This window comes from Caretta caretta, chromosome 8, assembly GCF_965140235.1.
Source record: "Caretta caretta isolate rCarCar2 chromosome 8, rCarCar1.hap1, whole genome shotgun sequence".
Taxonomy (NCBI): domain Eukaryota; kingdom Metazoa; phylum Chordata; order Testudines; family Cheloniidae; genus Caretta; species Caretta caretta.
In genome coordinates, this window is record NC_134213.1 from 95,653,750 (window position 1) to 95,797,928 (window position 144,179).

Below are 144,179 nucleotides of genomic sequence, written 5' to 3' on the forward strand. Positions count from 1 at the left end.
AGAGTCCACCCACAGAGAGCCATATGAATTCTGAGTTCACTTCCCAGCTCTGCTACAGACTTTGTGTGTGACCTTAGGTACGTAACTTTATCTCTCTGCATCTCAGATCATTACACTTCCTTTCTCCCATCTACTGTCCATTTAAAATGTACACTGTTCAGAGTATGGAATGTCTTTCCTATGCGTATGTACAGTACAACAGGGCCCAGATCTTGGTTGGGGCCTCTAGGTGCAAGAGTAATATTAATCATTATAATAGTCACAAATCTGGGACCCATCTCCTGAAAATACCAGACATTGGCACTGTTCATGTGTTTGTTCTTGCACAGACCTAATCACTTTCACATCACAAACAAATACTATTTTTAATAGATTCCATGTTTATGGAGACATTTACAGCTAAAAAGTAGGAAAGTTCTTGTCCTTCACAGTCTTCACTATTTTTTTAACTGAAAAAGCAAAACATATTCTGTTGTAAATTAAGTGTGATTCAGAGGGCATTTTGCATGAACATACTGTAGATCATAACACAAGCTATGAAACAGGCTTTGTTCCAATTCTGTAGCCCTTATGTTCAATTTTTGTACTTGTAATGCTCAATATGTTTTCATTGCAATTTCATTTAGGGGACAACAGGGGAGCCTTTCTCAGTCTAATTTAACACCTATGAATTCCCATCGATTCTAACAAAGATAGTGGGGTCAGATTCTATCCTTACTTACACTGACTGGACAGCTTCTATTTTACCAGAGTAAATAGGAACAGAATCAGGCCTAGCGTATCCTACCACAGAAAGTGGGCGTGCGGGGCGGGGGAGAGGTATATTTCATAGATGAGTTTAAGTTCTGATAAAATTTTACTTTTAATAAAATTAATATCAGCTTCCCATGTTCTTTGCCTGTTCTTTGCCTGACTGTTTTCACACCCATACTGCTTACTAGATCACATGGAATTCAGAGGAGATAAGAGGTGGGTCTATAGGAGAGTGACAATCTTACTCATAATGGGATGAAACAAAATCCCATACATGAACTTTGTAGCTCAACCTCATTTCAACTTTCTCTCCCCGCCCCCATTATTTTTCATTTTTGCTCCCGCTCAGCATTCCTGGATTCTCCTGAAAACGGAAGTGCCAAATTGTCATGAGAGGGTTTGTCGTGTGTAGCTGACGCAAGCCAAAGAAACTCATAGTTGATAGACTTACATATAAGCCCTGCTAGGAATCAGGGCTTCAGAACCTATTGCAGCTGTGGAAAAGAATTGTAACTTGAGTTGTATGTACTTAACATAAAACATCCTGAAGTGAGAGGCCCCAGCACAGGCTGGTGGAGACAAGATTAATGGTTTTAACTGGGAGTGAAATCCAGTAATTAAGTAGTGACCCAAGACACGTGAGAAGCAGTAACAGTTTGTTGACCACAAGAATGATTGCTCAGGGTGCCTTCTTAATGTTGTAAATGTGAAAATGATTTAAAGCACAACCAATGGGGGGGGGGAGTTAGCAAGCAAATTCGATTGACATTAGTAATTGTTTCTGAGCACATACATATGTGGAGGTAAGAATGCAGGGATACTGTTTGGTGCATAGCCTGGTAGCAATACATCAAAATTACTAACAACAAAGGGATACAGCAACATGAGCCATGATGATTAAAAAGCATGAAGGCTCCGTTAATACCACTGAAACAAACAAAAGCCTGGAAGGGAGAACAATAGTTTTATTATTATTTGGGTAGAACTGGTTTGCCTTTCACCAGAATGTTTGAGGACATCGGAGATTTGTGGAGAAAGTTCAAAGCAAATGATGAACATCTATTACAGCTCAGTGCTCAAGACACTCAGCTTTTTAAGGAGGAACATAGTGGTGACTTCTGGGTGTCTTTGTGGTGTTTGAAAAATATTGCTGTCTGATTGGGTCCAGCTTTATTAATAATTAGTGATTCCCAGCTGTAACTCAAGTGTAACCAGAAAAGTGTGTTCAGTGCCTACGGTCAGACAGCACAATTATGGTCCCGGGGGTTAATGAGGCTGGAATGGGACTCTGACCATCGGAGTTCAGTTCCTGGTACTTCTGCCACAGACTTCTTGTGTCACCTTGGCTAAATCACTGGATCTCTCTGTGCCTCAGGTCCCCCATTTGTTTGTAAAATGCAAATAATAATAGTACTTTTGTTCTCCTTCTCTTTTTCTGTCTTGTCGGATCTATTTACACTGTACATTGTTTAGAGCAGAGAGTGTCTCCTGCTATGTTTTTGTTCAGTGCCTGGAACAATGGAGTCCCAGGCTCAGCGGGGTCTGGCACTATGGTAATTCTACTGGGCAGCGCAGTGTGGGGAGCAGCCCTCAGTGGTGAAAGAACAGGTTAAGGACTATTTAGAAAAGCTGGACATGAACAAGTCCATGGGGCCGGATCTAATGCATCCAAGGGTGCTGAGGGAGTTGGCTGATGTGATTGCAGAGCCATGGGGCCATTATCTTTGAAAACTCGTGGTGATCAGGGGAGGTCCCGGACGACTGGAAAAAGGCAAATATAGTGCCCATCTTTAAAAAAGGGAAGGAGGAGAATCTGGAGAACTACAGACCTGTCAGCCTCACCTCTGTCCCTAGAGAAATCATGTATCAGGTCCTCAAGGAATCCATTTTGAAGCACTTGGAGGAGAGGAAGGTGATCAGGAACAGTCAACATGGATTCACTAAGGGCAAGTCATGCCTGACCAACTTGATTGCCTTCTATGATGAGATAACTGGGTCTGTGGATCTATGGGGAAAACAGTGGACATGATATATCTTCACTTTAGCAAAGCTTTTGATACGGACTCCCACAGTATTCTTGCCAGCAAGTTAAAAAAGTATGGATTGGATGAATGGACTATAAGGTGGATAGAAAGCTGGCTAGATCGTCAGGCTCAATGGGTTGTGATCAACGGCTCAATGTCTAGTTGACAGCCAGTATCAAGCGGGGTGCTTCAGGGGTCTGTCCTGGGGCTGGTTTTGTTCAATATCTTCATTAATGATCTGGATGATGGGATGAATTGCACCCTCAGAAAGTTTGTGGATGACGCTAAACTGTGGGGAGAGGTAGATAAGCTGGAGGGTAGGGATAGGATCCAGAGTGACCTCGACAAATTGGAGGATTGGGCTAAATGAAATCTGATGAGATTCAACAGGGACAAGTTCAGAGTCCTGCACTTAGGACGGAAGAATCCCATGCACTGCTACAGGTTGGAGACCAACTGGCTAAGCGGCAGTTCTGCAGAAAAGAACCTAGGGATTACAGTGGACGAGAAACTGGATATGAGTCAACAGTGTGCCCTTGCTGCCAAGAAGGCTAACAGCATATTGGGCTTCATTAGTAGGAGCATTGTCAGCAGATCGGGGGAAGTGATTATTCCCCTCTATTCGGCACTGGTGAGGCCACATCTGCAGTACTGCGTCCAGTTTTGGGCCCCCCACTACAGAAAGGATGTGGACAAATTGGAGAGAGTCCAGCAGAGGGCAACGAAAATTATTAGGGGGTGCGGCACATGACTTATGAAGAGAAGCTGAGGGAACTGTTTATTTAGTCTGCAGATGAGAAGAGTGAGGGAGGATTTGACAGTAGCCTTCATCTACCTGAAGGGGGGTTCCAAAGAGGATGGAGCTAAGCTGTTCTCAGTGGTGGCAGATGACAGAAGAAGCAGCAATGGTCTCATGTTGCAGTGGGGGAGGTCTAGGTTGGATATTAGGAAAAACTATTTCACTAGGAGGGTGATGAAGCACTGGAATGGGTTCCCTAAGGAGGTGGTGGAATCTCCTTCCTTAGAGGTTTTTAAGGCCCGGCTTGAAAAAGCCCTGGCTGGGATGATTTGGTTGGTGTTGGTCCTGCTTTGAGCAGGGGGTTGGACTAGGTGACCTCCTGAGGTCTCTTCCAACCCTAATCTTCTATGATTCTACTACTACTAATAGTATGTAACAGGTTGTATAATTCTGTTAATCACTGCTGGGTTTTTTTATAGTCACACACTAATCTCTCTCAATCCTCAAGGCATTGTAGTGGTCAATCTTGGCATTGCTTTTAATAGTTCCCAGGCTTTGCTGTTCAAGACCACACATTATTAACACCAAGGAAAGGAAACTTATGCCACCTTTCCTTCCTTGTGGGGCCCAATCTTGCATTTGTGGAAGGCAATGGTAGTTTTGCCTGGGTAAGCAATGTAGGTTTAAGTTTTGTGCAGGTTTGGCATAAATACTGCATGGACTGTGTGTGGTAAGCCTTGCAGAAACATAATAAAGCACTCTCACAAGATCCTGAACCACTGTTGTGGGTGCTTTATCTGGACTCCTCCAGTTCATTCTCATTTGATTGCTAAGGTAAACTGAATGGAGTTGTCTCCCATGACTTTAGAGTATGCCAGCTTTGTTCTGCTCTGTTGGTCGGTCTCTCAGCAGCGTTACACTGACATCAAAGCCAGGCTTGGTATTTGGTTTTTTTAGCATGTCTCTCTGGCTCCAGCTGAGCTTTGGGCTTTGTTACAAGTTCACTCACATCACATTGCCATCATTGTATTCCAGTTATTGCCATCCCACTAAGGTTATAAGGTCCTAGGGATCTGGAATGGATTTTTCTGAGCACACTCGCAGTTTTGTCAGAGAAATAGCTATGTGTCAAGCAAGAGATTTTGGAAGCATAGTGAATTTTGCTCACATTATCATTTGCAATCTCCAATCATTTATAATTCCCTTTCTGGACACATTTCTGCAATGCGAGTCCTCGTTTAGTTTCCCTTTGATGAAGACAGTATGCTGCTTAGACATAAGGACATGCCAAAGACACGGCAGCCTTAAGTGATTTGTACATGGCAATGATGTGCCCAATCCTGCCCTCCCAAAGTCAGTGGGAGTTTTGCCTTTGGCTTCAATGGGAATGAGGATCAGCCCCTTTGGCCTATCCATAATTTGTACACATGGGATATAGAGCAACAGTAGACACAGCAAGCCTCCATGTTGCCAAATTCTCCAAAGCAGGGGGCTGAACTGAGGACCCAGCTGGCACAATGCAGTAAGTCAGGGTTTGAGTTCAGTACATTAGTTGTGGGATTTGCACCAAACCAGCATCAAGGGTTCTGTGGGGCTGTCCTGCCCTGTCCCAAGGGAGTAGGCATCCTTTCTCCCACACTGGGGATGTCCAGGCTGCATAGTCCGCTCACCTCCGTAGCCCTTTCTGAACCGAGCAGTCCATGCCCACCGGAGTCGCAGATCAGTCGAATCCCACAGAAAGCGAGACCACACAAACTTTGCATCCAAATCCCAATTCAAACACCCCTAAAGTCTGGGGCTCTTCAGATCTGGATTTTATTTTGGGCCTGCCTCTCAAATTAAAATAATTCATTTACATTTTCATTTAAAATAACTCCTTTACAATCATTCATTTTTTCTCGGCTTCCCCGCCTGTTCCAAAACATAATGACAAATAGCAGCAGAGGGAGAAATGAAAACTGAGGAGCAGAATGAGTGGAGACCTAATTTTAAATGTAATTATTTTCATGGTCTTTTCTTTTAGTATTGTTTAAGCTCTAAGTTCCACTGTATACTATTCAAGTTTTTTTTTTTAAATATGGCCAAAACCCTGCTTTATATATAAGGGAAAATGCTGGCTCCCTGTGGCTTTCAAGTATTTTCATATTGGTGTAATTCAAACAATATGATGACTCAACTTCATGTAGTTTCCTGGCTACAGTGGGGGTTGTGGTAATCGAGGGTTTAAACTTTATTGAGATTCTTGACGGAGCAGCACCACAGGACTATGTAGGAGCCCTAATAAAGGCCACCAGCCCTGCAAGAAAATGGATGAGACTGGCAAGCTGAGCCCCAGCCAGGGCTAATATGTTCCATGCCCACATGTGGGTGGCAGGGTTGCCCAACCCGTCTGAGCATGCCACCAAGTGAGACGCTGCCTGCTATGCCAGCAGTGCCTCCGTATGGGTGCTCAGATGCAATGATGCTGAGGGCGATATAAATACATACCTAGGTGCATGGGCGGTGGGTATAGTAGGCCAGGGGAGGCTAAGACTCCACAAACAGGATGCGGAGCATCTCCCTTTGCAGGCCCGCTGCCCTGCCACCTTTAGAGTGATGTCACCCAAAGGGTGCCTGCACTCCGCCCTCGGGGCCCCACTTGCGCTGCTCCTTTTCCCTCCCCTGCTCCGCCTCTTCCCCCAAGGCCCTGCTCTCGCTCCCCCTCTTACCATCCCTGCTTCTCCCCTTCCCCCAAGACCCCCCCCCCACCTGCTGCTCACGCCTTTCTGTCCCTGGCAGGTGGGGAGTCTTGGGGGAGGGGCAAAGAGGAGGGAGCAGCGGGCAGGGGAGGGAGACCTTTGGGGGTGGGGGCGAAGAACAGAGCCCTGCGTGGATATAAATCGGTATGCACAGAGCTGCAGGGCTCTACCAGGAACCACAGCGGCAAAGCAGCAGCCTGGTGGGCCGCCACTCCCAGGAGCCAGTGCCCCACACCAGCAGCTCTTCCAGAATGTCTGTACTGCCTCCAGGCCCATCCACTAGGGCGGGCACCAGGCTCACCGACAGCTGGCCCTGGTTGTGCTAGTGTGGATAAGGGGCTCGCACGCTCCGGGTCAGGAGACACAGACCACTGAAAGTTTGTGCATTCCCATTCCAAAGTATTATAGTGGCATGGGAGCACCACTCTAATTAAGGTTGTATCGTGATATCTATTTCAAGGTGGACCTCTCTAAGTCTTCTAAAATCAACATGCTTCATTGGATTTCTTTGCGATTTGGTTTTGCCGCAGGAGGATTCAGTGTGGGGTGAGTGACCTAAATTTGGAGTTACTTGAGCATGGGGTCCCAGAGATGTAAACCCTGAAAAAAATAGCCATTTAAAAAAAAAGTTTCTTGGTGGGTTTTTTATCCCCAGGGTAGAGATCAAACTATTGATGAACTGCTGGTCTAAATGGTCTCAATCTGTTGAGTTTCACCGAGGTAGCACTAAATCTTTGGGGGACCCAAACTGAGCACAATATTTAAGAAAATGTACATTTCTTACATGGTGGTGTGGGCAACCTTTTCTTTTCTTTTGGTCCTTTAGATGGAATCCTGTGGGCGAGAGTGAACAGGTTGCAAAAGAAGGCGAAGGGCTTGTACATTTCAACAACTGTGGGGGAGACAGAGTTAAGATCTGTGTGTTAGTGGGGCTGCATGGGCAAAAGTAACTCTGCATTTCAGAGGGGACAAGAGCCAAAGCAGGGGGGGAGTGAAAGGCATAGATTGAGAGTGGAGTAGGAGAGAGGAAGAAAGAGAAAGAAACAGTGATGGGGAGTTGGGATGGAGCCTGGGACTTGGACGAACAGACTGGGACTCGGACAAACAGATTGGGACTCAGGGAAGGGGAGACTTAGTTTTAATGTAATGCACACTATACACTCCCACAATGTCGTACTAACCCAAACGTTATGTTGGTATATTTCATTTTGTGAAAACCTCCCGTATTTTGACTGTTCATCCTAAACTGGGCCAAAACAACATTGTGAAATCTCAGAATTTCCCCTGGGATGGAATATCATTTTCCAACCAGCTCTATTTCCAAAGTCAGATCTGTCCCCCTCCAATTTGCCACTGCTAATTCCATATCTGCATGCTGCACTCTTCAACACCAACAAGGAATGCAAAGCAAGGAAAAATGTAAAAACTTGATCTCTGAACATTAAATCCATGTGATAGGGCCATAGCAAAGATGTGCCCTCTCCCCCCTGGAAGCAGTACCTTCAGGAACCTTGTGGTTTGCCCACTTTATTAATACCACTAACAGACACATCTGTTTAAAATTGGTTTATGTGGATCAGATTTGATAATAAATATGTTCTCCATTAAATGTTAGCTCTACCATTGCCGACAGTTACTCACAGACTTACATATTTTCCAGTCCGATCAGATACTCGCTGGCTTTTGTTTGTCACTTTCCTGCTAAGAATGTTTTGGTGATTTTTTATAGCAGGTCAGGTATGAAACTTGAAACAACAGAGTAATAGACTCAGGAGCAGCATTGGGGGCACAGGAAGAACAGATCATGGCAGAGACACTGGGACATAATTTCTGATTGATTTACAAATTTGCAGCCTGATACTAAAATTTGTGCACCCCTCAGCACCTCCATAGAGGCATTCAGGAAGCATAGAATCATGTTCTTAGAGGAGATGAAGCAAATTACAGTAGCAGGTCTGTGCATTTTATACAATGACTTGTGAACACTTACTTGAAAAATTAAGTCAGACTGACTTGCATAAGATGAGCATTAGTACAAGGATTTAAAACTGGTTGATGGACTACAAACAAAGGATAGTAAGTATGTAGCAGCTTCCAAAATGGGCAGGGTATCACTAGGGTCCCCCAGCAATCGCTGCTAGATCTGCTCATATTCAGCATCTCCATTAATGATGTGGAAGAGGTGATGCAGAGCATGCTGCTGAAATTCCTAGATACTAAACTGGGAGGAGTTGCAATCACCAGGGAGGGCAGGGAAATAGTATGTTTCTTTATTGTTTATACGCTTCCTCTACACAATGCTGTGCACTGGATGGACTGAAATAAAACAAAGGGATAGTTAGTGGGGCTGGGAATAAGGAACTGAGATTTAACCTTCGATTAATATAACTAGAGGAAAAATAAAAGTAACAACAAATATTCAATGGGAGGGAGAAACAGAGAATGCAGAGGCCAAGCACTGAGAGCAAGCAGCCAAGTAGATATATGGTTGTACAAATACAATCTGGTTTCCATTGAGATCAGTGGAACTATTACCATTCATTTAAATGACAGCTGCTGGTACTCAGTGCTTCTTGACATCAAGCCACTTATATAGATGCTTAAATATGGAATTTGGTGCCTAGCTTTGGCCACATAAATGTGAAAATCTTGGCCTAAGGCCTAACTAGAACTCTCAGATACCACTGTGATAAGCATAGTCTGAGGGCCTGATAGAAAGCCAATGGGAATCTTTCCATAGACTTCAATGAGTTTGGATCAGGCCAGTAATACCTAGAGACAGACAGATGGTGGATATTAGGTGCCCTCAGGATTCAGCACCTCAAGGGTGTGGTTCTGAATACATTGCTGGAGGAAAGATAAGGTGCCAAATGGACCAACTTTCAAATTCACTCTGGTAACTCCTGTGTTCCTGTGAGGAATACAAGTGTTGAAGATTTTTCCTGTATGCTGAGGAAAGCTGAGGCTAACCTGTCATCCTGTTGTGTTTCGGTACAATGCTTCTGCATGGAAAATCTGTTGCAGCTCAGCTCCACACATTAAAATAATCAAAGACATTTGCTTCGGGCTACAAACGAAAAATAAATCGCCATCATCCTCCAGGGACCTTCTCTGAATTTTAAAATTTGAGCAAAGATGCTTATGCTGCAGATTCAAAGACAAGGCAGCCACAAGGCCTCTTTAGTACCTGCTAAACGCTGAAAGGATAGAAAAAAATCACTGCCCTGGAGGAGGACGAAGAAAATGTCTCCAGCATGAAGATTCTTGTTAAAGAGCTATGGGAAGGACAGAAATAGACAGCATCTTAAAATGGAGATGAGGACAACAAGTCTGTAAATGGAGTGGATTTTCCAGCTGGAAACCATCCACCTTCTTTTTACAAATCACCTCATACACAATATAATATAGCAGTAGCTGAAATAGTGTCTTGCATGTATACAGTGCTGTTCTTCCCAAGGGACACTGAAGCCCTTAAAAAACCTTTGGATTGAATTCTCCCCCCTAACTGACACCTGCTCATCCAAGAGTAGAATTTAGCATTAAATATACACATACGTGGGGGAAATTGACACACTGCAATCTCTTCACTCACCACTAACATTCAGCCACCTGAAGATGGAAACTGTTTGACAGCATGCAGCAAGAGTAAATACCAACTTGAGACAGGAAATTAAGACTAGTGTATTCCGTTGAAACAGCAGGGGAAGTTTAGATGAGACTAATTTGACTACTTATACATAAGGCTCTGAGTCTGTCATGGAGGCCATGGAAGTCATGGATTCCGTGACTTTCCAGGACCTCTGTGACTTCTGCAGCGTCATAGAATCATAGAATATCAGGGTTGGAAGGGACCTCAGGAGGTCATCTAGTCCAACCGCCTGCTCAAAGCAGGACCAATCCCCAACTAAATCATCCCAACTAGGGCTTTGTCAAGCCTGACCTTAAAAACCTCTAAGGAAGGAGATTCCACCACCTCCCTATGTAACCCATTCCAGCGCTTCATCACCCTCCCAGTGAAAAAGTTTTTCCGAATATCCAACCTAGACCTCCCCCACTGCAACTTGAGACCATTACTCCTTGTTCTGTCATCTGGTACCACTGAGAACAGTCTAGATCCATCCTCTTTGGAACCTCCTTTCAGGTAGTTGAAAGAAGCTATCAAATCCCCTCTCATTCTTCTCTTCTGCAGACTAAATAAACACAGTTCCCTCAGCCTCTTCTCATAAATCATGTGCCCCAGCCTCCTAATCATTTTTGTTGCCCTCCGCTGGACTCTTTCCAATTTGTCCACATCCTTCTTGTAGGGTGGGGACCAAAACTGGGCACAGTACTCCAGATGAGGCCTCACCAATGCCAAATAGAGGGGAATGATCACGTCCCTTGATCTGCTGGCAATGCTCCTACTTATACAGCCCAAAATGCTGTTTGCCTTCTTAGCAACAAGGGCACACTGTTGACTCATATCCAGCTTCTCGTCCACGGTAACCCCTAGGTCCTTTTCTGCAGAACTGTTGCCTACCTGCTCGGTCCCTAGTCTGTAGCAGTGCATGGGATTCTTCCGTCCTAAGTGCAGGACTCTGCACTTGTCCTTGTTGAACCTCATCAGATTTCTTTTGGCCCAATCCTCTAATTTGTCTAGGTCACTCTGTATCCTATCCCTACCCTCCAGCGTATCTACCTCTCCTCCCAGTTTAGTGTCATCTGCAAACTTGCTGAGGGTGCAATCCACGCCATCTTCCAGATCATTAATGAAGTTATTGAACAAAACCAGCCCCAGGACCGACCCTTGGGGCACTCCGCTTGATACTGGCTGACAACTAGATATGAAGCCATTGATCACTACCCATTGAGCCCGATGATCTAGTCAGCTTTCTATCCACCTTATAGTCCATTCATCCATCTCATACTTCTTTAACTTGATGGCAAGTATACTGTGGGAGATGGTATCAAAAGCTTTGCTAAAGTCAAGAAATAACATTGCTTTCCCCTCATCCACAGAGCCAGTTATCCCGTCATAAAAGGCAATTAGGTTAATCAGGCATGACTTGCCCTTCGTGAATCCATGCTGACTGTTTGTGATCACTTTCCTCTCCTCTAAGTGCTTCAAAATTGATTCCTTGAGGACCTGCTCCATGATTTTTCCAGGCACTGAGGTGAGGCTGACTGGCCTGTAGTTCCCCGGATCTTCTTTCTTCCCTTTTTTAAAGATGGGCACTACACTAGCCTTTTTCCAGTCATAGATTCATAGATATTAAGGTCAGAAGGGACCATTATGATCATCCAGTCTGACCTCCTGCACAAGGCAGGCCACAGAATCTCACCCACCCACTCCTGCAAAAAACCTCTCACCTATGTCTGAACTATTGAAGTCCTCAAATCATTTTAAAGACTTCAAGGAGCAGAGAATCCTCCAGCAAGTGACCCGTGCCCCATGCTACAGAAGAAGGCAAAAAACCTCCAGGGCCTCTTCCAGTCTGCCCTGGAGGAAAATTCCTTCCCAACCCCAAATATGGCGATCAACTAAACCCTGATAATATGGGCAAGATTCACCAGCCAGATACCCAGGAAAGAATTCTCTGTAGTAACTCAGATCCCACCCCATCTAGCATCCCATCACAGGCCATTGGGCCTATTTATCATGAATAGTTAAAGATCAAAAAAGATCAGTCATCCGGGACCTCCGCGGATCACCATGAGTTTTCAAAGATAATGGCCAATGGCTTTGCAATCACATCCGCCAAATCCTTTAGCACTCTCAAATGCAACGCATCCGGCCCCATGGACTTGTGCTCGTCCAGCTTTTCTAAATAGTCCTGAACCACTTCTTTCTCCACAGAGGGCTGGTCACCTCCTCTCCATACTGTGCTGCCCAGTGCAGTAGTCTGGGAGCTGACCTTGTTTGTGAAGACAGAGGCAAAAAAAGCATTGAGTACATTAGCTTTTTCCAGCTTTTTCCCTAGCCCGGGGTCACTTGAGCAGCTCGGACAGCCCCTGGGCCAGCCACACTGGCCGCTGCTGGGGCAGTCTCGGGCCACTGCCTCTCGCTTCCCTCTCCCCTCCCCCAAGCAACAGCAGGGTCCCAGGGCATGCACAGCCATCTGCCCCAAAGCACCCATAGTGCCCCCTATCCTGCCCTACCCACAGTGCCCCCTACCCTAGGACAGCCCAGATTTAGTCTGAGGTATATAGTAGAAGTTACAGACAGGTCATGGGCCGTGAATTTTTGTTTACTGCCTGTGACCTGTCCATGACTTTACTAAAAATATTGGTGACTAAAATGTTGCCTTACTTATACAGTAATTTTGCCAAGAAAATAAGGCTAACACCCCCTTACTGAAAGGCGAAAAGTAACATGGGGGAGTAGGTTGAAGTGCCAGCCAAGTTCACATGGATCATTAGAGCTCTGCATGATTACTAATATAATTAATAGTAATAGTAATTTTTCTTTAACTTTTTTGTGTTTTCATCAAAAACCCAAAATCTGTAATTGGAGAGGGGAGCCAGATTCAGTGTTTTGACAAAAACCTGAAGAATTTCAGTGATAGACAAATTTCCATTTTGTTATTAAAAACCAAAATTTTCTATTAAAAACACATATCTACATAAACATTTCAACCAGCTCTAATCTCTCTTTAGGGAAAATATCTGTTATTACTAGAGCCAGGTGAATAATGGAGTTTTCCATCTGCTGGCAATTTCGAAGAGTCTGAAAATATCGTTGTGGGTAAGACAAAAATGTTTTGTTTTGACAAAACCGAAATGTTCCATTTCAATTTTGACCATATTAAATCTTTTTCATTGTTTTTAAATGAAATTAAAGGGGATGTTGAAAGAAAAAAGTCATTTCAAACCAAAAAATTAAGACATTTTGTTTTGAAAATATCAAAATGAAACATTGGTTATTTATTTATTCAATTTTAATGTTCTAAAATGCACAATTCATTGATATCCACCCAAATTCACTAAAAGTTTCGGTGTTGACAAATTATGCACTTTCTAAACTACTACATGCTACAAGGGGCCACAGCAATGGTTCCCTCACCCCACCTAGCAATATTGTTAACCTATCCAACTATACTCTCAGCCCAGCAGAAGCAGCTGTTCTATCTCGGGGCCTCTCCTTCTGCCCCTCCACCCCCACGAACATGATACAGTTCTGTGGTGACCTAGAATCCTATTTTCGACGTCTCCGTCTCAAGGAATATTTCCAAAATACCTCTGAACAACATACTAATCCACAGAGGTCTCCCTGCCAACACTACAGAAAGAGGGATTCTAGATGGACTCCTCCTGAAGGTCGAAACAGCAGACTGGACTTCTACATAGAGTGCTTCCGCCGACGTGCACGGGCTGAAATTGTGGAAAAGCAGCATCACTTGCCCCATAACCTCAGCCATGCGGAACGCAATGCCATCCACAGCCTCAGAAACAACTCTGACATCATAATCAAAAAGGCTGACAAAGGAGGTGCTGTTGTCATCATGAATAGGTCGGAATATGAACAAGAGGCTGCTCGGCAGCTCTCCAACACGAGTTTCTACAAGCCATTACCCTATGATCCCACTGAGAGTTACCAAAAGCAACTACAGCATTTGCTCAAGAAACTTCCTGAAAAAGCACAAGATCAAATCCGCACAGACACACCCCTGGAACCCTGACCTGGGATATTCTATCTACTACCCAAGATCCATAAACCTGGAAATCCTGGGCGCCCCATCATCTCAGGCATTGGCACCCTGACAGCAGGATTGTCTGGCTATGTAGACTCCCTCCTCAGGCCCTACGCTACCAGCACTCCCAGCTACCTTCGAGACACCACTGACTTCCTGAGGAAACTTCAATCCATCGGTGATCTTCCTGATAACACCATCCTGGCCACTATGGATGTAGAAGCCCTCTACACCAACATTCCACACAAAGATGGACTACAGGCCGTCAGGAACACTATCCCCGATAATGTCACGGCTAACCTGGTGGCTGAACTTTGTGACTTTGTCCTTACCCATAACTATTTCACATTTGGGGACAATGTATACCTTCAGATCAGTGGCACTGCTATGGGTACCCGCATGGCCCCACAGTATGCCAACATTTTTATGGCTGATTTAGAACAACGCTTCCTCAGCTCTCGTCCCCTAAAGCCCCTACTCTACTTGTGCTATATTGATGACATCTTCATCATCTGGACCCATGGAAAAGAAGCCCTTGAGGAATTCCACCGTGATTTCAACAATTTCCATCCCACCACCAACCTCAGCCTGGTCCAGTCCACACAAGAGATCCACTTCCTGGACACTACAGTGCTAATAAACAATGGCCACATAAACACCACCCTATACCGGAAACCTACTGACCGCTATTCCTACCTGCATGCCTCCAGCTTTCACCCTGACCACACCACACGATCCATCGTCTACAGCCAAGCTCTGCGATACAACCGCATTTGCTCCAACCCCTCAGACAGAGACAAACACCTACAAGATCTCTGTCAAGCTTTCTTACAACTACAATACCCACCTGCAGAAGTAAAGAAACAGATTGATAGAGCCAGAAGAGTTCCCAGAAGTTACCTACTACAGGACAGGCCTAACAAAGAAAATAACAGAACGCCACTAGCGGTCACCTTCAGCCCCCAACTAAAACCCCTCCAACGCATTATTAAGGATCTACAACCTATCCTAAAGGATGACCCAACACTCTCACAAGTCTTGGGAGACAGGCCAGTCCTTGCCTACAGACAGCCCCGCAACCTGAAGCAAATACTCACCAACAACCACATACCACACAACAGAACCACTAACCCAGGAACTTATCCTTGCAACAAAGCCCGTTGCCAATTGTGCCCACATATCTATTCAGGGGACACCATCACAGGGCCTAATAACATCAGCCACACTATCAGAGGCTCGTTCACCTGCACATCCACCAATGTGATATATGCCATCATGTGCCAGCAATGCCCCTCTGCCATGTACATTGGTCAAACTGGACAGTCTCTACGTAAAAGAATAAATGGACACAAATCAGATGTCAAGAATTCTAACATTCATAAACCAGTCGGAGAACACTTCAATCTCTCTGGTCACGCAATCACAGACATGAAGGTCGCTATCTTAAAACAAAAAAACTTCAAATCCAGACTCCAGCGAGAAACTGCTGAATTGGAATTCATTTGCAAATTGGATACTATTAATTTAGGCTTAAATAGAGACTGGGAGTGGCTAAGTCATTATGCAAGGTAGCCTGTTTCCTCTTGTTTTTTCCTACCCCCCCCCCCAGATATTCTGGTTTAACTTGGATTTAAACTTGGAGAGTGGTCAGTTTAGATGAGCTATTACCAGCAGGAGAGTGAGTTTGTGTGTGTATGGGGGTGGGGGGGAAGTGAGAAAACCTGGATCTATGCAGGAAATAGCCCGACTTGATTATGTAAAGAGTTGTCACTTTGGATGGGCTAGCACCAGCAGGAGAGTGAATTTGTGTGGGGGGGTGGAGGGTGAGAAAACCTGGATTTGTGCTGGAAATGGCCCACCTGTTGATCACTTTAGATAAGCTATTACCAGCAGGACAGTGGGGTGGGAGGAGGTATTGTTTCATATTCTCTGTGTGTATATAAAGTCTGCTGCAGTTTCCACGGTACACATCTGATGAAGTGAGCTGTGGCTCACGAAAGCTCATGCTCAAATAAATTGGTTAGTCTCTAAGGTGCCACAAGTACTCCTTTTCTTTTTGCGAATACAGACTAACACGGCTGTTCCTCTGAAACCAGACAAAAAAATGTCATCCAACCTCTAGTCTTTACCCTTCTAATCCTGGAGAGACTTTACATGCTAATCCCAAGAAAGCAGTGACAGAATCCAGACCCAAGCAGAGCCATCATCCTCCACCTAATAGATCTAAAAGGCCAAGAGGGAATCTTGCTCCAGGTTAAGATGCTGGAATATTATCTAAAGAAAAATGGGTCCTTTTCTTCCGGGATCAAAGCCCTACTGCCTTAAAGACAGTGTGATCCCTGTACCCATCAGCAGGAATTGACGAAAGACAATGGGGAGTCAGCAGAAAGTTTAACATGTATGTCTATTTAATTCTAAATTAGCTGGCATGAAACTGGGCAAACTGAAGAACTGAATTTAAAGGCTAGTTAAAGCCTTAGATGAGGATTCTATTGGGAAATTCACAAAAGGGTTTTTAGGTTATTGGAGTTTGTTTCATTTTCCTAAAATCTGCCAGTGAGTTAGTTTCTGGTAATGACTGAATGGGACATTGCTCTTTTAGCTCCAGAGGTTTTGTTTTTCTGTTCTGCTCACCTCCCATCATCAGGGTGCAATGATGGCGCCCAAGGTGCACTTGGAAATCCACAATAGAAAGTTTGCTTTAGGGATATTTCAGCAGAGGACCATCAGCTATGCAGCTAGGAGACCATGGAGGCAGTTTGCAGAGATGGAAATCCGTGATCAGAGCCAGATGAACCACCAGGGACAATAGGCCTGTACCTAGGGCTTCCAGTGCAGGGTTCATGTGGCACGTGTCACCTAGACAGGCTCCTACTGAAGTCAATGGGAACTGTGTTTGCTTGTTCCAGGGATAAATTTGGTCTAGAGAGATAGCAAGATGGAGAGGTGCAGGAAGGCTGTTTCACATGGAAGAAGAATGAGTCTTTCCAAGAGTGGGAGGAGTCCTTCTTAGGAGATCATCAAACCTCATTCAGTCTTTTTTCTCCTTCAGGTTCTAAACGGGAGGTTTTACTGAGGCCATTAGACTCAGGTACCCAATCAAACAACCTCCACAGCACATGTACACACATGGTTAAGAAGTACTTTAGACCATAACCATGGGCAGTTTGGCAATCCCTGATTGGATGGGTATTTCAATACCCACTTGGCTTTTATTAACTGTCCTCTGGGCAGGATTTTCAGGCACACAGTACCATGTCTTTCACACTTACCAAGCAAGGCTATAAATTATGGCTGGAGTCCCTGTAACTTCAGCCCTGTGACTCCATACTGCTGGCGCCTGCTGGGTTGTTGTTGTTGTTAAACCTGCCTCTCTAAGTGGGGAATGTGTGATGTATGGTAGGGTAGGGACCCTCTTAACTCCTCAGTGAAAAGGTCACACATAGGAAGAAACTGCCATTTCCTATAATATTTAGCATTATATAGGCCCTCCAGTAGTGCCTCACTTTCCTTCTTCATGTCTAGCATCCCCTTTGAGAGCTCTGCCCCCACTTCATCATCATAAACATGTCAACAATCAGCCCCAGCGGAGGGCTCTGCTGTTTGTTCTGCTGGCTCACATAGAGAAAGTGTGTCCCTGCTGCAGCCCTCAGCGCACATTTCTCTATGCTCAAAGGGGCCTGAGCTGGAACACGTCCATCGTATGGCTCCCAGGCCTTGATTTTTTTTTTAAAAAATGAGAAATATGAATTTGATAAATGCAATCAGCTGCCTGGAACGTGCCTCCCGCTGCTGCTGCTGCTATTGGAAGCCTATGAAGCCTGGAAGAAGTTTTCCTGTTACACTCCTAACAAGCATACACAAGTGCCGTTGCAGCTGCCTGACATTACCCAGCATTTCTTGCGAGCATCACCTCTGTCATTCAGAGAGCAGGCAGGACATCAGTTCTCACATAGCAGATCCCAAGGAGGCAGTAGGCGAGGTAGGCTCTCCGTTGCCTCTGACTGTCTCCATAGAACTTTGCACTTAAGACTGATTTCCCATTGTCTTAATTTTTGACACACTCTTCCCCATGCAACACACAGCAGCTCCAAAATTCAGCTCCCCCCTGCCGCTGTGTTTATTTTTTCATTTCTAAGTGAATTTACTGCTTTGAAAATGCACTTAGAGGGAAATTTTCCCACACTGCCCTTCCAATATACCTTAGTTTTTCCCTTTAACTCCCTGGATGTTACATTCCTTGCTCGCCATTTGGAAGGGATCTGCTGATCATGCCTAATTGTTTGGCAGTCTGGTGATGCACCCAGGTAAAGAGAGAGGTGCGGGCCATGCAAGCATTTAAATATGCACTTAGTTTTTTACACGGAGTAATTCCATTAACTTCAGTAGGGAAACTGGCATGCTGAAAGCTAAGCACATGCATGTTTGAAGAATTGGGATCTAGGGCATGACCAGACAACCTCTTTGAACTTGTGTTCTGTGGTAGGATTTTAACTCGTTCTTTAAAGTGTAAGTCAGCGCATTAAACGACGGTGTCTCTGAACTTAATAAAAACTATGGAGAGAAAAGAAAATTGGTGTTGATTGATATAACTTAATAACAATTTACAACAGATTAATATAATTTAATTGAGAGGATATTAAAGCAATTTCATGGGGAAAGGGGAATCTTAAAGGAAGCAATTGCCATCAAGGCTATTGTCAAAATAAATGATAATAATAACAAGGATTTTAATGCATATGATACTTAAACCAAGAAATATGAGATATGATCATGCTCTTAATTTCTTTCAAGCTTTTTTCCTTCATTCACAATCTACACATACTCTTTGCACTACAGACTTTGATCTTTGAGATCACCAGACTTATATACAATGCAAAGGAGAATTTTTTCTCTGACATAGTGAATATAGCACGGATGGAAAGATGGTTCTGGAGACTGAAGTCCCCGGTTTATCCCCAGAATGAGCTTCCCTGACAAAATACCAAAAAAGGACGTGCAGTGCTGGGCTGGAAGGACGACCACTCTGGTGAGAGTAGAGTGCAATCTGCACGGCTCCTTTAATCCTTGACCTTTGCAGAGATTGCCAGCAAAAGTGCTTTTGATGCTTCTGTTGTAACATGGGCACCTGTCTACTGGGAACTGCTTTAGATCGTCTTACTTTACAAGTCATTGAATAACTTTCAATCTCTACCAATTTGGGCTAGATTCAAACTGGTGACCTGGAGATCACTAAATGTAGGACTGTAAGGGACCTCAATAGTGCTTCTAATCCAGTCCCCCACACTGGGGCAGGACTAAATATTTGTCAAGTGTTTGTCTAACCAGTTCTTAAAAGTGTTTGTCTAACCAGTTCTTAAAAGCCTCCAGTGATGGAGATTCCACAACTTCCCTAGGTAATTTGTGCCAGGGTTTAAGCACCCTGACGGTTAGGAAGTTTTTCCTAATGTCTAACAACCTGAATCTCCCTTGCTGCAATTTAAGCCCATTGCCTCTTGTCCTGTCCTCAGTGGTTAAGGAGAACAATTTATCACCCTGCTCTTTATAACAATCTTTTATGTACTTGAAGACTGTTATGGATCCCCCCCCTCCCGGCTTCACTTCTCCAGACCAAACACATTTTTTCAATCTTTCATCATAGGCCATGTCTTCTAGACCTTCAGTCATTTTTGTTGCTTTCCTCTGGACTTTCTCCAATTTGTCCACATCTTTCCTGAAAAGTGGTGCCCAGAAATGGACATAGTACTCCAGCTGAGGCCTTATCAGTGCTGAGTAAAGTGGAAGTATGTCTTCTTGTGTCTTGCTTACAACACTGCTGCTAATATATCTCAGAACGATGTTCGCTTTTTTTGCAGCAGTGTTACATGGTTGGCTCATATTTGGTTTGTGATCCACTATAACCCACAGATCCTTTTCTGCAATACTCCTTCCTCGGCAGTCATTTCTGGTTTTGTATTTGTGCAGTGGATTACTCCTTCCTGAGTGCAGTACTGAGCGTAGAACTTTGCATTTGTCCTTATTGAATTTCATCCTATTTATTTCAGACCATTTCTTAAATTTGTCAAGATCATTTTGAATTCTAATGCTGTACTCCAAAGCACTTGCAATCCCTCCCAGCTTAGTATCATCTGCAAACTTTATAAGTGTACTTTCTATGCCATTATCAAAATCATTTATTAAGATATTGAATAAAACCAGACCCAGGACAAATCCCTCAATATGTAAGCCCTTCCAGCTTGACTGTGAACCACTTCTAACTACACTTTGAGTATGGTGCTCCAGCCAGTTGTGTACCCACCTTACAGTACATTTGTCTAGGCTATATTTCCCTTGTTTGCTTCTGAGACGTTCATGTGAGATCATTTTAAAAGCCTTAAGAAAGTCGAGATGTATCTCATTTCTTGCTTCCCCCCTATCCCCAAGGCTTGTTACCCTGTCTAAGAAAGACATTAGGCTGGTTTGACAAGATTTCTTCTTGAGAAATCCATGTTGAGGAAAGGCTTCATATCTCATCTCCATACCTCTGAGGCATGCAAATCCCTTCTCATGTATTCTTCCATTAACAATGTATTTCAGGAGGTTGGGGCAGGTGCAAAGTCACTCTTCAGCGAGGCTGCTTGGGAAATCATTTATTTTCCTGTGAATTGTTTCTAAATATTTTTTTTCTTTTTCCATCAAAATTTTTTGTGTCAAAGTTTTTCAGGTTTTCATCAAAAATAATTGTTGGTTTTCAGTTATCACACTATACCCTCCAGTTTTGTTTTTCCAGCAAAATCTCAAAAGTTTTGACAAAACCAGAAACTTGTTCTTGAAAATTTTTGTTTAATCAAAAATCCAGTTTCCACCATCTTAACCTGCAAGCTTTCAGTGAGTAATCCTCAATCACACAAATATACTTATTGCAACGACATAAGGTAGATCAGATACTACAGTGATCAGGGCCATACAAATACCTGGATAGCCAGAAGGAACATGTATGATCTTTGAAGTGCTATTTTACTAAAGAAACTCAAGGTTTTATTATCCTTTAAACTAGACCAGAAAACATTTAGAAAAACTGACCAACATGTTGTATATCACCCTTCTCCCAGAAAGAGCAATCTACTTTGCAAAACAACTTTAAAAGAGTGATAGAACAAGCCAAGATAGATAAAGGACCAAGACTGAGTGTTGTGTTAAAGAAGGCAGTTATAACTTGAGTGACAGAGATATTTAGCTAATATCTTTCAACCAGGCCTTAATATTCTTCTGCAAATGGAAAGAAAAGATGTCTTTGTATATGCTATCATAATTCTTCCCCCACACCAACTGCATGCTGGGGCTTTTCTACAGGGTACATCACTATCTTCACTGGATATGCAAACAGTAAGCACTAATATTCTGTCTTTGGCCATAGACAGATGGCTCCTGTCATTATCACGGGGGAACTGTGAGTAAATAACCAAGAGCACAGTTTGGCCCCAGATTTGTTAATAAACCTGTAATCTGAAAACTTAGCCCCGAACTTCTTCCCCATTTGTGCCCTTACTTGCACTTACTTACAAGCAGCCACATATTACAGCTGTAACTAACTGTGGGTGTACTTTAAAAACTCAAACCCTTGCTCACACACTGTCAGTGGTCTAACAGCTGGGTGTGCAACTGACTTTCAGGGTGCAAAGTCTAACACTTGTGTGCATGCAGGTGTGAGACCCTTAGAAGAGCACGCAAACTGTTTGCACCTCTAATGAGCAGGGGCATAATTTGCACACACATATAAAGAAGCTGAGGCCTGAAAAACCAATTTTGAATATATATATATTTCTGCAAATTTTCTCCTATTGTTCTTGAAAAAATCCATTTGTATCAATACAGGATTGAGGAAAATTAAATTTCATGGAAAATTTTGTTATACTGAATATAAAATTGTTTACCACTTGTTTTGTTTCCATATTACGATAGTACATCAATGTAGATCCAGGCATTATTCTTCTAGACCATCCGGTTATGTTCAAATTGCTGGACATAGCTCAACTAAGACAGGGATAATTATTTTTCCCAGTAAATTTCTTTCTTTGCCCTGTGGTCTAGATGGCTGGGAGATGGCTCTTTGGCAGAGATGTTTACTAGAGGGGTTTGGAGGAAGTTAAGAATATTTTTTAATTCTAAAGGCACCAGATGCCAAAGGACCAGTATAACACAGACAATACAGCATTCATTGTATTTTATTTCACTCAAGAAGCTGTGGATTTTATAGGGCTTGGATGAAAGGAAGGTGCTGTGAATTTGAAGTAAATGCATTACTAATTTTGACTGTGGTAAGACATTTGTAATCAGACGCATATTTTAGCCTAAGAACAGTTAAGGCAATTTATTCAACAAAGTGGTAAATGCTCCTTTTTACACACTGTGCAAAAGTAGGACATTTTTCATAGAATCCCGTCAAGTACCTCTTAGTTAAGCTTAGTTAAATGTAATCACATGCATTCCATCTCCTTCCGCTGACAAGGGAGAATTCCTGGAAAAATGGTTCTCACTCACTAATCCCTCCACTAAACCTGCAAAACGGAGGCTATTATTTTTATTCAGCTGGCTGTAGCCCACCCCTATTCATTCATACACACGCAAGTTGACGTGTCACTTCAGCCTACCCTGAAAGAACCTAAACTCCACATTTTAGATGCCTGTGACCATTGAGAGATGGAAATGCCAGAGCATGAAGAAGGAAGAAACTTAACAGGGACATATATCAGAGGAGCAGCTGTGTTAGTCTCTATCCACAAAAACAATTAGGAGTCCGCTGGCACCTTAAGGACTAACCAAAGATTTATTTGGGCATAAGCTTTTGTGGGTAAAAAAAAAAACCCTTCTTCAGATGCATCTGAATGATGCACCTGAATGAATAGGTGCATCTGAAGAGATGGGTTTTTTAACCCATGAAATCTTATGCCCAAATAAATCTGCTAGTCTTTAAGGTGCCACTGGACTCCTCGTTGTTTTTAGGGACATTTATAACCATCTGTAACCCTCTGACCACTATATACCAGGCTAAATATAGAAGTTGGTCCTTTAAAAGATATTACCTCACCCACCTAGTCTCTACCACTGAGAGAGACAGATTTAGCAGTCTGGTTTAGTGTTAGCACTAAAACACATGTAACTCTTTAATAAAGCCACCCGTTTGAAAAAAATCAATCAGTATTAAAGTTCGACTGCAAAGCTACTATGTTAAGCTACTGTCGGGAGGGTTTGATTAAAACCTCAGAAATGGAATGGTTAGGTTGGTGATCATTGAAACATGCAACAAAATCATCAGAAGAAAATAAAACGAGGGGCAGATTTTGTAATCCTTCCGTTGGGTAAACGAGTTATTTGTACAAGTTTTATTTTGTGTGGGGAAGGGATGCAGAATGTGTCCTTACAGCCACAGAAACAAGACTTAACTTAGGAACAAGCATTCTCTTACTGGCTAATACTGCACCACCGAAGTCAACGGGACTTTTGCTGTTTACTCCAACATGAGCAGAATCAACCCCTTTGTGCTGCCATGGGCTTGGATGTTATCCAAGGGGGAAGGTTCCTTGTCAGCTGTCCCTCACCTTTCACATTGGTGTAGGTGCCACAAGCAATCCTTCTCATTTTGTGGGAACTGCCTCTAGACACATGCGCTTCCTGGAACATTATTTGGACTTTGTTCCACATCTGGGATGACATCCACCCCTGCATGGAGGGCCAGTGCAACACCTCCTGCACCATGAAAGCGCTGCATAGAAGCAGAAAAGTCACACAGGGCCATCTGCATACCCTGTCTGCTGCAAAAAGAGCCTTTGCACTAGCCAAACTGGTTTCCAGCTATGCATTTGTCAGTGTACAGCAAGGCCCAGGGACCTTGGCATGGGTTGGCACATGGGCTGCCAGTATCACAACACCCCACCTGCTAGAAGCCTGAATCAGTTGTCTGCATCTGTGTAACATTACTGTCTTCTGAAGTGGCTCATCAGGATACAGCCAAGCGAGTTTGGGCCCGATTGTGCCATTACAGCACAGCCCCGGGCAGGGGGCAGGGTGGAGCCTGTACTCCCAGAGAGCGCAGCTGATGCATTGTCCCAGAGGATGCAACGTGCACTGAAACTGGTGGAAGGGAGGGAAGGCCTTGCATCCTCCTCTCCGTATCTGGAGAAGCTAGTGCTGGCTGGTGCCCCAGCGGAGAGCAGTCTTTGGCTTGGGGGACTGTATGGACATCTGAGTTGCACCATCCCCCATCTTACTCACTTTTGTTGTCCCTCTCAACATTGGCAGCTGAAGAGCCCCTCATGCTGTGCATGCTGGATGCTCCCCGTTGTTGTTCCTAAGACTATGAGAAAGCTGCTGGCTTCATTCACATATTTTTGGGACCACTGTGTTTTGGATTGACATAAACCCAGAAACTCCACACGAAATAGAGATAAGACCCAGTTTCAACAAAATCCAAGCAACTCAACTGGATACCCCTGCTCTCAGCCCTCTAACTCCCGGTGGCAGGACGCACTGGCTCCTACCTACTTTCTAGACCACAAACAGCTTGGAGGCCTTCTTCTAGTAAAACTCCTGGTGCGCTTTATTGACTGTGTTCGTTTCCACTGCCTTTACAGACTGTGCAGCTCCATCCCAAGAGTAACATGGAGCGCTGAGCTCCTGAGGCAAGGAGTGGAGAGATCTCTTATGGCTCAGACTCTACAAGCCAGCCAGTCCCTCTCCCACTCATTCTCTTCTTTGCCCTTCACACCTCTTTCCTGTGCCTTTTGTACCCACTGGGCTAAGAGTTAATTAGCCTGTTAACTCTCCCCAGCCCAACCCAATCTATTGACTGGGAGCCATTCTCAGAATCAGGTGTGCTCTAGGGCAACTAACTGGAGTTGCCCAGCACCTCCCCACCTTACCTGACAGTCCAGTTTTTCTTTCCCCATACTCTCCTGGCGTACTGGAGGTGCCACCCTGCAGGGGTGTCCCAGTCATTCCTGGGGTTCCCACTCATATTCCACTCACAGAAATTGCACTTGGTGGGGAGAGGACAGCTCCCACTGTGCTGTTTCGGCCCACAAGTTGTTGCATCTTGGGCACGCTGTGGGATTCCTCTCCCCATTCTCCCCCTTTGCAACTGCTGGTGGATCCAGGACATGCCCCTCCTCCCCGTGATTATTGCAGGCCGCAGGCTCTCCAAACCCTCCAAATCTTGTCTGGTCTTCTTCTCCTTGGTCCTGGGGTGGGTGGGTGGGGAGGAGAGTGGGCTCTATGGAATGGAGCCTTCCACCTCCACTAAGGAGCTCAGGTTGTCTTTCTTCACTGTTCCTATCCCACGCTGCTCCGTTTTTTGGGGGACTCTTTTTTTCCTCCTCTTTCGCCTGACAAAGGCTCTGTTGTCTAGGAGGTTCTAGATCTGTCCACTTTGGTTTAGTTTTTTTTCTTCCTTTCAGGCTCCATTTCCTCCCTCTGGGGTTTTATGTTTCCCTGTCTGAGCCCCAGACCCCACGTTGTTTTTGTAATGGGAAGAGGCTCTGGTAGCTACTCAACAACACAACAGGTTGGGGCAATCTGCCCGCTCCCCTAACTCTCTTCCAGTTGAACCTCCCACAAACCTTCAGGGTTACCTCTGCCACAAGGCAGCACTTTTTATCCCCAGGGACATACTCTGTTCCCACACTTGCCCCTGGAACCAGCCAGTGAGGTTTCACCAACCATCTCCAGATCAGGGAGCAAGCAGAGGCCATGTCTACCAAGCCCCTTTGGCATTTCCTGCTCACCACCAGTGGAATGGTGGACAATTTCTTTCCTTTGTCCTCCCCTGCAGTCCCAACCCAGCCTCAAAATTCAGCAACACCACATTCCACATATGGGCAGTCTTTTTTCATGTGTCCCTGATGCCTGCACTAGAAATGTATCCTGGGTCAAGCCCCAGCAGGAGCTCTTCTAGGCTCTTCCTTCTTCAGCTCCATGGCCTTGACAGCTGTGGGTTCCCAAAACTTCCTCCCCAATTCTGGTCCTCTATAGTGTCAGCCCTCTTGCCTGGGGAGGGCCGCCTCCACCAGGGCTGGATTAATATGGGGGCTTTAGGGGCTGCAGCCCATGGCCCCAGGCTAAGGGGGGTCCCGGCTCAGCGGGCCTCAGGCAGGCTGCCTGCATGCTGTGGCCCCACATCGCTCCTGGAAGCGGCCAGCTGCTAGCACATCTCTGTGGCCCCTGGTGGGGGGCAGCTCTGGGCACTGCCCCCTCCCCCTGCACCATCCCCACAGCTCCCATTGGCTGGTTCCCGGCCAATGGGAGCTGCGGGGGCGGCACTTGGGGGTGTGGGCAGGGCATGGAGACGTGCTATTCCCCCTCCCCCCAGGGGCACGCAGAGATGTGCCAGCAGCCGTCTGCTTCCAGGAGCAGCATGGGGCCACAGCATACAGGCAGCCTGCCTGAGCCCTGCTGCACTGCCGGCCGAGAGCTGCCTATGGTAAGCGCCTCCCAGCTGGAGCCTGCACCTCAACCCCATGCCCCAGGTCAGAATCCCCTCCTGCATGCAAACTCCCTCCCAGAGCCCACACCCCTCACCCTCTCCTGCACCCCAACACTCTGCCCCAGCCTGGAGCCCCCTCCTGCACCTAAACTCCCTCCCAGAAAAAAACTAATGTAACAGCTGTTCTAAGGCTATTTTGAATTAACTTAACTATATTCTACATGTTTTAAGACTGAAATGTAACCACAGAATGGCTTTATGTTAATTAAAATACAAGTTTAGTATAGCATTAATAACCTCGATGCCATGTGTGTGATCATTTTGTTTAAAATTAGGAAAAAGACTTGTATACAGGGGCCCCACAAAAATCTAATAGCCCTGGGTCCACAAAAAAGTTAATCCGGCCCTGGCCTTCACAAACTCCTCCATCAGTTTTACTGCTGCATCCAAAGTGATGGGTTGATGCTGTCTAATCCACACCTGTATATTCTCAGGGAGTCCCTCAAGGAATTGTTCCAACACATGAGCACCCCACCATTTGGAGGTCTGGCCTCACTTTCCTCTCCTACTGACTACAAGAGTGGCTTTCTCAACATTTCACCCCTTTTGGAGCTTCATGGGGAGCTGGCTGGTCCTCCAGGGAAACAATAGACAGGAGAGGAACAGCAAGGCTGCCTTATGAATATCCAGTAAAAACTGCTATCTGGTCTCCCTGAATATGTTACAAAAGGAGATATGGTGGAAGGTGACAGCCTTCCCCAGGCAGAAGTTGGCAAAAGCAACAGTGTGGGGAGATCTCAAGAAATTTGAGGAAAGGAGAATTCCAGTGAGAGTTGCTTTCATAATGAAAAACGTAATCAAGTGGGCTTTCTTATGGAGATTTTACTATCTCCCCTGACCTCTTAAACTAAGTGCATCATCTTTACTCCATATTCAGACTCCCACGACCTGTGACCGCAAGGCCACAGTCGAGTTCAGGTTCCTGCCTGTTGTAACTATCGTATTAGCTGAAATCTTACCCTTAAGGTCAGTCCGGTCTGACCCGATGAAAGAACCAACAGTTGCATATATTAGGAAACCTATGTGACGCACTCTATATGATTTTATGAAAGTATGCTGATGAGTGTGAATATAATGTAACTAAAATATGCTTCATGCAAAAGGTCTCTTGTAAGGTATCATTACAAAGCTTATAATCTACTGAGTGTGGTCATCCTATTTGTATAAATGCATCACTCTTGTATCTGAAACTAGAAATATGAAATATAACTCCAAGGGCCTATTGTAATTATGCAAAGTGTGGGCCATTAATGGTGGTTTGGAATCTTGGTGGCTCCCATCAACCAGGACAATTGACTGCGAGTGGCTCTGTTTGCAGGCAGGCCTTCCTGTGAGTCAGGCTGGGAGGAATGAAGGCTTGGGGCCTCAAAGGACATGTGACCATGTCACCTGAACTGGAATCCATCTTTAACCTGGTGTTTTTCCATTGAGAAGAAGGGGTGGGAATCCAGAGGGACAAAGGATTCCCGCCTTATGCAAAAGATATATAAGTGGGTGGAACAGACCAAAGGGGGGCCATCATGAGAAATCCCCTAGCTACCACCTGAGCTGGAACCAGGGCTGTACCAGGGGAAAGGATTGTTCCCAGACTAGGAAGGCGTCCCATCTGTGAAAGAAACTTATTGAAACATCTCTAAGGGTGAGATTTTATCTGTATTCCGTTTTTATTACTGTACTAGACTTAGAACAAAGTGAATTACCAAGCAAAATAAATAAAACATGCAAGTCTGTCTATTACTACTTGGAACCACTTAAATCCTACTTTCTGTATTTAATAAAATCACTTTTTACTTATTAATTAACCCAGAGTATGTATTAATACTTGGGTGGGGGGCAAACAGCTGTGCATATCTCTCTATCGGTGTTATAGAGGGCGAACAATTTATGAGTTTACCCTGTATAAGCTTTATACAGGGTAAAACGGATTTATTTGGGGTTTGGACCCCATTGGGAACTGGGCATCTGAGTGTTAAAGACAGGCACACTTCTGTAAGCTGCTTTCAGTTAAGCCTACAGCTGTTAGGGGACGTGGTTCAGACCTGGGTCTGGGTTTGCAGCAGGCTATCGGGTCTGGCTCAAACCAGGCAGGGCACTGAAGTCCTAAGCTGACTGGGCAGGAAATCAGGGGCAGAAGTAGTCTTGGCACATCAGATGGCAGCTCCCAAGGGGGTTTCTGTGATCCAACCCGTCACAACCTAAGTACAGTGGGTGTATTTTGCAAGGGCCTGGGGAATTGTTCTTATACTGGAGGGGCCTGTAATTAAAATAAAGGTCTTAGCAACAACAGTGGGACAGCCCATTGCCACAGACACACTTAAGGGATAAAGATGGAGGGGAGGATTATACAAAGCAGCCTCTCATTGTCCTTTCCTTGATAGTGGCTGGTACCTTTGCTTTTTAAAGAATCCCTTAATTAGGCATAGGTTAGGCAGTTTCCAGCAAAAGGTTTATCATAATGGGTTACATATGTTCCAATACCGTTTGCTGAAATGAAGCTTAGCTACAGGGAATTTCCTTCCACTATGCACTGTCGGTACATTTTGTTGCCATCACTGGGCAGCAGCTTTCAACTCTTCAGAGATGTAAAGCTATTTTTCACTCATAGGAAGCTGTGGAAGTCCCTGGCCCCCCAATTGCTCGGGTCATTTCAAGCTAGTCTGGACAGGAATGTATTGTAAGGAGCAATCCTGCAGCAGCTGGGGGTAGACTAGATAAGCTCATGGGTCTTTTCCATCTGTAATAGCTATGATTCTATCGTTTCCACAAAACAACCAAAATATTAGAAGAAAGTACCAGGGCTTCAGTCATAGCAGCCAGCTGGGTATGTCAGTGAAGTTTGCTCTTGAGAGTCGTTTTCTTTGGAATATCTTCAGAAACCAGCCGAGATGTACCCTTTATGTTGAAATTCCACATGCCAAAATAGGGGGCAAATAAGTAGGTTTCAAAGAGGAAAATTCAGTGACGTGGCAGGGAAGGCACAGGACTGTCTCAAAACAGGAAATAAATGGTATTTTAAAAGCTACAGCGACTAACATGTGCAATGGCTAGTTGCATTGATCTCTTTCGTTCTGTAACTACTGGTCATTTAATCAACTCCTTGAAATTGCAGGAGCCTTGGGTATTGGTACACCTTAGTCCCCCCTGTTCTCTGACTTTGGCACAAAATAGTTTAGCCCCCTGAGGGCTGTAATACATTGGTCTATTCCGATTGCTGGGTTTAGTGTGTGGGTGGCATTGGTGCCTGGTGAAATACAGGAAGTCAAGACTAGATAATCTGGTGGTTCTATTTGCGCTTCTAGCTCCTGGAGCACAGAGGAGATAAGTGGCTGGCCCTTCCTTACAGCCCGCAGAGTTATTTGTTGGACTGTAGCTTGTTCAATAGCAGGTCACATGGAGTATTCAAGAAATTCAAGCTGCACTGGCTACTTTTGATTGGATAGACAAATCACACATTATTGGTTCTGCTCCCTGATTGGATGAATGGAATTCTTAGAATCAAGTTTTTCATCAATTTTAAGGCCCGAAAGGACCATAATGATCATCAAAGTCTGACCTCCTGCACAACCCAGGCCAAAGATTTCTCTCAATGAGTCATAAATTGAGCCCAACAACGTGTGGTTGAGCTAGAGCACGACTTTTAGAAAGGCTTCCATCCAGTTGCGATTTAAAGACTCCAAATGCAAAGAATTTACAAATCTAACTGCAAGTATTCTCCAATATTCATTTAAAATTCAGGAAGCGTGGCAGCAGATTGGAAACTGACCACAATGAATTTGGTTTTCCCACAAACTCAGAGAGATGCTGGTCTTCTGTAGCCAGAGCCATAGAGACACATTGTGGTGGGACTCATGAACTGGGGGTTACAGCCTGCATGTGTTAGCACATCCATATCTGTCCTCGATGCAGCACCGATATATTAATGCGCACATTCTCCTAACACATTAACATCCCCACCCCAGGAAGAATTACTTCAGCCAGTAGCAGGAAATCTGCACAATGTGTGGAGTTGGCTGTGCATTGAACTGAGAGCAGCCAGAATATGGGCTCCCACTGGACCAAGTCAGGAACTGTTCGTTGAACTGTTTTTTCCCCCCCACGAAAATGCCATTCTTGTCAAAATCAAAATGTTTTGAAAAACACATCCCTTTTGCAGAAATATTGATTCAAGAACAAAGCACTTCGGTAATGTCAAAATGTCCTCTTTTTGCATTCTTTGAATGGAACATATTGATTTTTTCTTTCGAAACAACTTTTCAAAACAAAATGTGTTGGTTTTTATACAATATTTTTTAAAGTTTAAAAAGGTCAAAATTGGAATGAAATGTTTCAATTTTATCAAAACTAAATTTTTTGATCCACCCAAAATGATTTTTTTCCCAGAATTTCATTTTTGGGAGGACATACTGAATTTTTTTCATTTCAGAACAGAAGTTTTTTCCAAATTGCAGAATTTGGCTCAGCTCACATTAATGCTGCTGTTGAAACATTAGCCCTCAATCCTGTTTACAGCTATGTAGGTGAATAGATTTACATTTATGAGTAACCCAATTGAAATGTTATAAGTATTTGTAGGATTAGGAATTTATAGCTTGATTTTCATAGGTGCTGAGCGCTCATACCCACTATTGACTTAATGGAAGCTATGAGTGATCAGTCCCAGGCCATTAGTGTGCTTCTATTTAGGGAGTGCAATTATGCCCTTGTCATGCCCTGAGGTGGAATATGACTGAGGAAGTAGCACAATATCCTGCCATTTATTTTTATGGAAATGAGTGTCATCGTTCAGGTCGGGGAGTTTAAAAGGATTAAAGGAAATGATAGTGTTGACGGCGTAACTTCATTTTTTATTCATTAAGAAACCCCAAGAGGACCTACAATGCAACAACCTCTCCCTTTCCCATGCACCTATAAATGCTTCACTTCATTCTTAATATTCCTGTTTGATCTGTCCCTGATGCCTTCACCAAAGTACAGAGATCCCCTGGCATGGTATTCAGAGACCAAGTTAGGACTGGGAGAGACATGAGGGAACTGGAACCCTTTGTTCATCAGCTTGGTTTCAGGGAGCTCATTAAGAAACAAACCAGGTGGTGGCAAGGAAGCCCGCAAAATAAAAAGAAAAGTGAGAGACTTTCAGCAGAAGTAGAAGTTAGAATTTATCTGTAATGACAGCTCCAGGGAATGGGGCCTCCTCCCCTATAGGACACCTTGGGGTCACCAGGGGTCAGCCAGAGCACCTCAACTTGGCTATGACCTTGCGGGAGCTCTTGCAAATCACATCTGGAATGTATTTCAGCTTCAAGAGCGATAAATGAAAACACTGAACACAACAGGGTCGAGGCAACGTTGTTTGAAAGAAAAGGTAATGTTTTGACCCTTCCTTGGCCCATGACATGTCTGGTTATTTCGCCAAGTACTAAGGAAGTGCTGCTTGTTTTGGTTAAAGGACAATAAGCTATTTAGCTGTAAAAGAATAATACAACAACTCATTTCAAGTTTCCAGAAGTATCTCAGTGTCACACGAGCAAGAATGGAAAACTTCTCTGGTACTCCAAATAACTTCTTTTCTTTTGTAACATCCAACCACCAAACAAATGGGAAATGAATAAAACGGGAATAATGGGGGAAAAATACATAATAAAAAGTGACAAAAAGCAAAATCATAAACAGTCTACTAGAAAAAGACCCTTCATTTTTACCTTGATGCTATCCTTTTATTTTGGTTTTTTGATGTACCATTTCCCAGCTCTGTTCATTTATTTTTTACTACATAAATCAGAGGTTCTCCAACTTAACTGCAGCTTGACCCCCTTCTGACAACAAAAATGATTACAGGACCCCAGGAAGGGGGACTGAAGCCTGAGCCCACCCAAACCCCGCTACCCCGCAGGGGGATGGGGTGGGTAAAGCCCCACTGTCCCAGGGCAAGGGGCCAAAGCCCCAGGGCTTCAACCCCAGGCAGGGGGCCTGTAACCGTAGCCTCACCAACCAGGGCTGAAGCCCTCAGGCTTGGGCTTTGGCTTTGGCTTTGGCCCTGGGCCCCAGCAAGTCTAAGCCAGCTGTGGCAACCCCATTATAATGGGATCATGACCCACTTTGGCGTCCCAACCCACAGTCTAAGAACCGCTGATATAAACTAGTGCTTTAAATTTTGCTCTTCACTCAGTAAGATGGGAGGCAATTTTTTGATCCCGAGCTCTCCAGTCTAGCAGACAAATATATCACAAGATCTAATGGTTGGAAGTTGAAGATATACATTTTTAACAGTGAGGGTAATTAACCATTGGATCAATTTAACAAGGACTGTGGTGGATTCTCCATCTGGGCACCAGAACAGGGGGGATCAGGGGCCCATGGTCCCATCACTTTTTACTGGATGTAAGGGCAAGCGACGGTGGGGTGGTGGTGGAGAAGAGCAAGCATGAGGCGGGGTCTTGGGGGGAAAAGGTGGTGCAGAGGTGGGTCCTCAGGGAAAGGGACAGCGCAGGGGTGGGGTCTTGGGGAAAGGGGTGGTACAGGGGGTGGGGCCACGGTTCTGAAGCCGGTGGGCCCCCACTTTTAGGGAGGTTCCACTGCTCCTGTTTTCCATCCCTGACAGTTTTAAAATAAAGATTGGAAGTTTTTCTAAAACAAATGCTCTAGTTCAACCTGTAATTATTTTAGCAAGGCTCAATGGCTGTGTTATACAGGCAATCAGACTAGGTAGTCACAGAGGTCCCTTCTGATCTTGGGATTTATGAATCTATGAAAATGAAATGGTTAGTTTCACTTTATACATGAAGATGGCTTCACTTTCAGGACTGGATCCACTAGCACAATGGAGTCATGTTGGAGTTTTCAAAACTGAAGGAGAATACTGAACAAACATTAGGAATATTCACTGAAGAACATTCATAATCCAAAGCTGTTTTCCTTTCTGTTCCTACTTGATTTTACAAAACCTGTTTTTCCTTTAAAAAAAAATCTACATTTTCAGATTAACAGCTTCCCTTTAAAGTGATAAAGGATTTTTTAAAACATTGCAGGAGTGAAACGGTTTTTTTAAGTCCAAATGTTCTGAGATTGTTTCAAAAAATATGTCACCTCCTAAATAGTACCACTTACAGCACTCAGCAATTGCAGACAATCTTTCTATCATCTCCATTAATTTATTAGCTGAACTAATTGTGCTCCATAAATGCACAAGTTAAGATGCAGGCTTGTGCTGAGTTCCTGCACTGAGAATTACATGGGTGCAGGAGATGTACCTGTACAAAGCCCCATTGACTTCAATTTTGCTGTAACATTGCAATGAGCTCTTCATAGGTTACCTCTGTAGTATTTCACATGCATGGGGATGTTCATGGGATAGAAGCCTTAGTGCCAAGCCAACCCTACTACCTTTGCTCCCATGAGTCATCCCACTGACTTCAGCAGGACTACCTCCCATGACCTTCCTCACTTGCCTTTGTAAGCTTGGTCCTTCAGTTGTAATTTTATATTATTCAGACAGCACTTTTCACTGAAGGTCTGTTTGGAATCTCACTGTAACTACGTCACTGCAGCTTTATATCAATTTTTTAAACAGTCGGATCCCATACGGCCAATGAATTAAGCCCACCACTTTCACATTCTAGTTGTTGCAGTTCCATTTTGTTGCTTGATGTTAGGGGAGAAGAAGAAAAATTACTTGGCAAAGGCTCTATTTCTGTACTCTTTTTGGTACACAACTATGCCATCCCACATACAATATATCAACACCACAGTCTCCCTTTTTACATTGCATTAGCTTGATTTTTGAGCTTAATGTATCTTTCTAGTCACTTCTGGAATCTTACTGGCCTGCATTGTCCATCTGTAAAATAAGAAAAATCCAGGCTGTAAATCAGGTGTTCCTCTTTCATAATAACTGGGTTAGATAATGTTTTTACTTCTCTTCCGGGAAGACTGGGGAATTGTTGCTTGTAATAACTTTTCTTTAAGGTTCCATTTTGCAATCTCCGAAGCATGGGCTGTTGAGGACAATTCCATGACAATGCAATGACATGAAGAGATGCTACTCATGTGATTTGAGATCTGTCCAGGCTCAATGATACCCTGGAGGCATATCCAGGGGTGCTTAAGTTAGGCAGAAAGAGCAAGAAATCCTTTCTTCCTTGTGCCCATTGGTTCATGAGCAATAACTAATGTGGCAGGCAGGACTGTAGGAAAGAATGTTAGTAAAAATGCAAGAGTCCAGTGTTGCTTGCTCAGGTTTGCAGCCCCAGTTTGCATTCCTGAGCTTCAGTTGTCATATCCAATGAGGTCTTCCTGAAACATGCCCCCACTTTCTCCACTTCCATGCATCATACTAGACCTATGTGCAAAGGCAGGGGCCAATGGCAGACCTTGCATGACCCAGAGCAGAAAATTGCAAAGCTAACTGTGCCACCCATGCCCCCTCAACACACACACACACCTTGACAAAGGATGGCTCAGCACCCGTGCTCTTTCCCTGCACTTTGGGAAGCACTGCACTTCTCCAGGACCTCCAGGAGCTCCCCTGAAGATGGGCACTTCTGCATTACCCCCTATTCAGGCACAACTGAGCCCTAATGCTCTGAAAAGGAGGTTTGCTGACACAAATTCCAAACCCTACACTCAGTGGCCCCAGGGTTAATCCAGAATCAGTCCATTGACAACGACGGAGCCAGGCGGGCACCGATGGTTTACATTAGTGTAAACTGGAGCAGTATTGGGAGGTCAGAGTTTTTCTGCAATAATTTGGAAATAAAATTTCAATTCTTCTCAGCCAGCTCATACCCAGAGAAGCAGGTAATTGGATAGTCGTAGGACGCAGAGTGTGGCTGGCCCAATGAAGCTGTGCAGGAAAGTAAATTGGAGTAATGCTCACCCCTCCACATTCCCCTGTATAGCTACATTAAAGTTCCCCAAACATTGGGCCTGTATACCGGGAATGTGGGTCGGAGGGTGAAGAGAGCAGGAGCTGTGCACCTGGTACTCCCCACCATTGAGCATGTGGGTGGAGCCTTAGTTCTTCCTCTAACACCCCAGACGGTGTTTCCAACTCTCACGAATATAGCCTGGGTCTCACATTCTGGGTGATTTTGTTAAAGCTCCAGCTCTTAGAGTCATGTGATTAAGTGAAACCTCAGCTTTCATCAAAAAAAAAAAAAAAAAAACCACTGCAAGTTCCTAGCCCTTACTGTTGGGGAGGAAAGCTTCAAAATATTATCTCTAAAAATTCAGAAACCAAAGGGAAACAAAGAGAACACCCCCGTCCTTAATGTATTTTATTGAAATCTCATGATTTTGGGGGCCTGACTGATGAATATTTAGTGTTGGTAGACAGCAGAGATGGGGGCAGGATTGAGAGGGGAGTATGTCACATCCAATAAAGGGCTCTATTAGATTTCTCCCCTGTTGCAAGGCGGGAGCAGAGGATGAATTATGCCTCTCTGCCTCTGCCACTCACTTCCAGCCTCCTCCACAACTGCTGACATGGGGGTGAGCTAATCCCAGCTGGCATAACTGCCAGGTAGAGGCTCTAACCATCTGGGGTAGATTAGAGAAGCCCTGGGTAGAAATCTCAAGGAAAAGATTTTTAAGAAGAAAGGGAGAACTGCATATCAAATAAATTGATTAAACATATATTTTGAAGTGTCCTATCCAGCCCATAATTCAGGAGCAAAATTTGGAAGGTCAAGACACCCATGTAGGCTGAGTCCAAACTTTCCCAAAATCTGGGGTGTTCAGATACAGAGTTTTGGATACAGCCCCATTTCTAAACAAAAAATCTCTGTCTTTTATTTTTTCCATTCATAACGATGCCAACAAACCAGCTTCTTCAAGAGCATGACATGGAAAATGAAATCTACTTAATAATGTCTTATCTTTAGACAGCACTTTCATCCTACAGGATCCCAAAGAAGTTTATAAATATTGGACCTGATATGCTGACAGGATAATTTTACTCATGTAAGAGGTGAACACGTGCCTAAATGTTTGCAGGGTCAGGCCCAGTATCTGATATCCTGGTACAAATCCATAGATAACATTTGCTTCACCTGTTGCTGAAATGTAAAGCATGGTAGTAAAGCATGGTAAGTTGTTTAATAAGATGATGTTAAAATAAAAAGAAAACGGTACTGAGTTTAAGAGTAGAAGTTTCTGGTTATCAGGGAATAACGTACAGATTATCAAGGGGTGCAAAATTCGGTTTAGGATCGGATGGCATAAGGAATACATAATCTGCAATATCCCCAACTGGGGGTAAAAGGTTAACAGGTCAAAGTACAGACACTGAGAGATGAGGGTATGTTGTCCATATAATTGCTATGTTCAGGTGTGGAGTGTAATGAGTGGATATGATGAGGAGGATGGATTTACCCTCATTTGGTGGGATTTAATGTTCAGTGAGTTTATGGTTCCAGTTCATATGGTCCAATGGAGAAAGTCTCTCGGTCCCTTTCTCATAGTCGATGCACGATGTCATTCCAGCTCACACCTCCTGGTACTGCCGGTGGCTAGTGGCAGTAAACCACAGCACAGTAACCAAATGAACTCGAATATCCTGAACATAGCAGGAAAACTTCAGTGCAAACTTAATCTCTTCTCAGTTCTCTTCTCTTCTCTGACAGTTCGCAGTACTTACCACTTATCCCAGGTATGCAGCTTTCACTGATGATACATTATTATGCTGAGGAGCTAGAGCACATGGCCTGATAGTACCCTGATGCGTTTGTGCTGTAAATCGCTTTTTCACCCTGTTAATGTCAAGCTGGCTTATACACAGAAACATCTACTGTATGTCAATTTTCAATCAGATTTTTTTACCTGACCGTATTCACTGTGTGTCCCAAATGAAGAAAGGGTCTCCGTATCTCTGTGCGTTGACATATACCATACATTTTGCCATCTCATGGCTCCTATAAAAAGCATATTTCATTGCTGTGGGTTAATTATCAGTACTGGCTGGGAGCTACCTATGGTCTTAGGCATAGCAAACCAATTGCAATTATCGAGTATGTTTATAACAGGATGAAATCTGTATTTTTGGAGTGACATACAGATGATCTCTTACATTTTGAGTCTTTGCTCTGTTCACTTAAACTACTGCTTTTGTTTATAAATTGCTTTTATTAAAATGTGACCTGCAAAGGGAAAAATGGGTTTGTGCCCATGTTTGATCCTGTATCTTGTATAAAAGAGGTCTGGCTGTTTTAGCTACATAAGAAATTCAGGATTTGCCTGCCCTGTTTTTCTTGGAAGATTCTATGGATAACTAGGGAACTGCTGATATTTATCTATTCATTCATTTATATTTAAAAATAAAACCTCTAAAATGATTCAGAAACATCAAGGCTGGGCAAATAAGCCCTGATTCAGCCAAGCACTTAAGCACCTGTTTAACTTAAAGCACATGCTTAATCGCTTTGCTGAATCAGGGCCATAGTTTGCTTATGGAACCACTGTTGCCCTCTGCATCTCTCCCCTCATTCTTCTTAATGTGCGTTACATTTATTTGTGGCATCTTGACTTAGATTCAGCCACTATCCTGTAATCGGATCTGCATGAGCAGCCCCTTGTGTCTGAGCAGAGACACTTAGATTGTAAGTTCTTTAGGGCAGAGACCATGTCCTCCTAGGTGTTTGGCTCTCACCCCCCACAATGGTGCCCCGCTCCTGGCTGAGACCTTTCAGTGCTGCTGTAATACCCAGAAATACCCAGACTGATGATGACGCCCCAAGCACACAGGAAGTGAAACTTGAGCCATTGGCATGGCGAGGTGTGATGGGGTGTTCACCGCATACCAGCACTGAAGGGGTTACAGTGGCAAGAGAGGCCAGTTAGCCTTAGGCTGCACCTGCTGGGGAGCTAAGGGGCAATATTAGTGAGAATGAAGCTCACCTGGGCAGGAACAAGTAGAGGGGAGGTCTGGGTTCCCCAACCAGTCACTGCGGGAGCAGACCAGTCAGCCCAGTGGATATGGACACTGCCTGGGACTCTGTGGAAAGAGACTCTGATGAAACCCCAGAAGGGGCGCACGATGGCGATGTGGCTTGAGGGCTAAGCCATGAAGGAGAGGAGCTGCAGCTCCTGACCAGCAAGACAAGGGCTACAGAGCAAGCAAGGGGGGCACCGGGCTTAGCAGCCACAGGATGGGGCATGGAGAGTGGTGAGCTAATTCCCCAGATACGCCAAAAGGAGGTGCCACTGAGCAGTGAGTAGTCAACCCCATTACAGATGGGATTTAGGGTTTTAAAGTATGTGAGCTGGATTTTGGCTCAGATGTCTATGCCTATGCATGGGAGTTCATGGGGGGTAAGAACCCCCTTTTCCTCCCCTATAAAAGTTAGCTTAGGTCCTGGAGCATAGGAGTAAGTGGGACTATTTACCTGCTTACTCCCTTCCTGGATCAGACAGGGAGTAATAATCAGACTGGATGTATACTCACTGGCCGGAGTAGCTGAAGCAGTGTGATGTGAGGAGAGTGCTGGTGTGGGGCTGCAGTAAATTACTGCCCCTAGGAGCCTGGGGGAAGCAGAGGAAGAGGTGTGTGTAAGCCTCAATGCCTCTTGGGCTGGGGCAGCTTACACAGCGTGCGCAGGGCTGTGCCCAAAGGCACAATCCAGCCCTCGGTTGTGAAAGTTGTGTAATGCAAAGGCAAGTGGTGCTTGGAGGAGGCTCAGCAGTTCTGTATGTGAAAATTCAGAGTGGCATTCAGAGAGAGAGCATCATCTAGGGCCCACAGTGCAGGATGCTGAGGGGGCCTTAATGAGTGGTTGAGCTCCCTCAATTACCTCGTACTTAAACGGGAGCATTTAGCACACACAAGAGGCTATTCAGGATCGGGCCCCTCATGAACTGAGCTCGGGACAGGGAGTCAGGAGATCCTGAGTTATAATCTTGACTCTGTCATTGATTTGCTGTGTTGCCCTGGGCAAATTAACCCAGTTTTATCTAAGGAGAAACAGAGGCAGAGAAGTTAATGTTTACTTCGGAGAGTTTAAGGCCAGAAAAGACCATCTAGCCTGCTCTAGGCTTCAGCTTCCAGCCACTGGTGTTTGTTAAGCCATTCTCTACTAAATTAAAGAGCCCTTTAAAACCTAGTTTTTTCTCCCCATGACTTGCCCACACTATCTCGCAGGGGGGTACTAAGTAATGTTTGCATAGCACTTTGAAAATATAAATGCCATAAAAGTGCTGAGCGTCATTGTTTTGTAGTGTGTCAGAGGTATTCCTGACAAATACTTCATAGGCTGTGTACAGCTGCCAGAGAAAACCGATCGTGGAAAAGTACTATCCTGTCAAAAACCCAACCAAACAAAAAAACAGATGTTGCCATTCCAAGCTGTCTTCCTCCAAGGCAAAGGAGATGCACTAAATTGATCTTTGGTGAAAGATTTTGTTTGGCTTCCACGACTGATATCACAACTAACTGGGAGGCACTTGACCCCAAGGCTCAATGTAGTATTGCAGAATGAGGCAGTGTTTAATATAAATACCCAAGTCAACTATAATTTAGTTAGACAAACTATGCCTGAAGGAAAAAAAAAACAAACTTTTTACTTACAGTAGCATGCTATCAAAATAATCTCTTTCTAACAGCCCCAGTATACAAGAGTTCACCATTCGGTTTCAAAGTTGGTTAACACCGGGCAATAGTTCTGAGGCGAGAAGTTCTGAAATTGTGGTCTGCAGATGACTGATGGCGCATGGCACACTTGTTGGTGGTTTTTGTAGAGCGGCCTGATCATATAGGGCTGGCTCTTCTCCTCGATTCCAGCTGCTGAGTTGCATTAAGAGACATTGAAAAATAGGGTAGATGCTACTTTCTTCCATGTGTGCAATTGCTGTGGGCGTCCCAGGTATGCTATGAACTGACAGATGGGGGAAAAGAAGCACTCTGCACAGTGAGAGGGGAGGCATTCATAAGACAACTGTTCTGTTAAGATGGGAGCCACACTGTGAAATGGTTGAGAGCCTTTGTTTTAGGCCAACAATTTTATTTGTACTGTTAAACTGGCTCTGGTCCCTGCGGCAGCTGCAAATCATGCAAATGACCAATGATTTTCTAACAAAGTAGGTTTCAGAGGAACAGCCGTGTTAGTCTGTATTCGCAAAAAGAAAAGGAGTACTTGTGGCACCTTAGAGACTAACCAATTTATTTGAGCATGAGCTTTCGTGAGCTACAGCTGATGAAGTGAGCTGTAGCTCACGAAAGCTCATGCTCAAATAAATTGGTTAGTCTCTAAGGTGCCACAAGTACTCCTTTTCTTTTTTCTAACAAAGTAGTTTCCAGAGATCTACAATGGAAGTGAACCCTGACATCTCCCAGTAAAAAGGACTCTGTTTCCCACAGACTCTAAATACTGCAGTTTATATGCCATCTTTCAGATGCAACTGAAAACTGAGGTCGTGACCACTTATAATCATTAACGATCCCATGCCACTTTCTGCAACAGAAGTAGAAACCCTCCTGTCCTGGACAAATTATAGCCTGGGTAATTATATGCTAAATATTGCATTTTCAACTGGGGTATGGTATTCTTCATATCCCGTCTTGAACTGTTGTGAACTCTTACCATCCGCTACTGTGTTTCACCCCAGATGTGTCTCCCCTTCAGCACTTATACAATTATCTTAGCTCTTCCAGAATGAAAGATGATGTAGAAGTGAAATAAATAATTTGTACCCTCAAGGGCTGTTGATTAATTGCAGTTAACTCACACAATTAACTCAAAAAAAAATTAATCGCGATTAATTGCAGTTTTAATTGCACTGTTAAACAATAGAATACCAATTGAAATTTATTCAATACCTTTTGATGTTTTTCTACATTTTAAAACATATTTATTTCAATTACAACACAGTATACAAAGTTGACAGTGCTCACTTTATATTATTATTTTTATTACTAATTTTTGCACTGTAAAAATGGCAAACAAAAGAAATAGTATTTTTCAATTCACCTCATACAAGTACTATAGTGCAATCTCTTTATCGTGTAAGCACAATTTACAAATGTAGATTTTTTTTGTTGCATAACTGCACTCAAAAACAAAACAATGTAAAACTTCAGAGCCTCTAAGTCCATTCAGTCCTATTCTTGTTCAGCCAATTGCTAAGACAAACAAGTTTGTTTACATTTACCAGAGATATTGCTGGCAGCTTCTTATTTACAATGTCACCTGAAAGTGAGAACAGATATTAGAATGGCACTTTTGTAGCCGGCATTGCAATGTATTTACATGCCATATACGCTAAACATTCATATGCCCCTTCGTGCTTCAGCCACCATTACAGAGGACATGCTTCCAGGCTGATGATGCTCATTAAAAATATAATGCATTAATTAAATTTGTGACTGAACTCCTTGGGGGAGAATTGTATGTCCCCTGCTCTGTTTTACCAGCATTCTGCCATATATTTCATGTTATAGCAGTCTCGGATGATGACCCAGCACATGTTGTTCATTTTAAGAAGACTTTCACTACAGATTTGACAAATGAGAAGGTACCAATGTGAGATTTCTAAAGATAACTACATCACTCAACCCAAGGTTTAAGAATCTGAAGTGCATTCCAAAATCTGAGCGGGATGAGGTGTGAAGCATGCTTTCAGAAGTCTTAAAAGAGCAACACTCCAAAGTGGAAACTGCAGAACCTGAACCACCAAAAAAGAAAATGAACCTTTCTGCTGACGGCATCTGACTCCGATGATGAAAATGAACATGTGTCAGTCCATACTGCTTTGGATGGTTATCAAACAGAACCCGTTATCAGCATGGACCCATGTCTGCCAGAACGGTGGTTAAAGCATGAAGGGACATATGAATCTTTAGTGCATCTGGCATCTAAATATCTTGCAACGCCAGCTATAACCATGCCATGTGAATGCCTGTTCTCACTTTCAAGATAAACAAAAAGCGGGCAGCATTATCTCCTGCAAATTGTAACCAAACTTGTTTGTCTGAGTGATTGGCTGAACAAGAAGCAGGATCGAGTGGACTTGTAGGCTTTAAAGTTTCCCACTGTTTTATTTTTGAATGCAGTTATTTTTTGTACATAATTCTACATTTGTAAGTTCAACTTTCATGATAAAGAGATTGCACTACAGTACTTGTAGTAGGTGAATTGAAATATACTTTTTTTTTTACAGTGCAAATACTGGTAATCAGAAATAAATATAAAGTGAGCAGTGTGCACTTTGTATTCAGGGTTGTAACTGAGATCAATATATTTGAAAATGTAGAAAATATCCAAAACTATTTAAATAAAAGGCATTCTATTGCAGTTTAACAACGCGATTAATTTTTTTTAATCACGATTAATTTTTCCCTGGTATCTTCTCATCATATTAACCATTTCATAGGTCCTGATTTATGTATTCCCCTTTATCTTCAAATGTTGCATTAATTAGCAAATTGTAACAAAACTCCTGAAGCCAAGTTTTGACGAACAGTAAATATGGTATATTCTATTTCCATCATTTCCTTTATTTGCCTGTGTAAACTCAGGTGTATTCTGTTAACCTATTTCCATCATTCTCCTGGGAAATCTCAAGTATATTCTGTGTGCACAACTGCCCTATCTTCCCGTAACTACTCCCTGAAACACATAAATGTCTTTCTTTAAAATCAGGCCCAAACATTTTATTTGCCATCACCCTGCACCATTTACACCCGTGCAAAGTGGATGTAAAATGTTAATAAACCAGAAGAGTTGCATTTTGCCCCCATTTTGTACTGGCATAGACAACTACATGCAGTGCAAGGGAAAGAGAATCAGACCTCTTGCCTCCTGTGCCTGGTCTAAACCAACATAGTAGTGCAAGCAAAAGCCTCTGTGTTGGCACAATTATACCACCATAAAAGCTTTTTGGCAACCTAGCTTACACTATTATAGTTTATAGCTATGCTGGCAAAGCCTTTCTAGTGGAGACAATGCCCCATGGGTTGAACTTTTGCCCCACAGCTGTTCTTCACCTAAGGAATACAACCTGCTCTCAGAATACACTCACTAGGGACTCAGTGCAGGATCTAGGATGCTCCTGAGCCTGACTGCCAGCTGAATAGAAAAAGTGATCAGCGAGGACAGCTGAAGTGACCGAGTAAAAGAAAATCAAACTGCTTCCATCACTCCGTTCCTCTCAGTTCCGAAGGTGACATGCAGACGCAGTCGAGGCTGGTGGTGGAAGAGAAGCATTGGGTTGTTTAGCTCTGGATGTTGACACACCAAGTAGCGCATGTCTGTTGGACGTCCATCTTTTGGGTTTCCTCGGTGAGTAAAACAATGTGTCAGAGAAAAGTCACACCCACAGGGCTGTTCCTATGATAAAGTACAGAAATTTCTCTGGGCCTGACCCAAAGCACACTGAAGTCAGTGGAAATTCTCACATGGATTTTGAAGGGCTTTGGATAAGACCCCACATTCTTCTCTTGCCTACTGCAGCAGCTGGTTATCAGACCCACCTTGCCAGCTCAGCTCAGGATGGGAGAGCATGTAGTGGGTACATGCTACTGCTCCTTTGGAACAAAGCAGGATACCTCCACACTGTAGCACAGACAGTGGCCAAGGAGAGACCTGATCATTCTCAAGGATGGAGAGTGGTAGTGAGGTCTCTGTCCCACACTGCTTTCTTCAGTCTGAGGCAACTGGTCTGCCCATGCTCCTGCACAGGTTGGAGGTTCTCTACGAGTGTGCGCATACAACACAGGGTAGGATGTAGCCAGCCCTCTCTATAACAGGGTGGAATTCAGACATGCAGCAAGTGACAGCTGCTTCTCCCATCTGCTTTTTGCAGCTGCATCGTGGGAAAATGCTCCCGTGAGCCCTGCCTTTTCTTTCTTGCAAAGGAAAGTTGGCCCATTCTCAATGCACGTCTTACAGCATTAGCCATTTGGACAAAGGAATCGGAGGGTGTTTTAAATGCCCAGAGCTAGCCCACATGATGCTGTGAGTTTCTGCACAGTAAATTCCATGAGCATGCTATAAAAGTAATTAAGGAGCTAGGCTTTAGATCTCTGACACTGTAATCAATGAGCCATCTCAAGTCAGCCCTCTTAACAATGAAAACACATTTAGCAGTGGGTGGAGGGGGGATCATAGCTCTCTGAAAGTCACAGTGCTTTTACGCTTAGCTCTCTTGAGGCCAACTGATAAACAACACTGACATAGTGGATTTCCTTCCTCCTGAGGTGGGAACTAGTCAAGCAGCAGCCACTGCCACCCATCCTCATGTGACATCAGTTTCCTTGGGTGTAGTGGGAGAGGATTTCAAATAAGGGGAATAAAAACACATGGAAATCAAGAAATTCTAACTTGGGCCTGAGGCCAGTTTTGCTCAGAGTTCCATTGTCTAAGGGTGGTACCCTCCCCCACCACATACAGACACCCCACAAAAAGTGTTAATATAAAGGAAGAAGCAGTGCAAAGCTTGCAATGAGCAAACAGCTGTGTTTCAAAGGGCACCATGAGTAAATATTGAATATATCTCTGTTTCTCCCGGCCAGGAGTTGGTAGCCCCAACAGAAAAGGAGAGCCAGGAGGTAGAGATATTGGAAAGACTTGTTAAAGAACAGGTAAGAGCCATGCACCCAGACTATTTAAAATGCATTGCTTCTCTCCTGTCATGGAGCTACTATCCCTACCATCCACATCAGCATGGTTACAACAGGAAAAAAAATTCTGAAACATTAGGCAATAAACCGTCAGCTCAACCTCTCTCCTGGGACAGAAAGAAAGGAAGAAACAGACAAGCCATAGGTTATTTCAAAGTTTGCCTAAATTGATTGAAGCATAGAAATTAGAGATGGAAAAGATACATTAGATCATCTTGTCCCTCCCATAGGGGAACCAAACTACAAAAGTTCCCTTCAATATATTTTCTACCTGTTTATGTAGCCTGGTTTTCAATGACTGAGGTGATGGAGCTTCCATCACATCCCATGAGGGACCATTTCACATTCTAGAAGATTTCAGCATTGGGATCTTTTTTACAGATTTCCTCCTCTTCCCCACATTTACTACGTTTCATCCCATTACATCTAGTAATACCCCCTAATTGTTTCATAAATCCTACAACGGAAGGGAAAATATGAGGCCTCTACTCACTTCAAAGAGCAACATTTTGAAGATTCCCTCCCCCCCTCCTTTTTCTCCCCCCCTCCTTTTCATTTGTGGCTAGGAGATTATTATTAGAGCTGATTGAACATGTCGTCAATGTTTTTCCCCAGCAAAGAAGGCCTTTGTAAACAATAGCCAAATTTTCAAGAACATTTTTCCTATTGTTAAAATTTTTGATTTTTTTAAATTTGATGATCAAACAATTCAAAATTTGAAAATGTTCATCTGAGTTATAATCTAAAAGAATCAAATGGAAAACATTCCATTTTCTGGAGGCTTTTCTCTTCCCCAAACCCCCTGGTTTCTTTTTAACCATTATGTCAAAAAGTTGTGAAAAAATTGGATTAAACGAAACACAAATGAATTTGACCCATTAATGATGTTGACCAAAATCTGCCTAGCTCCAAAGCTCTCCTGAGCCCTTTCATACACATGCCTAGATGTTGCACAAATGTCTCAAAAATGGAAAGTGAAATAAAGCCGTATTTGGAAGAGGCTAAAGTTAGGTTCCAAGAAGTTGGAGCCCTTTCCGGAGCACTGACTGCTATTTCTGAGTCAGTCTCTGTCTCTCTGTGCTGACTCACTTTATCCCAAGCATATTCTACAAACACTGAGTGAGGGAATGGGAAAACAAGTGGACTGCCCTGAGTGGGGGGAACCTATTATCACATCTCACCCCTGCTGCTCTGACATTTATGTCACTGCCTGAAGGAGGGACCAGCCCTCTCAGTAGGAGCCTTTGGCCAGGCTCACATCGTGATGGTGCCTTGGTCCCAAAAACATTCAGAAAAAAATTATACAGACTAAAGAAGAAGAATTTTGTTCCGAGATGGGTCAAGCCACAACTTTTAGATCCACATTTCAAACGCCCCAACGTTTCTGCATGTTCAGACCAGCCATTTTGATTCAGACAATTTTACCTCTGATTTCCAAATTAAAAAAATAAACTACATTTGTATCCAGCCCGCAATGCATCTGCTTTCCAAGGCTGCTACAATGAGACCCGAAAGCTTCACGGCTACCAGTAGCTGATTAATTAGGGTACCATCTATTCAGCATATCTCTTTGTTAGGACTGGTCAAAAGGAATAGCAAGGGTGCCTTGAGTCTATTTTTTGCCTCTGTATGTCATCAGTCAAAAATGAATCGTACGAAAACAAAGCCATATAGCATTTGGATAAGTATTTACTCCTGTTTGATACTCCAGAGAGGATTTTTCTCCCTGGTGTACACAAGAGAGAGCATTCAGCATGTAAGGAATTCTCAGCTGCTTGCCAAAAAAAGTCCGCTTTCTGGCAAAAATGACCAAACAGGCATCTGGAAGAGAATGAAGGAAAGATGAAATACTTTGTTTACCAGATCATTATATCACCATCATCACTGGGGAAAAATGTGAGTTCATCTCACTTTCCTGGGATGGTCTCTGTGACCTAAACATTATCGCTGCTGCAGCAAACAGCAGTGTTCTTTTTTCCCGGAAGGTTTTGGACCTGTGACACATGTATTAATACACACAAGGGTCTGATCCAATAGCCATAGACTTCAGTGGGTGTTGGATGAAGTCCATACAGCTCCAAACACCAAGATCTCTATCATTCCAATGGAGATTCCCCACCCCCAGGCAAACACATACTGCCATCGAATGTTTTACGATACGTTATAGAATCACAAGGAATAGTCAGTGGATTCCACAGGAATAAGAAAGGTTTTCTGCATAGAAAGGCTTCACATCTATCCCTTTATTTAATTGTTAGCATGTGCCAGCATATGGAGTGGGGAAGAAAATAATATACATGGGACTTTTAAAGAAAGTAAGTGAATTCCTCCAGAGGAAATAATCACTTCAATTGGCAAATGTCACTCAGGTTACACAGTGAGGAGTTGTGGCTCTCTGGAAAAAATATACCACAAGGAAATGTCTGGCCTAATTCAAGCATGTCTAAGTTATCAAGGTTCCCTTCATGGGTGGTTTCGTTTTCCACACAAAGGCTCAGCTTCTGTTAGTAAATGTTCTATTATTTTTATGCATTTATTTATCCTCTGGTAATTAGAGGGTTGCTGGAGATTTCATGAGACAGCTGGGTACATGAGGGCTCTGTCTGCATACATCTGAGACTTTTCTGTGTTTGCTGCAGCAACCTCAAACCAGAAAGTTTGATCAAAACCAGGTGCTGCTTCCCAAGGAAGGGGCCTGATAAGAAGAGGTGAGGGCTGTGTGCTGGGGAGAGGTCACAAAGAGCTGAAACAATGCTCTGAGCTGTGCACTCTCTCTCCTACAACCAGAAATACAGGCAGCTAGGTAGTGGGCAGGGGAAAATGAGTGGCACAGGGGGAATGAGACTGCTGATTAATCTCTGTAAGGTGGGACACCAAGGGCCAAATTGGAAAACTTTTTTAAAAATAACAAACTTTACACTTTGCTATGTGCCTCTCGAGCATGGCTCTCAAAATCAGAGCTAGATGGGAAACAATGTTCCCGTCCCAGGAGAATTTGAGATTTAGAAAATTTTCCCCATCCCAAATCCATATTAAAGACTGAAATCTCGAAAATGTTCGCGAATCAATAATCCCTTTTTTTTTTTTTGATCAGGTCAATTGAAACCTTTTAATTTAAGAACGTTTCTCTTTGGTTTTCATCTTTTACCACTTTTAATGAAAGTGAACCCAAATTTCAAAACAAAAAAGAGTTTCCAATCAAAACTGAACCTTTGTTTTGAAAATGTCAGAAGGGACACTTCTGCCCACTATGAAACTTGTCTTTTCAAAAAAAATTTCAAATCAGGAGATTTGTCGAAACTGGCCCTTTCTTCTCAGAAATAGTTTTGGTTTCATCATTTTGCAGCGAGACTTCCCAAACAGCTCTGCTCAAGACACTTCACTAAAGTCCTGCTCCCATTGACAGCAGTGGGAAAACTCTCAACCAGGGTTTGAGCACTTTGGGGGGGTCACCTGTTGTGCTGGATGCCATTAAGTCAGCCTAGTCTGCCAGCTTGGGTCCCCTTTACCTGGTCTTGCTGGGTTAGGCTCACAAGCCTCTTCCAATCAAGCACACAGGCAGGGCCATGCCCAGCTGCACAGAGAGACAGAGATCCACTCTGGAAAGATTCAGCCTTAGGGGCTGGCCCCAACACTCTGGCGCCCACTCCTTTTAAGGGGTACAAATCCAATGGTTTTATGAAATTCATCCGCTCCCTCAATGTGGAGGGAGATATGCACAACTTCTCCCCCGCAAGTTAGAAATTACATAAACTGGCTTATATTATAAACATGAAATAAGTTATTAACTACAAGAGGTGAATTTTAAGTGAATAGAAGAGATAACAGACAGAAGAAACCAGATTACTGACCAAATAAAACAAAATACGCAAGCTAAGCTCAATATACTTAAGAAACAGATTACAAAATATAAATTCTCACCCTAGATGTTATTTTAGGCAGGTTGCAAAGTTTCTGTGGTTCAGAGTTCCAGTTATATTCCTTTTCAGACTGGACTCCTGTCTCAGTCTGGACTCCCCCCTTGCCTTCCCTCCAGGTGGCTTTAGCTGTCTTTCTTCTTGGGCAGACAGGCCATGGAGAGGAGGAGTCCCGTTTGCCTTCCTCCCCACCCTTAAATAGGATTTACATAAAGTGGGAATCCTTTGTTTCCAAAACTTGCCCTCCCTTCCCTTCCAGTGGAAAGTTACAAGAAGTCCCAGGTAATGTTTAGTGTCAGGTGACAAGACCACCTGACTCTGTAGTATCACAGTGTCTGCAGGAAGGCCAAGCCTTTTCATGGTCCATTGTCCTCGCTGATGGGCCATCCACCCTGTCTGGCTTTTCCATTGTTGTACCTGATGTGTTAGCAGTGGGCGTTACCCAAAGTACCATAGTTGAAATATAGATACATAGTCAATATTCCTAAGTTCAGATATAGAAATGATACAGGCATACACATTGGATAATCACATTCAGTAAATTATAACTTTCCAATGATATCTTACAAGATCCATCTTGCATAAGGTACATTTCAGTTATGTCATTTTCATATCATAAGCATATTTTAATAAAGAATATGGAATGAAAGGCCACAAAGGTCCTAAGCCTCTAAGCACCATCTGTAAGGCACAGTAGGCAAATATTGTATCCATTTTACAAACGGGCAGCTGAGGCCTGGGGAGATTAAATGACATGCTCAAGGTCACAGAGAAGGGTCAGTGTTCTAACCTCTAACCTTTAGCTCATGCAAATTGCAGTCCTAATTCAGCAAAGCACCTAAGTACGTGCCGAAGTCTATCCGTATTCAGCAAAGAACTTAAATATGTGCTTGATTGATATCAACTTTGTACTGACCAGGAGCCTGATTATCTTAACCAAGGGTGAAATGGGATTTGGTTACTATGCCTATGGCAAAGGGCACATGATCAAAGGCAACAGATACCTGCTGGAATAGAAATCCACTCACAAAGGCATTTATAAAGAGCAGTAGATTTGATATCCTTTCTTCTGTGGTTAATTGGTGTAAAACACCTCAATTTGGCCTCAAAACTTTGGGATCTGTCCTGCAAGCACTCCAGGGCACTCAATTCAATGCCACTGGGAAGGACTCCTGTTGACTTCAATGGGCATTGGACCACTCCATTTCTGTATACAGACTAGACCTAACAGCACTGGGCTCTTTGCATTTCCAAATACCCCCCAATGACTGCTAAAAAAAATGAGGTTGTACCTGGATAATGGGAAGAATGAATAATTAAGAGAAGGAAAATAGAAAAGCAGTTGCTTTGTGTGAATTCAAGGGGCATTCATTCCCTCTGAGGCTAGTAATTTGTTTGGTTGGTGACTCAGGGATGACATTATGGAGCTGTCTTTTACTACTGCCTCCAGCATAATTTTGGCATCAAGCATTTCTTTAAATGAATCTAGTTTAGGTGGGCAGTCCACCACTACCTCATTTTTATTTATTTACTATGGTTTAATTTAGCATTTTGTTTCAGTTGTAATCTGATTTTATTACAGTGGTTGCTAGTGGAAAATCTATCTGCCCATTACTAACACCACATAAATTCCGTTGCAGGCTTCAGAAATATTCTCACATATAGGGGCTTTAATATTTCATAAGTAATATGCCTACTTGTTACTTATGCTTGCTGCGTGACTCAGTGCCCCTGACCTTTCCAGAGGAAGTCTTGTTTCAATGTATAGCATATACTGCTAAGGCAACCAAATGCAATCCTTCCTACAGCTATGAGCCATGGCAAAGCAATAACAACTTTAGGACATATTCTCAAATGGTGAGAAAGATTTAGTCATGCAACTTGCATTCACATTACTAGAGTCACATGGCTAAAGTATTGATTTGAAAATATGTACTTTTAATAATCACATATAAACATCGTTAAAGCATCCCATGGCATTTTTGCAATAATAATGGATCAATCTCATTGCTCTTGCTAATTGCCTTTCTGGCTAATTAATTTCTCCCTACCTAGAATATGTCCCTTGGTGTTTAATTTGGATAAAATATTCTTTACTTCCTGTCTTAAACAGCTGTTATGTAGTGTTCTATGCACTACAAAGGATGCCATGTTACACTCTCAAAATGGCTGCATTTCAGTGTAAGGCCACTAGTAACAGTGAGAAAAGGAGGGTTCAGCTCCTTGCTGTGAGATGCAGGATTAGACCGTTATTTGTAAAGTGCTTTGGGATCCTGCTGGATAAGGTCATCAGTATTATGGATCGGTTCAGCATTGTAAACCTGCTGATGAGACTGCATTTGACCATGATGAAACAAATTCTCAGAGAAAAGTATTTTAAAAGAATCTAAGATCAAAGGGTTGGTAACATTTTTAATGTTGTCTTAACTGATAATGGTATAAATACTGTACTGTATGCCTGCTACTCCAGCCTCAGAATGCCAGCATTTAACAATCAGCCCATGAAACGAATTCTAACAAACAGACATAGATAAACACACATTCACTGGGATAGATCCTCAACTAGTGCAAATCAGCAGAGCTTCATTGACTCCACTTAAATCAATGAAGCTATGCCACTTACAGCAGCTGAGAGTTGGTCCCTCTAAGTCTGCAGGGTCCATTGTACAAACAGTATCACATTCATAGCTTTATCAAAATAACCAGATATTTATCAGGGTTCTACGTGGCAAGATTTAAAATGTTGATAAAGGAGATCAGAAAAAATATCCTTCTAATTCTGAATACTTCCCTCCTCTCAAGACCACATCTGGTACAGATAATACCTGCCAAGGGGAGGAGCCAAGCTGCACGATCATTGTTGTTCTTAAAAATAATCTAACAAAGTATTTTTGTTGCCCAGTGCCCTGATAACAGCTCTCTGAGATCCAAGGAAGACGATGCATTCCCTGGTTGTTATTGTTGCGTAAATGAGTCAAAGGTTGAGTGAGTTGTTTACTCTCATTAATTAAGCAGATTTTTTTAAAAACCTCTTTAAGGGAAAATATCTCCATCTCTATGCAGCAAGAATTCTGTAGCCTTTTGTTCCTGTGGACAAACTAAATTTAAAGACATCAAGGAACCTCTTGAGAAAACCTGCAGAGGAAGCTTGAATGCAAAGTGAACTTACAAACAAAAAGCTATTTTTAGTGGGGGGAGGCGGGGGGACTCCTAATATTGGACAAACAATACAAGGAAGTTACGGACACTGAGTGCAAGGGAGAACTAATATCCCTTTGTCGCTGACACACCTAGTCTGGATACAAGAACATTGTCGTATTCTCAGGCTTCTCACAATCCCCACGTCTTTTATCTTTCTTTTGTCTGGTGGAAAAGTTCAATGGCTGAGTGTAGGGCCATCTGGTGACCTCAATCCACATGCATAATTCCCACTAGTTGCATGGGTGATCCAAGGGCACAATGTGGTCCTTCATTGGCAGTAGTATCTGAGAGATTAAAACAAATGGAAGGTGAGTCAAAACATGTGATACAAAGCAGTTGGTCTCACAGAGCGGGACTGGGGCCAAAGAGCTCAGCGCAATTTGTTCTCCTATACACTGCATACATAACTGGAGTAGACTGGATAGGAGAAAAGCAAGGAGGTGGAAGATCTCTATTAATGTCTTCGGCTAATTCAGAGATGACACTCCTGAGTGCAGGTCAAAGGAAAAGTCTGTGTGCTTCTACCCACAGGAGTGCTCTGTGACCCTAATGGCTCAGTCACCTCTAGTATCTTTACTCACTTCCGCTACTCTTGGCCTTTCTGCTATCATCATGGTTCTGGTTCACCTAGATTGCTCATCTCTTATAATGGGGTATTATGTTACCTGCTATATGGGACATTGGCAGATGAGGTAAATTATCCATCTGGCAAACAGGACAGGGAGTTGTATCACAGTGTGCGCTGTTGGATCAAAATTGGAACTTTTCAATGTGAGAAGGTAGGGGTGGGTGTCTGGGTGTCCTGCGGATTAGGGCCGTGGCCTGGGAGATACAGTACAGCAGCATTGTTCATCCCAGATTGCTCTCCATCAGGCACAGCTGGGTCTTAAAATTGTCTCTTTCATCTCCCTGGCCAGTGCTTTAATCACCAGGCTCTAGAGAAAGAGTGAGCATCTCTCGCTTACATCTCGGTGAAACATTTTGGCTTCTACTCAATGAATTTTCATTCAAAACGTTCTGACCAGCTCAACTGTGAGCCACAGGGGAGTCCCATGGTAGGGTTAAGCCATGCACAGACATTGCACTCAGCCTCTGCAAAGAGGTGCAATTCCACCCCAGAAGCAGAAGACAACCTACTTTTCCATCAGCTGCTCTTTAACTGCCCACTACAATGTGTTAATTCACTAACTTATTGCCCCCGTTCTCTTCCCACTGTTGCTGAATTGTGCCTCATCGGGAGGCATAGTTCTATATTTATGGCAGGATATCCAGCCTAGATTTACAGTCACCTTGTTTGAGCTAGATACTTTTACCTTCCCCGCAGGCAGCAGTGTAAATCAACAAAAAGATATAAAAATAAACAGGTGTTTGTTTAGAGACATGTGTTTGTTATCAAAACGCGCGCGAGGAACCTCGTCCTACTGCTTTAGCCAGAGGAGAACGGAGTTCTTTTCTTAACAACACAAACACAAATTATTTCCTCGGAAGGTTGAGAGTTTCCTTTTGAAAAAAAAAAACCTACAGAATAATCCTTCGGAAGTTACAGCTCAACTTGCTTTACTCCCTCAGAAGTGAAATGCTGATTAACTAAATATAGCAGGGCCTAACCAGAACCTGGCCTTAGAAACATCATATGACACAAAAACAAGCAGAGAAACCAATCAGCTACCAAACCCACAAGTTGATCCAAGGCTAAGAGGCATGCCATTTAGAGGAATGAAAACTCAGATTGAGGCCAGGGCTGGTGTAAGAGATTTGTGCTTGGTTTGAGTTGGCTGCTTTACAAATTTCAACTCTAGCTTATTACATTTAAATCTCTGCAAATCATGAAGAAGTTTTATGTGCAGCAAACCAACCTGTGACCGGTAACCTTTTGTGCAATGAGTGTGCGCCTGTGAATGCATGCTGTAGGACTCAACTGGCCACATTCAAATGGGATTTAAACGGCAGGGTAAGCCTTCATTCTGCCAATGACCTAAGTCCCTCTCACCCACCAGTCTGCTTCTCACACAAGCATCTCCATGCTCCCCATGCATGGGAAAACGCCCCACCAAAATTCAGAAACCCAGCACCTTCTTCTCCTTTAAATCCCTCCTCAAAGCCCTCCTCTGCCATGATGCCTAGAAATCATGCTTGCCTGGCATCGGTTGGGTAACTGGTGAGTTGAGACAACTATTCTTCTGCTAAACTCTGTTAATTTTCTTAGCTCCTCCTCCCATGCTCCCTCCTGCACATTACAGTTTTATCTTCTTCTTACGTCCTGTCTGACACAGACTTTGAATGCTAGACTTTAGAGCTGGTTAGAAGATGTTTATTTCACACACATAAACACACACACAGAAAATGTCAAGTTTCGGCAGAAAAAATTGAGAGAAATATTTCAGTTCTGAAATATCACTATGATACCTCCTGGGAGTTGTAATTCAGGTGATTCTTGCTCCCAGTCTCCTTTGTGGAATAGGCCTTCCTGGTTGGATGACAACTCCCACGATGCTCCAAGGTCTCCCCCTTTTGGTGAGGGGAGGTGGTCAGTGGCATGGCTGCAGTACGTCGTGCGAAATGAAGTCCTGCTGTGTAGCCTGCCCATAGAGGAGAATAAGAGCATAATTCCTGTGAGACGATTCAGTGGAATTTCAAAATCAAAGTATTATAGGTTTTGGCCAAAATATTTCCATGTTGGCTGAAAACTGAAATCTTCTCAGGTTTTGGGCATTCAGTCTTTCAAAGAAAAATTAAAATTTTCCATGGAAATCAGACACTTTTTGTGAAAAATGTAATTGTCAAAAACATAATTTTCCATCAAAAAATAGTATTGACAGAAAATTTTTGACCAGTCCCAATTCCAAACCCACTGGGGCAGGAATTACCTTCTGCTATCACGTCACTGCCCAGGTGTTTCCTGTGCTACAGATAGAGGATTTTAGTCTCCAGGTTGCTCTGGCCCCTTTCACGGCCACATTATCCAGGTCTCTCTCACGCATTTTTTAAAGCATAACTCATGAACGAATAGTTCTGTGAAACTCTAATCAGGGGTATGTAATGGATCAGCTTCTCAGACTAACGATTAGTCAGTAATATGAAGTTAATTACACTTTGGCCCATGGGGCTCTCAGTCAAATTGTTAAGAGCTCTCCCAGCATGGGTAGTCAACATCACTGAGCTTCTCCTCCGCTGCTGACATTCCTGAATGTCCATGGGAGACAGAGCGAGAGCAAGACAAACCAACTGTCCGCCCCAAGGCTCCATGCTGGCACTGATGCTTTTCATCCTGTACACAAATGACTGTCTGCTGGCCCAGTCCCACAAGTTCATGTATGCAGATGACATTTGCTTAGGCGTCCAAGCAGGGTCATTCCCAGAACTTGAAGACACCCTAAATGCTGACTTGCTTAAGAGGGCCATATCCTGTGGTTGGTATTTACAGCCAAGTGTGACCCAGACAGTTTCGAATGCGTTCCATCTTTACAACACCAGAGCAGCCCAAGAACCGAATATCTTTCTTAATAGACGTTGCTTTAAACACAAATCTCACCCAGTCTGTCTCAGAGTAACCCTAGGTAGATCTCTCACATATCTTAAGCACATGAGGGAAACTGTGGCTAAGGTGAGATTGCGTAACAACCTTCTATGCAAATTGGCCCACACTTCATGGGGAGCAAATGCTCAAACTCTCCAATTACCCGGGTTAGCCCTCTGTTAACTCTGCAACAGAACACTCTGCTCCTGTCTGGCTCCATTTGCCTTGCATCAAGCTGGCTGACACACAGCTACACTCAACCATGTCCATTGTAACTGGGATGATTCAACCCACACCAGTACTATGGCTTCCTGTGTTAAGCAACATGACTTCTCCACACATCCATTGTGAGGATGCTACAGCCAGAATGGTTGAGAAGATCAGGGCAAACCCAAGCCTACCACTATACACAGACCTCTCCAAGCACCCAAGAGTGTGCTTGTCAACAAGGAAACCATGGTGGGCCCACTTGCCCTGCCAGATTTCTCTCCAATGTCAAGGGGCCGTGAAGAATGGGCTGCAGCAGATGTCAGAAACCAGTCTCTTATAACTGACCCAACCATGTGGGTACCCAGCTTTGATTTACTGCACTGCTCATGGGCCCTTCGGAACCGATTTTCAACAGGTCAGGGTCAATGTGCCATCAGCCTTCACACCCGGGGCCAGCGAGAGGATCTGGCATTCAGCTGTGGCCAAAGACAGACAATGTCACACATCACTGACCAATGCCCTCTGCCCAGATTTGACAGTGCTCTGAGGCCTCTGCACTTTGCTGATAAGGCTCAGATAAGAAGACCCCTCTGTTTGCCAGCTATGGATCATCCTTTCCATGAAGGATAACACCAGTCGGACGAGCCCTGGAATATAATAATCTAAACAGAAAAAACTATAATTTGGGGATCTTCTTGCATCCATTAAGCAAAACTATCCCCTATTCATAATGAAACATTGTTCTTGTAAGGTCTATTAAAACAATATTCAACTCAACTAACAGGCCCAGGGTGTGATTATCAATGATTCTGGATTGATTCTCAGGATTAGCCAGTAATTCCTGTTTTGAGTCAAACCCCGAATCTGTGACTTTCCCTTTTTATTTTTCTAATTTAGTGTTTGTAAAGGATTGTGTGAGCTGTCAACCACATCCCTATTTTTCTCCAGAAATCAAAGCATTGTGGTAAATAACATGTAGGTTTCCCCACATTGCTTCTATAAAGATCCATGATGTCCAAAAACTCAACTCCCTTTTGAGAGCATAACAGATTGCATTTACACTACATTTTTCCACCCGAAGGACTGCCCCCCTTTAGTACAAAGAGAGCGAACGCAGTCAGGTTCCCTTTTGTTTTCTGAGGAGGACCACAAGGACCACAAGCAGAGGCTAAAATTGGAACAAGCTGACTCCTGTTATATGAGGCACACATCATCTGTAACAAAAACATGTGGCTTAGAAAGTGATGTTTCACATTCAGAAGCAAGGTCTGCTTCTTCTCTGGACTATGCATGGACTGTATTCAAAAATTTTAAAGGAACTCTGGGAAAACAAAGATCAGGCTATATTATTTTCATGTCAGACTAGGTTACATTACTCAGAAGCTTTCCCCCTAATTCAGGTAATTATAAATACTTTATGGAGAGCAACTGTACACTGTCTCATCACAGCTGTTTGATTCTCATTTCCTGCTGCTATAGAGGCCTGGCCATTTATATCCAACCCATGACCTAGAAATGTAATATTTGGGAGATAATGAGGGTATAAAACACCTGAGAATCATGAGGAGAATATAAATCACATGGAAACATAATGAGATTTAACCTTAACGGCATGCCCTATATTGCAGTCCTCAGAAATGTATAAATATTTGGCACTGGCCCTTTAAACTGATACCATTGTGCACACAGACTCCAGAGTGCCAAAGGGAGGCCCATGGCTCAAACACAGTGAAATGTGACTCTACAGTTGAATACAGAGGTGGGACTTTGTGGTGTTTCTCACTGACAAAAGTCAGAGGAAAGGGCAACCTGCTACCACTCTACAGGCCCAGGTAAGTGCATCAATATTGTCTGGCCAAGTTTCTGGCCAAGCTAGCAACACTTTCTGTAGCATTTGTCTAGACAAGCTGGGCTTTATAGTTCTTGATTTTTCTCACTGTTTCAGTAAAATTGCAATAATGTGTATTTACTTGGGCAAATGGAATTGAGTCTTGAAGGAGTCACCTGGAGCAGTCTGTGGCAGGCACCTTACAGGGAGGATCCGAACTCAAGGGGGGCATTGCAAGAAGCAGGCAACAGCTAGTGAACAAGGTCACATGGAGAGAAAGTCCTTCTGGCCCCTGCACAGCAAATGCCACAGAAGGGCTGATGAGGGTCACTGTGAGGACAGGGAGAGCCCAGCGTTCTGCAGGACAGGAAGCTCCGTCACAAGCCCATGGATGCTTCTGGTCCTTCCATAAAATGGTCCATCTTGAAACCAAGTGACCTGGCTGCTTGAGCCAAGATGGTGCATTTAATACTGGCTAACTAATAGGCCTCAAAATGTAATTGTAAACAGGGAATCATCACTGAACAGGTGTGTTTCCAGTGCGGACCAGTTCTTCACCCTACACTATTTAACACTTTTCTCAATGACCTGGAAGAAGACATAAAATCATTGCTGACAAAGTTTGCGGATAACACAAACATTGGGGGAGTGGTAAAAAATGAAGAGGACAGGTAACTGGCTCAGAGTGATTTGGATCACTTGGTAAACTGGGCACAAGCAAACAATATTCATTTTAATACAGCTAAATGTAAATGTATATAACAGGAAACAAAGAATGCAGGCCACACTTACAGGGTGGGGGACTTGATCCTGGGAAGCAGTGACTCTGAAAAAAGTTTTGGGGGTCATGGTGGATAATCAGCTGAATATGCACTCCCAGTGCAATGCTGTGACCAAAAAAGCTACTGCAATCCTGGAATGCATCAATAAGGGAATCTCAAGTAGGAGTAGAGAGGTTATTTTACCTCTGTATTTGGCACTAGTGCAACTACTGCTGGAATAGTGTGTCCAGTTCTCATGCCCACAGTTCAAGAAGTATATTGATAAATTGGAGAGGGTTCAAAGAAGAGCCACAAGAATAATCAAAGGATTGGAAAACATGCCTTAGAGTGATCAACTTGAGGAGCTCAATCTATTTTGCTTAACAAAGAGAAGGTTAAGGGGTGACTTGATTACAGTCTGAGTAGACATATGGGAAACAAATATTTAATAATGATCTCTTCAGTCAAGCAGGGACAGGTATAATATCATCCAATGGTTGGAAATTGAAGTTAGACATATTCAGACTGGAAATAGAGCATACCTTTTTGATGGTGAGAGTAATTAACCATTGGAACAATTTACCAAAAGTCATGGAGGATTCTCCATCACTGACAATTTTTAAATCACAATTGGATGTTTTTTCCAAAAGATCTGCTCTAGAACTTATTTTGGGGAAGTTCTATGGCCTGTTATACAGGAGGTCAGACTAGATGGTCACAATGGTCCCTTCTGGCATTGGAATCTGTGAATCTGAGACTTGACCAGACAGCCAGATCTCCAATTTCAAGATGAGGAAGACTGCATTCTGCTCATTTTTATTCTACTTGGGTGTGGCCCACGGTCCCTTTGCCAATTGTGTAGGCAAAGTTTGAGCACACCCAAATGAGCTGCCTGTTTGAGAAGAAGTAAGTGTTGCCTACATTAGTCAGTTTATTGGCAAACACGTAGAAAGAGTCTACATATAAAGATGTATCAGGGGTTTTTTGTTTTAGTTTTGGGGGTTGTTTTGCAACTGCAAGAGCAAGAGCAAGATTTAACACAAATGTCCAGCTTCGCTTTTCGAAGGCTCATACAGCACAAGAATGTTTTTGTTGCATTTTGCCCTAAGCAAGTCATTTCGACCATTTACAGAGATCTATATTACAAGGATGACCTTCTCTGAATAATGCCATAGTGAGAGCTATTGAAATCTGGTCCATTGAGAGGGCGAACACTGTAACAAAAACAATGATGCTGGAAATTCTGCGCTAAATATTGTGTGATCCTGCTTAAAAAGCAATATCCCTGCAGCTGTGTTCTGACACAGTAGAGAAGAACAATACTGTACTACTCCAGGGGTTACTGGGTAGAATTCTGTGCCCTTCGTTATGCAGGAGGTCAGACTAGATAATCATAGTGGCCCCTTTTGGCCTTAAATTCTATGAAATCTATAAGTCACTTTTCCATCCATAACAGGTAGCAGCAAATAATAATTTCTTGCAGACTCTGAGTAGCATAAACATACTGTGTCCGTGTAACAGAGGAGTCAGGGAAGAGAAAGAAGCTACAGATCTGTAGTGTTACATTTCACTGCTGTGTGCAAAGTTGATATGCAGTGAAACAGTACAAACAGTCCAGGGGAATCAGTCACTATAGAAGCTCCTATTTCAGCAAGTGACTCAGAAATCTTTATGGCTAATCAGGAACATCATGTATTAACCCACTTAATACCCAGCCAAGTGCAGATGTTAGCATGGATAAGATCTTCCTTATCATCAATAAAAGTGATGTGCAAAATTCTGTGACATGATTCAATAAACAATTTTTAGTCCAAGATTTCCTGTGTTACTGTGTGTGCTGAGAAGATCTATCTAGGGAGATGTGATGGAGCATACCAGACATTTGTGGCCTCCTGCCAGAGACCCTCCTGTCTTGATGCACCCCATCCTGGGAAGTGGCCCTTTAAGTGAAGATGGGCAGAGAGTTTGGACCTCCAGGAGTTGCCTAGAAAGGCCTTCCAGGGTCAGCTGCTGGTGGAGTTAGCAAGACTTAGTCCTCCAACGGCTGGAAGAAGGTTGCAGCCAATCGAGGCTCAGCAGGTCAGATGAAAAGGGCTGACTGCTGCTATCAGAGGGCAGTTCTGGGTAAACCTAGGAAAGAGAGAGGAGGAAGTACCCTTTCTCTGTCTTAGACAAAGAAGCCAGACTTGGTCAGAGCACAGACTTTTGACTTATTTTGTGGAGTATAAGGCCCAGGTGGGCCATACTGAGTTTAGGGTTGCCAGGTGTCTGGTTTTTGACCGGAACTCCCTGTCGAAAAGGGACCCTTGCAGCTCCGGTCAGCACTGCTGACCAGGCCATTAGAAGTCTGGTCGACGGTGCTGCGGGACTAAGGCAGGCGAGTCCCTACCTCTCCTGTCTCTGCGCTGCACCCTGGAAGCAGCCAGTAGGTTCAGCTCCTAGGCAGGGGAACCAGGAGGCAAAGGGAGAGCGAGCCACCGAGGAAGGGGGAATGTACTGAGTGGGGAGGCGGGGCCTCGGGAAGGGGTGAGGCAGAGCAGGGGCCTCAGAGAAGGGGTGGGGCTAGGGTATTCGGTTTTGTGCAATTAGAAAGTTGGCAACCCTAACTGAGTTAGATGTTAATTGAACTACTAAAAATTAGGTGCACTCACCTCACCAGAAACCCCACAGGGCAGGTGTCTCTAGGAGGCAATAGTAAGACTGTGATCACATCCCTTTTGGGATTATATTGAAAAGGGTGTGTTCCACGTAGGGGCGTATACTGGTTAACTTTGCCTATTCTATGCGTATACAATTGGGACCTGATCCAAAGTCTACTGAAGTCATTGGAAAGGCTCCCACTGAATTCAGTGGTCTTTGGATTAGGCCCTTAGTTACTGGATTATCTTAGCCAAGTTTGTATTTTTTAGCAGTGCATCCTTCAGAAGAGAAACCCTTAATCAGATAAAATCAGCTCTTTCCCTTCTTTATGGGAAATAAAAACAGACTGTTGGAAAAGTCTCAAATGTTCGCTAAGTTTTATGGCTTTTAAAAAAAATCTCTTTTGCTGATTTAAAATACTTTAACAACCAATATAACTGAATATTTTTAGATCTGAGTTTCATCTTATAGCAAGTTTTTATAGGTATTCTAACATAAGTTTTATAGTTCAAATAACAAGAATATCCATGATAAAGAAGCACCTTCAAGGTAAGATTTCAGTTCACACAGAATATATATCATAAAGATGGGGAAAGGGAGAAATTCACAATCTGCCCACAGGCAATTCATTCTAATGCAGATGGCTGGTGTAAAACCCACCAATTATTTATTTGTATTGTATTGTGCTATTGTCATAGTGCCTAGAGTGGGTCACAGCGGAGAATGCCCAAACTCAGGACAGACTGCCAGAAAATAGGGCAGACATGGTGGTATATTCTCTCGTTAGATTTCAGCCAGGAATAAAAGGGTACTCTTGGATCACTGCACTAGTTTACCACAGAGTACAGACAGTTCCCTTGGCATTCCAGCCCCTACTTACCACCCAGGAAAAGTGGACTTATGGTGTAAGGATTGGCTAACCGTATTGTTTTTTAGTGAAATCAAAGTATCCATTGACTCGGGGTGAGTGACTGGCCCTTTGGGACTGGAAGAACTTAATGTGTGGTGTTTTGGGTTTGTTTATCCTTAACCCTTACACGGAGGGCTGCAGAGATGGGGAACAACTGGCTGCCTGGGTGCTCAGAGGGTGCCAGTGGACCTTGTGTGTGGAGCGGATCTAGATTCCCCGCCAGCCTGTGTGATGCCAGGACAGGAGGTCAGTTTGGGGGCAGGGTCACAGATCTCCTCTCATGTCAGTCTTGTTGTCCCACTATCCTGCACGACTAGTATAGAGAAGACACGGCTGCTGCTCCTGCCTTAAGGCAGAGCGTCTGAGAATGCTTCACCCCATGAGCCGTTCCAGGCAGTATGGAACAGCGGGGACAACAGCTGCATGCGTACTAGCCCTTTACCCTTTCCCTGACTAGTGGCGGGAGTGTTTGAATTTAAAGTCCAGCATCCCTCCAGTATAGTGCCTGAATACTCAGGCATTGTGCGGGTGGATTGATTTTTTACCCAACTGAAAAAGAGGCAGAATTTGTTGAATAAATATTTTTTAAAATAAATTGCTTTATTGCTAAGTTACAGCTTTCACTCTTTTTTTGCCCTGTAAAAGGAGCAGTGTGTTTGTGATCCCCAGGGGTAGAGATGTTCGGCCTTTCCAACCATTTTCTCTTATTTAAATATTACATTTATTTTTCTTCTCCTGGAGCTTCTTCAAACCTCCGTTTTATCCCTCTCTAATATCTGGCTAGTGAGATTATCAGCCTTTCCCAGAATGCTGTCAGACATGTTTCCCATTTAGAAGGATGGACATAATAGGCAAGACACCATTCACAGTTATTCTGTCCTTGCAATTGGGGAAGAAACATTGACAGAGGCAGGAGGTAATGGGAAAAACAAAGGTGGCCTTAAGCCACCTTGCTCTACCCATATTCAGAAGCTTCCAGCAATCCATCAGGTCCCCAGTGTAAGTTAGACCATGAAGTCCATCCACAATAGCCCTTGCCTCCCATGATCACCTGGTCTGGTCCTTCAGTCCCATTCTTCAGTTTCTGGTCTGGTGTTTCTCTACTTTTGGGCCCACATTCCCTTGGATTCTTATACATATTCACATTCCCCATTACTCAACTTTCCTCCAGTCATTGCTCATTGATTTTTACATATCACATACATTTATGCATGCACAACCTCCACCTACCTAACATCTCCACTTTTCCTGCTGGGTTTGCAGTTTCTGTTTCTGAGCTTTCCAGAAAAAAAGGGGGGAGGGGCCGGTATTTATTCTTACATGTTTGTTCCTCTTATTTACATTTTCCAGCAGGACACATTACTTACCTTGCCAGCAATAACATCATTTTAAACAAATCAGCAATTTATTTCAAAGGACAATGGGCATAAATGCACTCATGTCATGCCTGCATGTTAGTTTACCTATACTTATTCATTATCCATAATTACAACTTATGAAAAATATAGTTATCTTATCGTTAGCAATCCTTCAATTTTATATTTCAGTGTTACAGGTCAGTATATGTGTAATATCTTTCCCCACTAATGGAAGGGGATTTTGGAGAGAACGCTATGACTCTTTTATGTCAATATTTCTTATCTTCTGCAAACACAAATTTGTCAGGGGCTTTTTACATGACTCAAAGTCGAAACACCTTGTACTTTTATATTGCCAAATCTGGCCAGGGTTTTCCTCCTTACAAATTTTGTGGTGGTCAAGTTTCGGGGCCTTGGTATTTAGTTGTTTTTAATGGTACCCCAACACTTCCCCTGGGAAAAGAACAGTGTGCTCTAGACACCCTCCCTCCACCCTGGGATCTGGAAGTAAGGCTGCTGTAAAGATCTGTGCTTGCTGGGGAGGGCTCCTGCACAGGGTAAATTCTTTGAGGGATGTTTCTGCTCTTTAAGGCCTCTTTACTCTACCAGAAAGGCACAAAGGGGCGTTAACAGAGGCAACAAGGCGGGGGGGGGGCATGAGGCATCATGTGCCCCCCAGTTTGGTGCTTGGCTTGTAGTGAGCATGCTTACACAGACTGAGCATGCTCAGTAATGAAGATAGCTGCCCTCACTCTGCCCCCACACCCCCACGATTGGCAGGAATCAGTCATCTCTGGGCCTTAGTGTAACCTGAGAAACAGGTCCCTGACCTAGAGGGAAAAATCAACTGCCCTTGGCCTGGAAGAATGTCCAGCAGTAACCCTGAAAGTAACATAAAAGACCAGATAAAATTAAAATGTAGGATGAAAATAACATTTGAAAATTCTTGTCCTATTCGGACATTCTGCAGACATCACAGGGTGTTCCCTTCTTTCCTGATCATCTGTCACCCGACTCCTGACCCCTGATGTCTGCAGCCTTCATGCAACTCCAAATAGACCGGCTGCCTGCCCAAATTTCATGACACTTTCACTGCCATGGGAAAGTCATACAGGAGAGTCATGTTTCGTTTGACACCCATTTTTAATGAAGTGGTTGCAGTTGGATGCATTTTAAGTCTGGGACACTTTGTACCATTTTTAAGTCTGGGACACTGTAGAGTGTGTGTAAAGAAATATACCATGGCCTAATGATGAGTCATAGCTGAACTGTCATACAATGTGGAAATCTCCAGGAAGCAAATGTTTTTAATGAATTTTTTAACCATTCAGTTTGTTACATAAACTCCCAACGTGTATAACCACAGCAAGGGTTTTGAAAAGATATATTTATTACCAGAGTAATACTGGCATTTAAACCTCCAGATGGCTGTTGTGGACAAAAATGCAACCAAAATTAAAACCAATTCAAAGCTGATAGACAGGAATAGTTAATAGTGTGGCCATTTGGATTGTGGACTGTATTATGCTTTGTTTAATATGTATACAAATCATTTATACAGCACCTCTTATCCACAGACTTCAGATCATTTGACTACAATTTCCAAACTTGGGTGCATAACATTTAGGTGCCTAACTGTGGATGTAGGTACCTAATCAGTGGCCTAAATAAATAACACCTGCCTCTTCCATTCATCTTCAAACTAATTTTAGGTACCCAAGTACAACATTTGGCCTTTATAAACAAACATTAATTCAATCTTATGTATTATTGTGCCCAATTTAGTGAGGGAACCAGAATCTATTCACATTTAATTGGGGAGTGGCCCTGCTTTGAGCAGGGGGTTGGACTAGATGACCTCCTGAGGTCCCTTCCAACCCTGATATTCTATGATTCTATGATTTTTATCAATGACCTGGAAGAAAACAAAATCATCGCTGATAAAGTTTGTAGATGACACAAAACCTGAGGGAGTGGTAACTAACGAAGAGCACAGGTCATTCAGAGCGAACTGGACACTTGGTAAACAGGACACACACAAACGATACGCTTCTTAATATGGCTAAATGTAATGCATACATCTGGAAACAAAGAATGTAGGGCACATTTACAGGATGGGGGCCTATATACTGGGACGCGGTGACTCTAAAAAAGATTTGGGGGTCATGGTGGATAATTAGCTGAACTTAAGCTCCCCATGTGATGTTGTGGCCAATAGAACTAATGAAATTCTGGGGTGCATAAACAGGAGAATCTCGAGTAGGGGTACAGAAGTTATCTTACCTTTATGTTTGGCACTGGTGCAACCTGTGTCCAGTTCTGGTGCCCACAATTCAAGAAGAATGCTGATAAATTGGAGAAGGGTCAGAGAAGAGTCACAGGAATAATTGAAATATTAGACAACACGCCTTGCAGTGATAGACTGCAAGAGCACAATCTGTTTAGTTTAACAAGGAGAAGGCTAGGGGTGACTTGATTACAGTCTGTAAATAGCTACATGGGGAACAAATATTCAACAGTCTGGCAGAGAAAGATATAATATGATCCAATGGCTGGAAGTAGAAGCTAGACAAATTCAGACTGGAAAAACAGTGTATATTTTTAGTGATGACAATAATTAACCATTGGAACAATTTACCAAGGGTTGTGGTGGATTCTCCCTCCTTGACAATTTTTAAATCAAGATTGGATAGTTTTTTTGAAAAAATACGCTCTTGGAATTATTTTGGGGAAGATCTATGGCCTGTGTTACACAGGTGGTCAAAGTACATGATCACAATGGTCCCCTTTGGCCTTGGAATCTGTGAATCTACTAATCTGACTCTGCAAATAGCACCATTGATTTCAACATGAGTAACTATGTCAGAATCAGGTGCTTTAAAACTTATTAGAGTCAATGGGGTTCTTTCTATTGACTTCAGTGGGCTTTGCATCAGCCACTATGCAATTTGCCCAAAATCCCAGTGAATGAGCAGCAAAACCAGAAACCAGAAGTGAAATGCTGGCCCTGTTGAAATTAATGGGAGTTTTGTCATACAGGATTTCACCCCAGGAGAACTGAATCCCAGCCCTTTGGTCTCATTCACTCACTGATGTCTGAAAAATTTTCCATTTGGAATGAAATTTCCCATGGCTGATTTTCATCCCTAGATGACCTTTTTCTAAAGGTTGGGGCATATCCCATCAACAATGCTGATTTGTGTATTCCACTCTTTCTGCTTTAAACTTTTACCCTTGTTCCCCACCCCGCACGGAAGGGAGGAAACTCAGTAATGGATGGACTTTGAGGGTTCAAACTTTGTACTGGATTAGTCCTTACTATGGAGTAGGTACTAATTACTGGTTGGGAAATAACAAAAGGCCAGTCCATGAATTCTAGATCCGTACACACAGAGTCACTGTGGAGTGGGAGCACAGGAACCAGATGAGGTCTACAGAGATGGTTGCTCCATTACCCATGCCCCAGAAGCCCCCTGGAATAATTATGACTAATAAAGCTAAAGTTCCTGCTGGGGATTCCCGCCAAAATGGGGATCCTTCTCATCCCCCCTCTGGAGTGCAGGGACAAAACTTGCTCTAATTGAAAATCATGGGGTTTTGTTGTTGAGCCAGATCCCAGCTAATGTAAATCAGTGTAGAATTGCTCCACTGATGCCAATGGGACTGTATACCAGTTCTCACCTGCTGTGGAGCTGGTTCTTCAGTGATTGGGCCCTGCATCTATTAAGAGGAATTATCCAACCAATTGTTTTTTGTGAAAGCTTTATCTTATAAATGGTGAATAGAGCAGAGTCCTTGTGTTAGCTGTTCCAAAATTCAAAATAATAGTCTCTCTGGAGAAAAGCATCGAAGTGCTGGCTCCCGGGACTTTGCCAGGACATCTGTACTGTTTTGGAGCAGTCATCAAAATGTTTTGGTCGCCTGAGGAGTAAGGAAAAAGGCAGATTTATCTGTAATGCTCTGTAACAGTACGTCCTAGCAACCTGTGGAGGATAAAATATCTTGCACAAGATCTCTTACTGTTCTGAGCTAGCACTGCCAACTGTCAAGTACTTTTGCTGACTCAGTTAAAAGAAACACGCAGCTGAAAGTGATTCTTCCGTGAAGTCTGAAACAAAAAATGCCCATTGGGACACGGGAGGGTTCAACGTGTACTGCTTATAACTTGCATGCTGCCAAGCAAGATTTGTGGCATCACATGTATGCACACATACACCCGGCGTGCCACATCCCTCTTAACCCACTTTCAAAGCCATGAGCTTGTGGGGTTTAGATGCTGCTAGTGATTATAAGAACTGGGAACACTGGCTGTTGGGAGTCTGGACAGGAAACAGGAAGGAGGGGAGGGAAGTTGAGGAGGCTGAGTGAGAGCTACCGAGGGTGCAGCAGCAGCTTGGTAAAGAGGTTTCCGCTTTAAAAATAAAGTCCTGTTGAAGCTTGTTAGTACCTTGCCTGGTTACTACAACATTTTGGCAACAAGGATGGATCTTCTGCTTCTGAACCCACCTGCACCCTTTCTGCAAAGCCCAGGTGAGCCTCCAATTGCTTTTACTGCCTGGATCCATATGTCTGAGACTTATCTGCTTGCAATCACTGCTAAAGAGATTTCTGAAGTAAGAAAGCATGCTCTGCTAATCCACTGCCTTGGAGCAGAAGGTCAGCGTATATTTTACACTTTTCCCCTTGCAGATGATAAATATGAGACTGCACTCACTGCATTAAAGAACTTTTTTATGCCAAAAGTGAATGTAGTAGCTAATTGCTACAGATTTTGCCAGCGTGAGCTGAAAACAGGGGAGACTGTAATGCAGTATATTGCTTCCCTGAGGAGTCTGATCGTAACTTGTGACTTTGGGAATATGGCAGATGAGATGATTAGAGACCAGCTCACTGAGAAAACAACCTTCATGTAAGAGAAAGCTTATTTCTAGAACCACAACTTACACTAGAAAAAGCAATAACCATTGCTACTCAAATTGAGTCAGATACAGCTGAAGCCAAAATAATGAGCATGGATACAGGAGGCACCGTCCAGGCTGTGACTCCTTTGCAGAAAAGTTCACTATCGCTGCAGACAAACAATTACAAGAGGAAAACTAATGAAAAACCACCAAATCAGCAAATTCAAAATACAGTAAAAGCATGTTTTCGCTGTGGATCCCCACAAGACCTTGCAAGCTACACAGGATGTCTGGCAAAAGTAGCTCAGTGCAATCATTGCAAAAAGATTGGGCATTTTGCTAAAGTATTTCACAGCTGCCAGTTCAATCAACAGGTGCATGCAGGTACAATACCAGATGTGCTGAGCGTGGACAAAATCACTACTGAACATATTCCAGAACAAAAAAGTGCACTGTAAACATTTCTGCCATACCCTCAGGCAAATCACACTCTATTCAGCTAATGTTGGACACTAGCTCAGCAGTATCTATACTACCTGATTCCATCTATTTGCATTACTTTAAAGATGTGCCTCTTACTGAACCCAGACTTCACTTGGTGTGCTATTTGAAAAAACGTATTCCAGTACATGACTGCCTGCCAGCAATAGTTACTTTTGGTGATTGCTGTGTAACTGCAGAGTTCTACATTGTCCACAAAGGCACTCCTATCCTTGGCAGAGATTTATTGGCTGCTTTAAATCTCAGGGTAGTTAATGGATGAACTGATCTTCTTCAGCAAAGCACTCTTGTGGTACACACACCAGTTTCAGCTGGGACCCAGCACCAGGTTGAGGAGAAACTCAGCTGTGCTTATGGGTTTCTGCTTAAAGTTAAAATGTGGAATAATGTGATGCCTTTATGACAGAAGTTACGGCGCTTACCATTTTCAGTCAGGGAAGCTGTTTCAGAGGAACTTAGAAAACTTGTTCAAAAGGACATTATTGAAGAGATTGACTCCTCGGAATGGATTTCACCTATAGTAGTGACGCAGAAGAAGGGTGGAGGCATTCACCTTTGTGTGAACTTAAGGGAGCCAAATAAAGCTATTGTGATTGACAGCCATCCTCTTCCCCATATAGAAGAAGTATTTGCAGAACTCCATGGAGCAAAGATGTTTTCTACTCTTGATTTGCAGAGCGCATACTACCAGGTTATGTTGCATGAAGATAGCAGAGACCTCACAGCATTTATTACACATGAGAGACTATTTCGATTTAAACGTGTTCCATATGGTCTCGCATCTGCCCCAAGTGCCTTCCAAAAAATGATGTCATTGATTCTGAAGAATCAACATGGAGTTCAGTGCTATCTGAATGATATTATCGTGTTTGGAAACACTTCTGAGGAGCGTGACAATAACCTGCAGTCTGTACTAAACTGCATAAGCAAAACAGGCCTCAAGCTCAATAGGTCCAAATGCAAATTTAGACAAACTGAACTCTCCTTTCTGGGGCATACAATTTCACAGGCTGGACTAAAACCTGATCTAGATCATATCCTGGCAATTTTAAATGCTCCTCCTCCAACAGATTTGCAAGCCTTACGTTCCTTCTTAGGTCTTACCTCCCGGTATGCAAAATTCATTCCCAGTTATGCTTCTGTCATTGAACCGGTATGAGAATTACTACAGAGAAGTTCAAACTTAGTGTGGACAACAGATGCACAAGCTAGTTTCGAAATGGTGAAAGACTTGATTGTACATAGTCCAGTACTTGTACTATTCAGTCCTGCATTGCCCACAATTGTAACTACTGAGGCTTCGAATTATGGACTTGGGGCTGTCCTCACACAACTTCATGAGGACAACATAGAGAGGACTGTTGCATTTGCTTCAAGGACACTAAGTAATGCTGAGAGGAAATATTCTACAGTCAAAAAAGAAACGCTTGTGTCTGGGCTACTGAAAAATGGAGATATTACCTGTGGGGTCGCACGTTCAAGTTGCGCACAGACCACAGCCCTTTGACGACGTTGCTCACCACGAAAGGACTGGGAAGAGCAGAATATCATATTGCTAGATGGTCTGCAAGACTACTCTCTTTCAATGATGAACTGGAATATAAGCCTGGAAACCAAAATGTGGTCGCTGATTTCCTTTCCCGCCTGCCTTTGCCTTCACCAGATGGTCCACCGGAGGATGAGGATGTAGTAGTTGCACTTACTACCAGCACTCTCACTGCAGTTACAAGAGAACAATTTCAAGCTGGTTGCTCAGCGTGTCCAATTCAACAAAAACTACGGGAATTTCTGACAAAGAGATGGCCCAGTCACCCTAAAAACCTTGACCCAGTTTTGCTGCCTTATTTTAGAGTTCGGGATGAACTTTCTTTGCTTGATGGCTGTGTGCTACGAGGTACACGCTGGCTACTTGTGCCAGAAGAATTACAGTCAAAACTCATACATCTGGCACACGATACTCATCAAGGAATTGTCAGAACCAAACAACGACCATGGGATCTGTATTTGTGGCCAGGGATGGACTCTCAAACTGAAGCACTCATAAAATCCTGTGTCACTTGCCAAATGCACGATAAGACAGCAGTGACATGTACCCCTCCATTACAGCCTGTTCCTCTTCCTGAATCTGCATGGGAAAAAGTAGCGATTGACATTGTAGGACCCTTTGATACTGCTCCAAGTGACTGCCGTTATGCCATCACTTTAATAGACAATTTCAGTAAATGGTCTGAGGTAGTGTTTACATCGCAAATCTCTTCTGCTACAGTAATTAAGTTCCTTTCTTCAGTTTTTAGCAGGGAAGGTAACCCCAAAGAACTGGTTTCAGATAATGATAGTCAATTTACTTCCCTGGAGTTTGAAACTTTTCTAGCACGGAGGAACATTTTACGCAGAAGGTCATCCCTATATTACCCTCAAGCCAATGGGGAAATTGAACCATTTAATAGAAGTTTGAAAGAGAGTTTGCAAATGGCGAAACTGGAAGGGTGATTGTGGATAAACTTCACCACTGATTTCTTGCAAGCATACCGGGCTACACGATATGCCACAACACAAAGATCTTCCACAGAGTTACTGCATGGGAAACAGATGAATACTAAACTGAACTAAACAGATGAATACTAAACAGATGAATACTAAACTTGCTGGATTGTTAAAGGAACGACCTGATGCCCCAACCGAGGATGATGTGAGACAAACAGTTGAACAGAACCAAGCAATATCTAAGGCTTCCACAGACAAGCGGCGGGGTGCTAAGGAACCAAAGTTTGAGTGTGGTTCCTTCATTAGAATATGAAAACCTGGAATTTTACGCAAAGGGGACCATACATTCACAGCTCCTCTTAAAATCATAGAGAAGAAGGGACCTTACACCTATCGACTTTCTGATGGGTGGGTATGGAATGCTTACCATGCACCAAGAGGAGATTATGCCAACACCCAGTCTGCATTGGATGACTTCACCGTAGTGTCAACACAACAAGACACTGCACTGGAACCGGGGCTTGAAAGACTGCCTGTCAGACCCAGACGATCACCTGTCTGGACTAGAGACTATGTTATGTAGTATCTACAGTGTTTTCAGTGTAATATTTCTGCCAACAGTATAATGTCTTGTTTCATATTTGTTCCTGTGGTTAGAACAACAATGTTTATTTTAACTGGGAGAGTTTTTTAAGAGAGGAAGAAATGTGGTGTTTAGATGCTGCTTGTAATTATTAGAACTGGAAGCACTGGCTGTTGGGAGTCGGAAAGGACAGGAAACAGGAAGGAGGGGAGGGAAGTTGAGGAGGCTGAGTGAGAGCTACTGAGGGTGCAGCAGCAGCTTGGTAAAGAGGTTTCCACTTTAAAAATAAAGTCCTGTTGAAATTTGTTAGTACCTTGCCTGCTTGCTACAACAGAGCTTTTATAGCAATTCACAGAGTAGGGTTGCCCCTCATGTCACTGCCAGGCCCCAGACTTGCATGTGGAGTGACCACCGCCTCCCTGAGTCTCAAAGCACAAGTGTGGAGCAACAGCTCTCCCAGATGAGCCGTAGAGCTAGTGTACGGGATAATGCTGCCCATGCAATCCAGACGCTAAACCTCAGTGGCTTTGAAAAACCCTTCTATGTGACAGCCATACTGCACCCCCTCACTGGCCCATATTCCATTCCTCTTGCCTCCAAGCACCTGTTTAAAACACTCCTCAGTGTAGCCTCCAAACCTTAATCTTCCTTTTCCAAAAACCAGGAAAATCACAGACCCCTGAAGACACACACACAACACACTTAAGTTACTGTGTGATCTTAAGGTGTTCATCATCTCTGGCCACCTTTACTTTCTCACTTACGCCCCACACGGTAATTGTACAGCCATGGGTCATTTTTGTCACAACGGTCTTTGACGGCTGGCTGGGTTTTTTTCGGGGTGGTGGGGGGAGGTATCTTTATTTGTTTGTAAAATGCCATGTGTATTTATGGAATCACATTATGTTGGCATATAAATAGTACTGAAAAAATCAGACACCTGGAATCTTTCCTGTGACTAGTTTACCATTTTTCTGCCCTGTATGGAATGGTGAAAACGATCTGCTGACACGCTCGCAGCAGTAGGTCTAAAACTTACAGGAACTCGATGACCTACGATACGTGCTGGAGAGGCTGTGGAGGAACTAAACACCATCAATTTGTATATGGATACGCATGAGATAAGCAAGGTGGGCAACCTCCCCTCTCTCCAATGGATCCTTATTTCTAGCTCAGTCTACTGGCTTTCATCTCCCCCCCCCCCCCCCCCCCCCCGTGTAAAACAGTTTTCATTAGGGTCTCCAGTGACTCCTTGGGTAACTCTCTACCCTCATCCACTTTGGCCTCTTTGCTCATTTTGACACTGTTCATCAGTCTCTCTCCTTCACATCTTTTCTTCAGTTTTCACGATCCTGCTGCCACACTGACCCTCCCTTCAGCATCTCCCCCTCTCTCCCCCACCATCTGTAGTCATATTTTGTGAACAAGCAGAGTTGCCCACACCTGGGGCAAAATCTGAAACTGAGCCTCCCCCGCTTCCAAAAAGAGGGTGGGGAGTCAAAGAGTGAGCCCACAGCACATCACCCTGCAGTAGCAGCTCAGTTCCCGCACTGGGGGGCTGGGCCTGGCTCCCCGCTCTGGGCCTCATGACCCAGGGTCACAGCATCGCTCAGGTTTGGCCCAGCAGTCCTTTAGTCATGACAAAGGGACCACCAGGCCAAATTTCAGTGAGTAGCATTGCGGCCTGGCTGGGCCAAACCTGAACGGTGCAATCCAGTTCACAACGCCACTCAAATGGGGGGCCTGGGGCAAACTGACCCCCTCCTCTGGAGGCCCCAGTGAACAAGGACCCCTTGCTGCTAACCTGATTCATTATTTTACTTTGTTAGTTTTATTCCAAGCCATTTGGGATGATTGGATCAAGGGAGACCGAACAATCCATGTTTCACAGACAGGGGAAATGAGGCAGGGAGGAATTAAAGCTCAGGCAGCAAGTCTGAGGCAGAACCATGGACATAGGCCTCGGTCAGCTTATTCACTGTCCTTTGTCCTGTCCAATGGACCAACAGAAAGGAACCACACTGTTATCAAAAGGAAGTGAAGACACAAACACACCCCAGACAGTGAACCAACTCAATGAGTTTTTAAATTTGTGGATGATACTAAACTGGGAGGAGTGGTAGATACGCTGGAGGGCAGGGATAGGATACAGAGGGACCTAGACAAATTGGAGGATTGGGCCAAAAGAAATCTGAAGAGGTTCAATAAGGATAAGTGCAGGGTCCTGCACTTAGGACGGAAGAACCCAATGCACAGCTACAGACTAGGGACCGAATGGCTAGGCAGCAGTTCTGCGGAAAAGGACCTATGGGTGACAGTGGATGAGAAGCTGGATATGAGTCAGCAGTGTGCCCTTGTTGCCAAGAAGGCCAATGGCATTTTGGGATGTATAAGTAGGGGCATAGCCAGCAGATCGAGGGACGTGATCGTCCCCCTCTATTCGACATTGGTGAGGCCTCATCTAGAGTACTGTGTCCAGTTTTGGGCCCCACACTACAAGAAGGATGTGGATAAATTGGAAAGAGTCCAGCGAAGGGCAACAAAAATGATTAGGGGTCTGGAACACATGACTTATGAGGAGAGGCTGAGGGAACTGGGATTGTTTAGTCTGCAGAAGAGAAGAATGAGGGGGGATTTGATAGCTGCTTTCAACTACCTGAGAGGTGGTTCCAGAGAGGATGGTTCTAGACTATTCTCAGTGGTGGAAGAGGACAGGACAAGGAGTAATGGTCTCAAGTTGCAGTGGGGGAGGTTTAGGTTGGATATTAGGAAAAACTTTTTCACTAGAAGGGTGGTGAAACACTGGAATGCGTTGCCTAGGGAGGTGGTGGAATCTCCTTCCTTAGAAGTTTTTAAGGTCAGGCTTGACAAAGCCCTGGCTGGGATGATTTAACTGGGGATGGGTCCTGCTTTTGAGCAGGGGGTTGGACTAGATGACCTCCTGAGGTCCCTTCCAACCCTGATATTCTATGATTCTATGATTCTATAAACCTTCACACAACACAGGAATGTAGAAGTGGCCAGATTGGATCAGAGCAGTGCGTCCTTCTAGTCCAGTATCCTGGCTCCAACATTGGCCAGGAACAGATGCATCAGAGGAAAAGGTGCAAGAAAACCCACAGTAGGCAGTGGTGTGATAACCAGCTCATAAGGGAAGTTTCTTCCACTCCTATGAGTTAGGTATTTTCTTTTCCCCTGAAGTCTTTTTTTAATCCTCTTTCTATCAGCTCTGTATGTTCTTGTTCAGATATATGTTCAGTCCTGCTAATCTTTTGATGTCAGTGCTAACTTATGGCAATGAGTTCCATAGGGTAACTGTGCATTGGAGGCAGTGTTTCCTAGTGAATAGAGCACTGAATGGGGACTCAGAAGACCTGGGTTCTATTCTGGGTGATCTTGGGCAAGTCACTTCACCTTTCTGTGCCTCAGTTTCTCCATCTGTAAAATGGGGGTATTAACCTGCTTTGTAAAGTGCTTCGAGACCTCCTGATGAAAAGTGCTAGGTGAGAGCTAGGTATTATGACTGGGTGAAAAGTATTTCCTTTTATCTGCTTTAAATCTGCCATCTTTTAGTTTCATTCAATGTCCCTTTGTTTCTGCAATATGAGCAGGGATCTTAAGAAATCTGTTTGCCATAGAATTTGCATTTTTACAGAGAATCTTGAGTTTTTTACATTTTGTGAAAAAATAAAATCATATACAGGGGGACCCCCTTTAGATGAGTCTCCATTGCCCAGCTCTCCCTATTAACCAAACCAGTGCTGTCAGCCCCGGGTGGCAGAGCTCGTGCTTTCAGCTGGAGACAGCTGGGACTGTCAGCCGGAGCTGCCTGGAGCTGTCAGCCACAGCCCTGCCAGAGAGGGCTAACAGAAATAGAAGTATTTGTTACATGAAGGAAATACAAATTGTCATTCTATTAATTTTATTTTATTATAATGATTGATGGCACTGGTAGGCTTTGAGCTTGCTTACAAATTGTAAATATGTCATTAAACATGGTGTCCAACTGATACCCGTATATATTGTGGCTAGGGAAACCAAAGTTCAGCGCTTCATTTTAATCGTGGAAAAACGCAGATGTTTATGGTTTTTGATCAGAGAATTTTGGGTTTTTATCATGGAAAACTAGGATCCCTGATTATGAGACATGGTGAGTAGACTCTCACGGCCATTTCAATTAGAACATAAAATTTATTAACACTTGTTTACAAAAAAGTTTTTCATGACACTGTGGCTTGTATTGCAGGGGTTAACTCTTGGCTCCGCTGAACTCAGTGGGAGCTTTGCCATTGACTTCCATGAGGCCAGGATTTCACCTCGGATGTATGTTAAAATGCTGTTTACTAGGAAAAGTATTTTGTAATCTATTATTTCTAATCTCCCGTTTCCTATCTGGTAATTTGGTAATCCCAAAAGAGAATATGAATAAGGATTACTATCCTGTCTTCTGACTGGCTGGTGCCAGATGATTCAGAGGGAATGAACAGAACAGGGCAATTTATTGAGTGATCCATCCTCTGTCATCCAGTCCTAGCGTCTGAGATTTAGGGAGACCCAGAGCATGGGGTTGCATCCCTAATAACCATTGATGGACTTCTCCTCTATGAACTTAATTCTTTTTTGACCCCAGTTATACTTTTGGCCTTCACAACATTTCCTGGCAGCAAGTTCCACAGGTTGACCATGCGCTGTGTGAAGAAATACTTCCTTACGTTTGTTTGTTGCCTATTAATTTTTTGGGTGACCCCTGTGAACACATTGTGTTATATGAAGAGGTAAATAACACTTCCTTATTCACTTTCTCCAAACCATTCATGATTTTATTGACCTCTATCATATCCCCCCTGAGCCATCTCTTTTCTAAGATGAACAGTCCCAGTCTTCTTCACATCTTCTCATATGGAAGCTCTTCCATACCCCTCATCACTTTGTTGCCCTTCTCTGTACTTTTTCCAATTCTAACATATCTTTTTTGAGATGGGGCAACCCGAACTGCACGCTGTATTCAAGGTGTGGGTGTACCATGGATTTACATGGAGACTTTCATCCTTCTCAACAGGACAGAAACTGTTCGACTGGGGGTGGGGCCGCTCTATTGTGTCCTGGAAAGTCTTATCTATGTACCTCTCTGTCTCCCTTAGCTCCTCCAATTCAGCCACTCTGGTCTCAAGAGCCCATACGCAGTCTCTGAGGGCCATGAGCTCCTTGCACCTAATGCACACATACACCACTTACTCACAAGGCAGGTAATCGTACATGCTTCATTCAGTGCAATAAACTGGATAGCCCCCACTCTGTTGCTGGCTTTCTGCCTGCCTTATTTTTACTCTTGCAGGGGTTTTTCTGTGGGTGTTTGTTCTGTGTCTGTCGTTTGTCTGTTTTTAATTTGCAGGGGGGGGGGATTATTAGGCCTAAATTGATAGCATGTTTATTAGGTGTATCTGGCTCTCCTGCTCCCATTCTAAACTCCCCTGTTAGCTGCTCCTGTTCACTAGCTCTTCTGATCACTTAGGAGCTGGATTTTAAAAACCCTGTTCTCCCTGAATTAGCTCCACCCCCTTGTCAAGGGATCCTAAAGGGATTAGCAATCAAAGGTAAGTAAAAATTATGTTAATAATCTAACAGTTCCTTGGCTTTTGGGGGAGGAGGGTGGGGGGCGTGTTGAGGCTAGAAGCAATAGATCTGGCCAAATATCACACTCATGCCTTGTAACCTTTTAAGGGAAATTATCAATGATGTCTGCCGCTAATTTCGTGTGCTCTTGCCCAGTGCAATCTAACATGTCTCAGGGGGAAAAGAGGAGGTGCCAAGTCTCACATAAGAAAGATAACACTGGTAAATGTCAGAGCTCCCTGGTGAAGCTAGATGTTTGAAACATTCTAAACAGATGATTCACTGGGAGGCTCGCAGACTGTCCTTTCTGGACAGCTTGGACATTTACAAGAGCTATTTTATCTAAGATCCTGTATTATTATTGGTATTGCAGTAGCATTTAGAGGCCTCAACCAAGACTGAAGGAGGACAATGAGGTGGCTTTGAGGGCTACATGAGGGATAAAGAACTTCTCCACCAGAGTCAGGGTGGGGAATCTGGCCCTAAAATTTCATGCTATATTAAACTAGGTTTTTTTGCATAGAATATAACTATTTCTATCCATGGGCTTGATTTTTCAGAGCACTGTCTTCAGCTGGAGGGGAATCTGGCTCCATAGGCATATCTACATATCCACCCACTCTACGCAGAAATACTATGCAGAGACATGCATCACATTAGGTATAATACAATACTACACATATTGCATCATCCAGACTCCACATCTGCTTTCACTGAAGGTAGCTAGGGATAACCTTTTCCATGTCCGACCTCAGTTCTCTATTTGACCTGTGGCACTGTCATTTCTCCTGCTTTTTGTTCCCCTCTGGTGGCTAGACCATGCACAGAGGTTTATGAGTTTGCTACCATCTCTGAATTAACGGTCCTGGCACCGCTGAAGTCAAAGAGAGTTTTGCCACTAACTTCAATGGGGCCAAAATATCAGGCATGACCATTTAGGTCAAGTAGAAGAAGCTCGTGTTCTCAAATGCAGTGGTTGTGAGGTCATTCCCTGCAGAAAGACCTGTCCCTGGCTACGACTGCGCTGATAGCAAGAAAGAGAATCAGTAAGGGTTACCTGAGCGCCACCGTTTTTTTCTCCTGAACATGACTGAACAATCCAGTCAGTTCCCTCTGTTAGTGTTGCAGGTTGTTGCTGGATTGGGCCTGCGAGGTCATGGCTGGATGTTTTGGGGACAAAGTCCTGTGGTTAGATGCAGCCCCGTTGTTTCATGTGCTGTTGAAGGAATACTGGTCTATCCACTTCTCTGCCCCCTCTACTTATCTGGTTGAAACAATAAATATTTTACTCATGATTTATTGGTTTTCAGTCTGCTGAAACGATCATCCAAACAAATGAAGTTTTAATGGCAACAAACACCAGCCGCAGCACATTAGAAAATATAAACAGCAGTGGGGACAGTTAAACAAAAATCACTTAGGACATGGCTGACATGTCGCTTAGCAGCAGCCTTCATCTCACAAAGCCATGGCTTTTTCGATGGTCAGCATTTAGCAAGGCCTTCCTTGGAGAGGCTCTGCCATGATTTTGATCTAATGGCGTCAGTAAGACAATTAGGGCTGAAGCAGCACCTCGGAGCGCCTAGTCATGGACCAGGACCCCACTGTGCTAGGCGTTGTATAATGCAGGACAAAAAAAAAATTGCCTGGTAGAGAAGCAGGTACTAAAAGGCTCCTACATGAAAATACATTCATGGGCCTGCTCCGCAAGTGGTATCTAAGCTGCTGGATACTAGCGAGGGGTCTGACCCAGGGTATTTGAAGCAGCACCACATACACAGTATGCAAGACCATTTTAAGGTGTTTTATGGGTGTTTAGCTTCTTCTCTTGAGCCCCTGTGTTCCCATCGTGCTTTAGCCATGATGGAATGTTGTTTATCAGAATCCACATGACCTCACAATGGCCTTCTTGATCCCAAGGAGCAGGTCATAGTCCAGAGGAAAGAATGTAAGTGCCTCTCTTTCACACAACGTTTTTGTGGCGATTCAAATAAATTAGCGTATTTGTGCACCTTCCACGTTACTATAGGACAGGTACCTTTTTGAACAGGCCCAGCTGATGCAGGTAGATGTAACACCCAGCTTACCCAAACGCCTGGTGATTTTTTCAGTGAGCTTCTCATTAAACAATGGGGACTAGCGTCTGATCTCCATTGCACCGGTGTTATGTAATGGAAGAGTTCACTGTAGTTCCTCCAGACTGACAGTGGTGTAACAGAGATTTGAAACTGGCCCTGAAAGAGGCTAATTCCCCAGTTTGAGAGATGTGGCGAGTTCTTTTCTATAACATTGATTGTGTAAAATTCAAAACAAAGGAAACTGGAGATCTATTCCAGCAGGAAAATCCCTTTTTATCACCCTCAGTCCAGATACTTTTTCTGCTGTACAGAGTTCTGTGGGTTCATTCCTCTTAATCCCCTGAATGCTACCTATTGACAGCCCGGATGACTGTAAGTGTTATTTTTTAGAGTAACAGCCGTGTTAGTCTGTATTCGCAAAAAGAAAAGGAGTACTTGTGGCACCTTAGAGACTAACCAATTTATTTGAGCATGAGCTTTCGTGAGCTACAGCTCACTTCATCGGATGCATACCGTGGAAACTGCAGCAGACTTTATATACACACAGAGAATATGAAACAATACCTCCTCCCACCCCACTGTCCTGCTGGTAATAGCTTATCTAAAGTGATCATCAAGTTGGGCCATTTCCAGCACAAATCCAGGTTTTCTCACCCTCCACCCCCCCACACAAATTCACTCTTAGGCATTTAGGCATTTTGCACATTTAGGCATTTTCTTAGGAGAGTGAATTTGTGTGGGGGGGTGGAGGGTGAGAAAACCTGGATTTGTGCTGGAAATGGCCCAACTTGATGATCACTTTAGATAAGCTATTACCAGCAGGACAGTGGGGTGGGAGGAGGTATTGTTTCATATTCTCTGTGTGTTTATATAAAGTCTGCTGCAGTTTCCACGGTATGCATCCGATGAAGTGAGCTGTAGCTCACGAAAGCTCATGCTCAAATAAATTGGTTAGTCTCTAAGGTGCCACAAGTACTCCTTTTCTTTTTGTAAGTGTTATTGCCACCTTTCTTTTGTTCAAATAGAAGAAAAGGCAAATACTCTGATCCAGGGCCTGGGATCAGGATGTTTTGATTTGTGATAAAGTAAGGCACATGTTGAGTGACCAAAGAAATTCTCAGGAAGTGATTCAAAACATTTTACCATAAATTAAAAGCAAGAGATTACTGTAAATAAACCATTGTTTACTGTATATAGAAGAGCTAGGGCCAGCCACTATTTTATCCAAACATTCAGATCTCAACTGCTTAAGCCATTCACACAGACAGCAAATTCACCCTTTCAGCAGCTGAAGACTTCGCTCATATACCCTGAGCTGGATGAAATGCAACTAGTTTGGAGTTAATTTATTATTTGTAAGAGTTAGAGAATTTTATCCATGCCAAGCGGCAAGCAGCATTCAGCATTTCATGGGAGTAAGGCATTTTTTTACCAATGGATGCACCAGCAACAGCACTAATTTGCGCAGAGAGGCTTGGTACGGTTTGTAACAGAATAGGGTATTGATAGCCAAACTGCAGTGTACAGCCCTCTCTATGGAAAACGGATGTTTTCCTTGTTTCGCTAGAGGTTTACTGTCCCCTGGATTCAAAATAAGAAAAGGAGTATTTGTGGCACCTTAGAGACTAACCAATTTATTTGAGCATAAGCTTTCGTAAGCATCCGATGAAGTGAGCTGTAGCTCACGAAAGCTTATGCTCAAATAAATTGGTTAGTCTCTAAGGTGCCACAAGTCCTCCTTTTCTTTTTGCGAATACAGACTAACACGGCTGTTACTCTGAAACCTGGATTCAAAATGTTTACATTGGGTGAATGGCAAATTACCGACCTCCCATGTGCTGTTCTTCACACCTTTAGTATATTAAGGTAGTAAATATTACACAAGTTAGTACTAATGTGCTGGTAGAGAGCATGTTTCTACTGCCCCCTAGTGGTTGGTATGCAGATAAAAGTCCTATTACTGCTGACAATGAAATTAGCTTCTTTAAACTCAAGTATTAGTTGCCTGTATTTTTGATGTTGGATGCCCTGAGTTTTATAACCCTGTGATGCATGTGTGCAGTACAGCAGTTAGTGATATCTGCATGTACAGCCACAAATTTCCTTGCAACCAGAGTCATGGGCCAATCAATGGTCATCAATAGAAATTCCAATGTAAAACCAATTTAGAAGTTCTCTCTGCTCATATGTTAAACGGGCCAAATTATATACATGCATATTGACATAAAAGTATATGGTTGAGATTGTCAGTCTATAACTATAGATTATATGAGACTATATAATTTTCAGGTACCTGGCAACAATTTTAATTTCATTGGTATTTTAGTGTCCCAAGAAAAGAAAGCCCATAAAATGGAACGATCTGTAGCAAAAATGTTCTGGTTTATTGTTACCTGCAAGTTCATCATCAAGAGGTTCACTTTGCACCGGAAAGAATTATAATCCAGGTGACTATAGACCACCTGCTGTATACTCACTATCAAACATATGTAATGACTTTAAACAATGTAGTCACTGAGTCATCACTACCTACCATGCTGGGTTGGGTAGCCTAATCTGTAATTCTGGGATAAATTATAAGGTAGTAATGTGCAGGGGTTTAGCCCCACGTCAGCTACAATAGAGACTTTGCCATTAGATTAAGGACCCCGAAATACGCAGGGACAGTACACTGCTCTTTCTGTGATTAATACTTGTATTAGAAACCAAACAAGAATACACACTCTGGAATCCAGCAAAGAAGAGAAAGATAACACCAAATGACCAGAGCTTGTATTACTCACACCATCCTTTATAAGGTATCGGTAGGTGGTTGTCTTCCTGGAGTTTCCCACGGTACCTAGGCTGGGAATTATCTTTTATAATGTGTTATGCTAAACCCCACTTTATTTTACGCACATTCATGATGGGTTCAATCCCTTTTCCTATCTGAACTTCTGTACCCCAGTTCTTCTAGGATCCCCCATTTCTAATAGGTTAATTGTCCATTTACTTCATAATCATTAGCAGATACATCAGTTAGTTGCTATAGCATTATTGTGATCAACACTTGTGAGGTTCAGTTATACACATGCCTTAAAAATACCTTAAAATATCAATAAACTGTGTTTTTGATTTTTTTTTTTTTTTTGTTGCTTCACACCAGTCTACTGACTTATTATACTTATTGACCATTACACTTCAATTTGTGACTTAAGGTCACTTGCCTGCTAGTTACTTGTGTCAAACTTCAATTTAGGGCTTAATTATTTATGTTAAGCAAACTATCTTTCAGGCCCTGGGCCTGTTGGTCTTCTACTTGTGTTACTGCAGCAATCAATACTTATATCTTATCTATATATGGATATGGCTGGCTACAGCTGTTTACTAAAATGCACCATAATTAAAGTGCAGCAGACCACAATTGCTCTGAAAAAGAACAAAGTGGCCAATGTGGATTTGTAAGGGATTGTGCTAAGATCAGAAGAGGATTAAAAAAATCTTCTCCTTGTAAACTCAAAATTAGGGATGAATTCAGGTAAAGGATAAGACAGTGAACAAGCAGAATGAGTTAGAACCAAACCAAATCAATCAGGAGGAAAAGAAGTGCTGGAGAGAATGTAAATCCATTCATAAAGGAGAAGGGGTTTGTATTTATCAATGACCCACAGGACTATAGTGAACATTCCTGCATTGGCACAGAAATCGACCAGCTAAACTAATCGGACCTTCCCAACTCTTACATCTATGGGACTGATCCAAAGCCTATTGAAGTCAATAGAAGTCAGATCAGTGATTTCAGCTCCTATGAGTCTATGACAAGCAAGATTTTTCCCACTGCAGATTCAGTCTGCCACAAAATCCTTTCTGTTTCTTTACACATTTTTCTACCGTTCTTAATAAATCTGTTTTCTTATGCTATATTAATACTTTTTAAAAAAAAACCCTTCATAAATACACAGTGAACCCTGAGGTAATTTTCTTAAAACATTTTTAAAATAAACAGCTCTATACGAACTTCAGTCATTTCAAAATGTGCTTTGAAACTGAAGACTGTGGAAAAGTTAAAGAAGTGATTGCTGATAAATAGTTCCATATGATTTATTGACTATAATATCCTTCCCTCTAAAACAGAACGGTGCTTCAGATCGCAGATTGCATGTTAAGAGAAGTGCGCTGAGGTTTAACGGGATTTTTATGTGCTAGAGAACACACCTCACGCCTATTCAGAGATGAGGACAATCCCCTAAAACATATACACAACATTCTGATGCACATGTGGTACAGTAAATATCATGGTCTTATCAGTATCAAACCTATTCATTGTTAATAAACTATGGCAAAGTCCTATAGAATTAAATCAGAATGAAATCAATGGGGTTCTATTGAAATGACTCTAAAAACCTATATACCTTAACAGAAAACTCTCTCATTCCTACAGAATGTTCAGAATCTTCCCATAGAAATTCTAGAGTGGGGATGATATGAATTCTTAAATCAGTTCTATCGGGTAGTTCCAAAGTTCTCTAAATTCTCCATTAAATTCCATAAGACTTTTCCAGAAGGGTTTGAAGGAGAACAAGAGTTGAGGCTAATAAATATGCTGTTAAGATAGTAGATGATGCAGAGTGAGTGTAATGAAAACTGTCTTAAAATTACAAGCTATCACTTTAAATTGTAAGCGGTTTCCTGGTCCTGCTTGCCAGCTGGAGGCTCTGAGGGAGGTAGATCTGAGTCTTCAGCATCTATAAGTCTGCAAAAGAGCCACTCTGACGTAGGGAGTAGTCTATCTCTCATTCTGTAATTGGTTGTTGTGCATTAGATTTCTCAATTCTAAGAAATAAAGCAGTGTTAAGTTTCAACCTTTCAGCAAGAGTATAAACATTCATTTTCTGTTTGTGCATGCTATGAACATAACAGATAGGTTTCCGTTATATGACGGTGAAGTGTTACTCATGGTTTGTGGCTATGAGAAACCAAATGGCCTCTCTCTCTTACAGTAAGTGGGTATATCTCAGATTTGAAGCATGACAACAGGGTCTTATAGTTTATAAGCATATTACCTGGAAAGATTCAACCTGGAACTGAATACATTTGCGACTTCTCTACATGCAGAAGTTGCACCAGTTTAACTTAAATCATTTTAAAAACGGCTTCCGTTAAACTAGTGCAAACTCCTGTTTGGAGTCACACATCGATTTCGAACTCGTTACCTTGTGCCTGTAAATGTATCATCTCAAGCTAAAGTGACATGAACGAAGTTTAAGCTGATAGAAGAGTGTCCACACACGAAATTGCTCCAGTTTAATTCCATCATACTTTTAGTGAAACCTGTGCAAATTTTATGTAGACAAAGGTCTTAGACTTTGGAGAAGTTCAGATCTGGATCCCAAAATTTGAAGTTTGGCCTGTTGCTAGTCACCTGGCTGAGAGACTGAATCGCTGCAAAACATAAAAGGTGTGGACTCCAAATGGGGTTTTTTAGGGCCTCAAAGATCATTTTAGAAGGCCTCAGAGCATCTGGAGGTGCATACGCATTCTGCTTTCTAGAACCCACGCAGTCTTCTTACTTGAAATGTCAACAAATCTGAGCCTACGAAGTCTCCAAAGTTCTAAACAGGAAACAAATTCCTCACACTTGAAGGGAAATATCATCCAGCGGAAACAGCAAACCCTCTTCGCACGTATTTAGAGAGGGCGCCAGACCAGAGCAGCAGCTGCTTACAGGTGAAAACACATCAGCCACAAATCCAAACTTTCAATACACAGCAGAACAAGGCAATTGGGCCACAAATGCCTTCCTGTTAGAGTCTGAACCCACTACCGTGCAGTCAGTCTCAATTGGGCAGACACTCAATTGGGCAGACACTGTGTGACGTAGTAGGACAACTGCCACCACATGCTGCTGGCCTAGAACAGGTCTGAGCTCTGACACCCCTTTCCTGAGGCACAAGTGTGTGTGTGTGTGGGGGGGGGGGGGGAGGGTGTTAAAAGCTGAATTGCCCCATGTGGTTGCTTCTCCAAACTTGAGCTCCCTCTGCTGCCCTGCACTTCCAATGTGCAGCTAGTGACAATTGTTCAAATTCTGCACTCAGTCCCACCTGTGCATCCAGACTGACATCAATGGACCTGCACGGATGTGAGCAGAAGCCGCATTTACCCCCCTGGCCTCTTTAAGAACTAAACTAGATAAAAGAAATTGCTAATCCATGTGATGGGAGACTTGCAAAGGTACTGGATGGTTTGATGGCCTGAGGATCAGGTTTTTTAATACTTAGGTTCCGGGCAGTCTGTCTTGGTCACCTTCTGAGCTTGATCTATTCAGTACCATGCAATACCATGTGTGAGATCCTTAAAGGAAGGTACCATCTGAACACTAAATGGCACATTTTGTTAGCGTATAGGTTTGCCCTGGAGTACTTGGGCAAAATGTCCTCTTACCCAAGAGATGACTGCGTTTCAGTGATATGGCATATAAAAGGCTTTGAAGATGAATGGTAACATCTAAATAAATACTAGACTTTGGATTTATACCATGCTACACTCCTCTCCGCGGGACTAGATCCAGTGCCTCTTAGAATCAAAGGGAGTCTTTCCACTGACTTTACGCTTCTGCGAGAACTGTGTCACAATGAGTCAGTTGCACTTTTGTAACATCCGAGGCAGCTTTAAAAACCACTGCGGTCCTGCGATCCACATGACCCCCAGGCAGAGAACCAATTCTTCAGTGGAGCTGCGCTGGGAACTCCCTTCTTTGCTAGGGTGTTCCAGACTCCAACATGGAGAGTTAACCAAACGTCTTTATCAGCACAGACAGAACTGCGCTGTCACTGAAAAAAATGATTACTGGGAGGAGGGTACGCAGCCACGAGGCTTGAAATGAACTCTAACTCCACCAGTAACAGTCTGGACACCCCTCAGTCCCAAATTAAGGCCCCTCCCCTTCCCTTCAGACAGTGGCCAGCTTTATGTGCAGAACAGGCTCACAGGGACCACAGGCTCCCACTGCTCCCTCAGCCTCTTCCCCACCCTAAGCTCAGACACTGTTTGAACTGCTGAGTCCCTGGAGCAGCACAATATGCTCCAGCCATGCACTTGCTCCCCTCGCATCACCCAGTTCCGCCAATGGGAGGAGAGCTGGCAGTAGGACTTAGAGGTGGGATTTCTCACTGGTTCTCTAGCCAACCACAGGTCTGTGGGGAGGACAGAAGCTCGCTCCTCCTTTTTGACCCATTCCCTAACCAGTGGGGGATCTTTGGACAGGACAGATCTCCACAGCACCACTGTTGATATGAAGGGTGGTGTGCTCCCCGGAAGTCCACTTTCACAGACCAGCTGGCAGGGAGGGGCGGGGCCTGTCTCCATGTCAGGGACTTGCTAAGTTATTAGATCCTGAGAGGTGGGGGTTATGCAAAGCCAATGGGGGAAAGCACTGGCCAATGTACAGATTTATTTATTTGCTTTTAAGGTTTCCTTTGTTCTCCAGAACCCAGTCTTGCCACAAAAGTCCCTTCTAGAGGAGAGAATAAAAGATTGCGAAGAGACATCTTGATGTGAGACAAACCCGCCCTGCTGTTGCACCCCGCCCCCACCCTCAACCAGTTTCTTGAAACCATCAAACCACAGAAACGCCTGTTACATCACAGGAGCATCTGACTTCTTTCCACATGCCATACATCAGGCGGCAAACGGAGTGGAGTGGGCATAGAGAGGTGAGGAAGACCACTGAGCACTAAAGTTTGGGACTTACTCACCATATGCTTTGTGTTGATCTGTTTGTTCCTGAAGCTTTTATAGGCAAGAAAAGTTGTGGGTGGGTGGGCTGCGGGCTCCCCCACCATCCCAGAGAGGAAACAATAACTCACAGCCTTTCTGGGCCACCTTTTAGTTATGAGCATGAACCAATCCGTGCCCTGTATTTCCAGCTGAAAGTTCCCCACGCTTCTCTCGTGTTAGCTCCTGTCTATAGCTAGAATGTATAGGTTTCTTGGAAGGAGTCTCACAGAGTCATTCAGTTCCAGCTGAATAATAGTGTCCAACAGCTCTGTAGGGCAGTTTGCTAAACAGAGTGGTGCTTGAATGTGCTCCAATGAGTGGGCCTTAGCCACAGTGCCCGTTACACTTGGCTCTCTGGCTGTTGTACCATCAGCACTTGCCTTAATAGCACCCACTCAGCGAGCAACACAGACATCTCAATCCATACAAGAAACTCCTTTCCTGGTGCATGCCCTTTGGCTCCCCAGCTAGCACACAGTATGCACTGTACGGGGCAGCCCTTACATGCTGTATGGCTCAGGCATTTCCCTCTGAGTCACAGGGTCTTTAACTACCTTCACTCCTCATGTTTCTCTCTCCCGCAAGACTTCAGCCAGTGCTTCTGGGACCACCAGGGGGGTGAAGTTAATTGTGCTCATCAGCCACCCAAGTCTGGAGGACAAACTTTAGACACTGATGCCTTTTATTCCTAAACCCTCAGGGTAGGTCTCACCAATTTTATTTATAAACTGCCCTGTCGGAAGGAGCCAAACCCCTCTTGTAATCTTGGTAGCTCCACGGTCCAGCCTCCGTAGCAGCCCTGTGACATGTGGCAAGCAGAAATTTCACAAAGGTTTTTGTCTCTTTCTCCAATCAGTCAGAGCCAAATCACAGTATCCAAACTATGGCCCCGGTTACCTTATCAGTGACCCCCAGCTTTTGGCCTTGCTCCATTGACCCCTGCTTCTTAGAGAACTCACACGGTGTCCTTTCCCCGCCACACACATATGCTTTCCTTTGCCAGGTCTCCTGCCCCTGTAAGCTTCTGAGTCTGGGGGAGGGTGGAATTAAGAATCTGGAGCAGCTACACTCATCTCAGCAGGAGCTTCCCCAGTGACAGCATTGATTTAGGTGGGCATTAACCTGCAAGGGGACATTTTCCACACTCTGCTATCCTGTTGATCTTTCCAAATACACCACCTTTTTGTCTCCAACACCAATGATTCTCCACAACAAATGTACAATACTCTGCCATTTCATTCCACCACAGCTGGTGATAATCTTATACCCTTATGCCTTACCATTAATAAGCCTTCCTGTCTTTCCTTTATGCTGGCCCCGGTAGAAGTCTAATGTCAGTTATTGCTAGCGGATAGAATTGCACCCTCTGTTATCTTTATAAACTTGAAATATATGCTGTTATGTTTGCAATTATAAATGTTTAAATGAAATCTTAATTACAAGAAAAAATTATTTGCAGTCATATTTACATTAGCCAGAATGAATAATGAGAATTCATATGGAGCCTGTGTCAAATGTCAGAGGCTTGGGGGGGCAGGGGGATTGGGAATGTTGGGGGTGGGGGGAGGGTTTGAGTTAGTTTTGTGGTCAGTTCCTGAAAATAATATCTGACACTACTGAAACAAAGGGCCCACAAAATTCTCTCTTTTTTTCCTAAATGTGAACAAGCAATTTTACTTCAATGCATTTTAGCCACAAAACAGTTAATTCAAAGAACAACACTGGGAGCCAGGCTCTTCTCAAAGAGATATTTATTTAGTTTTAAAGAGCTTGTTCTTCATGCAAAGAAAATGGAACTTGGAACCAGAAGTGAAACATCTGCCTTCGACAAAGTTATGAGAAACTGCATTTCACATTCCAAAACCTTCCTCTTTCCTTTTGGCTAAAAATCAATAACTTTTTTTTTAAGGTAACATACATACATCTGGACAACTGGGCAACTTGGGTATAAAAACCAGCTTTTATAACAGAACAAAAAATTAGAGCAACTAAAATAGGGATGGAAATAACTGTTACTTAATGGAAGAAAAATATTCAGTTACCAGATAGTCTTTTTCTCGATGGAAGATCTGATCTAATGGTCACTTCTGACCGTAAAACCTACGAAAGGTGCTGAGCGCCTCTAACAGGGTGCTGAGCGTCTAACTGCCATTGACACTGGAGTTAAGTGATCAGAATTTTTTAGTCAAAAAGGTTTGACAAAAAAATGATATTCATGCGGGGGGGGGCGGGAATTTCACAAAAGAAACATTTTTATTTTAGTTTTTGACCCACTTTTCCCACTGGAGAATGGGAGGAGGAGGTGAAAAAAGGAGAAAATGAAAACTAAACATTTCCAGGTTTTGTTTTCTCTTGACCTTTTCAGGGTTTTTTTTTTTTCATTTTGCCACTGCAAATTTTTGAGTTCAGTTTTGCTTTTTTTTAAAATCAAAAAACTGAAAAATATTTGCAGGTTTTCACAGTCATTTCTCTCCCACCCAAATTTCAATGTCAAATAATTGCCATTCTTCCAGCAGCTTGACTCAGCCTCTTCCAGGAAGTGCTCAACAGGATCAGTTCCTCAATCTCAACAGCTCCTCTCTGTCCAGGATAAGAGACAGGTCTCATTCAGTGGATTTGGGTGGATATTCCCTGGTTTGTCTATGCACTAACACCCTGCTTCTGCTCCCACTAAAGTCTATAGCTAAACTCCCCTTGATTTCAGTGATATAGGACTGTTATTTATGCTTTGTATTCCACAGGGGTCAAGATTGGGAAAAAAACAGGCGATGGTTCTCTTCCAAGCTCCGACCACAGAATATGCTCCACACATGTGAGTCACCGAAATGAGACACCATGTAAATCAGATCATGCAGATATTCAAAACATGACCATGCAACTCCCTGAGTTTGGCTCCCTCATTGGGGCTTTTGTATGCCCATGGACTCTGCTAGGCTCCTTGGGTTGGGATCGTCCTTGACTGGGGAAAAGAACTAAGTGGTGGCATCTCCCAAATGTCCATTCACATGTAGCACCAAGGTCAGAGGTCACTCTCAGGAAACTGTGCAGAAATAGCCATCCCTCTCCTTTCTCACAGGAGACATGAAAGAGTTAACAAGCTGACTTTAAATGATCACTGGACAGCTGGGCTGGCAACTCACGGACATAAAAGGTTTCAGAGTAGCAGCCGTGTTAGTCTGTATCCGCAAAAAGAAAAGGAGGACTTGTTGCACATTAGCCTCTAAGGTGCCACAAGTACTCCTTTTCTTTTTGCAGACATAAAAGGGGCAATTTGCACCCCTCAAAGCTATTGTTCCTGGCTCTCTGCAGACTCAGTTCTGCATCAGTTTCACTCCCATTCACATTTCTGAAGTTTTCTTTGCAGCTATAACAGCTAGAGACTGTTCTAAATGAATGCTGAGGTTCTGGAGAACAAGAAAGTAGCTGAGGTGATGGAGGGGTAACATACCAGCTACAGTATTTCACTAGGACCGTGGAGCTCTTACCACCATCAGGGTTCCATTGTGCTAGGCGCTGTACAGACGCAAAATTAGAGATAGTCCCTACTCCGAAGAACTTAACTCTAAATGCACAAGACAGACGAAGCATGACAGGAAAAGGACCCAAACCCCAAAGCTCCCCTTTCATTGCCCTACTCACCAGACTAGGCTGTCTCTCTATTTCTTTCACTCACAGGTACGTACACAGAGTTTTGTAATGCACACTTGCTACTCTTAAAGGCAACAGATAAAGAAATATTTTCAACTACTGAACATAAACATCTTGAATGCATTTTTAATCTAGTTTTTCCCCATATATATTGGGAATTAATGGAGAGGAAAGATTCTTCTGTATTTAAAATAATCATAAAAGCTAATATTAGAACAATACAAATTCAGGATCTGAAGGAGCTTTAGAGGGTATGTCTGCTCTGCAATAAAAGACCTCAGCATGGCTGTAGATGGCCCGGCTCAGGTGACTTGGGCTTGCAAGGCTTGGATGCCAGGGCTAAACATTGCAGTGCAAATATTCGGGCTCAGGCTGGAGCCCGGGCTCTGAAACCTGGGGATGGGGGCCAGGAGGGCGGGTGGGGTCTAAAAGCTCAGGCTCCAGTCCAAGCTCGAACGTTAACACTGCAATTTTTAGCCCTGCAGCCCAAGCCCTGCAAGCCTGAGTCAATTGACCAGGGCTCTGAGACTCGGTGCCATGAGTTTGTATTGCCGTATACATGTACCCAGTGTGGCCTCTACATGTGCTTCCTATTTCTCTGCTCTTATCTGTAAGCTTCAGCTCCACACAACTGAATAAATGGAAATGTGGCATGTCTAAACCTCATTAATTCTCTGCAAAACCTACTGGGCCACTTACTCTTTATTTACAAAATGGGCATTATGGTCAATAGCCACTTACATTAACTATGACTATTTAATAATACTAGGTTAGTGTGTCAGCAATTCTCTTCCAGGAAAAATAAAGATTGGGGGATTTCTAGTTTCTTTTTGGCATCTGTCTTGCAGGATCCTAGTAGCTTACATTAAAAGGAAACTAAAAAACAATCTAATCACTGAAAAACTATTATAATAAGTAATGGCATCATAGAAATTCCTCATACGTCTGGTTACTGTTTGTAGACTCATAGACTTTAAGGTCAGAAGGGACCATTGTGGTCAGCTAATCTGACCTCGTGCACACTGCAGGCCACTGAACCTTGCCCAGCCACTCCTGAAATAGACCCCTAACCCCTTTGAGTTACTGATGTCCTCAAATCATGGTTTAAAGACTTCAGGTTACAGAGAATTCACCATTAACACTAGTTTAAACCTGCAAGTAACCCATACCCCATGCTACAGAGGAAGGTGAAAAAACCCAAGTTCTCAGCTACTCTGACAAGGGGGAAAATTCCTTCCCAGTCTCAAAAATGGTGATAGATACATGGAAAAGAATTCTCTGTAGTAACTCTGAGCCCTCCCCATTTTGTATCCCATCTCCAGCCATTGGGGATTTTTGCTATTGGCAGTCGCCGATGGGCCACATGCCATTGTAGGCAGTCCCATCATACCATCCTCTCCATAAACTTATCAAGTTCAGTCTTGAAGCCAATTAGGGTTTTTTTGCCCCCACTGCTCCCCTTGGAAGGCTGTCCCAGAACTTCACTCCTCTGATGTGAAACCTTCATCTAATTTCAAGCCTAAACTTGTCGATGGCCAGTTTATAGCCATTTGTTCTTGTGTCAACATTGGCACTTAACTTGAACAACTCCTCTCCCTCCCTGGTATTTATCCCTCTGATGTATTTATAGAGAGCAAACCTATCACCCCTCAGCCTTATTTTGGTGAGGCCAAACAAGCCAAGCTCTTTGAGTCTCCTCTCATAAGGTAGGTTTCCCATTCCTTGGAACATCCTAGTAGCCCTTCTCCATACCTGTTCCAGTTTGAATTCATCTTTCTTAAACATCGGAGACCAGAATTGCACACAGTATTCCAGATGAGGTCTCATGAGTGCCTTTTACAATGGTACTAACACTTCCCTGACTCTACTGGAAATACTTTGCCTGATACATCCTAGGATTGCATTAGCCTTTTTCATGGTCACATCACATTGTCGGCTCATAGTCATCCTGTAATCAATCAATACACCCACCTCTTTCTCCTCCTCTGTCGCTTCCAACTGATAAATCTGCAACTTACAGCAAAAGTTCTTCTTGTTAGTCCCTAAATGCATGACCTTGCCCTTTGCAGTATTAAATTTCATCCCATTTCTATTTCTCCAGTTTACAAGGTCATCCAGATCTTCTTGTAGGATATTCTGGTCCTCCTCCAAATTCATTAAAAATTCTTGCTATTGGGCTTGCAATTTCATGTGCCAGTTCCTTTAATATTCTCGGATGGAGATTATCCAGGCCCTTCAATTTAGTCCCAGTAAGATGTCTGAGTTTGACTTCCACCTCAGATGTGGTAATTTCTACCTCTATATCCTCATTGCCATTAGCCACCCTACCACTACCCTATACATCTTCATTAGCCTCATTGAAGATTGAAGCAAAGTATTTGTTTAGGTTAAGGCCATACCTAGATTATCTTTAATCTCCAACCCATCCTCAGTGCTTAGTGGTCCCACTTCTTTCCTTGTTTTCTTCTTATTTATATGGCTACAGAACCTTTTACTATTGGTTTTAACTTCCTTTGCAAGGTCCAGCTCTGCTTGGCTTTTGGCAGTTCTCACTTTATCCCTACACTTTCTGACTTCCAAGAGGTAGCTTTCCTTGCTGATCCCTCCCATCTTCCCTTCCTTGTAGGCTTTCTGCCTTCTCTTAATCAGAATCTCTTAATCTCTTAATATTTATATATGTACATGATCCTCATCAAGATAGTGAATAAGGGCCAGATTCAGCTCCCATCAAAGTCAGTGAGAGTCTTTCCATTGATTCTTATGAGAGTTGGATCGGGCCCTGAGAGCATGACTTGGGTACTGGGTGAAGTAGAATGAAGAAGCATGGTCCGGTGGTTAAAGTACTAGCCTGGGATGTGGGAAACCAGCATTTGATTCCTGCTCTCCACAAACATCCTGTATGACCTTAGGCGATTCATTTAGTTGCTCCATGCCTCAATTCTTGATCTGTAGAATGGGGAAGATAGAACTGTCCTGCCCCAGAGAGGCATTGTGAGAATGAATGGATTAAAGATTGTAAGGTGCTCAGATACTACAGAGATGGAGGTCATATACCATAGACAGAAGGAAGAAATTCTTCTGTTGATAATATTCTGGAATGGAGATGGATGGTCAGACCAAATCAAGGAAAATGGCATAGTTTGTGCTGATATAGCTGATAATCAATCAGTAGATAGAGATGGCTGAAATTTGCCAGAGGTTTTAAGACATCAATCTTTCAGGGTGTTTTAAGTTGAAAATTAATCTTTTTTCGAAACAAAAAATTTTCATGAAACGCTTTTGCTTTTTTTCAAAAATTTTCCATTCTTTGACAAAACCAGAAATTTTGAACTTTTCAATTTCAAAGCCTGAACTTTTTAAAATTATTGTTATTTTTATCCCTCCTGCATTGAGTGCAATCAAATGAAAGATTTCCAGGGCTAGAGGTTCAGTTTTTCATTTTCCTTTTTACCTTTGCCAGTCTGACTTTTGAAAACTTTCTAAACTTTGGAAAAGTTACAGGACAGCAAAAGGGAAAATTAAAACTCTGCAACTCTGGCACTAACTTTTCAAAAGTTAGCAAAATGTTGGAGACACAGAATAACAAAAGGAAAAAGTGAAAAATGGAGGGGAAAAAGTGACAATTTTATTGCATTCAACAGACCAAAAGAAAAAATGGAATAAGGAGAAGAAAAAAGGGGAAATGAAATTTCACAATTTCAGAAATTTGAAAATTTAAAAATAAAATTGCTATTTAGAACAATGCAAACAGGAACAATTTTGAAATTTCAGTTTTTTTACAAAATTGCTTTTCCATTTTTCAACTAGTTCTAATGGTTACATGTTTACCTACAGGCAGCTTTTCATGACTGGTTGAATATTGCTGTAAAAATATCACACAGACTAAAGCATTAAAGAGACCTATGATGCTTTTGAGAACAGGTAGCTTTTCAGGGTCCAGAAGGAAGTAACGAAAGCTAAAATGTTTGCTTTATTTTGTAAGACTGGGTCATAATGAAAACAGATGGAAACAATTCTGGAACGTAAGCCTTTTCGTTACATTCCTATTTCATTCTAACCCCTGGATTCACTTTTGTACAATTTGCCCCAGCAACTTGCAGGTTTGTAGCACAGGATAAGGGAAATATTTCTTATTTAACTATAGATTTGCTGGGATATCCTCTGGAAATTTGAGGAGCTATTTACTGAATGCAGGTTATTATTATGTGTATCACAGTAGTGCTTAGAAGGCCCAAATGAGATTGGGGACACAATGTGCTTGGTACTGTCCAACTACAGGTAGAGCTGGTAGCACCATCTAAGTTAAGGTTGCCTAACACTTTCCATTATAAGACCCTGTTTTCAGTTGCATATAACTTTGCAAAAGTTTAACCATTCAGTCTGAAAGTTTTATGTACTGAAACAGTTCCTGTTGAGAAGAGCTTATAATGTAAAAAGAGAAACAGAAAAATTAAGGATCTGCATTTCACAGATGGGGAACTAAGGCACACAGTTTAAGTAACTTGTTCAAGGTCACACAAAGTCTGCGTCAGAGCTAGGAACTGAGCCAGGTCTCCAAGACCTCAGTTCAGTGTTCTTTGACTCACTCTACAAATTTATATGACTAAAAGAAACCACATTATATTTTTTTCTTGGGAATAGTGAGTACTTAAAATATTTTGATAGCACAATCTTTTCAAATGGTTTAAACCAGTTTTAGAGGGCTTGTTTGGGGTGGAGGGGGAAGGAGACAAATGGGGATGTTGATTTCCTAAAAGCCCATCTTTTCTGGATTTCCTAAACAGAAGCTTCATGTAGGATGTGAGGGACATAACCAGGTGTGGCCCCAGGGGGAAAGTTGGGGATCAACAAACTGAAACAACTCATTTAATAATTGTTCCCGAGACCAGGGACATCTCTGATATTCAAACTGGACAGTCTCTACGTAAAAGAATAAATGGACACAAATCAGTTGTCAAGAATTATAACATTCATAAACCAGTCGGAGAACACTTCAATCTCTCTGCTCACTCGATTTCAGACCTAAAGGTTGCAATATTAGAACAAAAAGAGTTCAAAAACAGACTCCAACGAGAGACTGCTGAATTGGAATTAATTTGCAAACTGGATACAATTAACTTAGGCTTGAATAGAGACTGGGAGTGGATGTGTCATTACACAACGTAAAACTATTTCCCCATGTTTATTTCCCCCACCACTCCTCGGACGTTCCTGTTAACTGCTGGAAATGGCCCACCTTGATTATCACTACAAAAGGTTTTCTCCGCCCCGCTCTCCTGCTGGTAATAGCTCATCTTAAGTGATCACTCTCCTTACAGTATGTGTGATAACACCCATTTTTTCATGTTCTTTGTGTATATAAATCTCCTCACTGTATTTTCCACTGAATGCATCCGATGAAGTGAGCTGTAGCTCACGAAAGCTTATGCTCAAATAAATTGGTTAGTCTCTAAGGTGCCACAAGTCCTCCTTTTCTTTTTGCGCATACAGACTAACATGGCTGCTACTCTGAAACCTACTTATGCCACAGTGTATTTAGCTCCCAATAAAGTACCAGAATATGCCCATATCTACACAAAACAACCAGATTTGGAAAACATCTCAGTTTGCTCCAAACTTCGTTGACCTATTTCCAGTAAAAATGGTTGGTTGATTTTGCAGTTATAATAGACTCCCCTCCTAGTGAGTGGTAGAAACAGATAGGGAAGATAAAATAAGAGTTTCAGGCCTGCTTGCTTATTATGGTGTAAAGGAGAGGGGGAAAATATGTTTTCAATATGTTTTTCCATTTTGAATCCCCATTCCTAACATATGTTTCCTGTTTTACACAAAATATGCTTTTTTTGCTGTTTTCTGTCTCCTTTATTTAATTTTAAAATGCAATATGTTTATGGCATGAAGAGATTAATACAAGAGGAGGGGAGGGAAAGTGGTACAAAAAGCAAATAAGCCTGGTGGCTAATGAGTGTGATGCACTAAAGAGTAACCACAGCCATGCCTTGTAGCCCTGTCTTTATGATAAACAAGGTTTAATTTACCTCAGGGTACCTAATGCAGGTGAGCTATCCTGAGGTTAAAACACAGCAAACGCACTTTAGCATTACCATAAGGTAAACTAGGTGAGGTTTTTACCTGGGGGTAGCTCACCTGCATTTGTTACCCTGAGGTACAAAACATCCCTTTTTTAGCTGTGAAGACAAGGTGAGAGAGAAAGGGGCCATTTCTCCCATTGATATGCATGGGATTTACACAACTGCTATTAGCGTTATGGGAAATCATCCAGGTAAACCTTCTGTATTTCCCATGCATCAGGCAAGGAATACAATATTGTGTCCCAGATTAGCAAGAGCCTTCCAAGAGAAAGAGTTAGCATCTTTATTGGATACACCTGGCTTTGTCAGGCATTTATCTAGCCCTCGTTATCCCCAAAAGTGTCAGGTTACCAAAATCTTCGTCTATTGACACAATGAAGGCTCATAATTAAACTGATAACCTACTTAGCTCTACTGAGTACATATATTGAGAGTTTTCAGAGTAGCAGCCGTGTTAGTCTGTATCCGCAAAAAGAAAAGGAGGACTTGTGGCACCTTAGAGACTAACCAATTTGTTTGAGCATGAGCTTTCATGAGCTACAGCTCACTTCATCGGATGCATTCCATGGAAAATACAGTGGGGAGATTTATATACATAGAGAACATGAAACAATGGGTGTTACCATACACACTGTAATGAGAGTGATCAGGTAAGGTGAGCTATTACCAGCAGGAGAGCGGGGGAGGGGGAGAATAAACCTTTTGTAGTGATAATCAAGGTGGGCCATTTCCAGCAGTTGACAAGAACGTCTGAGGAACAGTGGGGGGGGGAGGAATAAACATAGGGAAATAGTTTTACTTTGTGTAATGACCCATCCACTCCCAGTCTTTATTGAACCTAAGTTAATTGTATCCAGTTTGCAAATTAATTCCAATTCAGCAGTCTCTCATTGGAGTCTGTTTTTGAAGTTTTGTTTTTGAAGAATTGCAACTTTTAGGTCTGTAATCGAGTGACCAGAGAGATTGAAGTGTACTCCAACTGGTTTTTGAATGTTATAATTCTTGATGTCTGATTTGTGTCCATTTATTCTTTTACGTAGAGACTGTCCAGTTTGACCAATGTACATGGCAGAGGGGCATTGCTAGCACATGATGGCATATATCACATTGGTAGATGTGCAGGTGAACAAGCCTCTGATAAAAAGAAAAGGAGTACTTGTGGCACCTTAGAGACTAACCAATTTATTTGAGCATGAGCTTTCGTGAGCTACAGCTCACTTCATCAGATGTATACATCTGATACATCTGATGAAGTGAGCTGTAGCTCACGAAAGCTCATGCTCAAATAAATTGGTTAGTCTCTAGGGTGCCACAAGTACTCCTTTTCTTTTTGCGAATACAGACTAACACGGCTGTTCCTCTGAAGCCTCTGATAGTGTGGCTGATGTGATTAGGCCCTATGATGGTGTCCCCTGAATAGATATGTGGACACAGTTGGCAATGGGCTTTGTTGTAAGGATAGGTTCCTGGGTTAGTGGTTCTGTTGTGTAAAATTATTTCCCCATGTTTATTCCCCCCCCCCCCCCCGTTCCTCAGATGTTCTTGTCAACTGCTGGAAATGGCCCACCTTGATTATCACTACAAAAGGTTTATTCTCCCCCACCCCCCCGCTGGTAAGAGCTCACCTTACCTGATCACTCTCATTACAGTGTGCATGGTAACACCCATTGTTTCATGTTCTCTGTGTATATAAATCTCCCCACTGTATTTTCCTCTGAATGCATCCGATGAAGTGAGCTGTAGCTCACGAAAACTTATGCTCAAATAAATTTGTTAGTCTCTAAGGTGCCGCAAGTCCTCCTTTTCTTTTTGCAGATATATTGAGAGTGTGTACAAAGCACTAGATAGTGTATCCTGGGACAGGATTTTTAGGCTGAGGCTCATGTAAAAAGTTTGGAGGTCATGGGAATGGGGGAAGCTGTATCTATTTTAGTTAATCCAAAATCCTAATTAGGTGTTATAGTGGGATTCTTTCAGTATCTTGCAGTCCTACACTTTAATCACAGGTAACATTCAAGTTGGATTCTTCAGAGACTCCGCTTCCTATATTATCAAGCCTGTCCTGTCCTATGCACTAATCATGCATCAGATCCTGAATTAATCTTCAGCACCTTGAAAGTGGGTTAAAATAAACAGGGACAAGGCACCCTTAGTCCAGAATAAGGGTGTCCACATATGGAGTTATTCAGGATTAGCTGCTCCTGTCCATGTTTAGGCGAAAAAACAAAGGTAACATTTTCAAAAGAAGCCCAGTAACTTACGAGGCTCCAAAGTGCCTGAGTCACTTCTGAAAGTATTACCCTCAGTCCCCAAGTTTCTTTTGCACATGACAAACAGAGATCCTTGAACAGCTTGTCAGTAAAGTTCTAAGTGCCTTCTCTTTTGTGTTCATACCATGCCAAGCACATTGTGGCAGTATTTGCCAACCCCAAGTGCTCAAAAATCATAAGTCAGGACCCCAAAACCCCATGAGATTGGGTTAGAAATTGTGAAGTTTAAAAATAATAAATAATACATTTTTATTTGCCTTCTGGGGTCACACTTTCAACATTTTCTCTGCATCCACCAGGGCTAGCAACATACTTCTTTTCAAAATCCCATCTGAGTCTCTCATGTGAGCCCATGTCTCGAAGAGCCAGGGTTCAACTGAATTTACTAAATATCATAAGAGTTGGCAACACTTCTAGGAAAAACAAGCAGCAGACAATGACAACTGATGCTGAGAGCCATCATAATAACATTGTGGTGGAGCGTACTCCCCACACTGGCCCTGAGAGGGTAAATTAGGGCAGGCCCAATTAACTGCCCAGGCTGCACTGATTAATTAGACATGAGGCTCAGATGGCCAGGGACAGGCAAGGCCTATATAAGTCAGGAAGCCAGCAACAGAAGGGGGTGGCAGGAAGCAGTCACTCCCTGGGAGGAGGGAGGTGTGTTGGAATGATAGAGGATAGTCCACTGTTGCTCATGGGAGTCGGGAAGCTGGCGAAATCGAAGAGGGGGGTAGCCAAGAAGGTAGGAGAAGGCTCAGGAGGATAGCAGCAAGGAATAGCACTGCAGGTCTTGGCTGCTAACCAGAGGACCTCTGAGCTGGAGCCCATAGAGGCACCACAGGATAGGTAAAGACACTGCCAGAGGAAGATGCAATGCCTGGTAGAGCTAATGCCCAGGACAGAAGAAGTTTGCATTTGATGCAGTGAAGAATACTGTTAACATTAAACTCTCCAAGCTGAGATTATTTTCTATACTAATCTAGCTGCAGTGCTAAACACAAAATATTTCCCATCTGTATTTATTACACCTAACAGAAAAGTTGCTAGATGCTGAAATTAGCAAAGTGCAGATGAACATTTAATTACTACCAGATACCTTGGACTTGTGGTTAGGAAATTGTTAGCCATCCCTAAGGTATGTTTGCCACAATACAGTTCCACTCTGAAACATTTGCAGAGTCTGCTGATCCATAAAATGTACCACTGAGATGGTTTGTTTTGGCAAGGCTCTCAATTTTGTCCAGCCTACTAATGGTGTTCGTTAACACACCATTACATACATCGTTAACATCGCTGGCAACTGGGATTTCCCTTGAAGAAAAAAGAATACATGTGTAAATCATAGTTATTGTCTGCCTAGCAGTATCAATCATCACACATGGAAGCACTTGCGCTAGTTCTCGGCCCACAAGGAACGTTCCATGATTTGAATGTAAACCTCACTCGTCACTGTAGGAGGAAACTAGACAATGAGCACATGCAGTAAAGTTTATATGTGCCACGTAACAGGGTGGTCTGAACCTCTAAGGGCTAGGAGGCCTGGTTAACCCCTTTTTAATTAGCCCAGCCCTGCCACACCTGAGCTGGGTATAGGACTGCAAAGGGAAGGAAGTCTTCTTTTGTCAAGAACAAATCATGTCAAACCAACCTAATACCCTTCTTTGGCAGAGTAACAAGCCTGGTGGATGGGGGGATGCCGTAGACATGCTATATCTTGACTTTAGTAACACTTTTGATACTGTCTCATGTGACATTCTCATAAACAAACTAGGGAAATATAGCTTAGGTGAACCTACAAAAAGGTGGATGCACAACTGGTTGGAAAACCATACTCAGACTGTAGTTATCAGTGGTTCCCAATCATGCTGGAAGGGCATATTGAGTGGGTCCTGCAGGGATTGGTCCTGTGTCTGGTTCTATTCAATAGCTCCATAAATGATTTGGATAACAACATAGAGAGTACACTAATAAAGTTTGCAGATGATACTAAGCTGGGAGGGGTTGCAAGTGCTTTGGAGGACATAAATAGAATTCAAAATGATCTTGACAAACCGGAGAAAGGGTCTGAAATAAATAGGGTGAAACTGAATAAGGGCAAATGCAAAGTACTCTACTTAGGAAGAAATAATGAACTGCACAGATATAAAATGGGAAATAACTGTCTAGAAAGGAGTACCGCAGAAAAGGATCTGAGGGTTATATTGGATCACAAACTGAGTGAGTCAACAATATAATATTGTTGCAAAAAACAAAAGCAAACATCATTCTGGGATGTATTAGCAGGAGTGTTGTAAGCACAAGATACGAGAAGTCAATTCTTCCACTCTACTCAGCAATGATCAGGCCTCAAGTGGAGTACTGTGTCCAGTTCTGGGCACCACACTTCAAGAAAGATGTGGACAAATTGGATAAAATCCAGAGGAGAGCACCAAAAATCTTTAAAGATCTACAAAACATGTCCTATGAGAAAAGGTTGAAAAAACTGAGTTTGCTTAGTTTGGAGAAGCAAAGACTGAGGGCGGGCTTGATACCAGTCTTCAAGTATGTAAAAGGTTGTTATAAAGAGCAGGGTAATAAATTGTTCTCCTTAACCACAGAAGACAGGACAAGAGGTAAAGGTCTTAAATTGCAGCAAGGGTGATTTAGGTTGGATATTAGGAAATCTTCCCAATTGTAAGGGTAGTTAAGCACTAGAACAAATTGCCTAGGGAGGTTGTGAATTTCTGTCACTGGTGGTTTTTAAGAATAGGTTAGACAAACACCTGTCAGGTATGGTCTAGCTCAGGGATGGTCTAGATAACACTTAGCCCTGCCTCAGTGCAAGGGACTGAACCAGATGACTTATGGAGGTCCCTTCCAGTCAGGGGTGAAAGTAAGTCGAGTGACTTACCGGTACTCTGGATTCAGCTCTGGCCCCCGGAAGGGGCAGGACTTAGGGCGGAAGGGGCGGGGTTGAGGGGGTCAGAGCCAGCCCCAGCCCACCCTGTAAGGTAAGTGCCCCCCCCACTGGCATAGCAGCAGCAGCCCGTGGCTCTGGGGGCTATTTAAAGGGCCCGGGGCTCCCCTCTTCTACCGCCCTGGCCCTTTAAATAGCCCCCGGAGCCCTGGGGAAGCGGTGGGGCTCCAGCAGCTATTTAAAGGACCGGGGCAGCAGAGGCAGCCGGAGCCCCGACCCTTTAAATAGCCCCTGGAGCCCCCACTACCCCAGGGCTCCGGGGGCTATTTAAAGGGCCCAGGGCTCCCCTGCTTCTACTGCCCCGGTCCTTTAAATAGCCCCCGGAGCCCTGGAGTAGTGGCAGCGGGGCTCTAGCGGCTATTTAAAGGGCCCGGGTGGTAGAAGCAGGGGAGCCCCAGGCCCTTTAAATAGCTGCCGGAGCCCTGCAGCCGCTACCCCACGGCTCCAGCAGCGGGGCTCTGGAGGCAATTTAAAGGGCCTGGGGCTCCAGCCACTGCTGAGAGCCCCAGGCCCTTCAAATTGCCCCCGGGGAAGCCGGGCTGCCCCAGTACTGTGCACCAGCTCTTACCGGTATGCCGTACCGGGGCGTACCGGCTTACTTTCACCTCTGCATCCAGTCCTACATTTCTATGATTCCAAGCCCAGCAGCTTGGGGCTGGCTGTGGAGGAGAGCAGTGAAGCTGGGCTGTGGCTGGAGAGCTGAGCTAACTCCTGTGGTAGGTCCCTGGAACAAGGGACCAGGCTCCAAGAAGACATCCTGGGGCCAGTGTTCCACAAGGAACCAGGAGCTGAAGAGGAGCCTAAGTGGGACAAGAGGTTCAAGCCCAGAGAGGAGCAAAAGATGTTTCAGTCAGGAGAGCACCCAGAATTTTACTAAGGAGGGAGCCCAGGTTGAGTGTTCCTACCTGCTTCCCAGCCTGACCTTGGGTGCTACAGTGGCCAATGCAGCCCCCTCTCTTCCTCCCTTCCCCAACACATGCACGCAGTTTACAGGAAGGGACATGCAGGGTTGGCAACACAGATTCTATCCCCGCAATATTTCCATTGTGGAGGTGCTAGGCCCTTCCCTTGAAGCAGAGGCCCCTCAGCATGTCCAAGCCTGGCAGCATACAGGAACTAGGCCCAGCCACCATGGAGTGGGGCAGGAGTCTCCCCTGGGGCCCTGAGCCCAGCTGCTGTATCTGCAAGGCCAGCCAGCCCCCATCCCGCCAGAGCCCAGCTCCAGAAATCATGGCCTGGGGCTTCCCTTCCTGGGAAGGGAAAGCTGCAGGACCAAGATTCCTGTAGGTGGTCAGCTCAGGATGGGGCAGGGGTTGGTGGGCCCATTCCCTGCACTCTGCTGGTGTCCCAGGCAGCTACTGCCTCTGCTGTCTGTGGCCAAGGACTGTAACCTCTTTGAGGCAAGAACCTAGCACACAGCTGGCCAGACTTTTCAGAATGGCTCAGCACCCAGAGTTGGGACCAGATTTTCAGAAGAGCAAAGCTCCCCTTTAGGCACCAGAACATGTGGTCAGATTTTTGGGGAAAAAAAACAAAAACAAAAACCCTCAGCACATTGATTGTCGAGCTCTTGAGAATCTGTCCAGGAATAGCACACAATGGGAACTTATGGGTGTGGAGTGCTTTTTTTTTGAAAATCCAGCCCTGATTTAGGTGTCTAAATGAGTTTGCAATCAAATTAGGTGACACAAGAATTTAATTTTTTTTTCCTAACTCTGGCCTCTGATGCTGAACATTTGACAAATCTGACTCAAGCTCTTTTTAAAATCTGGCTAAAATCGATAATAAATAAAACAATAATAATACCAACAAACCAGAAAGCAGATATGACTCATGAACAAGGTTATCCATGTTTACATTTTATAAAATTTAATATAAAACATTTACATTCTCCAATAGGAAGTGACCTTCCTTTGTTTTGAAAGGTGCAGGCCACTTTCAAAATGAACCTTCTAGATCACATCCCCCTTTTTCAGTACCTTCTTAAAAACTCACTGGATCTGAACTTAATCACATGTTATGTTCTAATGTTCTGAAATGAATCTTGTTTTGTTTTTAATAAAGAGAAAAAAGAACCATGGTAAGGACTGGAGAAGCACAAATTCCCTGCAGATTTGTGCCTCAATTATTTCTGGACACTAAATTTTTTTTTTAATGTTCATGTTTATATTTCACCTCTGATTTCCCTCCTTGCTCTGCACACTCCCATCCTGGCTTACTTATTTAAAGGGGCATACTATAGACTACAGCTATGACCTGGAGTATTTTCAGGCCTTGCTGAAAGTCTGCAGTCTATTTTCCAGACTCGTAAATCGCCACTAAAAAGTGTTTCATTATTTTGTCCCGGCTGTGTGGAATATCTGAGCCATATATCCTCATTGAAATTTCCTTTCTGGACCTTCTGTAGCCAGATAACATTTTGCATTTCAGAAATCTCCTAACATTCCTCTACCAGCTTATTCCTCCTCCTCCAAGTGGAACTGAAAAATATCCTTAGGCCCACACTAGAAAATTAGGTACGCATAACTTCATCTCTCAGGGGTTTGAAAAATCCACGCACCTAAGCAACGTAGTTAAGCTTGACCTAAGTTCCATTGTAGACAGCACTATGTCGACGGAAAAATTCTGTCAGCCGAGCCACCACCTCTCGGGGCAGTGGATTATCTATGCCAATGGGAGAACCCCTCTCATCGGTGTCAAGAGTGTCTACACTGAAGCCCTATGGCAGCACGTCTGCAACGGTGCCACTGTAGCATTTTAAATGTAGACAAACCCTTAGTCTATTTCAAATCCAAATTCTAAATCAAATCCGTATGATAAATTGTGACCTTTGCATTAATGCATTAAAGAATACTTTGTTCTCTCTTTCCCTTATAAGCAGAATACAGAAGCTGTGCCTTCCTCCTGCAAATTCAAGACACCAGGAAATTAAGCAGGTTAAAAAGTGGCTTTGTAATACATGGGCAATAAAGTGCACAGCATCCTCTACTGAAAACATGCATTTGTCAGCTGCAAAGGATGGTCAAGTGGTTAAATCAGCAACAGCCTGCAAAATTCAGATCTGGAGCCAAACTACCCCCACGTTTGGTAGAAGGGCTTTTGGATTTTGGTTTCTGGGTTTGGGACCATGTCAATATAAATGTTTATAATGTCCTTTGGTATCACTGGGTAAAACTAAATATGTGGTGTAGAGAAAACTCATTAGTCTCTCTCTCTAAGTGGTCTCAGTACCACTAGATGGGACAGAACACCACACCCAGGAGGTATGTGGGTTACACATAAAAGGCAGACATGCTTTGACTAGAGAAGAGAGGGTTTTGGGGAAGCAAGCTAAGTTTTCAAATATGTATATGAGTTTTATAAAGAGGGGAGAGTGATCAATTGTTCTCCATGTCCACTGAAGATAGGACAAGGGTGGACTTAATCCGCAGCAAGGGAGATTTAGGTTAGATATTAGGAAAAGCTTACTAACAATAAGGATATTAAGCACTGAAATCAGTGCTTGCTGCAGGAGATTGTGGAATCCCCATCACTGGAGGTTTTTAAGGACAGTTTAGGCAAACACCTGTCAGGAATATTGTGATATGGTTGCTGGCACTTTACAGGGAGTCAGGCCCCAGTCTATCTGTGAGGAGCTAATTTAAAGGCAACAAGAGCCCCATCTGGGAAGTTAATTGACCAATAAGTACCTGTACCTTTTAAAAGGCCATCAGGGCTCAGCTGGAAGGAGGGGCTCCTAGAAAAATAAGCCCTCCCCAGGGTAAAGGAGCTCTTAAAGGTAATAAGGAAAAGCAGCAGGAGCAGCACCACCACCTGTTAACCTCTCCAAGCCACCAGAAAAAGGGACTGAGTAGAAAGAGGCCAGTTGGAGAGAAGCTGACTGAGGCTACAGTTGGCCAGAAGCATAACCTATTCCAGGAGTAGGACTGGGTACTCCCGAGCATGGGAGCGGATGCTTGTTGGCATTAGCCTGCCCCAGGAACAAAAGAAGGGTTGGACTTGAGGAGGGTTTTCTTGTGATGTGTAAAAGGAGTTAATAAATGAGACCCCACCTAGGGGACATCTTGTTCTCGATTTCCAGGTCTGAGTAAGTGATCGCAAGCACCAAGATGGAGCTGAGGGCTGTGTCTATGCAAGGCCACAAGAGGGCATGCCCCAGGGTGCAGCCCCTGATATATAATCTAGGACTAGGTATATTTAATCCTGCTTCAGCTCAGGAGGGATGGACTAGATGACTTCTTGAGGTGCCTACCAACCCTACCTTTCTATGCATTCTATAATCTTCAGAAAAGGGGATTCAAATCTGGACCTTTTATTACACTCCTCGAAGAAAGAACTTACTCTTGCTTGAACTGCCTATTGCCTCAGATAGTCCCTAGCAGTGAGGAACCCTCAAAGGATTCAAAGGCTCAGTTTGGTTGGGATAAACATGCAGAAGTTTGTGCACTTGTCGGAACCTTTCATTTAAGTCTATGGGAGTTTCACCTGCAAAGAGCTCGCAGGGTGGCGACTGATGGAAATTGAGGGTGATGAGGACTTCTCAGGAAGTGCTCGGCATCTCACAACATCAGGCCCTGACTTTGGAGAGAACCTCTCAAGAAAGAAGCAGTCCATGTAAAGAATCACTGAGAATTTGAACAGAACATCTAGTATTGCATCCTACCCTTAGCCAGTCAAGAAGCACACAAGTGTCACAGATATGTAGCTTTTTAAAATTATTATGATCTTCACTCTTTGTATCCGACAATAATGTGCATCAAATCCATCGATAAGGCAATACTTTATTATCAAATTCCCAGAGTTTAAACAGTAGCCACCATGGACACACACAAGTGCATGAATTTCCCTTCTTATGGGAGCTTAAGAACATTAGAAATTTGAACATCAGCTTGACCAAACCAAAGACTGAGATCAACTTCCAAAGGCTTTAGATCACTGACAACCTTGAGTCATTAAATCAAGGGAAGCTTATTGAAAAAAGTTTCACTGTAATTCATTCTGTTGGATCTTCATGAGAGCAGGTTACCCCTCAAGGGCTCATCGTGTTTGATCTAATAATCGGGTAAGTTATTCCACCCCACCAGTGATATGAACCTTGAAGAACCCTAATGTTGCATTTCATTCACATTTGGCTGGATTCTGTTCCTGAAACGTTCAAAGCACATTCCCATTCCATGGTCACTTTCTTCATTGTACAGCAAGTTCTTCCTCTTTCTTCCTGTGCTCTCAGCTGTTTTCCCATGCCCTCAGATCTCTCGTTAATAATCCAAATCCAAAGCGCGTGGGAAGCTCTACTGCTTTTTAAAACAAGCCATTTTTCTGAAGACGTCGACAATCTGGGTCTGGTTGACCACAAAAAGAAGATAAAGCAAAAATTTTGACTGTTGTAATCAGTTGTTCCTGTTTCTTTCAGCGAGTATCAGTTTGACGGATGATACCCTGGTGGTACTCAACATGAGAGCAGTAGCCCAAGTGTCAAGCTTGTTTGTAAGAAACAAAGAGTTTGTCTCAAAATAGTGAAATTTGTCATAAAACTACATACTGAGTTGTAATCAATTGTTCCTGTCTTCTTCCGCTATTTCTCAGTGATGTTTATCACAAACTGAAAATCAGCCTTGACTTCTTTGCCAAGACAAGCTTCCCTACTTCCCACAGAGCGTAGATTTACAAAAGTGAATTTTGGGGAAAGTCCTGACACCATAAATCACATAAATCAGGTGTCATACGGCTGGTTTAGGGCCTGGTGCCTGATAGTGTAAACCTCCTCCTCCTCCTCTCTCCGCAAAGGAGTAGGGCCCAGGAAAGGGATAAAAGAGACAAGACCTTAATTAGTACTGCCTTGCTACAGCTGGGGAAGAGGTGTGTCTGACAGGGCAACGTTATAAAGAAGGAAGCCCCAGCCCCAGGGTACTGGGGAGGAAGCTGGGCAGGAGCCCTGGGACTGAAAGGAAAGGATGAGAACCCACAAGAATGTTGACCCAGGAGGTTAGACTGCTAGCAGCAAGGTCAACCTAGCAGTGAGCCCTGAAGGAAGTGGGGCAAGGGCCTTTGGAAAGAGGCCCAGAAGACTGAGGACATCAGGAAGGCTTCAGGAGGGAGAAAAACTCTCAGACAGCAGTGAACAGAGGTTGCAGGAGACAAAGACTCTTGCTGTGATAAAAGTGTCTAATAAGGAATTGAGAGACTGGAATGGACTAAGGTGGTGAGTCCACTGGGATTGGGGGCATTTGAATTAGTACCATTTGATTTGTCTATTCTAATAACCCCAGGGGAAGGCTGGAGGGCTCAAGGCCCAGGAAGGAGGCCCAAACATAGTGGGGCAATGGTTTTGACTTGGGACTCTGTTACCGAGTGAGTGAGTATAAGGCAATGACAAGGGATTACCACTGGATCTCCAATCCCAGAGGGGAGCCAGGTCAGTGGGGTCCCTCAGAACAGGGTTTTTAGCTGGGGGAAGAAGGGATGTTCTGTGTAAATGGGAACCCATCTAGCAGAGAACTGAACAAGGAAAGTGAAGTAGTCCAGGTCCCAGGGGAGCAGAGGCTATCACTTGTTGGCATCTTATCTGAGGCCCAGGTAACCTGCAGACTATCTGATCCCTGGCCTCAGACCTATCACCTGGTAGGTAACAAACTAACCGCCAGTGGGGCTAAGCTCACCACCCTTGAAGGACCAGCCACCCCGTGCCACAGCTACACTACTGTGCTTGGGGCCAGGGTGGGCTGGCTGGCACGGGAGGAGAAGTGGCGGTGGCTAGGCACATGCAGGCAAGCACTGAGGGAGGCAGAGGTAGCATGGGTGAGGTGGCCACTCTCTCTGCAGCCAGGCTTTTGGCTGGCGGTGTTGCTTCTGCTATACCTCCTGCTTAGCTAGAGCAGGCCACACCTTAGCATGGCTCAGCTAAATCTCAGAGTGAGGTGGTAGAGACCAGTGAGGGGAGGGGCCTGGAGGAAGCCCAAGGGAATTGGAGGAGGAGGGACTGGCATACCTCTTCGGGGGACCTGCCGCAGTTGGGAGCAGGAGGGTTCAAATAGTGGCCCTGCGGTGCCAGGTGCTTCGGCAGGCCGCTGTGGGGGAGTAGTCTGGAGTGAGGTGGCCACTAAAACAGGGCCTAAAACATGGAAAGCTGTCACAGGGTGGCTGGCCCCCTTAAATGACACAGGTCTAACTTCCCTGATGACCAAGCAAGTGCCAAGCTGGGGGCCTGGTGACGGGGAAGGGTGACTGCAGGAGGTGGTAGTGGTGGTTCCTCTGAGGAGGCTGGGTATTGAGAAGGTCACTGTCACATTTTGCAATAATTTAGTGCCCTATGAGCTGATTGCTGGTTGGCTAAGCAGACAGGCAGCGGTGTTGGGCCCAAGGTGAGAAAATAGGAGTTAACTGAGAGTTTGGAGCAGGGAGTAGCCATTCCTGGTGCAGTTGTCTAGATCCCGGGACAGCTCTCAGATTGTAGATCTTCTCTTCCCTGTCACGACTGCAGACCAAAGGGCATATATCAGTTATGTGGGACAGCCTCGTACCTCACATAAGTGTGGGGCTTCTGACCTTGGATTGTGCCATTTGGTACAGTGTTCTGGTGCAGGCAGTGAGGACAGTTAGTGTCCTTGTCTCCACATTAGACCAGATGTGCATGTTTTGGAAATGGGGGCCACTAGGAGGAGGCATGTGCCAAAGGTGGAGAAGAGGCATATGGAGGTGGTGAGGATGCTGGTAGAGAGAAGCTGAGAGGTGGGAGTGGCAGTTTGCCTTTAGCCATCCATAGGACTCAAGAAGCTGCTTCTGAGAATGAGAGGGAGAAGAGAAGGGGGAACAGTAGCCAAGTGTCAGCACAACCCCTGCTGAAGTTAGAGGAGGTGGAGAGAAATGTGCAGAAGACATTCCTCTTTTAGAAGCTGGCCGTAGTGCATGGATGCACGTGCTAAGGGTACAGGTCAGAAAGCACCACAACAGCTGAGGGGAGGCCAGGAAATAAGAGTGACCTTGGCGCAGGTGGGGAGAAGTCACAAGGGGTGGCACTGTGGGAGAAGAATGAGGAGGGGGCGAAGGGTTGCAGACTCTGGAGGTGGCTATTGTGGTTGAGGGCATGGGTGATGCTGAAAGCTTTATATCCTGTTGGGCTAGGAACTGAGTGGGGAAGGAGAGAGCTGTCTCCATCACTCATGCCCACTGATAGTAGGGCAGTGGGCGTGAAGTGGAGGGGGAAGTCCGCTTTGCAGGACTCTGTCCTGGCTCAGCTGACCCTTCCTTCCCTTGTAGCCTCTGCCCCTTCCTCTTCTCCCCTTGAGAGATAGATAGGGCTGCTAGATAGGAGAGATGGTTGCCCCATCTCAAAAAATATATATTGGAATTGGAAAAGACACAGAAAAGGGCAACAAAAATTATAAGGAGTATAGAACTGCTTCCATAAGAGGAGAGATTAATAAGACTGGGATTTTATGTTTGGAAAAGAGATGACTAAGGGGGATATGATAGAGGTCTATAAAATCATGACTGGTGTGGAGAAATAAGGAAGTGTAATTTACTTTCTCATAACACAAGAACTGGGGGTCACCAAATGAAATGAATAGGTAGCAGATTTAAAACACACAAAAGGAAGTATTTGTTCACACAACACACAGTCAACCTGTGGAACTCTTTACCAGAGGTGTTGTGAAGGCCAAAACTATAACAGGGTTCAAAAAAAGAATTAGATATGTTCATGGAGGATAAGTCCATCAATGGCTATTAGCCAGGATGGGCATGGACGCAAAACCATGCTCTTAAGTGTCCGTAGCCTCTATTTGCCAGAAGCTAAGAGTGGGCAACTGGGGATAGATCACTCGATAATTACCTGTTCTGTTCATTCCCTCTGAAGCACCTGGCACTGGCCACTGTCAGAAGACAGGATACTGGGCTAGATGGACCATTGGTCAGACCCAGCTTGGCCATTCTTATGTAGAAGGGGTCAAGGATCCACAATTGACAGGATGTATGTAAAGGAAGACATTCAGAGTACAAACTATTCTGCAATCCCTACGGAGGTCTTGAATCACTTTCTAATTTGCATTTCTCTGCATTTGGACTCCTCCATTAGCTCTGGGAGAGAGATGGAAACTATATCTAAGATTTCTGGCAGGAAGTCACAAGTGTTGGGGCCAGCATCTTCCTGTCAGAATTTGAAGAAGCTGAAAACATATCTGGCTTCTATCCTTCACTGGCAGCATGATGGGAACAAAGGAAGATAGACATTAGAAATATTTTTTTGCAATGGTCCAGACATGTTTAAAGGGACAGGGGTTTGTCAGAAAACCATGACAGGAGAAGGGTGGAGCATGAAGTCTTCACCTTAAAGACTACAGTAAGGGACTGCCACAGAGAATGGTTAAATGTCCTATGGGCTGTGATGAATTATGGGAAGTTCAAAGGAAGGGGAGGGTCTGGTTTGGGAAGGGATGATAGGGTATGGAAATGGAGACTGGCAACTCATCCAAATTAGCTGCTGAACAGGGGAAGTTATGGGCTGCTTGTTACGCCCTTTTCGTCTGAAGTAAGGGGAGATGGGTAGCTTGAGAAATGCTGGATTTGAGGGATAAGACAGAGACTTATGTACAGACCACAAAGGGATTCTTTCAGTTCTTTCTGATTACTACTCAGGTCTTTTTAGGAACAGAAGGGAAGATTGCCTTCAGGGACAGCAGGAATGGCACTCCTGGGAGTAGAAGGCCAGAATAGCAGGCAAGAGAGACTAACTGAGGTCAATATTATTCTAGGGAATTGAAGTATTACTCAGAAGGACTCCAGAACAGAAAGATGGTTTGAGGGCTCACGTCACCTGTACAGAAATAGCTTAGATAATTTTGGGCTTGAAGAAAGGCATCTCTCTGGGTTTAAGTGACCTAACAAATGAACTAGGTCAGTCCTTCTAGAGCTTGTTTGCTAGAACGTTAACTGGGATATCTACAACCAGATATCAAAGAGAAAATTTGAAGGAATCTTAATAAATGGATTCTCATCTTACTGGGCCAGGCAGGAGACACGCTATCCCTAGCCATAATATCTGGTGGTCTCTTGCCTGGCTCAATATGGATCGCACAATTCTGGCCAAAGCATCACTTCAGGAGCGGTCTTGAGTGCTCTCATTCAACCAGCCCAAATGAGTGCAACGAAAGGCAGACTAATTGCTAACTCATTCGCAGACCTCAGTGCGGTTTTTGAAGCTAGGGAGGATAGGAGAAAGGGTTTGTAAGCTCCATGGAGCAATGTAAAGCTTCTGCTCACATTGCACATAATTATTTATGGGCTATGCTACAAAAAACATGGAATCCTCAGGCTCTGTGCTCTAATGCAACCCGTGTTCCTCTAGTGAGTGGGTGGTTGGGGTCAAGGTCTATTTCTTCACAACCAAGGGGTGTGTCTGCTGTGGATTCGCTGATTTGACTGTTGGAAGAAAGGGAATGAGTCAAAGTCGGGAGTCCTTTCAGATTACAGGCTCACCAGCTTCCGATCAAAAACAACACAGATGGTTTTGCCTGAGTTGGTTTCTTTCTGTCTAATGCTTTTTCCTAGTAGAGACGGACTGTGTTAGTTTTGGGGTGTTTTCCCCTAGTGACAGGACACGGGTTATTTATTTATTTCTGTCATTTGATTCAGTTGTCTCTGCATGTCAGAAATTTGTTTTTCTCTGTGTTGTGGTTACTTTGTAAACATCGGGGCTGATTTTTTGTTCCCTTGGAAGAAACCTTATGTGTGTTGCCAATGTCTCTCATGATGTAATGTTTGTACGAGTAACAATAAGGGAAATCAAGCCCAACACTGGGGGCAGCTAATGAGTCACAGGTGAAGGCAAAGCCCACCTCCCTTAATGGGCCATCCCATCCAGGGACCACCTCTTATAAATGTATGTTTCAAGAAAATTTTACTAACTCTTGGGTACTTCATTCCTGCCCTTTCCCCTCCTACAAGGGCCATATTGTGCCATCAGTTTTCCCAATAGCTTCAGATAGAGATCCCTGTTTCAAAGTCAATAGCACAATATGGCATCTAGTTACCCTTGTAGTATCCGGTTTTCTTTAAAAACATTTCCCAGATGTCTCTCCAAATACTCTGCCCAGAGACAGTCCAAATGACTTCTTTTAGTTGGTGGATGGAAGTTTGTCATGAGGGAAGTGGCTCTTCAGGAAGAATCTGGGCCTACCTTGCCCATGATGACCCTGGAAACTGCATCTGGGAGCAATTAGCTGCTCCTAGTAATGGCTCATTAGCCAATTAGGAATGGAGCAGTTGAGTTCAATAAGGAGACTTCCTGAGCAATATAAGAAGGAAGGCACTAAGATAGAAGGGAGGAACGAGGAACGTTCTCTCCTTAGGGAAGGCCTGAGACTTCTACAGGCTAGAAGGGACCCACCGAGGTCAGAGCAGGCTCCTGGGGAAGAAGCCCCGAGTTGGGCCTTGGAAGAAACAGGGAAATCCCCAGGGGAAACTGTCAGAGTCCCCAGGGAAGGGAGACAGTAAAGGAAATCCAGTTATTAGCTCTGGAAAGATAGCTGGCAGGTGCCTCCAGACAGGAGAGACTGATAGTTCAAAATCTGGTCTTGGGGAGGGACCAGGAAGGTGGAAAGCTCTGAGAAGGAGTAAATTCCCAGGGAGAGGTTAAGAAAACAATCCTGGACACAGTGTGCTCCCTGGGAGGGAATAACCACTGGAGAGGGACTCAGAATGTGAGATTAATATCCCCAGCATGGACTGGAAGAAGCAGCCGACACCAGGACAACAAAGAGCCTGGTGACTGTTCTTTGGTGAGAGAAAAACAAGAATCTGGGGAGATAAACCAGAGACAGCCTGTTTTTGTGTTAGTCTCTGTTATTAATGTATATAACCCTCTGCACAATGAGGTCTAAACGGTAAGTCTGGCTCAGGACTGATTTACACAGGCTGATGGAGAGGAGCAACTGATGCCAAGAAGGCAAGGGATGGTGGCAGGGGAATAGTAAAGTTTCCAGGAGAGCACACAATATATTTCTTCCTCTGTAATAGGCTACATTTGAACTGAACACTCAAGGGCAGCTGCTTTCTAGAAGTGGAAAGCCGAAGTTCACTAAAAGAAAATGAGAAGTTGCACAGCAAGGCATGCAGCACCAGAGGTTGGAGGAGATTTCTGAGGCACAAAGGGGCTCTCCCTGTTGTTATCTTTTACCAGTTTGAAACCAACTGACCTAGGCATAAAGTGCTTCATAGATTATGGGTAGCAGAACCATTTTGATCACCTACTCTAGCCTCCTGCATAACACAGGCCAGTGGATTAAAGCCCATAACTTCTGTTTGAGCTAGAGTATACCATCCACCAAGGCCTCTACTCGTGATTTAAAGACCTCTGTTGCTAGTGCATCAGTTTAGTGCTATGTGTCGTTGCAGTGGGATATTGATCACTTACACCTCTACAATATTGGCCTCTTTTGCAGTCCTGTGAGATAGCGTCTTAAGACTCGTCATAATACTAGCAAATCTATTCCCCTGTATATACACCACTCCACTCGCCCACAATCAACATTGGAACACCTAGCGGCCCATAGCATTCCTTGCCCCAGAGTGAAAGGAATTCTCAGTTCTGTAGAACGTGTAACTGACTTGGTAACAGCATTGTACTAGTATTGTACTAGACTACCCCTTCCCCATTAGCTGGGGTTCACCTAGGGTGATGTGGATTGAGAGAGAAGTCAGGGGAGAGTGTCCTTGCGGTAGGGAATGCTGCCAGTCACCAGCTCCAGGGGAAGCAGGTGCTGCTCAGGGAAGGCTCTGACTGAATTAAAAGTTTGTTGGATTTTTAGACAATAGGCTCTCGCCTCATTCTTTGCATACCTTGACATCTCGATATTCAGCAGGGGATTAGAGGGAGGATCTTTAGGTTAGGGAAGGAAGCAGGGATTCAGAGACCAATATGAAAAGGAAATTAAAGTAAAACTTCAGCCAGGAAAAAGAGCATCTTAAAAGGACCAGAGGCAAAGAGGCCAACACGAAGGGTAACTTCAGCTACTACTGAAATTTAAACTTGCTTATTTGACTTTTTTTTTTTAAATCTCATTTCATCGGCTTTCATTACTTCAGGGCTTTTTTCCATTTAAAAATACCCCCTCAAAGCTCAGTCTTCATAATTTGCTCCTTCACAAATGGGAACAAGATGCACTTTCTAAATAAATATTTTACTGTTTTTCCTCCTCAGCAACTGAGCTGATGTAACAGGTTCCTGAAAGCCAGTGGCTGGTTCATGGCTTCCCATTTCACTCACGTTCCTTACCAATGAGATTTCCATGGGCATAGAGCTACCACTCACCGTTAGCCTGAGCTCTGCATGTTCCCACATTACACTCATGCCCTGAACCATCAACCCTGAAATGTAAACTTCAGCAGGAAGAGAGTGAGTTCTATATGGTTTTCTCTCAGAGCCAGGCACGTGCCTTGGAGCAGTTTCATGGTAGCTGTGTGCAGCTACCTCTGAACAGTAACAATAACACTTGGTGTTTCCTGTTTCGGTTGGTCAGTCTCTCTCTGTGACTCCTAGAAACTTGTTTGTTGAGACTGGAAGACCCATGGGGGTCGGAAAGCCGAATAAAAAGCTGATATTGAGCAGCTGCTATTCTGACTATAACCACGCTTTAAGGTTGCAGATAAAGAGTTAGATGATGAGGTAGACCCCCCGAGATGCAAAGTTTAGATCTTGATCCAAACATCCCCAAAGCCTGGTGGTGTCTCACTGGTCCTGGGTTTCATGTCAGGCCATTACACATGTCAGAGGCCTCTGCCAAGTTCAGGTTCTGGATCTCAACCAAAACTTTAGGTGGTATTCAGAAGCAGAGACGACTCTGCTCTTCTATAAGCCAGCATAACAGCAAACACATCCAAGGTGGCACCCGCTGCATAATCTGAAGCAGGAGCCACATGTGCAGCACTTTCACAGCCTGAAAAGTTTAGATGCTTCTGTTCTGCTTGTATTCTTCCAAGTGCTGATAACTGCTAGTCCTGCTGCAAAAGAAAAGATGTCTCAATCGGACCCACAAAGAGGGTAAAGTAAGAGTGATACCTGCAGTACAATGCAGCAGCCAGGGGATCACCACTGCTGAAAACACAGGCAGAGAATACACACACGGCAGATTTCTGTAGACATGAGTCTGATTCTCTACTCCACTACATCAGGTTTCCACCAATGCAACTCCATTGGCTCTGCGTAGAATTGAGCATGCAATGTGTGCACTCCAGAATCAGGGCCAAGACTCAGGGGCGGGCGGGGAGATTTCCCTGTTTCTTCCAAGGCCCAACTCAGGGCTTCTTCCCCAGGAGCCTGCTCTGACCTTGGTGGGTCCCTTCTAGCCCGTAGAAGTCTCAGGCCTTCCCCAAGGAAAGAACACTCCTCATTCCTCCCTCCTATCTTAGTGCCTTCCTTTTTATATTGCTCAGGAGAGGCTCATCCCAGCTTACTCTGGGGACTTCTCCTCTCACACTGATTTACACCAGTAACTCTTTGGACCATCCCCTCACTGCTAGTGTGTATAGGCATAGCTCCCTTGACTATAACACGCCTAATGTCCTGTCTCCCACTGTGCATCAGGCTCAGTGTAAAATCCATGATAGATTCTCTGGGGCAGCCTCTTTCTGGATTGTCGCAAAGTCCTGGTCAGCAATCTGGAGGTGACGGCCACAAGCCATTACATGACTTAGCCTGGTAAATCCATATAGATGTGTACACGTAAGCCATGGCTGTGTCTTATCTCACCTGGGTGCTATGAGGCTTTCTTGACATATTTAAAGCTCTTTAGGATCATTGGAAGAGAGAAAAGTAGTGAAGCACAACGTTATTATTCCTTCAACTCCTCCTTACCTCATTTCCATTGCTTTCCAGGGTCTTTTACATAGGTGTAAAGGGAACCTTTTTTGGCATTCAGATACTTTGACTAATAAAGCACAATAAAAACACATAACGAACTATCAAAGGTAACTGAAAATGCGACAACACAAATAAGCAAAGACCACACAAGATGATGGTGGGAAATACACTGAGGAAACGTGTAACGCCTTCTCCCACTAATGCCATAGAATGCCGCCAGCTGGATGGAACAAAAGTTTCATTGTATCTTCATGATGAAGAGGATTTTAACACTGTTTTGAAAAATCATTGATGATAAACACTGTGGCTGGCAAGTGCTCCATCAGTGACCCTTGTGGAACTCCAGTCCTAAATGGCAGAAGGTTAGAAAAACATCCCTTTGCAACCACTGACTGAGATTGATTTGATAAACATTCATTAATCCCTTTGCAGCCTGCTCAGTTGGTGCTGGGTACTTTCATTAGTAGAGGTAAGTTAAAATACCAAACCGCTCACTGGTTGATAACTTGTTGTTATACATCATTTGTCAAGAAGCAGCAAAATTCAGAGGTATTCTGATCATGAAGTTTGGTTTAGCGTCATACAGAGATGGGACACAAAAGTCAGTTCGGAAATGGGGACCAAACTTAGGGTGACCAGATGTCCCAATTTTATAGGGACAGTCCCAATATTTGGGGCTTTGCCTTATATAGGCATCTATTACCCCCACCTCCACCCCAATTTTTCACACTTGCTATCTGGTCACCTATCAAACTTCCACAAAGTTCACAGCGGGTTAGATGTGGCGTTTTGGATCAAACAATTTCTAGTCATTTTTTACTTTCCTCGGGACAATAAGCATCAAAAGCCCAGGTCTAAAGGCAAGTTGTTGATTGCCAAAGAGTAAATATTTGATTAGATTGCTGCTATGGTCAGAGAGGTGACTATAAGAAAATGACAGTTTCTTACTGAACATATCAGTTTCCCATATATCTTTTGAGTCCTTTCTGCTTCCAGCTAGCTCAGCAGCACCAGGTATGGAAAAGTAAGCCACACTGCTTTCTACCTCACATCACCCTGCCTCTTCTAGACAACATCCCCAGGAAAGTTCTAACTGCAATGTTTCCATTACTGGTGATGATGATTAGAGATGGGCTCAGATTCAGATTTGGATCAAAAGCTTAAGCAGGCTGTGGATGTGGGTTCCAGTCTGGGCTTATTGAGAGAAACAGAACTAAGCCACAAACTCTGGATCCGAATCCAAACTTTGAGAAAGTTTGGCGGAAGGGGTTCAGAGATCCAACGCTCCACCTCGTTGATGATACAAGACAGAATGAACACAGATTGTTTAGAGTCTGGGCTGCATTTGCCCCATCAGAAATACACAGAAATCACCATGAGTAGTGAGCTGAGGAAATTTGATCTGCATGTTTATCAGTGAGAGAATAAATATGGAACTCCAAAATATTTTTTTAAAACAGTCACTTCTGTCTAAAACCAGAATTTCAGTAATTTACTATAACTGAGTATGGGCATTTTTTAAAAGTTTGAATTAAACCTTCCATAAGTGAACCTTGTTTCCCACAGGCAACATTTGTATGTTTATGTCCAACAGCCAGCGGGTTCCTAAAGGTCGGGGTACTACAAGAGGTCTGACTGAATGCATCCGATGAAGTGAGCTGTAGCACACGAAAGCTTATGCTCAAATAAATTTGTTAGTCTCTAAGGTGCCACAAGTACTCCTTTTCTTTTTACAAGAGGTCTGACTCAGTGACTTGACGATATTATGTTGAGCCATCTCATCATTGTTTTACACAGAGATGAGGCAGTGCAGACAGCAGAAGGCAGCTGGAGTCCAGGTGGCATATTATACCGTTTGTGAGACCCAACACTCAAAGAATCTCTTTGATGCATTGACTTCAGTGGAGTTAGTCCTGATTAATGCTGATGAAGGTGATGGGGGGGTGTCAGAACCACTGCCCTGAGGTGTAACAATTACCCACAGGTTACAGCATGAATTTGGCCAGGGCCTTCTTAACAATGTGACTCTTTTCTCTTTTGTCTTTGCATATTTTATCCAGCAGAAGATACAGAAGAGGACCCGATAAATAGTAACATTAAGTATATATATGGATATGAATGGAGCTGTGCCAGGTTACACCAGCGGAGGATAGTGTCCTTACTGACTGAGAGCCTATTTCATACAGATGGAAAAAGTGGAGTAAATTGGCAACAAGATCCCAATGTCTGGGATAAAGGGTACTATCCTCCTGGCCTCTTTTGTACATTTCATCACAGTTTTGTACAGCTTTTAGTCATTCCAGAAGTCTTTAAACCATATAATATACACAGAGTTCCAATGAACCGCAGCCAGAAGTTGGGTCAGGAACGCTCTAACCTTGATACAGAACAGACAAAGCGTCCACAGATCTTTCATGCCAAGACTAATTTTTCATACCGTGCTTATGAGGCAGGAAGTCACTGATAAGAAAGTTTATACAAAGTACAAAGCACTGTAGTATGTGGGTAGAGTCGGTGATTGGCACCATTGTCTGATCCAGCACATACACGCTCCAGAGACTTCGGGGAGAGCCACACTCCAAAACTCCTACAGTAAGCTGACCACAATGTGTTCTTTTTCAAAGCTGTGAAAGCACAGAGCAGAGTATTTCCCGTTAATACCTGCTTTAGAACTTGCCAGGCGAAGAGCTAGCAAAATTGCCCCATGCAGTAGAGAGGGTTAAAATGGCTGCAATGCAGTGGGCTGACTCAATAGCTACTGTAGGCGTGTGGCTGATATGGGAAGCAGGTGCACAAAAAGAGTGCACAACAGGCGTGAAAGGGGCTGCTGTGGTTCTGTTTTGTAGCAAACAAGGTAGCACGAGCACCTCTAAATCAAATAAACCATGAAACCACTCTTCCATCTTGCAACCCTAGCTGCTCCCTGTAGCCTTTCCTGGTGATGGATATTGAGAAATGAATCACAGGCTCACATCTACACCTGCACCAAAATAAGGATCTGCTGCTGCCAAAATATGAGGAAGAGTTGGTCAGAAAGAAGCCACATGCCACGTTGGCATCTGTTCACATGGCATCTGATGTGCAACGCTCTTGGGCCAGGTTTGTGCAGCTGGATGCTTTGCAATGTCTATGTGCTTTTCATGGTTGGTAGGGATGTGAAAGCCAGTTATTCTTGGTCTAGATACTTGGGAGCAAAATCCTGGCCCCAGTGATGTCAGTGGAAGTTTTGCCATTGATTTCAATGGATCGAGGACTTCAGCCAGGCTCTTTGGTGTTGCACACCATTTTTGCTTTTACAATATGGGGAAGGGACTGGGAGGGGTGGAAGAACTGGGAAGATGACTTCAGTATTTCTAGGACTCAAACGACTGCTCAGTCTTACTATGGGCCTGATTCTCATTTACATTAAGGCCCCTTTACAGCACTCAGACAATATAAAAGGGCATTACATTACAATTATACTTATAGGTGCTGGAACGAGGGGTGCAGGGGGTGTTGTTGCACCCCCTGGCTTGAAGTGGTTTCCATTATATACAGGTTTTACAGTTGGGTTCAATGGCTCTCAGCACCACCCTCTCCCTCATACAAATTGTTCCAGCACCCCTGTTTATACCCACTTTCAGGCTCCTTTACACTGCCAGAGTGATGTATAGGAGCCTTAGTGTGAATGAGAATCAGGTCTGCTGGCTCTGGGTTTGTGCTTTTTCTGCCCTCCTGGAGCCTGCTGTGTGTCTTCTAAAAGGCCATCCTTGTCAATCTCTCACTCTTCAGTTGTCCCTTTGTTATTCATACTACCACAGTGCTTAGAAGACACAAGCATAATTGGGCCCCCATTGGGTTAGGAACTATACAAACCCATAATGAGAGAGTTTCCTGCCTCAAAGAGCTTATAATTCCATGGGGCTCCTTCAAAACCCATTGAAGTCAATGCAAAGACTCCCATTCATTGACTTCAGCGGGATTTGTATCCGGACCAGTGTGACTTTACCTAACAGGGTATTTAACCAGTCTGTCTTGAGCCACTTAAAAAAGCTGCAACCCTGCTTCTATTGCTGCTGGTCTTTGAGGGCCCAGTTGCTGATTAGCGAGCATGATGATCACTCACTTGTGACTTGTTCGCATGTTTTGGTTTTGGGGTTTTCTCCTGCTCTGTATAACTTCTTTACCAGCATCCCCTGCAATAGACTTTGCCACAAAGATGCACTCAGAATTAGAAGCAGATCTGCTCACCTTTCCCACATAATCTTTGTATCTAAATCATACCTTGCTTTTAATCTTGATACACATCTTAACCTTACCCCAATATGTCCTGGGAGCAGTAGCCAGTCCCTTATCTTGCATGATTTACCTTGCAAGGGAGGAGCCTTCGGATGAAGCCGAGTCCCACTGAAGTCAAGGAAAGTCTGTCTGTGTGGAGCAGCTTTGAGGATGTTCTAGAGTAGAGGTTCTCAAACTGTGGTTTGCGGACCACCAGTGGTCTGTGATCTCCATTCAGGTGGTCTGTGGATAGTTCCCTCTAAGGTGCGCACCTGGGCGGCCACACACAAGAGAATGAAGGGCCACGCACCTAATTAATGAAGCCATGCAGGCGTGGCTCCACTAATTAGGTGCCTGGACCCTGGAGAAGACACACATGTAAGGTGACCTTGGGGGGAATAGGCAGGGGGGGGCAGTGGGGTGAGAAGAGGGGGCAGTGGGAATTTGGGATCTGAAGGACTGCAGCGGTCAAAGAGGTGACTACCCCCAGCTTCAGGGCTGCGGCTGCTGGGGAGAGACAGCCCTCCTTCGCAGCCCCAGCTCGGGGGCTGCTCAGCAGTGGAGAGAGGGCACATCCATCACATTAGAAAGGTAAGACTACTGATATTAAAATATGAATTGTGTGCTTTTATCTGTAGAACAAAAAAAGTTAATTATTATTGTTTTTTATAGAGAGCTTTTATCCAAACTACTTTACAATAGTTAGCTAACGATACAAACAATATTTGGAAAGATCATTAAGTGGTCTGCCGAGACCCTCAGCAATGTTCCGCAGGAAAAAAAAGTTTGAGAACCACTGTTTTAGAGAAATCTCCCTGCATCTGGATATTTTAATCCCTTCTTTTCTCTCTGAGAAAATAACCCTTTGCCCTCCTTCCTTACCACCAACTACACACGTGCAAAACAGCTTCATATTAAACTGGCCACTCCTTCACACGGTCTCAGTAATACCAACCACAGCTGTTCAAAATTTGTTTAAACCAGGGTTAGGTCAGCATAGCTACATCTCTCAGGGGTGTATTTTTCACACCCCTGAGAGATGTAGCTTTGCCGATGTCAATTCCCAGTGTAGATCCACTCTATAATTCTATATGCTCCCAATCAAGGGCAAGCTTCTTGGGATGATTTAGTTGGGATTGGTCCTGCTTTGAGCAGGGTTTGGACTAGATGACCTCCTGAGGTCCCTTCAAACTCTGATATTCTATGATTCTATGATTCTTTTTTTTTATCAGTTTTTAGGGACTTAAATTTTAGGGAACAGGATACTATTCTAAAGAGGGATTTTAGCAAGGTGCTTAATCCCACTTTGGATTGACTAATGTACACAGAGGATATTCAGGAGGAACAAGTGCCAATTTGTTGTATCACTTTAAAAATGGGGAGCTGGTGGGAGATGAATCCAGATGTCAGGTACCACACACATTTTTCTGCTACTCATGGATCTTATTTAAGGATTGATCTGATTTTTGCTTCTAGGACCTTGGCTAATTTGGTAAAAAGAAACCTAATCTCGGAGTTATAACTTGATTTGATCATGCCCTGCATAGATTAGATTAAAAGATTGGCACTCGGTGGAAAACCAAAGGGTCTCGCATTTGAATAGAGCTGTGTTGTATGACCCACTTAGAATTCAATAGCTGGATGGAAATTTGCAGAAATATATAGAAGAAAATAAGGAAGGGATCCATGGGCGGCACGTGACTCTTTCATTTGGGGGGGGCTGCATTTGCCCAGACTGTGGCTCCACCCTGAGACCCGCCCCCGCTCAACCTCCTCCCCCTGAAACCCTGCCCATGCTCCAACCCCAGCCTGCTGCGCATGCCTCTTCACCCCCTCCCCACATGTGCCTCTTTGCCTCCTCTCCCGGCCCCTTCCGCCCGCTACACGCACCTCTTCATCCCCTCCTGCAAGGCTCCCATACGGGCGGAGCGGGAATGGGAGGAGGCGGAACCTTGGGGAAGAGGACAAGTGGGAGCAGGACCTCGGGACAGAGCACCCACCCTTTCAGCGGCGGCACACTCCAAAGACTTAGCCTCCCTGGCCTCTTATACCCACTGCCTATGAAGGGAGAAGTATCCTCTGGGAGGCTGGAAGGGTGGTAATGAGGGGGGTCCTCATAAATAAGTCAGACCTGAAAAATATAAGAGCTCTTGAACAAGAGAACGCAGTTAGATAACTTTGTTTTGGAAAGTAGACATAAATCTACAGGATCTAAAAGTGTATAAGGAAATAATTAGGGAAGATGAATCTGTCATAAACAGCTAAGGCTGGGCAAACACTTAGATATATTAAACAACAACATTTTGTAAAAAGGCAATAAAGCTGAGAGACTTAGCTTGAAAGTTAAAAAAGAAACAGGATAAATCAGTCATCCCTCTGATTAGAAATTTTAAAAGGGAGATTTAGTAACTGGCATCAAACAGATCTCCGAAAGGTTTGCTAACTTTTTTCCATATGTTGCTTATTTCAAAGCATTCAGATTCTGAACTTATAACTACCTCAGCACTCAGAGGATGATGTGGCAGCTCTTAACTGGAAATTGCTCTAGAGGAAGTTGAAGTTGTAATTGAGAATTTCAAATCCAATAAAGTTCCAGGTCCTGATGGGTTTTCTGGGGAGCTCTAACACAAGCATTGGTCCCTATTTTAAATGAACTGTTTACTGGTATGTTGCAGGGGAACAAGGCTCCACATTCATGAATGAGGCAAACATTGTCGTCATTCCTAAAGAAGGAAAAGATCTTCCTGCTTGTGCAGAACACAGATCTCTTTCTTTAATTAATGTGGATGCTAAAATGTATGCCAAGGGGTTCGCAAACTGAGTGTCATCTTGCCCAGATATGTTCACCCTGACCATCTGGGTTTGTTGCTAGCAGATATTGATCTGATAGGATCAGAAAAACTCTGAATTTGATCTATAATGTTAATTCTTGGGATTCTGTCCTGTATGCTGCTTTCTTGGGTAGCAGAGAAAGCCTTCAACCAACTACAGCTTTGGACATAGGTGCCATGTGGCTGGAGCACCCACAGAAAAAAATTAATGGGTGCTTAGCACCCACTGGAGCCAAGCGCTCCCTGACCAGCGCCGTCCCCACACCCCACCGGCAGCCCTACTAATCAATTTCTCCCCCTCCTTCCCAGCGCCTCCCACCCCCTGAAGGATCAGCTGTCCCACGGTGTGCAGGAGGCGCTGGGAAGGACGGGGAGGAGCAGGGACAGGGTCTGCTTGGGGAAGGGGGCGGAAAGGGATGGGGAAGAGGTGGGGTGGGGGCTGGGCCTGGGGCAGAGGGCTCGAGCACCACCACCTCCCGGGTAGAGAGGAAATTGGCACCTATGGATTTGGAAATCAGCTTTCTACTTGCATATTAGCCCTGAATACTCATCCTCAAGAGTCTGCTTTGGTTAATGGTCATCAACCCCTTTCTTTTAATTTGACTAGGGATACCAGACAGGGTTGCCCCTTATCACCTGTAGCTCATAGGGCTGGCCTGCTTTATAATTATCCTGCCTTTATTTACTGGTTTGCTTGTCTGCTTTATTAGATTTTGCTTGTATTTTTATCATAGAATATCAGGAGTTGGAAGGGACCTCAGAAGGTCATCTTAGTCCAACCGCCTGCTCAAAGCAGGACCAATCCCCATCTTTGGCCCCAGATGTCTAAGTGGCCCCCTCAAGGATTGAACTCACAACCTCAGGTTTAGCAGGCCAATGCTCAAACCCCTGAGCTATCCCTCCCCGATAGCTCGTATTGGATAATACAATATCAATAACTTTATTGGATTACTTTATTATGTTTGGCTATAATGCAAGGAACCTACAGGCCTCTATCCTGTCCTGTATGATTAGCTTAATCAAGTTAGCATAAGTTATGTTAAGTAGGCTTGTGACCTTTGGCATAGATACATGGCCTAACCATCACCCTTTTAGATTTTGAGGAACTAGACATGTTTACCTAAGAAAGTTGGAACTTGACAGTGACCACAGGGAACACGGCAGGAATGTGGAAATAGCAACTGTAATCAGTTCGGGCAAGAAGCGGTGGGTTTGAGAATGAGCTAATTGGTATTAATATGTATGGCTATGCTAGCCTATAGAATAAGTGCACCCCAATATTATGTGGGTGAGGAAGCTAGATTTGGACATGGAAGGTTGGGCATTAGCAAGAATATTCAGGATAGTCCTCAGGCACTATAAGAGGGCAAACCACCATGTGGAGGGAGCTTTTCTTCTTCTTTAGCTTTTGAGTTACTTAGCTATCTATTGTTAACCTAGCTACTCAACATTTGCCCCTTCAGCTCTGTTATTCACTATCAATCTCAGGCATTGAGGAACCTGGACCATTGGAGGTGAGGCTGGCCCTTTGTCTCTTACCATCAGGTCTCCAAGGAAGGGTGTGAGTATGCTAATCTAAGAGTTTCTGTAAGGAATACCATAGGTACCCCCAATACTGTATTATTCCCTTTTGGTTCTGTGGTTTGGAGGTCTTGTAGCTTCTTCACTTATTTTAATAAAAGTTTCCAAGGCTGTGTTTTGTCCTTGGTGTGAGTGTTGTTGCCATACCCTCCAAGAGTTCTTACCAGAGATTGGTCTCACTATATTTAATTCTGTGTAGCTTGATTCCAGGACAAGAACCTTATTATCTCCTGGTCAAATCAATCGGCAAACCTATATAATAATATTAACCTCTACAAAAAAACAGGCAACAACCCCATTTGCTTTGGCAATGTAGCCATTTGCAATAAATGTGAGAAATAACCCTATAGTAAAAGGGCATCAAAACATCTTCTGGATTAGAACACAAAATAGTTTTGTATTCCAATGACACCTTGTTATATTTGCAGGAGCCAGAAGCCTCATTAAAAACTATAGAACAATTGACTTTGGAATTTAAGCAGGTATCAGGCTCCAAAATAAACTACAATAAATCTGAAATTTTAAGAATTAATTTTCCTGGAAAGCTCAAAACAAACTGTTGTCAGCTACATACATTTAAATAAGTAAAGGAATCTTTAAAATAGTTAGGAATAAATATTGTGAAGAAACAAAAATCTTTAAGGCAAATTACCCTTTACTGTGGATAAAAGAGGAATGGAACAAATATGAAATTTCTTGGCTAGGTAGGCAAACCTTGATAGAGATGAATGTCCATCCAAAGATATTATTTTTGTTTCAGTGCATCCCTGACATAACATTAAAAGCATGGCAGGCTGTGCTACTAAAATTCATCTGGAAACTGGGGTTGCCAATTTGGTTGCACATATTCCTAGAGGCTTCATCACATGACATAATCTTTAAAGATTAATCTTTAATTCCCGGAGACTTGAGGACAATCCTGGAAGGCTGATAACCCTAATGGAAACCTAAAAGACAAAAGGTGACTTCTAAAGTTCTGTTGAAGCCTACAAAGTGGGGTGGACTAGCTTTCTCTAATTTGGCTTATTATTGATATTCATCACAATTAAAGGATGTGATCAGTGGGTTTACAATCGACCATCAGACACTGGGTAAAACTTGAACAAGACTGGAGCCCAAATATAGCTATTTATAAGAGTTGTTGGGTTAAAAAGAAATTTAGGTCACCAAAAATTAAAAAAAATCACCCATTCATCCAGACACCTTATCAGCTTTGAACAAATTGTTTCGATTCCTCTCACAGAGGCCTTCTCCCTCAACTACTTTCATTAATAATCAGGAATTCATCCCTAGGAAATATCCAAGTGACTATTTGTTGTGGGTAAGAGCTGAGATTACTCAGTTTGGACAGCTGTTCCTGAGTCCTGATTTGAAATCATACCTAGAGATGTGTAATAATAAAGATTCCATATTTTCAGTATTTACAAGTCAAACATTTTATTGTGAAATCTGGATACAAGACAACTCTCTCTAGGCTTGTAGCCATATTTGAGGCATTGACCCAGGAGCAAGCTGGAACAAAATATTTAATTTCTAAGATATATACAATTTTGATTGAAAAAGATTTTGATAAGAAAACAACCCAGATGAAAAGATCGGAGAGGTATTTGAACAAATTGATCAGCACAAGTTGGTCTGTATATGGGAAAGAGGATATACTTGTTGCTCAACAAAACTGTTATAAATTACTGTATGAATGGCATTTGACTCGTTAAGATCCATTATATTTTTACTACTAGGAAGGTGGTCTGTTGGAAAGGTTGTGAGGAAAGGGGAATATATTTGCACATGTGGTGGTTGTGTCTAGGAATTAGATGGTTTGGGAAGGAAATTATTAAAGAGATTCATCTTATGACAAAATACCAGCTTCCTAGAGATCCTCTGACCTGCTTACTTAATGCTCCAATAAAAAATGTACATTTTAAACAGAATGACAAATTAATTGCTTTTTTTTATTGTTAGCACAAGACTGTGTATTCTGCATTATTTGAAAAATTTGCCTTCTCCTAGGGAATTGTGGTATAGTAAAATATGGACTGTTTTTGTAATGGAAAAGCTTTCACATCAAGTACATACACAACCAATGCCAAAAAGAGGGTAGGTGTTTAGAAATTTGGTCACCCTTTCCAGTGTTCTCAAAGGTGGAGAAAGTTAACCCAGCCAACCAGATTCTTTAGCCAGGTTCTTTGAATATTAACCTGATCCTGAATAACTAATAAGTCATGTATGATGTAGTATGTTAATATTTTATTATAACTTTACCTTAATAAAAAAATTCAAAACAAATAATGAGTCTGGCCCCTTCAAATCATGAGATTATTGGTCTTCTGGTTTTGATCCCTTAGAGTTCACGTTTTTCCAGCTTTTCTCCACAACCCATAAAGGCTAGAAACTTTTTTTTAAAATAATGAAAATGGAGATTCCCATGTAGCCATGTAATTTCAGGTGCTGGGGCTTTAAGAAAACCACCGAAAATCACAAGTCGTGATAAAAGTTATGAGAGTTGGAAACATGGGGATAGGGATAAAAAAAATTCTAAAACAAAAAAATATTTTTAATCAGTCATTAAGATATTCACATTAACTTGAAGTCCAGAGATTCTGTTTTCCTTATGGCTCATAAATGACGAGGGTTTAAATTTGGAAATTCACACCTTACACAATTCCAAATTTGTCTTTCCTGAACCATTTCATGTATGGGAATATTTCATATGTTCTGGGTTTGCTCTAATTCTTAAACCACAGAAATATAGATTGCTTTCCTGTTCTTTTCCTTGGCGAGGTTTTCCAATCTGGCTTTATAGTGATGAAGTAATTGAAACAACATGAGCCAGCAAGATGACTAAGTACAAATCTATCCACTTGACCTTTGTCTTAGACAGGTGCTTGTCAGGGGATAAAGAATAAATTTTTCACTATTGAATCAGGTCATTACACATCCAATGTGTTCTGAGTGAAAACATTTCCGAAAAATGTTTGGTTCATGTTTCCCGTTTCATCTGATATATTTAAAAAGTTTACAAAAGCAAAACCTGGCTTAAGTAAACAACTGAACTCAACCGGTTGTGTGACACAAGAGCAGGTTTCTTTTGGCCAACACTCTCAATGAAGTTTTGAAATAACATTGATTAGAGAAACACATGGGCTGGGGAGGGGAATGGCCATGGTTTAATTTTCTCTTTCAATGGAGTCATGCGTAAAGCCAAGTTGTGACCGTTGAGCTGCCGCAAAACAACAGGAATCAAAAGCATTAGCCCCATCCACATGGGATGGGTTTACGCTGGTCCCATTCAAAGCAATGCTAAAGAGAAGGACTTGTCATTAATCACTGGTTGCCGGGCTGCCCAAAAGCCCACTATTTGGGATGTAGTATTTGGATGCTGACCTTTTTAATAGGGACAATATTAATCTGCAGAGACAAAGACAAGATCAAGAAGAGACTATGGTTGGCGGAAAAGGGCCAGAAGTTTGTGGTCACTCATTCAAGTAGTCTGTAGCTTGGAGGGGAAATCTGAAAACCTTTGCAAAAATATAATTTTTATATATATGCTGCCTGTGCTCATGGCTTATTTCTTCCCTTGGCCATGTATATCTCACAATAGTCAGGGAAGAGGAAATGAATGGCCAGCAGAATGGGGTTTAGCATAGCAAGGGAGCACTATAAGGGAGTGTGATTTCCCAGGCAAGCTCTGCAGTGCGTGTGGGTCTTTTACTGGCAATAATGGTCCTTTTATTTCTAATTTAGATGCTTCCCACTCAGTACAGCCACGCAGGGAATGATTGTAACGAGGAACCTCCAAATGCTTGGTCATTTTGGCAAACCCCCAAATCATGGGATGCTAATTTGAACTGTATCCAGACCTCTTGGCTCTGGGGTGGGAGTGGGGGGATTTTACGTGCTTTTCAGTAATTCCTGTCTCTAAAATAGCAAGAAGTGCCTTTATTTCATTTACAGTTAGTGCAAACATTGCAACAGTTTCTCTCTGTTGGAGTGGCAGTTATCAAGTCACTGGATCCATGATGATGTACAGAAGCTGAGGATCTGCCCAGCATACCTCTTTGCTACCTCCCAACTGGATTGTTACAAGCAATAGCCATCTACTTGAGAAGCAGTGCAGGCGGTGCATATTACAGCACTGCTCCGTTTGTTTCAATTCATGGTGTTGAGACTGTAAAGGTTCGGGTCCTGGCTACATGGGAATTCTCCTTTCTCCCTATGTGCCTCCATGGCAGTTGAGATCAACTGATGATCTCTTGCTAAATAGTTCCTAGGTCTGAACATCTGGGGACTACAGCCAGGACATTTTCAGTGAAGGGCTTTGCAACTCTGGCATTTGCTTCTTTTGTTACAGCCTAATTTTGTTGACTCTCATGATATAGAGTAAAGGTCAAAGTTCACTGAAGCTTTTGCCTAAGGTGGTGATGGTTAGCCAGATTTATGCCTTTGGGTATATTTTTGAGCATATTAATTGACATCGGAAAACTAATTTCATACTTTTAAAAAGAAAATGGTCTACATGCACCCAGAGACATCAGAACATAAGAACGGCCATACTGGGTGAGACTAATGGTCCATGGAACCCAGTATCCTGTCTTCTGACAGTGGCTGGTGCCAGATGCTTCAGAGGGAATGAGCAAAACAGGGCAATTTTGAGAGATCCATCCCATCAGTAATTCCCATCTGCTGGCAGTTGGAGGTTTAGGGATAGACAGAGCATGCGATTGAATCCCTGACCATCTTGGCTAATAGCCACTAATGGACTTAGACTCCATGAACTTATCTAATTCTTTTTTAAAGCCAGTTATACTTTTGACCTTCATAACATCCCATAGCAATGAGTTCCACAGGCTGACTGTGCATTGCGTGAAGGCAAGTGTTGGGTGCATTTTCAGAAATCTAAAAGTTAAATATCCACTATGGTATTTGATTCAGACACTCCTAATTTTGTGAGAGGCCTTACGGGATCTCCAGTGAGCATAAGTGGTCATTCCCAACTGCCAACATTGATACATAGGCTGACTCATTCTAGATTTCCCACCATAGGTTAATAGTGCGTCTCTGTGCTGGGTCTCAGTGTACCTACCGTTCACTGCCCGTTTAACTCGGCATGCACTAACCTGCTATGGTGTTCATGAAACAGGGTTTGGGAGTAGCTTTCACTCCGTGGTGGACAGAGGTCAAATTAGGCTGGCTCAAGGCAACTAGCTGAACTGGTACTGTTCTATGGGGAAGCCATCTTGTGCACATCAATCTAAATTATTATTCCAAATAAAACTAGATGGTTGACCCAAGTGCAACCCATGCTGAGTCTGCAGACACGCCTGGAATAATAGCTCTGAGAGGAGTGAACCAACCCATTCATTTCAATGGGGTGTTAAATCCAACGCCTAAGTATAACAATTTAGAGGTCTACGCTGTTAACTGTTTCACTGCTGAGGAAAGCATGCAAGAGGGACAATCATACTGTGAAAAGCTTCACCAGCTACTGTAAGTGGCAACCCATTATGATGTCAAGGGGTGGAACTTGCTTTTGGGAGCAGAACTTGGGAGGTGAGCAGAGCCCTAGGCATATACAAAATTTGTATCCACATCCGGTACACGATCCGCAAACATGGTCCATGGATATGAAGCAGATATCCACAGATTTGCAGGGCTCTAGATATAAAATTTGGATCTGCATCCATCTGTGATTCATAAACATGGTCCACGGATATCCCCAGATTTGCAGGGCTCTAGAGTTGAGTACTTGAGGGGTGGTTTCCCCCCCAGTATGACACTTGATTGTGAGGGTACTTGGCAAAAAACAGTGGTGAGCAAAATTAGCCTGGAAATAAGTTAACAAGAGAGGCAACATATGAGAAACAGATACTGAGATAAAGAACCAAGGACAGCATCATTCTGAATGTTGTGATCGCTGGCTGTTCTAGCCACAGGTCACTTTCCCAAAAGCAAAGGGTTACTTTCTGTCACATTTTGAAGTGGGTAGGCAAATAGTTTTATGATCTGGAAGATGCTGTGAATGGTGTGGTTTTTGCTGCCACATGAAAAAAATTGTTTAATCCTTGGCTTCGGCCTTGGTTTTGGACCTGAGACTGGTGAAAAACTGAAGCAGCGATTACAAACTGTTCCCTATTCTGAGAGGAATAACAAAAAAAGTGTAAAAACACAAGCTCGAGTGCCAAGGAAAATCACAAAGATTAATATTATTTGTCATTACAAGTGCAGAAAGAGCATTGGCTGCCAGCAGTTCTCTGCAAGGATGTGAGAGCCCCTGTTCCTTGCACTTTTTCTGTTTTGAAAATGACAAATATTTTGTAATTGCTAGTGCGATCCAAAAACTGCTTCACGGCTGCATAAAAGGAGCAGTGGATGGACAGTACAACTGACGGGCCAGAGTTTGCGTGCAGAGCCATACACTTATTTTGCCATCTTCAGAGATTTTGGGCCAGATTCTGATCTCATTCACACCAGTGTAAATCCACAGTAACTTCATTGGGGTTCCTCTGGGTTTAATGAGATCAGCATCTAGCTGTCTAAATTGTGGCTGATCTATGGTAGGAGAGCCCTTGCCAGAGCTAAACTCCACAACGGATTCTATCAGTATCAGTCTCAATGATGCTATACACAGAGGTAAAATCACCTCCCTATGCCCACTCATCACTCCCCTGCTTATTACATCCACAGATTGCATTAGCCCGTTTTGCCACAGCATTGCACTGGAAGCTCATGTTGAATTGCCTTTCCACCGTGACCCCTACATTCTTTTCAGAGTGACTGCTTGCCAGAAAACAATCCTCCATGCTGTAGGGATGGCCTGCGTTCCTTGTTCCAGGATGTATAACCTTGCATTTGGCTGTATTAACATGCGTTTTGCTTGAATGGGCCCAGCTTACCGAGAGAGCCAGAGCGCTCTGACTCCCCTGACCCCCTTGTTATTTACTACCCCACCAATTTTATGTCATCTGCAAAATACTTTCAGTACTGATTCTATATGGACTTCCACATCATGGGTCAATATACTGAATCGTATCAGGCTTGGAACCGATCTCAATGGGACTGTAGTGGGAATACATCTATTCAGTGATTAGGATGGTTCTCAGGTTTCAGAGTAGCAGCCGTGTTCGTCTGTATCTGCAAAAAGAACAGGAGTACTTGTGGCACCTTAGAGACTAACAAATTTATTAGAGCATAAGCTTTCGTGGGCTATAGCCCACTTCATCGGATGCATAGAATGGAACATATAGTAAGACGATATATGGGGATATATATATACGCATACAGAGAAGTTGGAAGTTTCCATACAAACTGTAAGAGGCTAATTAGTTAAGATAAGCTATTATCAACAGGAGAAAAAAACTTGTGTAGTGATAATCAAGATGGCCCATTTAGACAGCTGACAAGAAGGGGTGAGGATACTTAACTTAGGGAAATAGATTCCATATGTGTAATGACCCAGCCACTCCCAGTCTTTATGCTCTATTATATTTGTTAGTCTCTAAGGTGCCACAAGTACTCCTGTTCTTTTTAAGGATGGTTCTCAGTTTACACAGGACTGAGAGTCACCTTGTTACTGCCTGCCTCCAACAAGAGTGACACTTTCCTGTGCTTAGCTGGATATCAGTGTCCTGACACCACCGGTCTACCAGCCGCCCAAACAATCTCCTCTGGGCTATGTCAGCCCTAACTTTGCCTTGCAGGTTAACAATAGGTGCACTCCAGTCCTTGAGCCCCTTCAAAGTGTTCCTCTGTAGTGTCCAGCCCTTGCTCCACTGAAGACTTAGAGTTCCCAGGTCTGCTGTCCCCAAGGGAAAAATATAGACACAGCTTGCTTGGTTCAACTCAAGGTCAGCACTCCATACCACAGCACTAAGAGAGAATTATAGTGAAAGCAATCACAAGTTTATTATCAAAGATCAAGATTTAAGAGAGAGTGAGTAGGGATAAAAGAAACAACAAGTTACATATAAAAGACAATTATGACACACTTTCTTGAGACTAAAGTTAACAGGCTAACCTTCTCTCACCCCAAATGTCTTCTACAATGTTTCAATCAGGGCTGGTTGTGATCCTGTTTTCATGAATGTAATCGCATTCCCAATTATTTCCTTGGTGTGGGGAAAGGAGGTGCCTTCTTCGCCTCCTAGGTATATCCCCCCCAACGTTCATTGTCTTTGCACACAGCCAGCCTAACCCCCATGGCTTCTTTTGTCCTGTGTGCTCCTATGTAAACGGGGCTTACACTGTGTTGGGTTACAATGTTTAATTCACATTTTGACAGAGAAATACACATCTTACCTCCTGTCTGGGAGAAAATTGGTTTTTCTCTTTGGTTGGTGACAGACTTTAGACCACATTTTCAGTACATATACACAACTCCTTCAGTATCATCCATCCATACATCTTCAAGTGTTTATGAGGATCAGAATGACATCAGCTTTTAAGAGAGACCCTGTTTGGTAACCGAGAACATACATACCAGATCAAGATAGTCTTATAAAATCCACTTGCACCAGTTGTCACTGAGGGGTTCTTGGGTCACAGAGAAGATTCCGCATTGAAAACTACTTTTTAAGATCTGTCAGTTAACCAGTTCTTAATCCATACAATTATTCACACAATGCTGAGAATAATTTTCCCCTCTGTGAATAGTTCAAAAAATTGTTGACAATATTCAGAATTCACACTCTCTTGGTTAAGTTACATAAATGATGGGGGTAGTGACTCACCTCCCTGATTGGATGATGTACTTAACTAAGTGTGAAATTTGAATAGGACAACTGAACACTTTCAGTGACTCGATCAAGCACTTGAGTTAGTAAAATTCTGGCATGCAAATGTTCACAGAAAGCAACCACGAAAGGACCTTAAACATGGACCAATCACCATGCATTACTGAATTTGAAGTAATATTCATGAGAGCTTTTCCAGTTCACTCAGTTCTAGTCACCACCTCTTCCTGACACATCATCTGAACTAACAAATGTTGCAATTATTTGTTTATGGGCTGTGGGTCAGATCAGTGAAAATTGAGATGTGGTGTGACAACCTTAATTTTTCTCCACTTACCCCAGGCATACTCCCTTTTATATTCCCATTCCTTATTTAACTTGCTCTTCCATATTGCCAACCCCAAGAACTCAAAAATCAGAAGTTCATGCCCTCCAAAATCATCAGATTTAAAAATCTTAAATTTGGGGTTCTTGCCTTCTGGTGCTGTAACCCTTAGAGTTCGCATTTGATGGCTATTCTCTGCAACTATAAGAGTTAGAAACTTTTTTTTAAAATGAAGGCTGAGATTCCCATGTCATCACCTGACTCCAGGAACTGGTGCTTTAAGAAAAAGCATCAAAAATGATTAGCTGGCAACACTGGCTACCTTAGGGCCTAATTCCTCGAACTGCACCAACTTCTTTTGGGTTCTGCCTGGGTGCAGGGGAACTGCTTGCACAGAGCATCTTGCAGAATCCGGGCCTTACATAGCTCTGTCCAGTCATCTGAATGGGTAGATTTACAATGAGCAACACCATCTCATCAGCTATTTTACGGTTGGTTACATCCACAAAGCAGCTTAGCCAAAGAAAATCCATCTTAAAACAAATCTGAGCTCTCCATAATAGCGGCTTTTCATGTTAGAAACATTTTAGAACACAAGCTAAAACCCCCACACAACTGTGAATTTCACAGATCCAAATGCAATTATATGCCAGATTTCATAATTCAGTCTTCCAAAAAAACCTCAGCTGCCAATGGCTTCATGTTCATCCAGGCTTTTATTCACAAGCCCTTAAAAAAACAACCTAATTTAAATGGGCAGGCTGTCACGTACACTCTTCAAAACCCAATGATCATAGGAGTGATTCTGATGAGTATGGAACAGCATTGGATTTATCAACAATAGATTACATTCACCCATGGCACTGAGGGTCAGCTCAGGGCCCTCCATATTGCTTATGTCCCGCAGCGGGAACACAAGGGGAGTAGTTCTTCTGTGTTATAAGGCCAGTGCTGAAAACAGGTAGGGGCAAGCCAGCTATTCAAGGATCCAGTGGTCTAAACCCCTTGCACAGCTCGCACAGAAGCTCAGGCTGACAAGACCAGACAAGCTGCTCCATTGCTGCTCCTACTTTGTGAAGTGAATTGGAATATGGAGGAGACGGTATGATGGGATAACATGGTTTTGGTAATTAAATATTCATAAATAGGCCCAATGGCCTGTGATGGGCTATTAGATGGGGTGAGATCCGAGTTACCCAGGAAAGAATTTTCTGTAGTATCTGGCTGATGAATCTTGCCCATATGCTCAGGGTTTAGCTGACTGCCATATTTGGGGTCGGGAAGGAATTTTCCTCCAGGGCAGATTGGAAGAGGCCCTGGAGGTTTTTCGCCTTCCTCTGTAGCATGGGGCACGGGTCACTTGCTGGAGGATTCTCTGGTCCTTGAAGTCTTTAAACCATGATTTGAGGACTTCAATAGCTCAGACATAGGTGAGAGGTTTTTCCGCAGGAGTGGGTGGGTGAAATTCTGTGGCCTGCGTTGTGCAGGAGGTCAGACTAGATGATCATAATGGTCCCTTCTGACCTAAATATCTATGAATCTATGAATTTTACCTTCCCAACCCTTCTGCACTCCAACCTGCACAGAACCCTATCGCTGTGGATGGAATGGATTTTACCCAGTGCCAGTTTCCAAGACAGATGTAGGTGACTTTTAAGGGTGTTGATCCTCAGGCATTCATCCTCAGATTATTCAGGTGTCGCTCCAGCAGTAAAGTCTTTGCACCAGTTCCTTTCCAAATGTTTTACCCTCATTTGGCTTCTTTCTAAGATGCCACTAGACCACAGGTGAAAAATACGACTTTGAGTGCATTTTTTTTTAAACACAAGCAAAGAGATTAAGGAGTTTATCTGTCAACACTGAAGTCCAGATGTTTTTAAAGTGGAAGAAAAAAGAGTCGATAGAGACAGACATTAATTATAAGCCTCTTTCGTCCCTTTAAAATGTTTTAAAATATTTTTGAAATACCTAACTTTTCCAGTAGATTTTGGAGGGGTTTTTTAAACACGTATTTCAGACTAAACTTTGGTCTTGTCTAAATTGACCTGAAAAAAAATTTCTAACTTCCCCCCAGTGTTCGCCATTAGACTAAGACTTCATTCTTATAGTCCACTTAGTTGGCTGGAGTCACTCTGGATTTACATGGCTGTAACAGATCAGAATCTGGCCCCAGATGGATATTTAATTATTTCACTACTTTTTTAAAAAAGGTTTCAGAGTAACAGCCGTGTTAGTCTGTATTCACAAAAAGAAAAGAAGTACTTGTGGCACCTTAGAGACTAACCAATTTATTTGAGCATAAGCTTTCGTGAGCTACAGCTCACTTCATCGGATGCATACTGTGGAAAGTGTAGAAGATCTTTTTATACACACAAAGCATGAAAAAATACCTCCCCCCACCCCACTCTCCTGCTGGTAATAGCTTATCAAAAGTGATCACTCTCCTTACAATGTGTATGATAATCAAGTTGGGTAGTCAAACCAGTCGGAGAACACTTCAATCTCTCTGGTCACGCGATTACAGACATGAAAGTTGCGATATTACAACAAAAAAACTTCAAAACCAGAGAGACTGTTGAATTGGAATTCATTTGCAAATTGGATACAATTAACTTAGACTTGAATAGAGACTGGGAGTGGCTAAGTCATTATGCAAGGTAAACTATTTCCCCTTGTTTTTTCCTACACGCCCCCCCCCCCTCAGACGTTCTTGTTAAACCCTGGATTTGTGCTGGAAATGGCCCACCTTGATTATCATACACATTGTAAGGAGAGTGATCACTTTAGATAAGCTATTACCAGCAGGAGAGTGGGGTGGGGGGAGGTATTTTTTCACGCTTTGTGTGTATAAAAAGATCTTCTACACTTTCCACAGTATGCATCCGATGAACTGATCTGTAGCTCACGAAAGCTTATGCTCAAATAAATTGGTTAGTCTCTAAGGTGCCACAAGTACTCCTTTTCTTTTTTTGAAAAAAGCTTTTCCCTTAATTTTTATCCCTAGTCTTCACATTCTAGCTAGACTAAAGCAGAGGAAAATAAAGGTCTAACACTTTCTCCTTCCAGTCTGAATGTAAGCAGACTTTCTCTGCACCTTTAGTGATGTAGAATACTGCAACAGCTAAGTAAGTTTTGGCTTTGGGGAAGCCAGGCCTGTATCCCGGGGCCTGATCAAGGAAATAAACACAGGATTAGTGTCAAACCATGTATGGAGGGGTTTTCTTTGAGGCTAATTTAAAACAAAACAAAAAATTCAGTTCAAAGGCTGCTGTTTAACTCAAATTGAGCTTCACCAACTATAAGAATGAAGCCAGTGCATCTCACAAGCTTTTACAGTCCAGATTGTAGGCTTCATTTGCAGTCCTTCTATAGGAGGCAGCCTAAAGCAGCAGATTGTTGGATGTTTTCCATCACTCATCACCATGACTACGCACCGCTGGTTACTCCTAAATGAAATGTTGACTACAACCAGTATGTCATCCTTCACCAGTCCTTCACATAAAGGGCTAGACTGTGCCCTTGGAGCTTTTATGTGCCATGGAGGGGTAGGGCAGCACAGAGGTTGCAGACGGACTTCTGCCTGACTCAGTGGGAATTCTTCTCGGGGACTCCTACCCTGGGCACAGCAGTGTAGTCTCTACAGCGCTCTTGGGTAGGAAGTGGCATGTTCTCAACTCTACCCAGCCAAGCTCTGCTGACAGAGCTGAAAGGGGAAGCCCATCACCCAACTCTCTCCTCACATCCTCCTTCCATTCTCCTTTTACTCCCCTCACCACCTATGCACCTGCAAAAGAGCCAGCCACAATCTGACGCCAAGCATTTTACAGACAGTTGAACAGGCTAGCTGCAGTGATCAGTAAAGAACAGCAAGGCAGTCTTATGTAAGTGATGGGTGAAACTCAAGAGGGCTTGGTGTGGTGAGCACCCAAAAGTGGCTCAGGAGCCAAGAGGTGACAGTCAAAGGATTGAGATGTTCAAGTTTGGAAAAAATTAGGCAAAGGGCTAGATAGGCCTGGTCAGAAACATTTCAATGTTTTCACCAGCATATTAAATTAGGATGAATGTCTGAAAATTTCATTCGGTTTTTGACACATTATAGAGCTGGTGAACAAATTTTGTAATTTCAATGAATTTTTTTATTGGAATTTTGTCAGGAAAAAAAGGATGATTTTGGGTGAAAATTTTATTCACCAGCTCTATGTCTGGTTGCTTATCCCAGCTTCTAAGATCTAAAAATGGTGGCTAGAAGTTTTCTTGTGAGATCCTGTGGTATTATTTGTTGATTATCAAGAGATGACCTTACAGAATATAGAGGGCTCTGCTCCAAAGAGCATAACAACATGTGTCTGGAAGTACCATACCAATGGCCTTTCTGGTGGGGTTTTCAACACTTTCTCTCCTATTCCAAGCCACAAGTTGGAAAATAAAGAGTTATTTTGAATTTTTTTAGAAGTTAAACAACATTTTTTTTTGGCTGAGATTGATGCTGAGACTAAATGTAGTTGTTGCTTGGGCCATTTGTGAGCATTGGTGGTCTAAAATCACAGAATCATAGAAACATAGGATTGGAAGGGACCTAGAGAGGTCATCTAGTCCAGTACCCTGCACTCGTGGCAGGACTAAGTGTTATCTAGACCATCCCTGACAGGTGATTGTCTAACCTGCTCTTAAAAACCTCCAGTGACGGAGATCCCACAACCTCCCTCGGCAATTTATTCCAGTGCTTAACTACCCTGACAGTTAGGAAGTTTTTCCAAATGTCCAACCTAAACTGCCCTTGCTGCAATTTAAGCCCATTGCTTCTTGCCTTATCCTCAGAGGTTAATGAGAACAATTTTTCTCCCTCCTCCTCTTTGTAACAATATTTTATGTACTTGAAAACTGTAATGTCCCCCCTCAGTCTTCTCTTCTCCAGATTAAACAAACCCAATTTTTAAAATCTTTTCTCATAGGTCATGTTTTAAAGACCTTTAATTATTTTTGTTGCTCTCCTCTGGACTTTCTCCAATTTGTGCACATCTTTCCTGTAATGTGATGCCCAGAATTGGGCACAATACTCCATCTGAGGCCTTATCAGCGTGGAGTAGAGTGGAAGAATTATCTCTTGTGTATTGCTTACAACACTCCTGCTAATATACCCCAGAATCATGGTTGCAGTTTTTGCAACAGTGTTGATTCATATTTAGCTTGTGATCCACTATGACCCCCAGATCCTTTTCCACAGTACTCCTTCCTAGGCAGTTATTTCCCATTTTGTATGAGTGAAATTGATTGTTCCTAAGTGGAGTACTTTGCATTTGTCCTTATTGAATTTCATCCTATTTACTTCAGACCATTTCTTCAGTTTGTCCAGATCATTTTGAATTGTAATCCTAGGTAGTCTAGGTGTACTTAATTCTGCCTCAGCATGCGGGGAGGGTTTAGATGACTTTTTGTGCTCTCTTCCAGCCCTATATTTCTATGATTTCAAAAAGGTTTCATTCAAGTTTGGTTCAAGCTTTCTGTGAAAGTTTGAAAGTTCTTCTTATTTTATTCAAAGTAGTTCTTTCCCATCCTTTATTATGGGACAGATTCTCAATACAATCTCTCCTTTCTCCCTAGGGTAAGTAAGCCACTCACAAGGCAAGGACACATTCCCTCATAAACGGTCATCATAAAAATCCTGTTGGTTCTATTAGCTATCACAGAAACACATTCATATGGTATTTTCAATTCATTTTTGGCTCAGATGCCCCTTTTTAAGGTTTAGTGACTTCCTAGCCTCATTTTGTTGAATGCTTTAAAGAAAATCTCCCCATGCAGTGTTCTATTATTGTACATTAAAATAGCTCAAACTGGTTTTAAAGTTGTAAAAACTCAAGTGTTCTTTCATTCCCACACTCATTCTGTTCCCTGCTTCCTTTTTCTTTCTTTTTCTTCTTTTCCTCCAAATGGATAACCTCTTCCTTGTCCCCATGCTCAGATGGGTAACAAGCGCTTCCTTCAATAGGTTCAGAGTGCTGCTTTCACGACTAGTAATTGGGGTAGCTGCTCTGAAGTGGTGATAAGAAAAGCCAGGAACAGGTACTCAAATCAAATGATGAGCAGAAAAAAACCTAAATTAAAGGGACTAGCAGTAGAAATCCACCTACAATTCCGGGATCCCTGTAGAAAGATTTCTCCCAGAATACATCTCACACAGCTTAAAAATAGAGGGTAACAAAGCTACCTTCTTTCTGTGGTTTGGTCCTTCAAGAGAAGGTTGGAGCTTTCTGCTGCCCCTTCCAGGGGACCAATGACTCCTGCTAAGCAGTGGCAGTGCTCAGATGAGCAGCTCCTCCCTCTGCTGTCTGTTTCCCATGAGATTAAAAAAAATAGAAGTAATGGTCATGCAAAAGCGATCCAGCACCTTCCTTCTTCCTTTCCACTCATCCTCCTTCCCAATATTTTTCAGTTTATATAATGGTCCTTGCAGCCAGATTCACTTCTGATTTGCATTTATGTGAAGCAGGAGTAATTAATTCTGTGCTGTCTGTAGCTTTTATCTGTTATGACTTGTTCTCTGTGTACTGTGTACCTTTAAATGGGGGTAGGTCTCCCTTCCAGCTGTAGGGGCAACTATCATTTTGTGTTCAGATCACACACACACACACACTGTGCTCTCTCTGAGACACTACTGTGCTATGCTTCTTCACTGTTCTGTCGCTGTACTTATTTTAGATTAAGCTCATGCCGCCTGAGTGTTTTGGGGGGGGCAGGAAAAGCAGAATAGGCTCCATTGAAATCATGACATTATACTGGCATAAAACCAGTATAATCTTATAGCCCCTGCCTATTGGAGCCCCCTAGGCATGCAGGCTTTTTATGAAAGCTCAGTGGGACAGTTAAGCTGCTTCATGAGAGGATTTGGATGCAATATAAGCTTTGCTCTCACACAATCGTGATAAATCATTAGCTGGGCAGTCTTTTCACACTCACCCCTACCACACACACACACACATATATATCCATAGAAAAACCACTTTTCAGATATAATTACAAAACGTGGTATTACTCCCTGTAACCTATGAACATGTCCATATGCTCCACTCATTAGAATCTGACAGAACAGCTGCTAAAATGTTTAAACCCCTCATTCTGTCCCTCCCTTTCATTTGGGCATCCTACATGTGAGCTATTATCAACAGGAGAAGATGGGGCTGCTGTTCATAATGAAAATGTCATGCAATTTTCAGTCACTTCTGCAGTGCATGTTCCTGGGTGCTGCTTGGGAGGTTGGACATGATAGGAGCAGGGGGCTGGAACAATTTGTATAATGGGGGTGCTGCAAGCCATTGAACCAAACTGTAAACCCTGTATATGATGGCAACCACTTCAAGCCAGGAGGTGCGGTAGCACCCCCAGCACCCCTAGTTCCAACACCACCTATGGATTGGAGCATTCCACATTTACACTGATTGCCCAAGTGGCAAGAAAATACAGAGTAACCTGGCCCAACTGGGGAAGCAGCTTCTTTTTTAGTATAAGCAACAAGGAGGCAGAATTTACATAGACCTTAACTCCTCCTAGCACTAGACAAAGGTCACTTGGCTGTCCTATTCCTCTCAGGCTAGCAGCATTGGATACTAATGCCCACAAGGTCTTGACAACTATTTTGCAGATGGGCAGGCCCAGTTTGGACAGCACTGGAGTGGTCCTGTTCCTTCCTTTCTAGAGGTGGAAAGAAGGGTTCTCTGTTTTAGGGATCCACATAATTCTCTTATCACCCCTCCTGTTCAGCGTGGATGGGGGTTATGACAGGGCATTTGGGGCTACAATGCCAACAGTGTGCCTTTGACCTGCAGCTCTATCTCTCCATTTCATCTAGCCCACTTAATGCTGCGACTTTGCTTTCCCGATGTCTGGATGAGACTGGTATGCAGAGGGAGCTGGCTGTGGCTCAGTCCAGAAGAAAACAGAGGTGACACTAGTTGGCAGGGGAATTAACTAGAGCTAGGCAGCGATGGTGCATTTCCACTTTATAAGTTGTGGATTTGTCCTCCTGTTTACCATGAGGGTCATGAGGGCCACTTCTGCATTCTCCAGAGATCTGGAGTCCCAGAGTGCTTTCTTTTCTCCACATTTGCTCAGATCTTGGCCCTGGCCAGTTATGCATGGTTCTGTGGTATCCAGGTGGGAATTACTGTACTGCTTTCTTTGTGAGGCTTCCCAAGACGACTGTCTGGAAGCTTCAGCTGGTGTAGAATGGTGATATTAATAAGAATTACCACCATTCTTACATACCCTTAAAAGTCTTGCAAGGTTTGCTGCCTCTGCTAGACCTGGATGAAGCAGTGGTGAGAACGGATTCACTTTTAAAAGGAAACATCCCCTCAGTATCATTCTCATAAATTAAACCACATAATTGCTTCAAAGATCAGAAAGGAATTGTATGCATGGATGAAGGAACTGTACTAAACAGTGTCAGAGAGAGAGGGCCAGTGTACGTATGGCCCGATTTGAAGCAGGGGCTGCATGCATCAGAACAACAAATGAAATGCAAAAGTGCAATTACAGGCTTTCATAGTTTGATACCGAATCCTAGTTTACAGGGCTTCTTTGTTCATTAATTAAAAATAAGCAGTGGTGTTTCTAGCCAACCATTGTTTGATGCTCTGCTAAAGAGGCTTTTAAGTGAAATAATGAACACAACGGGCCACATCCTCAGCTGGTGTAAAACAGCATAGCTTCACTGACTTCACTATATGGCTTGTCTTCACTACGGGGGTAAGTCAACCTAAGTTACGCTAATCCAGCTTCGTGAATAACGTAGCTGAAGTCGACGTAACTTAGGTCGACTTACCGCAGTGTCTTCACTGCACTGCGTCGACAGGAGATGCTCTCCAGTCAACTTCCCTTACTCTTCTCGGAGAGGTGGAGTATCGGGGTCTATCGGAGAGCGCTCTGCCATCGATTTAGCAGGTCTTCACTAGACCCGCTAAATCAACCTCTCCTGCATCGATTGCAGCAGCATTGATTTCCCCATAGCGAAGACCAGCCCTATGTACACCAGCTGAGGGTCTGACCCATTTAGGTCATTATATCACCTGAAAGCATTTTTAAAAGGTAGGTTTCAGTGGAGCTACGTGGATTTACCCTGGCTATGGAGCTGGCCCAGGGACTTTGTCACACTGAAAGTGATGAAAAGGTTTGCTTCATGAGGGGGAACTGCCTGCCTTAAATAGATAATTTTTTTAATATATTTGCAAACAGAGAAAGATTGCTCTGGGCTTGCAAGACATGCCAAAGCCTTGATCAAAATCGTGTCCCTTTCATGGGGGCAAAACACATGTTCGCATTATCCTGAAAAGAA